Source organism: Stegostoma tigrinum, chromosome 30 (genome assembly GCF_030684315.1).
Source record: "Stegostoma tigrinum isolate sSteTig4 chromosome 30, sSteTig4.hap1, whole genome shotgun sequence".
In the NCBI taxonomy this organism is placed as follows: domain Eukaryota; kingdom Metazoa; phylum Chordata; class Chondrichthyes; order Orectolobiformes; family Stegostomatidae; genus Stegostoma; species Stegostoma tigrinum.
The window spans coordinates 2,254,704-2,398,882 of record NC_081383.1 but is presented as its reverse complement, the minus strand read 5'-3'; the positions used below and the strand labels follow the sequence as shown (position 1 = coordinate 2,398,882).

General features: G+C 44.9%; 4 protein-coding genes across 7 annotated transcripts in view; 2 read left to right on the top strand and 2 right to left on the bottom strand.

Moving 5' to 3' along the window:
• The window catches only part of LOC125465630 (uncharacterized), a 76,674-nt gene extending 36,130 nt beyond the window's left edge, over window positions 1–40,544 (top strand). Inside the window, exons 9-14 of the mRNA XM_059638423.1 lie at window positions 9,044–9,205; window positions 29,916–30,055; window positions 34,072–34,266; window positions 36,144–36,315; window positions 37,240–37,281; window positions 39,371–40,544. Of these exons, the coding sequence (XP_059494406.1) occupies window positions 9,044–9,205; window positions 29,916–30,055; window positions 34,072–34,266; window positions 36,144–36,315; window positions 37,240–37,281; window positions 39,371–39,472 (813 nt within the window). The 3' untranslated portion in view covers window positions 39,473–40,544. The remainder of the gene's footprint in view (window positions 1–9,043; window positions 9,206–29,915; window positions 30,056–34,071; window positions 34,267–36,143; window positions 36,316–37,239; window positions 37,282–39,370) is intronic.
• Window positions 40,545–41,338: 794 nt separating this feature from the next.
• tm6sf2b (transmembrane 6 superfamily member 2b) lies at window positions 41,339–60,904 on the bottom strand. Of its 2 annotated transcripts, none has more exons than XM_048559907.2 (11): window positions 60,804–60,904; window positions 60,366–60,569; window positions 57,823–57,932; window positions 56,744–56,841; window positions 55,122–55,225; window positions 54,810–54,892; window positions 54,001–54,125; window positions 53,230–53,331; window positions 48,571–48,663; window positions 47,938–48,057; window positions 41,339–46,482 (listed from the first exon to the last, which is right to left on the bottom strand). In XM_048559907.2, exons 2-11 carry the CDS (start codon window positions 60,455–60,457, stop codon window positions 46,273–46,275), a joined length of 1,137 nt encoding a protein of 378 aa, XP_048415864.1. In that variant the 5' UTR covers window positions 60,458–60,569; window positions 60,804–60,904; the 3' UTR covers window positions 41,339–46,272. The 2 variants fall into 2 exon arrangements, with proteins under 2 accessions (XP_048415864.1, XP_048415865.1); XM_048559908.2 differs by having other exon boundaries at window positions 41,340–45,738; window positions 46,242–46,482; window positions 60,366–60,885.
• Window positions 60,905–68,178: 7,274 nt separating this feature from the next.
• Window positions 68,179–95,915, bottom strand: sugp1 (SURP and G patch domain containing 1). Its single transcript, XM_048559882.2, has 14 exons — window positions 95,801–95,915; window positions 93,045–93,246; window positions 92,394–92,488; window positions 89,560–89,802; window positions 86,583–86,706; window positions 86,148–86,302; window positions 82,052–82,175; window positions 77,633–77,964; window positions 76,452–76,558; window positions 74,785–74,962; window positions 73,653–73,759; window positions 71,403–71,548; window positions 69,615–69,744; window positions 68,179–68,855 (listed from the first exon to the last, which is right to left on the bottom strand). The coding sequence occupies exons 1-14, from the start codon at window positions 95,820–95,822 to the stop codon at window positions 68,829–68,831; spliced, it is 1,992 nt and encodes a 663-aa protein (XP_048415839.1). The 5' UTR covers window positions 95,823–95,915; the 3' UTR covers window positions 68,179–68,828.
• Window positions 95,916–95,978: 63 nt separating this feature from the next.
• Window positions 95,979–133,352, top strand: LOC125465903 (SURP and G-patch domain-containing protein 2-like). 3 transcript variants are annotated; one of them, XM_048559881.2, is made up of 10 exons: window positions 95,979–96,110; window positions 106,812–108,773; window positions 109,516–109,789; window positions 119,083–119,297; window positions 121,096–121,219; window positions 122,209–122,426; window positions 123,231–123,289; window positions 126,630–126,766; window positions 127,721–127,856; window positions 131,670–133,352. In XM_048559881.2, exons 2-9 carry the CDS (start codon window positions 106,814–106,816, stop codon window positions 127,854–127,856), a joined length of 3,123 nt encoding a protein of 1,040 aa, XP_048415838.1. In that variant the 5' UTR covers window positions 95,979–96,110; window positions 106,812–106,813; the 3' UTR covers window positions 131,670–133,352. The 3 variants fall into 3 exon arrangements, with proteins under 3 accessions (XP_048415838.1, XP_048415837.1, XP_048415836.1); XM_048559880.2 differs by having other exon boundaries at window positions 96,009–96,182; XM_048559879.2 differs by lacking the exon at window positions 95,979–96,110 and having other exon boundaries at window positions 103,650–108,773.
• Window positions 133,353–144,179: the final 10,827 nt, after the last annotated feature.

The following is a 144,179-nucleotide window of genomic DNA, read 5'->3' as shown; positions in this document are numbered from 1 at the left end:
CACCAGAAACATAAATACATAGGTAATGGTTTCTCTTCATTTGCCCTATTAAATCCTTTCGTGGTCAGAAATAAAGCTGTAGTCCCTGACAATGATAAGATTGCTCTCTGCTTGGAGAGAGAGAGAGAGAAAGATGACCGGTGGTGGTTTAATCTAGAGTCAGCATACCTCAGGCAAGGGGAAATGTTGAGAAAGAGTGTCCTTCATGGTAAATGCAGCCAATGTGACAATTGAACCCACACTGTTGGTTTATTCTCCAGTGCAAACCAGGCACTGAGCTAAACAACTTCCCTGATCATAAACATCCCAATAACATCACTCTTTAACCAAGAATACCGCAATCTACACAATTAATCTTCTTAACCTAACCCTTTTAACACAGCTATCATTCTGTTCAACCTGGCCTGCACCAAGGCCATTAACTCCTTGCTGAATTGTGATATTAGATTAGATTAGATTCCCTACAGTGTGGAAACAGGCCCTTCGGCCCAACAAGTCCACACCGCCCCTTGAAGCATCCCACCCAGACCCATTCCCCTATAACCCACACACCCCTGAACCCTACGGGCAATTTAGCACGGCCGATCCACCTAGCCTGCACATCTTTGGACTGTGGGAGAAAACTAGAGCACCCGGAGGAAACCCACGCAGACACGGGGAGAATGTGCAAACTCCACACAGACAGTTAACCAAGGCTGGAATTGAATCCAGGTCCCTGGCGCTGTGAGGCTGCAGTGCTAATCGCTGAGCCACCGTGCTGGCCAAATCTGGAATTGAGTGCAGTAACCTCTCCAGATGGGGTCTGAACAAGAATCTTTACAGTAGGAATATAATCTCCTTCCCTTTGTATTCCAGACCCATTGAAATAAAGGCCCCAATTTTCTAGTCTTTTATATCTTTTTTTTACGTGTGCAATGGCTGTAATTTGTCTGATGTTAGGGAGAGAGTTTCAGAATTTTGATTCATTGACATAAAAGAACTGCAATATATTTCCAAGTCAGGACAGTGTGTGGCTTGGAGGGGACCTTGTGGGTGGTGGTTTTCCCACGTATCTGTTGCCCTTGTCTTTTGAGGTGACGGAAGTTTCAGGTTTGGAAGTTACTGTCCAAGAATTCCTGGTGAATTGCTGTTGTGCTTTTTGTAGATGGTCCACACTGCTGCCACTGTGCACTGATCATGGCTAAATGACTAAGTATGAGGTTAAAAGTAAGTTTGAGACAGAGTATTTCTCAAATGGTGAGAGATTGGAAAGTGTTGATGTCCAAAGGTGACCTTGGAGGAAGGTGTAGGTGGTCTGATCAGCAAGTTTGCAGATGACACGAAGATTGGTGGAGTAGCAGAGAGTGAAGGGGACTGTCAGAAATTACAGCAGAATATAGATAGATTGGCGAGTTGGGCAGATAAATGGCAGATAGAGTTCAATTTGGGAAAATGCGAGGTGATGCATTTTGTAAGATCTAATTCAAGGGTGAACTGTACAGTAAATGGAAAAGTCCTGGGGAAAATTGATGTACAGAGAGATTTGGGTGTTCAGGTCCATTGTTCCCTGAAGGTGGCAGCGCAAGTCAATAGGGTGGTCAAGAAGGCATATGGCATGCTTTTCTTCATCGGACGGGGTATTGAGTACAAGAGTTGGCAGGTCATGTTGCAGTTGTACAGGACTTTGGTTCGTCCACATTTAGAGTACTGTGTACAGTTCTGGTCGCCACATTATCAAAAGGATGTGGATGCTTTGGAGAGGGTGCAGAGGAGGCTCACCAGGATGTTGCCTGGTATGGAGGGTGCTAACTATGAAGAGAGGTTGAGTAGATTAGGATTATTTTCATTAGAAAGACAGAAATTGATGGGGGACCTGGCTGAGGTCAACAAAATCATGAGGGGTATAGACAGGGTGGATAGCAAGAAGCTTTTTCCCAGAGTGGGGGACTCAATTACTAGGGGTCATGAGTTCAAAGTGAGAGGAAGAAAGTTTAAGGGAGATATGCATGGAAAGTTCTTTACGCAGAGGATGGTGGGTGCCTGGAACGCGTTGCCAGCGGAGGTGGTAGAGGCAGGAATGATAGTGTCTTTTAAGATATATTTGGACAGGTACATGGACGGGCAGAGAGCAAAGGGATACAGACCCTTAGAAAATAGATGATAGGCTTAGACAGAGGGTCTCGATCGACGCAGGCTTGGAGGGCCGAAGGGCCTGTTCCTGTGCTGTAATTTCCTTTGTTCTTTGTTCTTGTTCAGAGTCACTGAAGGTTAGCATGCAATTGTGCAGCAGGTTATTCTGAAGGCAAATGGCACATTAGCCTTTATTGCAAGAGGGTTTGAGTACAGAAGTAAAGCCGTATTGTATCGATGATCTATATTCTCAGTGAGACAGCACCTGGAGTAATGTGTGTAGTTCTGGCCTCTTTGCCTAAGGAAGGGTTTACTTGTAGCAGAGAGAAAGCAGCAGAGGCTCACCTGCCTGATTCCTGGGGGAGTGGGACTGTCCAATCAGGAGAGATTGAGGAAGCTGAGCCTCAATTCTCTGGAGTTCATAAGAATGAGGGACAATCTCGTAGAAACACATTGAATTATTAAGGGGATCGACAGGGTGGGCACAGAAAGGATATGTTCTCTTCGGAGGGATTGGAATCAATGGCACACACTCAGGATGAAAGGCAAACCATTTAGAACTGAGGGCAACAGGAACTTCACCAACCAAATGGTAAATTGTAGCAACTCTTAATCATAGGGGGTGGTGGAAACTCAGTTCAAAGCAGAGATCGACAGATTTCTAGTTACTCATATCAATGGATGTAGGGACAGCACGGGAATGTGGTGTGAATGTAGATCATCAGCCATGACCCAGAATAGCAGAGCATGCTTGTGGGGCTGAATGGCCTGCACTTGCCCATGGTTCCTGAATTCGAATAACCAAAGCGGCTAGAGACATTTGAATTCAAATAACTAATACTGAATATAGAATAAAATATTGGTATATTGAGCTCTCTGGTAGTTGTAGGCAGTTCAGCACCAGCTTTTGGTGATGTGTAACAAATGCCGGCTTAACCAGGGACACCCACTTCCCAAGAACAAGTAATAACTAAAAAAGGAAGATGTGTTAAGTGACCAACAGCAAGAGGAGAGTCTTGGGGAGACTACACGAATGGAATAGCTCTCAGGGCTGGATGGGTGGTGGTAATGTCCTGATCAATGGGCCAGGAGGCCCAGGTTCAAATCCCACCTGCTCCAGAGATGTGATAACATCCCTGAACATTAATTAAAATATATACAGGCTCTAGGAAAATGTCCTCTTGATAATTCTTCTGTCAAGCCCTGGTATATGTCTGTGTGTGTGTTTGTGTGAACACACACACGTCTGTCTATCTGTGCATGCATCTAGGTATCTGTGAGTGTGTTTATCTCTAAATCAGCTGTGATTGTGCTGGAGTCACAGGCTGAGCCAAACCTGGGAGAAGTCATCTTCTAAGCATTAGCATCACCAATGCTCATGTCTGGTGGTGTTTTTGTAATCACAGAGTTAGGAGTCAGATTGAGACAAGCTTACAGGGGAGGCAATGACCTAGTGGTATTATGGCTGGACTGCTATGTTCCAGGGACCTGGGTTCCAATCCTGTCACGTCAGATGGTGGAATTAAATTCAATAATAAAAAAAATCTGGAATTAAGAGTTGAATGATGACCATGAGTCCATTGTCAATTGTCGGAAAAACCCATCTGGTTCACTAAGGTCCTTTAGGGAAGGAAACTGCCGTCTTTACCTGATCTGGCCTACATGTGACTTCAGACCCACAGCAATGGTGTTGACCCTTATCTGCCCTCTGGGCAATTAGGGATGGGCAATAAATGTTGGCCTAGCCAGAGATGCCCACATCCCATGAATGAATAAAAAAAAGATGCTACTGGTGTTCACCTGAAAAGCATTCATCGATGGAAAACAGTTGATAGAGTTTGAGAAGGAATTGATCACGCTTCACAAATCTGTTGGAATTCATTCTGCACATGAGCTCTCTGAAATGAATTCAGGCACCCAATGGAATTTACTGATTCAGATACAAAAAGGTTAATTGCGTCTGAAAGAAAGAATACCAAAAACTGCAAAAAAGGTTCAAGATCTTGCATTATTCAAAAAGAAATCAAAGGATTTGGGGATTGACTGGGAACGTGCATTTCACGTAGATCAACCATGATCACAATGAATGATGCAAAAATAATGTGTTAATGGAAAAAGAAAATATTCGAAAATATAGTCTTCGGGGGTCACCGTGCCAACCTGCTCTCTCTCAAATGGTGAACAAAAACAGAAGTCGCTGGAAAAGCTCAGCAGGTGTGGCAACATCTGTGAAGAAAAAGATTTGAGTTAACAATGCTAATTGATCATGTTTCCGGCAGTTACTGTTTCCAGTTGTGTTTCCACTTGTCGGATGGGTTCAATTTGGCAGCATCTTTCTCCCAATCAGAGAGTTACAAGTCCCGTTTGATGGATAAAAGCTTTATTAGTGGAGAATGCAGTTCATAAACTGAGCTAAAGCATTTATTCCCATGTAGATGAACACTTTTTGAAACAAAGTAGCAGGCATTTCAAAGAGGATTGTAAGGATGAAAATAGACTCTGCAATTAAATGTCTCAGTGGTAGTGCTCACTTTTTCCATCTTGGCTCTGAGTTAGAAGGTCACGAATTCTCTAGCCCCATTCCAGACAGTTGAGGCTGTCACTCCCAGTGTTATACCTTTCAATTGCTGCATTGTCTGAGGTGGCAAAGTTTGGTTGATTTTTTTTAAACCTTTCATTTAATACTCCTAAAGAGCAGGTTTTCAGGAAGGCTAACTGAATGTTGGCCCTTATTTCAAGGTGGTTGGAGTATATGAGTAGGGAAGTCTTGCTGCTACTGTAGAAGATGCTGGTGAGGCCACATCTGGAGTACTGTGGCAGCTTTGGTCCCCTCATTTAAGGACAGATATTATTTCATTGGAAGCAGTTCAGAGAAAGTTCACCGGGATGGTCCCTGGTATGGGAGGGATTGACTTATGAGCAGAGGCTAAATAGGTTGGGACTCTACTCACTGGAGTTTAGAAAAATGAAAATAAATCTCACTGAAATATTTCACATTCTTAAGGGACTTGACAAAGTAAATGCTGAGAGGATGTTTCTGCACATGGAAGAATCTGGGAGCAGAGGGCAAGGTCTGAAAATAAAGGGGCACCAACTTTACACTGAGGAAGAACATATAGAGTGTAGAACATTACAGCACAGTACAGGCCTTTCGGCCCTCGCTGTTGTGCCAACCTGTCATACCGATCTCAAGCCCATCCAGCCTACACTATTCCATGTACGTCCATATGCTTGTCCAATGACGACTTAAATGTACCTAAAGTTGGCGAATCTACTACCGTTGCAGGCAAAGCATTCCATTCCCTTACTACTCTCTGAGTAAAGAAATTACCTCTGACATCTGTCCTATATCTTTCATCCCTCAATTTAAAGCTATGTCCCCTCGTGCTCGCTGTCACCATCCCAGGAAAAAGGCTCTCCCTATCCACCCTACCTAACCCTTTGATCATTTTATATGTCTCAATTAAGTCACCTCTCAACCTTCTTCTCTCTAACGAAAACAGCCTCAAGTCCCTCAGCCTTTCCTCGTAAGAACTTCCCTCCATACCAGGCAACATCCTAGTAAATCTCCTCTGCACCCTTTCCAAAGCTTCCACATCCTTCTTATAATGCAGTGACCAGAACTGTACGCAATACTCCAAGTGCGGCCGCACCAGAGTTTTGTACAGCTGCAGCATAACCTCATGGTTCCGGAACTTGATCCCTCTATTAATAAAAGCTAAAACACTGTATGCCTTCTTAACAGCCCTGTCAACGTGGGTGGCAACTTTCCAGGATCTGTGTACATGGACACCGAGATCTCTCTGCTCATCTACACTACCAAGAATCTTACCATTAGCCCAGTACTTTGCCTTCCGGTTACTCGTACCAAAGTGTATCATCTCACACTTGTCTGCATTAAACTCCATTTGCCACCTCTCAGCCCAGCTCTACAGCTTATCTATGTCTCTCTGCAACCTACAGCATCCTTCGTCACTATCCACAACTCCACCGACCTTAGTGTCGTCTGCAAATTTACTAACCCATCCTTCTACGCCCTCATCCAGGTCATTTATAAAAATGACAAACAGCAGTGGACCCAACACCGACCCTTGCGGTACACCACTAGTAACTGGAATGAAGAGGGATTTCTTCTCTGAGGTTTGAGAGCCTTTGGAAATCCTTGCCAAAGAGATCTATGAGTACAGAGTCCTGGTGTATATTCAAGCCGGCAATGGGTGGGTGGGTGGGTGGATGGATGGATGGATGGATGGATGGATGGATGGATGGATGGATGGATGGATGGATGGATGGATGGATGGACGGATGGACGGATGGACGGACGGACGGACGGACGGACGGACGGACGGACGGACGGACGGACGGACGGACGGATGCCTGATCAGCCAGGAATCAAGAGGTAACAGAGAAAAGGCAAGAAACTGGATGTGTGGAATATCGCATCAACTATGGGGTTGAATGACCCACTCCTGTATCTATTTCTTATGGTCTTATATTGGAGATGGAGAGAAATACTGAATGGACAGTTCTTGACTCCCCCTTTCCAATTGGCTGAGGGAAGGTGGAGAATCACAAGACTAAATTGTATTATGTGACCAATGGCAGGGGCAGGGCATTTGAAGGTATGCAATCATGTGATGAACCATCCAGAAAATGAACAGCCTGAATTGGTTACCCCATGGTGGGCTAATCCACAACGAACAGTCTGTGGAAAGGTACAAAGGTATCTGTCTTCAAAGGGAATAGATGTACATGGCTTGTGGATGATCTTTGGTGTTATGTAACTGGTCAACTTTAGACAGTATCAAATCAGGGCTGACCTTTAAACTCTTAGATCCTAACTCATATTCCAGCCCAGGGAGATGACCTCTGTGCTCTCAATGGAATGGATTGTTTATGGTTATCAACTAACGAGCATTCATTGGTATGAAGAGAGTATGAGAAGAATGTGTAGATACTGGTTACTGTAATGCCCTGAGGTGATTATTGCTCATGTTATGGAGCTCTTCAAAATCTTTAAGATAACAGAGGCAGGCAGCAAAGTTCTTTTTTTTCTTAAATCAACCTATTCTGACGTATCTGTGGAGTAAGTGGGACTTGAAACTGGGCCATCATAGTAGAGATAGTGTGCCTGCACCATAATATTCTTAGAGGAGATCACTTGACATACTTTGGTTTTCAGTCCAGATAGATAAAACTTAACGTTTAAAAAATTCTTAACCATATTTTCAAATCCTGCCATGCCCATATTAGGGGGAGGTGATGGCCTAGCAGTATTATCATTGGACTGTTAATCCAGAGACCCAGATAACATTCTGAAACAATGGGTGCAAATCCCACCAGGGTGGGAATTTGGATTTAATGAATGTCCAGAATTAAGAATCTAATGATGACCATGAATCCAATGTCAATTGTTGGGGAAAAACCCATCTGGTTCACTAGTGCCCTATAGGGAAGGAAACTGCCATCCTTACCTGGTCTGGCCTACATGTGACTCCTGACCCACAGCAATGTGGTTGAATATTAACCATCCTCTGGACAATTAGGGATGGGCAATAAATGCTGCTTGGCCAGTGACACCCTCATCCTGTGAATGAATAAAAACAAAATTCCTATTTCTGTAACCTCCACCCACAGAGCCCTTTGAGGCCTGCCAACATCTTCCTCAATTTTAGTCACATTTCATGTTGGTGACTTTCCTTTGCCTCAGCTCTTTACTTTGGAATTCCATTTGTAAGCCTCTTTCTCCTCCTTAAATCCTTCCACTGTGACCATTGCAGAGTAAATTAAAACCTGTGTTCCTGTAATATTCTTCACTACACCACCAGATGTGTGCTTTTAAAGTGAAGTCACTGCTGCATTGTAGGAAACATGGCATACAATTTATACACAGCGAGTGTCAATGCTGTGACGGCCAGAAAATCTGTTTATCTGTTTGTGTGTTACATACTAATTGAGGGATAACTATTGGCCAAGATAACTTCCCTGTTCTTTGAAGCGGCACCATGAGATCTTTTTCTCCAACCAAGCAGCTCGACAACAGAGTTGTGGCTGCTCAAAGTGTTAACTCTGTTTCTGTCTCTCCACAGTTCCTGACAGATCTGCCAAGTTTCTCCAGCACTCTGTTTTTATTTCTGGTATTTGGGGGCCTTCGTTCAGCATCTCATCTGAAAAATCATTCCTGCAACTTTGCAGCAGTTCTGTGTTCAAGCCCAGGAGTGGCACTTGAATCTGGAAGTTAATAGAATCCCTACAATGTGGAAGCAGGCCATTTGGCCCATCAAGTGCACACCAATCAACGAATATCTCCTTGTCATAATTGAATTAGGAGCCCCTTGTGAGGAATCTTAGAATGCTTTGAAGGCACTATATAAATGCAGGGTATTGTTGTCTCCTATTCATTATAAGTAATGAAAAAGAATGGTGGGGAAGATCTGAGAGGCTGAGCATAGAAAACAAACAGAGGAGTGGGAAAAGATAGAAGACTGGGAAACACAGAGGTGCAGAAAGACAGACACAAAGTTGAGAGGGTGGAACACGACCGGACACAGGCACTTGAAGAGACAGAGAAACAGACAGCGGAAGAAGCAAAGATACCCAAAGATAAAGTCAGAGAAAACCAAAGGCACTGACTGAGAGGAGGATTAGCGTGAGGATGCGACAATGGCAGACCACTGCAAGCAGAACGGAGAGAGAGAGAGAGAGATGGAGACACTGAAAATTGGAGAGTTTACAGGATATAGAGAGACACTGACAGAAAGGTAGACACCGATGTAGGTGTTGGAGTGACAGAGACCCCAGTACATTTTCCATGTAAGAAATTTACATGGATATAATTAAAGGAAGTCCAAAGTAGTAGCAGTGTTGTTGTTAACCCTGCGTGTGCCGGAGCCTGTGCTAATCCGCCCCTGCTCTCTGCTTCCTGCTGATACAGGCTGTGGCGATTGTCTGCGGATTCCTGGCAGCGCTGACCTTTTGTATCATTGCTTTCTTCGCTCAAAGAGTGCGGCAGAAAATCTGGAAATACGGGAAGCCGAATATCCTGTGGGAAAAGGACTTCGCTGATGTAGAGGTGGGACCCAACGTGGAGGAATGGGTAAGTGAGCGTGTGGAGAGTTCCTGGTTCAGCCCGCGGTCACTCCAGAGTTCGTGAGTTTCAATTGACTCAGGGCAAACCCCATTTAAAAAAACACTTCACACGAGGAAAAAGACCGTTTGAACTGGGTGTGCTCTGGTCAGCTCAGTCACACCAGCACGAGGAATGAATAAATATTCAGGTTACATAACAAAACAAAGCGCTGTTTGGCTGTGGGACAAAGCAGAGTTAATGTTTTGTTCCCTTCAGAACTCAACATGCAGCCGAAACATTAACTCTGCTTTGTCTTCGCAGATGCTGCCAGACGTGCCGAGTCTTTCCAGCAATTTCTGTTTTTGTCTCACACACTGAGGGTAGTTGTTAGAGACACAGATCAGCTGGTCTGAAGGACGTGATGAATGTGGTTATTGGGAGAAAAGAGCGGAAAAGTGACGGTTTTTAAGGGGACGATCCAATATTCCACAATTGGTGAATTTCTCCAGCCCCTCTTTGATTCTAAGCAACTTGTGATTCTCACATTCTATTTTACAGTATAGATGGAGGCCTTTCGGCCCATTGTGTATGTACTGGCTCCAGAAAGAGCCCCAGCTAGTCCCATCCTCCCGCCCTATCTCGGTAACCTTTAACTTAATAAAATGTGAGGCTGGATGAACGCAGCAGGCCAAGCAGCATCTCAGGAGCACAAAAGCTGACGTTTCGGGCCTAGACCCTTCATTCATCGCTTTCCAGATCTCTTTGAAACCTCCTATAGAATCCACCTCCACCACTCTCCCAGGCAGTGCATTCCAAATCCTAACTACTCTCTGAGTGAAGAAGATTCTCCTCATCTCACTCCTGGCTTTCTTGCTGACAGTCCTGAAATTGCAATCCCAAATTACTGACTATTGCAAACAGATAATCCCTCTTTATCCTGTCAAAATTGTTCATAATTTTGAATGCCCCAGGAGAGTTTCCCCTTAATCTTCTCTGCTCCAAGGAGAATAAGTCCAAGTTTTCTAGACTTGTATCTAAAATCCTTCATGCATAGTATTCAGGTAAATGTCCTTTAAACTCTCTCCAGGGCTTTAATATCCTTCCTTAAACAAGTTGCTCAGAGCTGAACACAGTACAATGTGGTCAGACCAATGATTCATAGAGGCATCACTCTCTTGCTTTTACACTTTATACCTCTATTTATAAACCTTCTTAACTGTTTCAACTTGCCTGGCCCCCTTCAGAGAGTTATGCACCAAAACCCCGAGGCCCCTCTGCTCCTGTACTCCCCTCAAAGTTGTACCATTGAGCCAGTATTGCCTCTTCATGTTTGTTGTACCAGAATGCATTACCTCACATTTCTCTGCATTGAAATTCATCAGCCAGGTGTCTACCCATTTGACCAACTTGTCAATGTTCCTCTGAAGTCGCTAAGCATCATCCTTACAATTCACTCCCTTCTCCCTAGCTTAGTATCATTTGCAAATTTAGCGATATTTGCCCTCAACTCTATTTCCAAACATCATATAAATCAGTAAGAGCGGGATCCCAACACCAATCACAGTGAAACGCCACTTTCAACTCTCCTCCAGTGTGAAAATGCTCATCCATATCTCAAACTCCGTCTCAGAGGATGGATGGCAGAGTAGAATTCATTAGGACAGGGTGGACATGGGCTTTGGAGGGAAGGGGATTGACAAGCCAATCAGACCTTTTTAAGTCCATGCTTTCTGAAGTTTTGAGGAATTATTGCAAATATTTCTCACCATGAATCAGTTGAGACCAACTTGCCCACTAATTAGATCCCCTACACTGGATAGGAGGAGGCAAACCTCCATCTTGAACTTGAGACAAGTTCTTGAGTACTGGCCTCTCCTTCTTGGTGGACTGATCCAATACCCAGGCAGGGACTCTCATTGATTTTCATGCCTTCCTCATTTCATGACGACCCAGCAAAATTATTTCCTTGTTAGTTGAGAACGGGCAGGAAGGTGAATAAACAAGATGATAGGAGTCGCTACCTGACAGTACACACATTGGTGAATTTAAGCCATACACAAGGACATGTTATCGTTTAGATAAGGTTTTACTCACAGATTTCCATTGCCAAAATAGTTTTGCACTTTTGAAGATTAAACTGAAGGTGGCCCACCCCTGAAACTGCACCTTTGGTTATAGTGCCTTTATAAAACAATGACTCATCTGTGGTAGACTCAGTTTGCAATATTTCATTATCTGTCATTGCTAAAGTCAGAGATTATTCCACAGTCCTATAGAATAGAATAGAATCCTTACAGTGTGGAAACAGGCCCTTTGGCCCAACAAGTCCACACCAACCCTTGCAGCATCCCACCCAGACCCAGCCCCCTATAACCCACCTAAGGAACTCATCCCTGAACACTACGGGCAATTTAGTATAGTCAGTCCACCTAACCTGTGCATCTTTGATCTACTGCTGAACCCTCAGTGTTTCACCGAGATGTACCAGTGTGAGCATAGCACAGGGGTATTCAACCTGCACCACAACCCTCTGCAGCAGAGGGTTTCACAGATTTACTACTCTCTGAGAGAGGGAGTTCCTCCTCCTCTCTGTGCTTATTCTGCGACAGAGTCCTAGACTCTTCCTCCCAAGGGGAAACAACTATTCCAAGTCTACCCTGTCAAGCCCTGTAAGAACCTTCTATCTTGCAACATGTTATTCTTCTAAAGTCCAGTGAGTACAGGCCCAATCCACACAACCTCTCCTTCCATATACCCGGGATCAGCTGAGTGAATTTGTTCTGGACTGCCTCTCATGCCATCAGTGTTTTACAACAGTTTAAATCACAGAAAGGTTCAGACATTAATAAAAACAGAAAATACTGGAATTACTCAGCAGGCGAGTCAGTCTTTGGGGAGACAGAAAATGAGTTAAACTTTCAGATCAATGATGACCCTTCAGTGGAAGGATTGAGATACCAAACCACATAAATAGGCGTTAGGTCAGGTGACCAAAATCTTGGTCAAAAAGACGGGTTTTAAGGAAGAGAGGTTTTGGGTGGACAGTTTGACACCCTGCCCCTCCCTGCTGTCCATGTGTGCATATCTTCAGGAGCTAGCAGCAGGCAGGAGTCCTGGACCACAGATCAGTTGGAACAGTCATAGTTGTCTGTTAAGCCATAAAATAAAACTAAGGTCTCCCCAGTCTCTCAGAAAACACTCAGGAAGTGACACTACCACCAGGAGTAATTTCCCAAGTCTACCCCTATATTCCCCTCCCTGTGCACTGGGTACAGCCTGCAGCTGTCGGAGTTACACAGCACCTTGCAGATGGGAATATTACCCAAGAACAGTATCAGACATGAATAAGGCGCATCTTTCTTCACTCGATCCCCAAGACCACCCCCCAACCCCACCTCCACAACCAATACCAATTTCTTTCCCTTTGCTGTTTGGTGCCAGAGAGGTTGACTGAGATCTGTGTTGATGGAGCTTGTTCTTAACACCCAGCCTTATCAGTTTGTGATGGAATGCCTGATGATTGCCTCATTACAAAGCAAAATTCTCTTTGCTTTTTGATAAGTTTGGTTTCAGTTGAATTATTCATTAACTCGATTGTTCTCTGGTTTCACTCACTGGGACTGATTACATCAATGCATGCACAGTGTCGGGCATAGACACTGAGCTGAAAGGCAACTGAGCCTGTACGGTTTAACACCTGCTGTTCAAAAAGGTTCCATCCAGGCCAAATTTATCCACTTGGGAGTTGTTTTTCCTTACCGATGGTTAAGGCACAAGGACATCCACATGGTTAAATAGTAGCAGACGAATTAAATCAGGAAGTAATGCTTTTGGGGAATGTTTTGAGCCTTGAATAGGTCACGATTCTGGAAAGTGAGAAATGCTAAAGTTGAGAGAATTGTTGATTGGTCACAACAGAGGGGCCTGGTCTGTGTAACTAGCTTTCTGCCAAGATCCAGTACCACTCCCCATCCAGTCATGTTGTAAAACTCAGCAACAACTTGCTTTAATAACGCACCTGTAACTTTGTAAAATGCTCCAAAGCGCTTTACAGAATTTGACATTGACCCCCATGAGGTGACGTTAGGACAAGTAACCAACAGCTTGGTCAAAGTATAAGAGATAATGGGAACTGCAGATGCTGGAGAATCCAAGATAACAAAATGTGAAGTTGGATGAACACAGCAGGCCAAGCAGCATCTCAGGAGCACAAAAGCTGATGTTTCGGGCCTAGACCCTTCATCAGAGAGGGATGGGGTGAGGGTTCTGGAATAAATAGGGAGAGAGGGGAGGTGGACCGAAGATGGAGAGAAAAGAAGATAGGTGGAGAGGAGAGTATAGGTGGGGAGGGGATAGGTCAGTCCAGGGAAGACTGACAGGTCAAGGAGGTGGGATGAGGTTAGTAGGTAGATGGGGGTGCGGCTTGGGGTGGGAGGAAGGGATGGGTAAGAGGAAGAACAGTTTAGGGAGGCAAAGACAGGTTGGAATGGTTTAGGGATGCGGTGGGGGAAGGGGAGATTTTGAAACTGGTGAAGTCCACATTGATACCATTAGGCTGCAGGGTTCCCAGGCGGAATATGAGTTGCTGTTCCTGCAACCTTCGGGTGGCATCATTGTGGCACTGCAGGAGGCCCATGATGGACATGTCATCTAAAGAATGGGAGGGGGAGTGGAAATGGTTTGCGACTGGGAGGTGCAGTTGTTTGTTGCAAACTGAGCGGAGGTGTTCTGCAAAGCGGTCCCCAAGCCTCCGCTTGGTTTCCCCAATGTAGAGGAAGCCACACCGGGTACAGTGGATGCAGTATACCACATTGGCAGATGTGCAGGTGAACCTCTGCTTAATGTGGAATGTCATCTTGGGGCCTGGGATAGGGGTGAGGGAGGAGGTGTGGGGGCAACTGTAGCATTTCCTGCGGTTGCAGGGGAAGGTGCCGGGTGTGGTGGGGTTGGAGGGCAGTTTGGGGTGAACAAGGGAGTCACGGAGAGAGTGGTCTCTCTGGAAAGCAGACAGGGGTGGGGATGGAAAGATGTCTTGGGTGGTGGGGTCGGATTGTAGATGGCGGAAGTGTCGGAGGATGATGCATTGTATCCGGAGGTTGGTGGGGTGGTGTGTGAGAACGAGGGGGATCCTCTTTTGGCGGTTGTGGTGGGGGCGGGGTGTGAGGGATGTGTTGCGGGAAATACAAGAGACGCGGTCAAGGGCGTTCTCGATCACTGTGGGGGGAAAGTTGCGGTCCTAGAAGAACTTGGACATCTGGGATGTGCAGGAGTGGAATGTCTTGTCGTGGGAGCAGATACAGCGGAGGCGGAGGAATTGGGAATAGGGGATGGAATTTTTGCAGGAGGGTGGGTGGGAGGAGGTGTATTCTAGGTAGCTGTGGGAGTCGGTGGGCTTGAAATGGACATCAGTTACAAGCTGGAGTCCAGATAGGTGGAGATGAGTTCACCAACTCTCCGACACCACTTCCTACCGCCACCTCGATCATGACCCCACACCCGAGCACCAAACCATCATCTTCAACACCATTCATGACCTTATCACCTCAGGGCACCTCCCACCCACAGCCTCCAACCTCATTGTTCCCCAACCCCGCACGGCCCGTTTCTATCTCCTTCCCAAAATCCACAAACCTGCCTGCCCTGGTCGACCCATCGTCTCAGCCTGCTCCTGCCCCACCGACCTCATCTCCACCTATCTGGACTCCATTTTCTCCCCTTTGGTCCAGGAACTCCCTATCTATGTCCATGACACCACCCACGCCCTCCACCTCCTCCAGGACTTCCAATTCCCTGGCCCCCAACACCTCATCTTCACCATGGACGTCCAGTCCCTATACACCTGCATTCCGCATACAGATGGCCTCAAGGCCCTCCGCTTCTTCCTGTCCCGCAGGCCCGACCAGGCCCCCTCCACCAACACCACCATCCGCCTAGCCGAACTCGTCCTCACCCTCAACAACTTCTCTTTTGACTCCTCCCACTTCCGACAGACCAAGGGGGTGGCCATGGGCACCCGCATGGGCCCCAGCTATGCCTGCCTCTTTGTAGGTGACATGGAACAGTCCCTCTTCCGCACCTACACAGGCCCCAAACCCCACCTCTTTCTCCGGTACATTGATGACTGTATCGGCGCTGCCTCTTGCTCCCCAGAGGAGCTCGAACAGTTCATCCACTTCACCAACACCTTCCACCCCAACCTTCAGTTCACCTGGGCCATCTCCAGCACATCCCTCACCTTCCTGGACCTCCCAGTCTCCATCTCAGGCAACCAGCTTGTAACTGATGTCCATTTCAAGCCCACCGACTCCCACAGCTACCTAGAATACACCTCCTCCCACCCACCCTCCTGCAAAAATTCCATCCCCTATTCCCAATTCCTCCGCCTCTGCCGCATCTGCTCCCACGACAAGACATTCCACTCCCGCACATCCCAGATGTCCAAGTTCTTCTAGGACCGCAACTTTCCCCCCACAGTGATCGAGAACGCCCTTGACCGCGTCTCCTGTATTTCCCGCAACACATCCCTCACACCCCGCCCCCGCCACAACCGCCCAAAGAGGATCCCCCTTGTTCTCACACACCACCCCACCAACCTCCGGATACAACGCATCATCCTCCGACACTTCCGCCATCTACAATCCGACCCCACCACCCAAGACATTTTTCCATCCCCACCCCTGTCTGCTTTCCGGAGAGACCACTCTCTCCATGACTCCCTTGTTCGCTCCACACTGCCCTCCAACCCCACCACACCCGGCACCTTCCCCTGCAACCGCAGGAAATGCTACAGTTGCCCCCACACCTCCTCCCTCACCCCTATCCCAGGCCCCAAGATGACATTCCACATTAAGCAGAGGTTCACCTGTACATCTGCCAATGTGGTATACTGCATCCACTGTACCCGGTGTGGCTTCCTCTACATGGGGGAAACCAAGTGGAGGCTTGGGGACCGCTTTGCAGAACACCTCCGCTCAGTTTGCAACAAACAACTGCACCTCCCAGTCGCAAACCATTTCCACTCCCCCTCCCATTCTTTAGATGACATGTCCATCATGGGCCTCCTGCAGTGCCACAATGATGCCACCCGAAGGTTGCAGGAACAGCAACTCATATTCCGCCTGGGAAGCCTGCAGCCTAATGGTATCAATGTGGACTTCACCAGTTTCAAAATCTCCCCTTCTCCTACTGCATCCCTAAACCAGCCCAGTTCGTCCCCTCCCCCAACTGCACCACACAACCAGCCCAGCTCTTCCCCTCCACCCACTGCATCCCAAAACCAGTCCAACTTGTCTCTGCCTCCCTAACCTGTTCTTCCTCTCACCCATCCCTTCCTCCCACCCCAAGCCGCACCCCCATCTACCTACTAACCTCATCCCACTTCCTTGAACTGTCCGTCTTCCCTAGACTGACCTATCCCCTCCCCACCTCCACTCTCCTCTCCACCTATCTTCTTTTCTCTCCATCTTCGGTCCACCTCCCCCTCTCTCCCTATTTATTCCAGAACCCTCACCCCATCCCCCTCTCTGAAGGGTCTAGGCCCAAAACGTCAGCTTTTGTGCTCCTGAGGTGCTGCTTGGCCTGCTGTGTTCATCCAGCTTCACATTTTATTAGCTTGGTCAAAGTAGTTGGTTTTTAAGGAGTGTGGTAAACTAGGACACAGAAGTTCAGGGAGGGCAATCCAGAGCCTACAGCCCAGGCAGCTGAAGGCATGGTAGGACACAGATAGAGGTTTAGTGAGGGCAATCCAGAGCCTACAGCCCAGGCAGCTGAAGGCACGGTAGCCAATGTTGGAGAGATCAAAATCAGTTACTCAAAAATCCAGAGAAAAAGGATGGCAGGGATCTGAGTGCTGGGCAAGGGGAGGGAACAAAGAAAAATAGTGGGTAGGGCCATGGATGGATTTGAACTTCGAAAGATGACAATTGAGAAGATTTGTAGCTCAGGTTGAGGTTCTGGATGTGAGATTGCTCGCTGAGCTGGAAGGTTCGTTTTCAGACGTTTCGTCACCTTTTTTAATTTGTAAAAATATACCTTATTCATAAGATGTACAAAAAAAACACTTATACACCTACCCAGTCATGCAAGCCGCTCCGGGTTACCCAGGGGGTACGTACACCAACTCAAGGAAAAAAAGAAGAAGAAAAAGAAAGCAAAGAAAATACCCCGGCAGTCGTCTCCCCACACAGTCCCCGTTGGCCCCCTGACCAGTTGGGGAAGGCGCCAGCTGGGCCCACTTACCATGTAGGGCCCTTTTTTCTATTCTGGACGAGGGGTTTCATACGGTGGTCTTTCCCCACCGCGCCTTGGCGGCGGCTGCCCCAAGCTTTAGCGCGTCCCTCAGCACGTAGTCCTGGACCTTGGAGTGCACCAGTCTGCAACACTTGGTCGGGGTCAGTTCTTTCAGCTGGCAGACCAGCAAGTTGCGGGCAGACCAAAGAGCGTCTTTCACTGCATTGATGGTCCTCCAGGCGCAGTTGATGATGGTCTCGGTGTGCGTCCCAGGAAACGGCCTGTAGAGCACGGAGTCCTGCGTCATGGAGCTGCTTGGGACGAACCTCGACAAATACCACTGCATCCCCCTCCAGACCTCCTGCGCATAGGCACACTCCAGAAGGAGGTGATCGACAGTCTCGTCCCCCTCAGCAGCCGCCTCGAGGGCAGCGTGCAGTGGCGCAGAGATTCCGGGCATGCGTAAAGGATCTCACTGGCAGAGCCCCTCTCACCGCCAGCCAAGCAATGTCCTGTGCTTGTTTGAAAGTTCTGGCGATGAGGCATTCTGCCAAACGTCGTGGGGAACCACACGACGGGATCCACCCTCTCCTTTTCCCGAAGGGTCTCGAGGATACTACGTGCTGACCACTGCCTGACGGCCTTGTGGTCAAAGATGTTTCCTTTCAAAAATTTCTCCACGAAGGACAGGTGGTACGGAACGGCCCAACTACTCGGAGCGTTCCGCGGCAACGAGGCCAGGCCCATCCTTCGCAACACCGGGGACAGGTAGAACCTCAGTAAGTAGTGACACTTGGTGTTTGCGTACTGAGGATCTACGCACAGCTTGATGCAGCCGCACACAAAGGTAGCCGTCAGGGCGAGGGTGGCGTTCGGTACGCCCTTTCCCCCATTTTCCAGGTCTTTGTACATGGTGTCTCTGCGGACCCGGTCCATCCTCGACCCCCAAATGAAGTGGAAGATGGCCCGGGTGACCGCAGTGGCGCAGGTCCAAGGAATAGGCCAGGCCTGCGCCACATACAACAGTACCGAAAGCCCCTCGCACCTGACAACCAGGTTCTTACCCGCGATGGAGAGGGACCGGAGCGTCCACCTGCCCAGCTTCTGCTTCAGTTTGGTGATACGCTCCTCCCAAGTCTTAGTGCACGCCCCAGCTCCACCAAACCAAACACCCAGCACCTTCAGGTAGTCTGTCCTAATGGTGAAGGGGATGAAGGAGCGGTCGTCCCAGTTCCCAAAGAACATGACCTCGCTCTTACCCCTATTGACTTTGGCACCCGAGGCCAGTTCAAACTGGCCACAGATGTCCAACAGCCTACTCACCGACCAACGATCGGTGCAGAAGACGGCGACATCGTCCATGTACAGGGAGGTCTTGACCTGAAGGCCTCCGCTGCCTGGGATAGTCACACCATTCAGGCTCACGTCCTTCCTGATGGATGTGGCGAAGGGCTCCACACAGCACACGAACAAGGCAGGAGAGACCGAGCAGCCCTGCCTGACTCCAGATCTGACGGGAAAACTGTCCGATTCCACCCGTTGATCGAGACTGCGCTAACGATGTTGGTGTAGAGCAGCCAGCTCCAATTGCGGATGCCCTCCCCGAACCCCAATTTGGAGAGGACGTCCCTCGTGTAAGCATGAGACCCTGTCGAAGGCCTTCTCCTGGTCCAGGCTGATGAGGCAGGTGTCCACCCACCCATCCTGTACGTAGGCGATCGTATCCCTGATGAGTGCGAGGCTCTCAGCGATCTTCCTGCCCGGCACAGCACGGGTTTGGTCAGGGTGAATCACCGACTCCAGGACAGACCTGACCCGGTTGGCTATGACCTTGGCCAGGATTTTGTAGTCCACGTTCAATAGTGAAATGGGATGCCAATTCTTAATTTCTTCCCTCTCCCTCTTCCTCTTGTAAATGAGGGTGATGATGCCCTTCCTCATGGATTTGCACATTTCCCCTGCCCGAAGCGCACTATCGTACACCTCCAGCAGGTCCTGGCCGACCAGGTCCCACAGAGCGGAATACGGCTTGACCGGTAAGCTATCGCTCCCGGGAGTCTTATTCCTCTCCAAGGACTTGAGGGCTCTGGTCAGCTCGTCCAGGGATATCAGCCGGTCCAGCCACTCCCTCATGCCGTCATCTAAGACCTCCGTAATAGATGACAGGAATGACTCGGAGGCTGTGCTGTCCGTGGGCTTCGTGTCGTACAGTCTGGAATAGAAGGATCTGCTGATCCTCAAAATGTCGGGCCGAGACGACGTCACCGAGCCATCATCCTCCCTCAGCCAGCTAAGCACAGAGCTCTCTTTGTGCACCTTCTGAAAGAAGAAACACGAGCACATTTCGTCCTACTCCACGGAGTGGACCCTGGACCGGAAGATTATCCTGGAGGCCTCTGCGTTGAAGAGTGAGGCTTGCTGGCCCCTCACCTCGCGGAGGTCCTCCGTGACATCGACCCCCATCAACTGCAGAAGGAGCAGGTTCTGCACCCTTTTCTGGAGTCGCGACAGCTTTCCCCGCCTCTCTCTTGCCTTCTGAACACCCTTGAGGACAAAGAACCTCTTGATGTTCTCCTTCACCGTCTCCCACCAGTCGCCTGGAGACTCAAAGAGGGGTTTCACGGTTCTCCAACCGGTGTACTCCCTCTTAAGCTCCTGGACGTTCTCTGGGGTCAACAGAGTCGTGTCGAGCTTCCACGTCCCCTTGCCGGCCGGCTGGTCGTCCTGTAAATGACAGTCGGCCAGCAGGAGGCAGTGGTCAGAAGAACACCAGCTCAATGCCGGTGGACCTGACCTAGAACGCCTGTGACACAAACAGCAAGTCTATCCTTGAGCAAATAGACCCGTCTGGCCGCGACCAGGTGTATCTCCGCTGCGCTCCGTCTGCAGGGGTGCTGAAGATGTCGAGCAGCTTGGCGTCCTTCACCATGCCCATCAGGAATCTGGACATGACGTCCAGTTGACTGTCCCCACGCCAGACCTTCCATCTGCATCGATGATGCAGTTGAAGTGTCCGCCTAGGATGACCGGCCTGGACGTAGCCAGCAGGGGTGGAAGCTGCTGCAGGACGGCCAACCGCTCACTCCGTACCGCTGGGGCGTACACGTTGATCAGCCTCAGGGGAGCGTTCCTGTAGGTGACGTCAGCCACTAGGAGGCGACCCCCCCACCACCTCCCGAACTTGAGAGATGGTGAAGTTGCGCCCCCGCAGCGGAATAGCCAGGCCCAAGGAGCGACAGTCGTTACCCCCCGACCAGATCGAAGGCCCACAGGTCCAGGCACCGGACCATTTCCCGTACCTGCCGAGGTGCGGTATCCCGCACTCCTGCAGAAACAGGAGGTCCGCCTTGATGGTGGTCAGGTAGGCCAACGTGGACCCATGTCTTGCGATGGACTTGACGCTGCGCACATTAATGCTCGCAACTTGTATCCCCATTGTGGGCAGTGACCGCAGTACCCTCCCCAAGTCCAAGGTCCAGCCCCTCCATCTGTCCCTTCATGCCCATTGCCCGGGCTAACTGCTGGATGCTCTCCGGGCTCAGGAAACCATCCGTGCTGCCTTTCGGGTGGCATCCGCCCCCCCCACATCCCCCGTCGGGGGTACGGAGGCAGGAGAGTCCGGCTCTGGGTCAGGCTGGGGACGCGCTGTTTGCTCCTTCCCGCCTGGAAGTTCCGGGGGGCTCTCCAGGGGTGCTGCTTTCCTTCTCGCTTGAGATCTTTAGCTTCTGCTTTGGGCAGGCCCCCTCCGAATCTCCCTCATCAGAGAAGCTCTTATAGTCCCCCTGTAGCTGCCTCTTCCCGCCTGATGGTTGCGGTTCCTGGGCCCGTCGACACGCCTTCCTCCTTGCTTTCCGGACTGTCGTCCACTCCCCTGGGTCGCCTGTCGCCGCCTCCATTGGCTCCGGGTTGTCAGGGTGGGGGGGAGGGAGCGGAGCCTGGAGGGGCGCTTTGCTGGCCGCGGGCCCATCCTGCGGGGCTGGGCCCTCCTGCACGACCTGGCCCTCCTGCACATTAGTGGGGTCCTTGCTGGGCCCTGGTGCCTTCCTCTCCTCCGGGGGGGCTGGCCCCGCATTGCCCCTGCCGGCGACCTGGGCGTAGGTGGTCCCCCGCCGCGGGCATGCCCTATAGAGGTGGCCCGCTTCCCCGCAAAGGTTGCAGCTTTTCTCTTGTGGGCAATCCTTTGCAAGGTGTCCCTCCTCCCTGCAGTTCCTGCAGATGGTGGCTTTGCAGTCGGCCGCCACGTGACCTGACCTACCGCAGGCATGGCAGACTTTAGGTTGCCCTGCATAGGTCAGGTAGCCCTTGCTCCCGCCGATCGCAAAGCTGGACGGTGGGTGTACAATGTTCCCGTCCGCGCCCATCCTCAGCGTCACCTTGACCTGCCTCTTACTCGTCCAGATGCCAAAGGGGTCCACGATGTCAGTTAGGTCCCCTTCCACCTTCACATACCTTCCGAGGAAGGTCAGGACATCAACTGCTGGCACATGCGGGCCGTACATATGTACAGTCACCATACGGCTCCTCTGCGCTGGCATCACAAACAGTGGGACAGCGGTCAATACAGAGAGGGAGCCCTCACCTCCTTTCTCCTTGAAAACCTCCAGGAAGCGCTCGCAAAGCTTGGCACTCCGGAAGGTCACATCGTAAAAACCCCCTCCAGGGAAATCCTGCAGGCAGTAAATGTCCGCAGCAGCGAACCCACAACAGTCCAACAGGACCCTCTTCACGAAGAAGGTGCAGTCCACAGGTGCACCTTCATCCACCTTCTTTACGGAAACACGGATGGTGTTCCGGACCCCCTGACCTGGGGCACGAGCACTTGCCGCAGCCATCGTTGCAGGTTGGCTGCTCCCCTGAACCAGCGTTAGGCCGAAGCCAGCATTAAGATCCACTGGTCGCAAGGGTGCACAGCCAACCTGACGTCCTCCTTTCACCTCCAAGACAGCACTCTCGTCCTCTCGGTCCACAAGAGAGTGGGTCTTTATTTTGTTCCAGACGTAAGCTGGTTCACTGAGCTTGAAGGTTTGTTCCCAGATGTTTCGTCGCCATTCTAGGTAATATCATCAGTGAGCCTCCGATGAAGCGCTGGTGTTATGTCCCGCTTTCTATTTATCTGGTTAGGTTTCCTTGGGTTGGTGATGTCATTTCCTGCATTGGTGTTGTCATTTCCTGTTCTTTTTCTTAGGGGATGGTAGATTGGCTCCAAGCCAATGTGTTTGTTGATGGAGTTCCGGTTGGAATGCCATGCTTCTAAGAATTCTTGTGCATGTCTCTGTTTGGCTTGTCCTAGGATGGATATGTTGTCCCAATCAAAGTGGTGTCCTTCCTCATCTGTATGTAAGGATACGAATGATATTGGTGATGACGCGATGACAATTTTAAAATCAAACATTGTTAGACCGACAGCCAGTATAGGAGAAAGATGATAGGAAGAGTCACTTGATGTGAGTTGGGACGCAGACTGCAGAGTTTGGGTGGTCTGAGGGTTTAAAAAGCTGGAGAACAACAAGCTGACCAGGAGAATATTGCACTAGTGGAGTTTAATGAGTAGAAAAGCCTGGATCAACATCCTAGTGTTTACCATTGATCAATTACAGAATGGGACTTACCATGTGAATATAATGGCTACAAGAGCACATCAGAGGCTAGGAATATTGCAATGGAAGACCAGAGGAGAAGTTAGGAACAGTGAACTGCTTGTTGAAGTTTTATTATATTAAAGGTGTTGTAACTATTGTTGTAGCATCCAATGATCAATTGAGTGAGGAACCAGAAAAGAATTGGGTCATGTCCATCAGTTCCTGGGGCAGAAGAGGACAAGCAGCAGGTCTGAGAGTTTCTTGGTCCATTCAGTGCCTGAAGCTGTGAGCTCAGTGGCTCATGTTTAGATATTATATTTAAGTCTCAGTTCCTGCCCTGTTCAGTTTCTAAGGAGGACAGTCCAGTACCTTCAAGCTGATTTGGCTCCTTCAGACCTTTGCAGGCAGGGTAAAAGCTATCCTGTTAGACATTAACATGCAGTAACTGAAACTCTTTTAATATGTAAGACCATATGGCATTGGAGCCGAATTAGGCTATTTGGCCCATCCAGTCTGCTTCACCATTCAATCATAGCTGATATGTTTCTCAAACCCATTCTCTTGCTGCCCCTCAACCTTTAGTAGGAGTAAATTACTGCAGATGCTGGAATCTGTACTGAAATGAAAAATGCTGGAAATCACAGTGGATCAGGCAGCATTATCAGGAGAGAGCAAGCTAACTTTTCGAGTCTAGATGACTCTTCATCAGAGCTCTCCATATTCTTGTAAACCTCTTCTGAACCCCTTCTAAAGCCAGCACATCCTAGATACAGAGTCCACACTGGCTTATCCAGCTTCAGCAGTGCATGTCTGCTTTAGTATTCCAGCTGCCTTGAAATAAATGCTAACATTGCATTTGCCTGCCAACTGAACCTACATCTTAACCTTAAGAGAACCCTGATGTTCTGACTCCCTTTGTGCTTCAGATTTCCAAAGACTTTCCCCATTGAGAAAATAGTCTACATCCCTCTTCTTCCCAACAAAGTGCACAACCTCACACCTTCCCACATTGTATTCCATCTGCTACCTCTTTGCCCACTCTCCCAGCCTGTCCAATTCCTTCTGTAGCTTTCCATCTCCTCAATACTACCTATCCCTCCACCTAACTTTGTGTCACCTGCATAATTAGCAACAATGCCCTCCATTCTTCCATTCAAATTGTTAATGTACAACATGAATAGTTGTGGAGTTCCACAGGGGTCAGTATTGGGACCACAAGTCATCTGCTGCCATCCTGATAGAGACTCCTTTTATCCCCACCCTCTGCCTTCTGCCGGTCAGCCAATCCTCTATCAAAGTGCCCTAAACTCTGCAACTCTTCAACAATATATTCAATCCCAATTCACTGTTCTCAAATGTGTGAGTCAGCCACATTTTGTAACACATGCATTTAAGGATTCAGATGCTTAAGTTTAACATTCTGACCATGTCTCAGTGAGTAGCACTCTTGCCTCATACGGAAAGATTCTGGGATCACTTCAAAAGCCTGGGCGCAGGCTAACCCTCTCAGTATAGTACTGAGAGGGGGTGGTGCTGTGGTAGATGGTTGACTTTCAGGCTGAAATGTGAAATGAGACCTCACCACCTCGGTTTGGTGGCTGGTTGCCTTAGTTGGCTGCACGAGTGGTTTGTAAATGCAGACCAACGTCACCAAACACAGGCTCAATTCCCACACTACCTGAGGTTAGTGTGAAGGCCCCACTTGCTCAATCTCTCCTCCCCCACCACCCCCCCTTGACTCTGAGGTAATGTGACTCTTGGATTCAACTTGTCACCAATTGTTTCTCTCTGAAGGGAGTGGACTTGTGGTGATTTTACCGTTTACCTCAGTGGTTTAAACATCTCTTGGCACTATTTTGAAGAAATGCAGGGGAGCTTTCTTCTCCATCCTGCTCACGATTTATATCCTTCAACTAACATCATGAAAGCTGGATTCTCTGGTCCTTATCACATTGCTGCTTGTGGGATCTTGCTTTGTGTAAAATGGTTGTGCTACAGCAATGGGAACTGCTGATGCTGGAGAATCCGAGATAACAAAGTGTGGAGCTGGATGAACACAGCAGGCCAAGCAGCATCTCAGGAGCACAAAAGCTGACGTTTCGGGCCTAGACCTTTCATCAGAGAGGGGGACGGGGTGAGGGTTCTGGAATAAATAGGGAGAGAGGGGGAGGCGGACCGAAGATGGAGAGAAAAGATAGGTGGGGAGGTAGGGAGGGGATAGGTCAGTCCAGGTAAATTGTTTTCGTTTTGACAGCGAGTCAAAACAGAACTGGCCTTTCCTGAGATTTTAATCATTTTGGCTTCCCCATCCCATTAACCCACAGCTAGCTTCTGATCGCACCCACAATCTCCACTCAACTTCTCACCATATCAGGCACTCTGAGGACAGAAGTGGACTTAATGTTTCAGGTTATGATGACCTAATGAAAGGCCAACTCAACCTGAAATGTTAACTTAGATTCTCTCTCTACACGTTGCTTGCCCTGCTGAAATTTTCCAGCTGTTTTTGGTTACATTTTGACATCTGCAATATTTTGCATTAGTGCTTCCCATATCCCTCAACAAAAATCAACCCCCCCACCTCATATTCCCTGAGCTCACCAACTCTTCTTCAACCCATATCCCCTCCCAACTCCACATCCTCTTGCTGAGTTTTCAAGTATGTAAATTCACCACGTTCGTTGATATGAAAGGTTCTCCTTTATGCCCTTGTTGCTTGGGGTGTGAAACTGTGGCTGTGAGATTCCAACCCTTCAAAGAGTTGCCGAGCTTCAACAAAGCAGGTAATTTTCCTGGAACTGATTCAACACCCCACTGCACAGAGAGTGGCTAGAAAGATAGACAAAGTAGCATCCCAGTTCTCAGCCAGGCTCTGTCACACATGCTGCTCAAAGCAGAGTGAACTGGAATGTGTTTCTGTCATTACATTCTAGCTGAGGAATGGGACAGAGTCTGTCTCATAGGGTGGCAGTAATTCAGGAAGAACTGAGCAGCGTGAGTGTAGGTTGGAACTGAAGGGGTTAAGCAACAGCAAATTTGATGCGTGAAAGTATCCTGATTGTTGGGCACTTCTGTACAGCCTTGGAAGGCATGATGTGCAAATGAAGTACATTTTGGAGAGTAGTCATTGCTGTAGCACAAGACAACAAAGTGTGAAGCTGGATGAACACAGCAGCATCTCAGGAGCACAAAAGCTGACGTTTCAGGCCTAGACCCTTCATCAGAGAGGGGGATGGGGGGAGGGTTCTGGAATAAATAGGGAGAGAGGGGGAGGCGGATCGAAGATGGATAGAAAAGAAGATAGTTGGAGAGGAGAGTATAGGTGGGGAGGTAAGGAGGGGATGGGTCAGTCCAGGGAAGACATTTGCGATGTCAAAATGTAACCAAAAACAGCTGGAAAATTTCAGCAGGGCAAGCAACGTGTAGAGAGAGAATCTAAGTTAACATTTCAGGTTGAGTTGGCCTTTCATTAGGTCATCATAACCTGAAACATTAAGTCCACTTCTGTCCTCAGAGTGCCTGATATGGTGAGAAGTTGAGTGGAGATTGTGGGTGCGATCAGAAGCTAGCTGTGGGTTAATGGGATGGGGAAGCCAAAATGATTAAAATCTCATGAAAGGCCAGTTCTGTTTTGACTCTCTCTCAAAACGAAAACAAGCTACAGAACTCACTGAGCAACAACCATTCACAGAGCTGACCTGTGTCCCTATACCAATAAATAACACTATTATTCTAAATGTAGACTGTGCAGTTCCTGCCAGCTCTGATTTTGATTAATGTTGGGACCACACCAGGTTACATTGACTCATGTTGTATCAGTCATTGGGAGTTCATGATATAAGTTGAGGAAGGACAGGCAGATTTCTTGCCACTGATGACCCTCCAGTGACACCATTTCAACAGGTACATGACCGGACAAGTAGAATGCACTGTATGTAATCGATTGTTCAGTCTCATTCAGACTAAAGTATGGCAGTGACTGCAGGACAATGTGATGGACCAGACTTGAACTGATTGCAAGACAGTCAGAAACAGAGAGGAAGGAATATGGCTTGTTTTCAAATTCATCCATTGCCTCATCCTCCCCATCTCTATCACCTCTTCCAGTCCAGCAATGATTTGCAATTTCCCACTCTGGCCTCTTGTACAACCTCAATTCCCACTGCTGCAACATCAGTGGCTGTGCCTTCCACTGCCTGGGTCCAAAGCTGTGAAATTCCCTCTTTAAACATCTCTGCCTCTTTTCCTTAACCCTGTTTGCAAAAGATATTTCATGATCCCTTTCAGCCCTCTTAATTCCTCGTTTCAGATTGGTCCTACTTTCCTGTTATTCTTCCAAAGTTTAGTCTGTTTTCGGTCACCTAGACTTTATGTATGTTTCCTTTTTCCTCTTTGCTAGTCTCTCAATTTCACCTGTCATCTATGGTTCCCTAATCTTGCCTTTTCTATCCCTCATTCACAGGGACATGTCTGTCCTACACTCTAATCAACCTCTCTTTAAAAGCCTCCCACATATCAGATGTGGATTTGCCCTTAAACAGCTGCTCCCAATCCATATTCCCCAGCTCCTGCCAAGTTTTGCTATCATTGGCCTTTCCCTAATTTAGCACTCTTCCTTTAGGAAGACTCTTGTCTTTGTCAATGAATATTCAAAAACTTACAAAATTGTGATCACTATTCCCAAAGTAGTCTCCTACTGAAATATCAACCACCTGGTCGGGCTCATTCCCCAACACCAGGTCCAGTATGGCCCCTTTGCAAGTTGGATTATTTATATACTGCTCTAGAAAACCCTCCTGGATGCTCCTTACAAATTCTGCTCCATCTAAACCCCTAACACTAAGTGAATCCCAGTCAATGTTGGGAATATTAAAATCTCCCGTCACCACCACCCTGTTGCTCCTACACCTTTCCATTATCTGTTCACATATTTGTACCTCTATCTCACACTCGCTGTTGGGAGGCCTGTAGTACAGCCCCAACATTGTTACTGCATCCTTCCTATTTCTGCGTTCTACCCATATTGCCTCAATGCTCGAGTCCTCCTTCAGTACAGCTGTGATATCCTCTTTGACCAGTAATGCTACTCCTCCACCCCTTTTACCTCCCTCTGTATCCCGCCTGAAGCATCGATATCCTGGGACATCTAGCTGCCAATCATGCCCTTCCCTCATCCAAGTCTCAGCAATAGCAATAACTTCATACTTCCAGGTACGAAACCAAGCCCTAAGTTCACCTGCCTTACCTACGACACTTCTCACATTAAAACAAGTGCACCTCAGACCACATGTCCCTTTGCATTCATCATCTACTCTCAGCCTACTCTTCCCTTAGTCACACTGGCTTCATTATCTAGTTCCTTACAGGCTTTAGTTACTACCTCCTTACTCTCAACTAACCTCCTCATTTGGTTCCCACCCCCCTACCACATTAGTTTAAACCCGCCCCAACAGCGTTAGTAAAAACACCACCAGGACATTGGTTCCAGTCCTGCCCAGGTGTAGATCGTCCGATTTGTAATCATCCCACCTCCCCCAGAACCAGTGTTAATGTCCCAAAAGTCCGAACCCCTCCCTCCTGCTCCATTTCTCGAGCCACACATTCATCCTGGCTATTCTTTCATTTCTGCACTGACTAGCACATTGCACTGGTAGCAATTCTGAGATTACTACCTCCTGAGGTCCTACTTTTTACCTTGGCTCCTAACTCCCTAAATTTTGCTTGTAGGACCTCATCCCATTTATTACCTATATCACTGGTGCCTATATGCACCACGACAGCTGGCTGTTCACCCTCCCCCTTCAGAATGTCCTGCAGTCAATCTGAGATATCCCTGACCCGTGCACCTGGGAGGCAACATACCATTCGGGAGTCTCGTTTTCAACCACAGAACCGCCTCTCTACTCCCCTTACAATTGAATCCCCTGTGACTATAGCCCTCCCACTCTTTTTCCCGCCCTTATATATAGCAGAGTTAGCCACGGTGCCATGAACCTGGCTACTGCTGCCTTCCCCTGATGAGCCATCTCCCCCAACAGTATCCAAAACGGTATACCTGTTTTGGAGGGAGATGACCGCAGGGGACACCTGCACTGCCCGCCTGCTTTTTCTCTGCCTTTTGGTCACCCATTCCCTTTCTCCCTTAGCGATCCTAATCTGTGGTGTGACCAATTTGCTAAATGTGCGATCCACGATTTTCTCAGCCTCGCGGATGCTCCAAAGTGAGTCCATCCACAGCTCCAGAGCTGTCATGTGGTCTAACAAGAGCAGCAGCTGGACACACTTCCTGCACATGTAGGAGACAGGGACATCAGCCGCGTCCCTGAGCTCCCACATTGAGCATTCCTGAGTCTGCTGCCTGCAATTCAGACCAACATTGAGTGCAGTGCTTCATGGGTAGTATGCTGTCAGAGGTGCTAGCTTTCCAATTAAATACCAAATCAGAGCTCCGTCTGCTTGTTCCAATGTTAGTTATTAAATGATTCGGGACGGTGGTGAAAAACAGCAGCATGGAATCTAATCAATATCTAGCCTGGTCATGGTAACATTAAACACATGAACTGATCACTGATTCTGTGTAAATCCTGGGCGTGGTTTTCATTGAGAAGTGGTGAGTTACTGTATAAATACAGTGGCCTTTCAGCAGATTAAATGTTGCTGTAAAGAATTAGAGTATGTTGCAGAACAACTAGAAGCATTTCCCTCAGCCCACCCATGAATAATGCTGCTGTTCTTCACAGCCCAGTCTAAGCTTGCTGTCCCTGGCAGTCTCCGTCCATAACCAACCCGCCTATTAAACAAACCTCTTCCCCATTTCACCTTGACCAAACCTACAGCAGGCCAATTCTGAAGGGGGCCATTGTGGGGAACCAGACCAAGGTAGATGCTTTCTCCTGTCACTCACTCCTTGCATCATTCTGGTCTTTCAGGTGAAGACTGTTCCCGAAGGAGACCGTGATGAAATGGATACAGTTCAATACTTTGATAAACCAGCCAATGGCGTCGATGTATTAAACACCAATGAGTATAATTCGCAGCCAACTACATACAGTGTGGAGAATCACAATCAGTAAGTGACAGTGTGACCAAATGACACAATTGGTAATCATACATGGCAGAAAGTAGCTGTCATTCCATCCTGCCGGTGCTAGCTCTTTGCTCAAGCTGTTTGGTTAATACCACTGCAATGCATGTTCCCTGCACATGATCTCTCCTCTGGTATCTACTCAACTCCCTTTTCAAAAATATTATTAAAAATGTTTACTCCACCTTTTCAAATAGTAGCACTCACAGCATAAAGAAAGTCTCTCTCCTCCCCAGTTCTATCATTAGGTATTACAATTGAATGGTATGGATGGTGAGGGCAAGAATTTGGATAATTTGTTACAAGGATGGAATTTTAACCATTGCAGGAAGCTGGATGGGATTAGTTCTGTACCTGCTGTATTTTACTCTCCTAAAGGAACACTTTGTCCATATTTACACGATTGAGATTCCTCATGATTTTGAGCATCTCAATTAAGTTTTACTCTAATCCTCGCTGGTCTAAGAACAATCCCAGTTTCTCCAATCATTCAGTAATATTCTAAATCTCCACTACTCTCTTCCCAAAGTCTTGTGTTTTTTTGAAAACATTGAGGAACCTTGAATTGTACACACTATCGCAGCTGAAGCTGAATAGGAGGACTGGCTCAGTGGCTAGCACTGCTGTCTCGCAGTGCCGGGAACCCTGATTCAATTCCACCTTTGGGTGACTGCCTGTGTGGAGTTTGCACATTCTCCCTGTGTCTGCGTGGGCTTCCTCCCACAATCCAAAGATGTGCAGACTAGGTGGATTGGCCGTGCTAAATTGCCCATAGTGTCTGGGTGGAATACTTTGAGGGTTGGTGTGGACTTGTTGGGCCAAAAGTCCTGTTTCCACACTGTAGGGATTCTATGATCCTGCCGTGTTGCAAAGGCTTAGCACAACTTCCTGCCCTTTGTACTTCTTTTATTAAGAAACACAACCTTCTCAACCTTCCCTCCAGTTTCAGAGATTTGTTTACATACAGCCTCAAGTTCATTTTTAACTTCAAAAATATACTTTTATTCATTAACATATCTTATATAGTTTGGTTTTGTACGGTAGTGTATCAAGGAAACAAACAAGCATTGAAATTTGTGCTCAGAGATAATGGGAACTGCAGATACTGGAGAATCGAGATAACAGTGTGGAGCTGGATGAACGCAGCAGGCCCAGCAGCATCTCGGGCAGATGTTGCGTGGCCTGCTGTGTTCATCCAGCCCCATACTTTGTTATCTAGCATTGAAATTTGCTCTATCCAAACAAACTAAAGGCATCTCTTACTTGTACAATACTACATTTGCATGCATTTGAGGGTTGGGGTTGGGGGTGGCATTCTACCCACCCCCGGGTCTCTCTCTTCCTGCCACCCTGTAAAATTGCACCATTTTAGTTTGTGCTGCATCTCCCCATCCTTCCTTCCAAATTCTCTCACCACTTGTCTGTATTGAATTCCATCTGCCATGTGACTTCCATCTGACCAGCCTGCATACAGCCTCCCAAAGTCTGTTGCTATCTTCCACGTCGCTTACTGCACTTTTCCAGTTTTCTGCAACTTTGAATGCAGTCTTCTTTATCCGAGTCCATATCATAACTACACACGAACAGAGAGCTCAACACTGCCCCCTTGGGGAGACGTGGGTGATTCATCAGAACTAATTCAATGGCTTGCATCTTAAAGCCTATGAATCTGAAACACAGGACAGATGGACATGCAGATCCATGGAAATCCCAGCACACTGACCTCTGTGGGAATCACCTGGGAAGTTTGAACCTCTGGAAAATTCCCTTCCTCCCTGATACCCTCTGTAAATCTCTCTAACTTTGAGCTAGAGTTGGAAACTTTGTATAGTTCCGATACCTGGATAATTGCCCAAGGAATGTGAGACAGAGAAAAAAACCCTACTCTAACTCTTGGGATATCACATAACTGACCTTTAAAGAGGTGTTAGTGCCTTGAATGAGGCCATTTGTCCCATCTTGCCTGCACTGACTCCTTAAATGAACACCATATCTTGTGCTTTTTCCACATTGGATAATTATTTTTATTCAAATAATGTCCTTCTTGAAAGCGTCAATTGAATCTGTCTGCGCATTTCCAGGTAGTGATATTCCACATCCTAACCACTTGCTTTGTGAAAAACATCTTTCCTCTTTCCTCACTTGCTTCTTTTGCACAACAATTTAAATCTGTGCCCTCTTTCTCTTGTTCCTTTTATGAGTAAGAACAGTTTCCCCTTATCTACTCCATCCACACCTATTACACACCCTCAACATTACTCACTGACTTCCCTTTGAACTCACCGTCTATCCCCCTAATTTGACCCAACTCGCCTCCCAATACAACCCCAGTATCTTGTAGCTACACTAGTCCTATCACATAACTACCATCCCAAACCCTCCTGACTAGCCCCCAGCCTGATCTAATTACCCCACCGCCTGAACTGCTTACTTTCTCACTCAGTCACTTCACCCCACTGACACAGTCAACTGACCCTCCCTTACCCCGCTAAATAGCATTCACACTTGATATTTAAACTCCTCTTACAGTAGCTCACATTTTAAGAAAAGAGGGTAGGTCTATCTTTCCCATGAAGCTACAGTTGGGGTGCAAGTTGTCCAATGAATACCATGCTCTGTACTTTTTGAGAAGTTGGGCTGAGAAGACCTGGGAAGAAATGCAGATTGGCATTGGGGAGTGGAGTAGCAAGTCGATGATGTTTGCCACTCTGTGGGAGACCAAGACCTTTGGCATCATAATCAAGTGACATGATTACAAGTATGTTATAGACAGGAGCGATTCCAGGATAAATTTTCCCCATTGGCTTCATCTCTTGCTGACCACAACAAGGCGTGCAATGTAGGGGCAGTGTTTTAAACATGTTGAGTGTTGCAAGGCAGGCTTTTGAGCATTTTTGAACAAGAAGGAAACAAAAATTTGTGTTTGCACAACATCCTGAGATGTAACGGCAATGAAACACACACACACACACACACACACACACACACACACACGGCCTACACTTTGGTCATGAACACAAGAAGCACGTCACCTGTTTGAATCTATACCTTTCAGATACGCATGCACAGCTGGGTGGGGCTTTCTCTAAAGGCTGCTTGAATGGAAGTTGGAAGACTGTGTTTCCAAAGTCACGGCTAAATTTCTATAAATTTTCACCCCACCTACCAGCCCTCCAATTCCAAAAGGTCCGCATTCCATAAAGCTTGTATGTTGAAACTTGGGAACATGATATCTTTAGTAGATGTGATAAATACAAAAAGATTCGGGAGCTCTTGGAGACCTCTGAAGTAGTCTTACTGAGGTCTGAGTAAGCAGTCAAAATGACAATTGTAACATCTGAAAAGAATCCTTTAGTCTACGGTGCCTCTTTCTATGATACATTTAATAGAAGAGGTTGCATTTTGTTAATTTATGACTCGACTTACTAAAGATATTTACACGGGTGTGAGGGAGGAACAAAGCATTTTTGCTCAGAGATTGGTGGGAATCTGGAACTCACTGCCTGTCAGGGTGGGATAGGCAGAAACCCTGAAAATATTTCAGAATTATTTAGATGTGCATGTACAATGCCAAGGCATTCAAGGCCCTGGGCCAAGTGCTGGACAATGGATTACAACAGGATGGTGGTTGCTTTTGACTGGTGCAGAATTGATGGGTCGAAGAGCCTTTTTCTGTGCTGCAGACTTCTGTGATTCTATAAGATGTCACTATGTTTTCTCTAACTAATATTCTAGTTATGGAATGTATGACGGTATCTGATAATAACATCACCCAGAACAATAAGGACATAAGACAAATACCAATCTAACCTGTCTCCGGCAATGGGACCACACATTCAGGGCAGCAGAAGAGAAGCAAGAAGGAATCACTGTGATAAAATCTTTTCTGCAGAGTCTCGAAATGGGTATTATAGGATGGGTGCAGTTAGACAGTGTTCCCCAGCATAAAGCTTCTATTTTGAGGAGATTGGTGCCCATTCTTTGTGTGTGTTTATTGCCAGATACCTTTCCTCCTCTTACCCCTCGAGGAACTTCAACTCAACTCCGTCTGAAGATATAGTGAAGAAGCCTCCAGCTGGTCGACGGAAGAAATGGAGGAGACGTGGCAGATCAGAGATGGAGGAATCGCAATATGAGACTGATTACACAACTGGAGCAGAATCTGGTGATGACATGGATGATGAGGAATGGGACAGGTTGGTAGCACACTCCTCTAGAGCCTAGGCATTCGCTCTGCCAATTTACGTTTCATCTTGTACCCCAAAATACGGCTCTTAAACATACAGTAGGCCTTAATCTGACCCATTACACTAGTACCAGGCAATGACCATCCCCAGCAAGTGGGACTCTAACCATCCCTCTTGATGTTCAATGGTGTTACCAACACTAAATCCCCCACCATCAACAGCTTGGAATTACCATTGACCAGAATCTGAAGTGAACAAGCTATATAAATGCTGTGGCTATAAGAGCTGGTCAGAGGCTGGGAATCTTGCAATGAGTACCTCACTTCTTGGATCCCCAAAGTCATTTATGAGGCACTAGTCAGGCATTATTTGGAATACTCCTCAATTGCAGCTCCAACAAAACTTGACACCACCCAGGACAAAGCAGCTCCCTTGATTGGCACCACATCCATTGTCTTCTGCAGTAACTTACCAAGGCTCTATAGATAGCACCTTCCAAACTTGCTACCTCTACCATCTAGAAGGACAAGGGCAGCAGATACATGGATACTTTCAAGTTCCCCTCCAAACCACTCACCATCCTGACTTGGAATCATATCACTGTTCCTTCAGTATCACTGGTCAAAATCTTGGAACACCCTCCCTAAAAGCATTATGGGCCTACCTACAGCATTATGACTCCACTAGTTAAAAAAGGCAGTTCAATGTCACCTTGCCGAATGCAATTAGGGATGGGCAATAAACACTAGTCCAGCCAGTTAAGTCCACATCCCAAGAGTAAATAAAAACAAAAGAAAAACTTTTGGCTCTTGACCATGTGATATTCCTTTGCTCATTCACCACTTGGCTTGCTGAGTGAAACTCTTTCTCACTCTAACTTGAAAGGTTCGGAGTTTGAGTTCAGCTCAAGGATGAGCCACAATGAGCTGGTCCATGTGCCAGTGCTGAGGGGGTGCAGCATTGGCCAAAGTGCTGTCTAAGAAATCAAACCAAGAAATCCTTTGAACTCTTCAGTGGATATGAAAATCCCACAACCAGTATTTTGAAGGAGCATTCTTCCTGGTGACCTGGTCAATGTCTATCCCTCAATTATTGTGACTAAAACTAATGATTTCCCATTATCATGGTGGAATCTTGCGATGCATACATTTGCAGCTGCATGTCCTACACTAGAACAGAGACCATGCTTCAGAAAGTACTTTATTGCCTGTAAAACAATTTGGGGCTATCCTGAAAAGCTCAATGGGAATGTTTTATTCTTCACAAAGCACCGTACCTTATATGCAGGAGGATAACCTGTTTGTGTTTTATGTGGGATGTGGGCCTGTCTGACCAGCATTTATTGCCCATCCTTGATTGCCCAGAGGACAGTTGAGAGTTACCCATGTTGCTGTGGGTCTAGAGTCACATGTTTGGCCAGACTAGGTAAGGATGGCAGCTTTCCTTCCCTAAAGGACATTAGTAAACCAGATGGGTTTTTAATAACAATCATGACAAGTTGTCATGGTCACTATCACTGGCACTAGCTTTTCCAGCAGCTTCGTGATGGGATTGGAAACCATTTTCTCAGAACATTAACCTGGGACTCTGGATGACAAGTTTAGTGACATTACCACTACACCACCATCTCTCTTGGAGTTGCCAACCCTGGGCACATTCCTGGGAGGTGAAGATGGCTGAGCTCACTTTCACATCCCACTGTAAAGACATCAGTCCCCAGACCTCTGGAGGCTGTGTAAAGCTCTAGATAAATGCATGTTCTTTCAAGTGCTAGTCCTGTACATGTGAAAGATGGTGGATATTGTGGTGGGAGAATAAGGGGGGTGGGTGCAGTGGCAGCATCATTCTGATGGGACATGTTCCAACCCTATCTCTTCTTTTATCAGTTTGTACCCTCCCATAACCTCAGACCCCATTCGGCAGGAATACAAGAGGCAGTTCGACACTGACCATCGAGAATATAAACAGCTTTGTGCTGAAATGGACGAAATTAACAATCAGATCAATTTCCTGAGCAAGCGTTTGGATGTCGTGACTGAGGATGACCCCAGCTATGAGGTACGAACACTATCCCTCGGTGCTGTCCCTCTTCCATATCCAGAGTGAGATGAGAAGGAGCAGCAAGAACTCTGATGTTTTATTTATCAGCCGTGTATCTCTGTAATCCTGAAACAACCACTCCAATAGTGTCCTGTATTCCTTCCCTAGTGTTTCCTCCTTGTTTGGAATTTGGGTTTGGAAAAGGGATGATCTGCGGTGTTTGTTCTAAATTAGGTCACAGAGAAGTCCTCACACTCAGCACCTGGGATCAAAAAATCACAGAGGTCATGGAAGGAGGCCATTCAGCCCAATATGACTGCACTGGCCCTTCAAACAAGTACCAATACCATGCACCAATCTCCTGCCTTTCCCTCCTATCTTTGTACCTTATTTTTATCCAAATAATCATCTGACATCCTGTTGAATGTCTCTCAACTGAACCTGCCTCCAACTCATTTCCAGCCAGTGCATTCCAGACTCTAACTGCTTGCTGTGTGAAAATGTTTTGTTTTCTGATGTAAAGTTTGTTCCTTTTGCACTCACTTTCAGTCTGTGTCCTCTCATCCTTGTTCCTTTAATGAGCAGGATCTGCTTCTCCCTATTTACTCTATCCAGTCTGTTCATGATTTTGATTTCAGATCTCCGCTCAGCCTCCTTCTGTCCAAGGAGAACAGTCCCAACTTCTTCAATCTCTTCTCAGCACTGAAGTTCTTCATCCCTGGGACCATCTTTATAAATGGCCTCGGCACGCTCTCCAATTAATAGATACCAATCACCAGAAACTTCATCAGAGAATCCCTCCAGCCCCATCATCCCACAGTCACACCTGATCCCAGGCCTCTGCATCATTAATGCAACAACATATGAATTGCATTACCCACATGTAGTTTAATAACAGTCACTTTTTGGGCATATTTTAGGATTTGTTTTGCTTTGTTTCAGGGAGTTGCTGAGGAATACAACAGATTAAAGGACTACAAGAAGGTGAGTGTGATCCCATTCAAGTCAGAAAGCAGTTTGACAAGAAGGGCAGTAGTGGCTAGTGGTTTATCACTGGACTGGTCAACCAGGGGAATGGGTTTGAATGCCACCATGATGAAATTAGAGTCAACGAAGATCTGGAATAAAAAGCTAGTTTAATTGTGACCATTGTTGTAAAAGCTCACTAATATCTGCCATCCTTACCTCATCTGTTCTACGTGACTTCCGTTGATTTTTGACTGCCCTGTGAAATGGCCAATTAAGATATTCAATTCAAGGGCAATTAGGGATGGGCAATAAATGCTGGCCCAACCTAAGTGCTATATATATGATATTTTTAAAAAATTATAATTGTTGAACAAAAGTTGCTGGAAGGACCCAGCAGATCAGGCAGTATCTGTTTGGGGGGAGAAATCAAATTAAATTTTCGCAGGGATGTAACTTCATCTGAAATGAGAATGGCTTTTTGATGAAAGGTCACTGACCTGAAATATTAAGCTACATCTCACGGTGTTAGTGGGGTCTCACTGGCGGACGGAAAGCCAGCAAGGAACTGGTCTGGCCTCTTCTCAGGCGTCCCACGGAACTGGTCAATGGTGAGATCCTGGGTGGGCTGAGCACTTCCCCACCCCCCCACAAAACCAATACCCTGGGGCATCCCACAGAGACGGTGTTGACCACACCTGAAATGCACCTCATGGCGTACGAGGATTAAAGTGCACTGTGACAAATGTGAATGATGTGGGGTCAGAGCACAGGCAGAAGGGCTGTTGCCTAGCAGGCATCACACCTCCCCCCCCCCCCCCACCCACCCCCCAAGAACCCCATACCCCATACCCCTCAAGTTATACACACTCGACCTTCCCCATTTCCTAATCTGATTTTACCATTCAGTAGAACTAACAAAAATTGGAACAAGGGTTCATAGAGGGGGAGCTATCTTTGATGTCCAAGCCAATGTAACCATCCCCGAGAGTTTGGGTTCAGTGTAGAGAGACCCTTAATTTCACTCTTTTAAAAAAGAGAGGGACCTTTATCTCATCCCGTGCTATCCCCATTGTGGAAGTGTTTGAGGTTACTGGGAGCCACATATAGAACAAAATCCATTTTCCATTGCTGACATTTCTTTAATGACAGACAAGCATACACTTAGAATCTACTGTATCCACTGCTCCCGGTGTGGCATCCTCTACATCAGTGAGACCAAGCATAGACTCTGAGACCGTATTAGATTAGATTAGATTCCCTATAGTGTGGAAACAGGCCCTTTGGCCCAACAAGTCCAAACTGCCCCTTGCAGCATCCCACCCAGACCCATCCCCCATAACCCACACATCCCTGAACACTATGGGCAATTTAACATGGCCAATCCACCTAGCCGGCACATCTTTAGACTGTGGGAGGAAACCGGAGCACCCGGAGGCAACCCACACAGACACGGGAAGAATGTGAAAACTTTGTAGATCATCTGCACTCTGTACACAACAAACAACACCTACTAGTCACGAAATATTTTAACTCCCCCTCCCACTCCCTGGACAACATGTCCATCCTGGGCCTCCTCCAGTGTCACAATGACACCATCCGCGAACTGGAGGAGCAGCACCTCATATTCTGCCTCGGGACCCTACAGCCCAATGATCTCAATGTGGACTTTATCAGTTTCAAAATCTCCGCACCCCTGGCCTCATCCCATGACCAACCCTCCCTCTCATCCCCACCTCATTGATTTGACACTATCCGTCCGTCTTCTCTCCCACCTATCCACCCCACCCATCCCACTGACCAATCCCCACCACTGCCTACCTTCACTCACCCATCACCATCCCACCTCCACTCCCCAGCCCCACCCCTCCTCTCTCTATTTATTTCTCAGCTCCCTTCCCCCTCCCCCATTTCTGAAGAAGGGTCCCAAAACATCTGCTCCTCTGAGGCTGTCTGGCCTGCTGTGCTCCTCCAGCTCCAAACTGTTGACTCTGAATATTACACCTCCTGTGTTCTCATGGAATGGGAAATATTGGCTAAGAAACACAAAGCTTCACACTGTGTTTGGTTTTCACTGATATTTTGCTGTTTTCTCTGATCTTTTCAGACATCTGAGTATCAGAGTAAACGGCTACAGAGCAGGCGCTTGAAGAGGAAACTGTCACACATTAAGCGGATGGTCAATGAGTATGACCGTCAGCGAGAATAAGATTCAAAGAGGACATATCATCCCTCAGCCCCTTCTGTCTTTTCTATTTCTCCAACCTCCCCAGCCCCATCCATCACCTACAATATGAAAACTCTAAATATCCTGCACAGCTTGGTGTAAATTCCAAACACACACCAGAAACGAGGGGAAAATGGTCAGGACTGGAATGTCACCGTATTCACAGTGTGACAGAACCAACACTGCACCTGGAGCAGGGAAGGACTCCATTTCTAAATCCTGCTTCTAGACGGCTTTGTTCAGAGCCGCTGAGAATCTATAATCAATATCCAATACATGGTCAATCAAAGAAGCAACCGTTATCAAAGCTGAAAGGAAACATGAGAGGGGCCTCCTCGAACTTTAACCAGAGTGTTCAGTCCACTGGAAGAAACAGCATATGGGCCATTCATTCCTTGTCATGCAACAGGCATCAAAAGATCAAATTATGTTACATCTGTCTCCATCAGTGCAACAACCTTATGCATTTATATAGTGCCTTTTAACATAGTAAACTGCCTTAGGTGGTTTCATGATGGTGTGACTAGACCACAGAAGATTTTAAGACTGGGGAACCGAAAGCTCAGTCAAGGGAGACCTTTTAAAGGTGGAGAGAGAGAAGCAGAGATTTAAGGATAGCATTTCAGAGCTTAGTGCCTGAGCAGTGAAGGCTTGGTCACAGATGGTGAGGTGATGGGATTCAGGGATTGTCAGGGAGCCAGAATTAAAGGAGTGAGAAGCATCAGTAAAGTCAGGGAGGAATTCAGAAATTGACGAGACTTTTAAATTCAAATCATTATTGGAAAAGGGGTCAGCGAGGGTCGGGCAGCATGTGTTCTGGCTGAACAGGACATGTAAGTCAGGCTAAAGGCACAAGCTCAGGTTTATACAGTGTGCAAGATTGGAGACTGAGTGGTTAGAGGAGATTTGGAATAGTTATATCTAAAGGTAACGGGGATGGGAACGGAGATGATAGGAACTGCAGATGCTGGGAACAACTGTATCAATGGCAGATGAGCTGAGGCAGGTTGAACGTAAGTGATGGGTTGGATGCTTTGACAATGGAGGTTACTGGTGGGGGGGGGGGGGGGGGTGGGGAACGGGAGAATGTGGATGATCATTCAGATCTGGAAATTCTGACCATCCTGACCTAACCTCAGACACAGCGCAGGGAAGGGGATGGAATCACAGAAGAGGGGGCGAAGTTTATGACAGGGACCAAAAACAATGGCTTTGGTTTTCCCAATTGAATAAATGAGTGGTTTATTACCCAATGGTCATGCCAAAGAGAGTTGATACAAACTATTCAGTTCCTGTAGAAGCTGAATGCTGGCTAATTGTCACCCTAATTGTGAATCATCATGGGTTGTAGAGAGAATGCCTCCTGACCTGCACCAGAGTATCATCATTTTCCATGTTGAAAGCAGTTCCCTGAATCTTTACAATCAGAATAATTCCATTGATCTCTCTCCAGAGCTTTGCTGTACTGCCAATGTTATGGGGCAATTATTTTTAATAGTTCTTGTTGGTTCTCTAGCTATTTTTCCCCTTTTATTATTTACATTGTAATATGTAACGAATGCTAGAATTTTAGAAATAATTGTAAATTTGATTCAATAACTGAATCACATTGAGCTAGAATAAGCTCACCTTGGAGCCCAGGCAAATCAGTCTGAATGGTTGAAAAGGGCAGTTCTTAGATTGTCTTATTGGTAATAAATCCCAAATCAGAAAACTCAGATCATTTCAATGATATACATGAGAATTAATGGGAATAGAAATTTAAATGACACATATAACACAATGCGGAACTGGAGGAACACAGCAGGCCAGGCAGCATCAGAGGAGCAGGAAAATTGAAGTTTTGGATCCTGAAGGTTCTCAAGAAGGGTCCTGATCCGAAACGGCAACTTTCCTGTTCCTCTGGCGCTGCCTGGCCTGGTCTCCACACTATGTCGTCTCTAACTCCAGCATCAGCAGTCTTTACTATCTCTGAGTGAGTTTAAACTACACGTATTGCTCCTAAAGTTTCAAGATATTAGTTTGGAAAAAGTGGCTTACCTAATGATTGATGGGCACAAGTCACTCTCTATATTTAGTCTAAGTGACAGGCTCTCTGTGGGGTTTTGCATTGGGATATGTTACAGAACAAAGTGACAATACACTCCAGAACTGTGTAAAAATTTCTGTATGAACAGCAACTCTTTGTCTCTTGAACCAATCCAATTACAGAATTGTAATGAACAGCACAGTGACTGGACCAAAAAGTGTCCGATAAATTATTAAATCCATTGTCATCATCAGTTCTAAAAATGAAATAAAGGGGTGGGGAAGAAAAGGTTTTGTTTCAAAAATACTTTAATAAATTCTCCAACAATAATTAAAATCTGAAGGAATAACACTTAACACGTAAAAGCTAGATTGCTCTTTAACAATAGCACTTCCTCTGCAGCAAATGGCCTAATTTACAGATGTTAGCCCATTTTAATGATCAGTTCCAAATTTGCTGCATTGTGAATTTAATACTCAAACATTCAAAAGACATGCCCTATAATTTATTGCAATGCTTCTTTATTTGTACAGCAAGCACTCCCAATTACTGTAAAGTTATGTTTAATCCATTTCTGCTTACTATGAAATTTTTCAAGAAGTCTTTTGTATTTTTTAATGAATTGTATCATAAATATTTTAACATTAAGCTCACTCTGCAGTAGTGACTGTGTTTTATTGAGTTGGAGGGTTTGGTCAATCTTATTCATCAATCCCAGTATGTTTATAGACAGAGCCAAATCAGAGAATCATGGAATGCAAAAACACACAAGGAGATTAATTAACCCTTCAAATCTGTCATAAATCTTTGAAAAAATCTAAATTTCCCATTCCTTTCTCAAAGATCTGCAATTTTCTCCTCTGAGTGTTTATTTAATTCTCTTTGGAAAGTTATTATTGAATCTGCTTCCACCTCCCTTTCAGACAGCATATTCTGGATCCCAGCATCACACTGCAAAACAAATTCTCCATCATGTCTGGTTCTTTCACAACTTAGATTAAACCTATGATCTTTGGTCAATGACCCTATGCCAGTGAAAATTTTTTCACTATTTATTATATCAAAGCACCTCTTAATTTTAATAAATCTTCACTTCCACTAAAAAAGCACCTTAAACCTTTTGAGCTGGATGTAAAACAATCTTAGCTTCTTAACTGTCTCCGTGTAATGGGGATCTCTCACTCCAGAAACCGTTCCAGTAAATCTCCTCCATAGCCTTGCTAAGGCTTTTACGTTCCGAAAGTGTCGTGCTCAGTGTTGGATGCTATATTCCAGCTGAGACCTAACTAGTATTGTGTAAAGACTAAACTTGAAATGAGTGCACAACAATTTCTGTTTAGTACCAGGACAAACCAATGTGCCTGTGCACAGTCCTGAAAGGAGACAGAGGTCCACGTTACGTAATTCCCTAACTGTGTGGTCTGCAGGCAAATGGAAAATGTCTGGTTGTCTGCATCTGACAACTGCTCAGGGCAAGTGAATGGCATTGTGGTCAGTCCAGAGGGACGGCTGTGTGATTCTAAGGTCTAACTTATTCTGGCTAGCTAGATTTTGAATTGATGAAAGCCGACAGGTATTTTAGTACCAAATTTATTACCATGTAAAATAAAATATCACCAAAGCCCTATTCCAATGCCCAGAATGGGAGATGTCTGAATTAATACAAAACAGAACTTTTAAAAAAAACACTTTTTAATCTACACAGGAAACAAAATGTGACCCACAGAGCCAACTTAGCCATTCAATAATGGCAATATGGACAAGCAAGAGGACGGCTTTACGCTCTGCCTGTATGGGTGTGTCTGTGTGTTGGTGTGTACATGGGTGTGTGTGTGTGCATGTGTGGGTGGGTGGGTGGAAGAGGAAGGGCACAACCCGACTTGTCAGAGTGATGAATCTTTTGGGAAAATCTCCCACTTGCTCGCAGGAAGCTTCCCTTAGTAATTGCCATCTTTAATTGGGTGTATTCCTGGAGATTCCGTCATGCAACCTCTCACCTCGAACTGCTCCTCCCCACAACCTCAGCCATGAGCTGTCCAACATGTCAACCTCATGATGCCAACAGCCAATCCGAGATTGAAAAAACTCTATGACTGATGGTCAAGAATTCTCCAACTGGTTCACAAACATCTTCCTCTACAACCCCTCCCCATTGCCAAATGTTTAAAGAGAATGAAAAACATAATATTTTAATACATCTGTGATTCCACTCCTTGGATGTTGCTCACTGCAGTGTCCTTTTTAAATCTGAAGATTCCAGGGCATTCTGGAGAGTTGGTAACTGTATCCCACTGGAGTACAACTTTCACAGGTAGTGGAGAAACCAGAATTTTTCATCCAACTGTAAGTTTCAATACTGAACACCAGATGGCACTGTTCAGTGAGTTGCTGCAGGCCCTTTACTTGCCTTGTCATGGCATCCACTGTCTGAATCTCTCACATGGTTCAGATGGTTGTGATGGAGAGCTTGATGTTTCTCTTTCTTCACTGGCCCTGGTTCAGGGTCACTGAACGCACTGCAGCTACTCCACCATCTGAGCTTAGTCCCACCTGACCACAACAATAAGCTTCAAACCTTCGGATTGAACCAGGATCACGTGATCTCTATCTATAGCTGAAAACGTACAGCTGGATATTTTGGGAATATGTCCATTCCTCATCCCATTACAGCCTTAAACCAAAGAATCATTGACCAAAACAGCACAACAGAAACACAAAGACAGACTGCCTTCACTGAAACAGAACGGGGCCATTCATTCCCTTCAGCACGTTCCATCATTCAATTAGCTGTTAACTCATTTGTGTCTTCACACCTTCTATTCATCTTGGTTCCATAATGCTTAATATACCAATCCAACCAAAACCCATCAACAGGGCGGCTCAGTGGTTAGCACTGCAGCCTCACAGCGCCAGGGACCCGGGTTTCATTCCAGCCTCGGGCAACTGTCTGTGTGGAGTTTGCACATTCTCCCTGTGTCTGTATGGGTTTCCTCCGGGTGCTCCGGTTTCCTCCCACAGCCCAAAGATGTGCAGGCTAGGTGGATTCGCCATGCTAAATTGCCCGTAGTGTTCAGGGGTGAGTGGGTTATAGGGGGATGGGTCTGGGTGGGATGCTCCAAGGGGCGGTGTGGACTTGTTGGGCCGAAGGGCCTGTTTCCACACTGTAGGGAATCTAATCTAATCTAATCAGTCACTTTTGACATTTTCACATTGACTCCCACCCCTCCAGCTTTTTGGGGCTTAGCGTTCAGATTTCCACTTCCTTTCATGTGATTTGCCACGTTCTGACAACACCATCAAATACCTTCCAAGACTGATCAGAAATCTTGAGGATTTGAAGACTGTTCTCCAGAAAACCATAGCAAACAACACCTGGACAAAAATCATACAGGCACTAAAAACATTGTGCTTTTTAAAAAATGTTCTTTGAACACATTCATTCCTGAATTATAAGGGTGCTGGAGATGAGGAACAAATCTGGCCTGACTGCATGGAGGCAATTAATGGTCATGATTCCTCAAAGAATGTCTGCAGTTGGAGCTGCTAACCCAGCCCCTGAATGGCCTCACTCTAATTTCAAGGTTTGCTTCCACTGACCTCTTGGTCTGCCCCACCAATTGATTCAGGGTTCCATCTGTCAGACTATCCAGCAGTTCATTAAAATACAACTCTACCAGGAGGTCAAGCCAACAAGATGTCACAGATGTTTTACAAAAGGGTTGGGTTTGTGGTTGGTTTTCAGATATAATAGAATTTGTGTGAAATTCAACTTTGGAGTACAATGGCATACTGAAGAAGGGGAAAATGATTGCGCACACATATGAAACAGAATAGACAATTAGGTGCAGTGCATAAAGAAATCAAACGAAAGATTATCAGGGAACGTAGAGATGAAGTTGAAATCTGATCAACCATGATCTTATTGAATGACAGAGCAGGCTCAAAGGGCCGATTTATCTGGTTAGGTTTCCTTGGGTTAGTGATGTCATTTCCTGCGTTGGTGATGTCATTTCCTGTTCTTTTTCTCAGGGGGATGGTAGATTGGCTCCAAATCAATGTGTTCAAATAGAAAGCGGGACATAACACCAGCGCTTCATCGGAGGCTCACTGATGATGTTACCTAGAATGGTGACGAAATGTCTGAAAATGAACCTTCCAGCTCAGCGAGCAAACTCACATCCAGAACCTCAACCTGAGCTACAAATCTTCTCAAAATTTCCTGTTTGTGTATAAACAAAAGTACATGCAATTATGTAGCACCTTGCATAACAGCAAAATGTTATCAAAGAATTTCGTTTTTGATGCATAATCATTGTCATAAAGTAGGAAATGCACCAGCCAATTTATACACAGCACAACCCCACAAAGAACAGTGTGATCACAACCAAAGAACCTGTTTTAGTGATGTCAATTGAGGGGTAAATATTGGTTAGGACATGAGGGATAACTTCCTCGCCCTTTGTCAAAACGGTAATCATGAAGTACTTTTCTTTCCACTTGAGAGGGCAGAAAGGGCCTTGGCTGAACAACTCATCCAAAAGACTGCAGCTCCAACAGTGCACCCACTCCCTCTGCACAGCACAGGATGATCTGCCTCCATTATGTGCAGTGGAGGTTTAGCCCATAACATTCTGGTTCAGAGCTGTGAATGCTATTCACCAGGCTGTGGTTGACACCTCATTTCACATCACTTTAAAAGGACCAACAATTACAGTTCACCACCTCTCCATGTGTTCCACTCGGCCTGTATCCTTTAGTTGATTTTCTTCTCCAGTTCGTTCTTATTTCTGGGCACTCCCCTCAGGAAGAAGCTTGGGCATGTGATACAGCGAAATGCCAAGAGCTCAGCACCAACAGCAAACAGGATGTTGGTGTACAGGAAGGACGAAACGACATTCTGGGGAACACGGTAGGTAAAGGAAGTACGCGGATGTAAAGAAGCGCCAATGTGAGAAAACTGAGCCTGGAGGTGATGGAAGGAAAGAATGGAAAACACGTTAAAATATGTACAAATTGAGGCTCTTCCTCAGTCCTATAGAACCACAAGCTGCCTTTCTACTGTGGCTTCAACTTAGTTAAAATGTTCCAAAGCACTTGTGTAGGAGGCGAACTAATAAAGATGGATATTGAGCCCCATCAGAAGACAGGAAGTTAGTTAACCTAGAGCTTACTCCAGAAGGTGGGGTTTGGGCATTGGAGGTAAAGGAGGGTGAGAGATAGAGAGGGTTACAGAGGATCCAGGCAGCAGAACCCACATCCACCAATGGCAAGGCAAATTAAAATCAGGGGTTCACAAGAGTTCAAAATTAGAAGAGTACAGAAACGTCAGAAACTGTAACACTGGAGGAGGTAACAGAGATAGGGAGGGGGTGTAGGAAGCTGGAGGAGGTAACATAGATAGGGAGGGGGCGTAGGAGGCTGGAGGAGGTAACAGAGATAGGGAGGGGGTGTAGGAGGCTGGAGGAGGTAACAGAGATAGGGAGGGGGTGTAGGAGGCTGGAGGAGGTAATAGAGATAGGGAGGGGGTATAGGAGGCTGGAGGAGGTAACAGAGATAGGGAGGGGGTGTAGGGTCTGGACCAGATTACAGAGAGAGGGAGGAGGTGTAGGGTGCCGGAGAACACAGAGATAGGGAGAGTACAGAGATAGGGAGGGGGTTTAAGGCCTGAAGGTGGTAATAGAGAATAGGATAGAGAGAGAAGGTGTAGGGTGCTGGAGATCACAGAGGTAGGGAGGAGGTGTAGGAGGGTACAGACATAGGGAGGGGATTTAGGGCCCAAAGGTGGTTACAGAGTAGGGAGGAGTGTAGGTGCTGGAGGAGGTGACAGAAAAAGAAAGCGCATGTAGGGGTGGTGGATTTTGCCACATTAAGGAGGAGCCATGCTATGGAAGGATGAGGAAAAGGGATGAGAATTTTAGAATTGAGGCATTTCCAGGCCAGGGGCCAGTGCCAACGAGCTAGCAGAAGGTCCGAGGTGCTAGGAGAGTGTGATTGTGAAAGTTTGGATTTGTCTCCGGCAGAGGTTCAGAAGTCAAGTTTCTGTTGGTTGCAAGAAGAGAGGCTGGGCAGAAATAGGTGAGTTTGGGAATAACAAATGGATGTAGGTGGGCAATTTCTAAAGGAAGAACAAGCTGATCTTGATTCTAGATTGGAAGCTCCACTCAGAGACAACAGGAAGCCCAAAGATCTGCTTCAGCCACTTATATGAAAAACCCATTTGCTCTATTTTCATTGGCATGTCTTCAAAATAAATAAATGACTCTCACTTTCTAATTTTAATCCTTGATTTTATCAGTCTGGGCCTAGGTTTTTCCTTCTGTTGGTTCTTCCCTAATCAGCCAGAACCTGGCCCAGGACTTCATCCCCTTCTGAAGCTTCACAATAGCACTGACTTAGAGACACAGTCCCCATGACTTACTTGGGCAAGGGCGCCTGCAAACACCATGGTCAGATCAGGCATCCATTCACAGCCGGGTTGAAACAGGCCGTAAAGCGCCAGGCCAAAGAACGGCAGAAGGTAGAACATGTTGACTAACATCTGAAAGAGAGCAGACAACTTCAACCCTTAATTTTAAACATCTCCCAGCAGACACACACACACACACACACACATCCTGCAACCTTGAACCTACTGAAGGTATGAACAATGAAGGTGTCAGCAAGGGTGTGAATGCGAAAGGGAGTGAGAGAAAATGAGAGAGAGTGTTTTTGAGTTTGAGTGTGTGTGCTGGTCAGTATAAGTGTGAATGAGAGAGATTGAGAGTGTGTGAGAGAGGGCTATAGTGTGAATGTGTGTGTGTATTTGTGTGCACATGTGTGTGAGGATATGACGTTTGTGCATCTATGGGTGTGTATTGAGTGTGTGATTGTGTGTGCAGGTGTGTGCAAGTGACATATGTGAGTATGCAAATGTGTGTGTCAGTGCATGTGTGAGAGTGTGCAAGTGCTTTTGTTAGTGTACAGGTGTGTGTGTAATTGTATAAGACTCACCCGATTAGAGACTACCCACCCATCCCATATTCATTCCGCCCTGCAACAGCCAGCCACTTACCTGGATCTTGGGATACATCACTGGGTCCAGCAGGTAGGGCTCCTGATCATATGCATACGTCACACAGGTATCAAAGCGACACTCGAGGGCGATCTAAATCAGACAATTACAGATCACAGCCAAGACCCGACTACACTAAACATACTCACATGGGGGGGTAACTTTAATTTATCCGTGGGACAGATTTTTCATTCTGCCCAATATTGCTCTCTGCTGCTTGCAATGGAATGCAAAATCAGATGGGACATAACACCAGTATTACTCGAATCTGTCAGTTTCCCATGATCAATTATGATTAAAACAGCTTCTGCAATCTGTTAGGAAAAGGGGTGAACTGACTAATATGTGATAATGTGATGAAAGCACTTGGTTTATATACAGAGATAGCAGGAACTGCAAGGTGTAGAGCTGGATGAACACAGCAGGCCAAGCAGCATCAGAAGAGCAGGGAAGCTGAGATTATATACATATCACTTTTATTTGGAGTTTGGATATTAAACTAGTGGCAAATGGATTTTTTTTTTGTGAAGGTGCTTGGTAGTTAACTAGGTCGATCTTTGGACAACTATAAATTTTAGCTAGTATGTGTCAAACAGCAGATGACATTCGGCTTCCTGGGGCACTAATGGGCATTTGTTTATATCGTGAGGTTTCACAACAGAAGACAGAAAACAATTGAAACCAATTAGCTTGCTGTTGGGTCTAGAATAATTAAGGATTGGTTTCAGAAAACCGAGAGAAGGAAAAGCGTTTGATCAGTTGGAAGGACATCTGATTGTAATCAGATAGAAGAATAATTCTCCAAGAAAAAGGAATTTATTTGGAGCAGTTGAGGCCAGAAAACGTAGACCCAGAAGTAGACCATTCAGCCCATTGAGCTCCATCATTCAATGAGATTGTGGCTGATCTGATAACCCCAATCTCTACTTTCCTGCTTTTTCCCCATAACCCTTGATTCCCTTCACTGATTAAAAATCTGTCGATCTCAGCCTTGAATATACTTAATGGCCAGTCTCAACAGCCCTCTGCAGTAAAGAATTCCACAGGTTCATTACCCTCAGAGAAGAAATACATCATCATTAAATGGGCAATCCCTTACTCTGAGATTACGCATTCTGGTCCTATAGCCTCCCCTAAGGGGAAAACAAACTACCCTGAGAAGTCCCCTAGAATCCTGTATGTTCCAATAAGGTCACCACTCAATCTTCTAAACTCCAATGAGTGCAAGCCCATCCAACTCACTCTCTCCTCCTAAGGTAATCCCTTCATTCCTGGGATCAACCAAGTCAGCCTTCCCTGCATTGACGCAAGTGCCAATATATCTTTCCTTAAATAGGGAGACCAAAACTGTTCACAGTATTCCATATGTATTCTAACTAATGCCTTGTATTTTTAGCAAAATCTCTTTACTTTTATACTGCATTCCTTTTGAAATAAAGGTCAACATTCCCTTTGCTTTCTCTATTACCACTGAACTTGGACACTGGATTTTTGTGATTCATGCACAATGACTCCCAGATCCCTCTGCGCTGCAGGTTTCTAGCAATAAGTGACCCTGGTGTAAGGAACTCAGTTGTGTGAGTGAAAGAACAGGCTTCACAGCTCATAGGACGGAAAATGAGGTCAAGCTTACAGATTGGGCAGAGAGGGACATTTCTGTTTTTGTTTGAGAAATTAATTGCAAAGCGATGGTGTCGAAGAGTAAATAGGATTTTGTTTTGCTGTGTGTTTGAAATCTTTTAAACTGTGTTACGTGTAAATCATTCAATTTATTTTTTTTCTATCTTTTGTATAATAAAGTTCTGTTTTATTGTGAAAACCAGATTGCAGCATTGTGTGCATTCCACTCCTGCACATCCCAGATGTCCAAGTTCTTCAAGGACCGCAACTTTCCCCCCACAGTGGTCAAGAACGCCATTGACCGTGTCTCCCGCATTTCCCGCAACACATCCCTCACACCCCGCCCCCACCACCACCGCCCAAAGAGGATCCCCCTCGTTCTCACACACCACCCAACCAACCTCCGGATACAACGCATCATCCTCCGACACTTCCACCATCTACAATCCGACCCCACCACCCAAGACATTTTTCCATCCCCACCCTTGTCTGCTTTCCGGAGAGACCACTCTCTCCGTGACTCCCTTGTTCACTCCACACTGCCCTCCAACCCCACCACACCCGGCACCTTCCCCTGCAACCGCAGGAAATGCTACATTTGCCCCCACACCTCCTCCCTCACCCCTATCCCAGGCCCCAAGATGACTTTCCATATTAGGCAGAGGTTCACCTGCACATCTACCAATGTGGTATACTGCATCCATTGTACGCGGTGTGGCTTCCTCTACATTGGGGAAACCAAGCGGAGGCTTGGGAACCACTTTGCAAAACACCTCCGCTCGGTTCGCAATAAACAACTGCACCTCCCAGTCGCAAACCATTTCCACTCCCCCTCCCATTCTTTAGATGACATGTCCATCATGGGCCTCCTGCAGTGCCACAATGATGCCACCCGAAGGTTGCAGGAACAGCAACTCATATTCCGCTTGGGAACCCTGCAGCCCAATGGTATCAATGTGGACTTCACCAGCTTCAAAATCTCCCCTTCCCCCACCGCATCCCAAAACCAGCCCAGTTCGTCCCCTCCCCCCACTGCACCACACAACCAGCCCAGCTCTTCCCCTCCACTCACTGCATCCCAAAACCAGTCCAACCTGTCTCTGCCTCCCTAACCTGTTCTTCCTCTCACCCATCCCTTCCTCCCACCCCAAGCCACACCTCCATCTCCTACCTACTAACCTCATCTCACCTCCTTGGCCTGTCCGTCTTCCCTGGACTGACCTATCCCCTCCCCACCTCCCCACCTATACTCTCCTCTCCACCTATCTTCTTTTCTCTCCATCTTCGGTCCGCCTCCCCCTCTCTCCCTATTTATTCCAGAACCCTCACCCCATCCCCCTCTCTGATGAAGGGTCTAGACCCGAAACATCAGCTTTTGTGCTCCTGAGATGCTGCTGGGCCTGCTGTGTTCATCCAGCCTCACATTTTATTATCTTGCAGCAATGTGTGTTTGCATTTTGGCAAAAGACCACTGCATCAAATTAGCCATCTAGCCAGATTTCATTCAGGAATCTGATCAGTCCAGTAGCAATATCAGCTGGGATCAGAATAATCAACAGGTTAAGAATTTTAGGATATGCATGAGTGATCCTTCCTTAGAATTACTTTTAACTACCCTCCGAAATAACCCACATGGTTCAAGCGGGAATGAGAGATGAACAACAGATGCTTGCTTTGCTAGTGATGCCCACATCCCATGTAAGATAGATTTTTAAAGATTAACTGAACCACCCCACACCCTCACACCACACCTAGCACCACCCAATCCTGCTCCAAGATCCCAATCTATCCCTTCCTTGCTGAGTAATTTGCTTGAGTAATTTTAAACATGTAAGCCTGGAAAGTGAGAACACAGTGTGGATTTGGAGGAATACAGCAGGTCAGGAAGCATCAGAGGAGCAGGAAAGTTGACGTTTTGGGTCAGGACCCTTCTTCAGAAATAGGGGACGGGGAGGGGAGCTGGGAAATAGAGAGAGGAGGAGTGAGACTGGGGAAGGTAGGTGGGATGGTGATAGGTGCATGCAGACAGGGAGCGGGGGCCATTGGTCAGTGAGATGGGAGGGGCAGTTTGGTGGGAAAGAAGATGGACAGGTTGTGTCAGATCAATGAGGCGTAGATGAGAGGGAGGATTGGTCTTGGAGGTGAGGCTGGGGTGGGGAGATTTTGAAACTGATAAAATCCACATTTCGGCCATTGGGGCTGCCATCTTCTCTCCCACCTATCCACCCCTCCCACTTCACTGATCTATCCCCAACACTCCCTACTTGCACTCACCTATCACCATCCTACCTACCTTTCACAGCCCCATTGCCCTTCTCTATTTATTTCCTAGTTCTCTTGCCCCTCCCCAGTTCTGAAGAAGGGTCCAGACCCAAAATATCAACTTTCCTGCTCCTCTGATGCTGCCTGGCCTGCTGTGTCATCCAGCTTCACCTGTGTTATCTCAGACTCCAACAACGGCAGTTCTTTCTATCTATGGTCTAGAAGGTGAAACTGAACCTCTGACAGTGCGGCGCTCCCTCAGTAGCGACCCTTTGACAGTGCGGCACTCCCTCAGCACTGACCCTCCGACAGTGCGGGACTCCCTCAGCACTGGCCCTCCGACAGTGCGGCACTCCCTCAGCGCTGACCCTCCGACAGTGCGGCGCTCCCTCAGCGCTGACCCTCCGACAGTGCGGCGCTCCCTCAGCGCTGACCCTCCGACAGCGCGGCACTCCCTCGGCACTGACCCTCCGACAGTGCAGCGCTCCGTCAGCACTGATCTGGATTCATAAATTTACAAATTATTCTGTAGAAACCTGAATGGGACTCAGACCCACCATCCTCTGAGTGGATGTGGGAGCAAGAATTGGCCAAATGAAAAGCTGGATGTGTTCACTGCTTTTGACGAACACTTCCTGAGAAACTGGAATGGTTAGATAGCTGTGCGAGAGATTGCAATGATAACAAGAAGATGAGCTGGGAAGGGATGAATTAAACAGCATCCATTCAGCCAGCCAAACATGCCTGCTGCCTGAGCTTTCAATGGCCAATACTTACAAAGCCCCGGAAGAGTGTGTAAGCAGCTGCAAACAGCAGATATATCACAAAGCAAACATCCAGGGGCCTCCGATACAGCCATTTCCTCTGCTCTGTGGCAACCTGTGCGAAAAACAAAGTCAGAGTCAGAAAGAATCAGCCAGTTCAGATTAAAAACTGATCATTTGTATCAGACCACGACTAAACAGAAAACTTGCTCATTTAATGAATGGTCAAAAAGGAATGAATTGACAACTAATTAATAATTAAACTATAATTCAGGGAAATTATAATAAGCTATAAATACCCATTAATGGGTTATCATTAGGGATTTTCAATATATTATAATTTTGATCGTGCAGAATAAAGCTTCCTCTACACTGTTTCCATCGGTCATTGAGTCATAGAGTTGTACAGCATGGAAGCACAATCACTTCTGAGACAAGTACAGCATTGGGATAGATACAGAGTAAGCTCTCCCCACTCTTCTAAGCAAGATGTAAAGCTTCCTCTACGCTGTCCCCATCAAACACGCCCAGGACAGGGACAGCATGGGGTCAGATACAGAGTTAGGTGTTATTAGCTGTCATGGAAATGAGCACTAAGGTATCAGAGATAATGGGAACTGCAGATGCTGGAGAATCCAAGGCAACAAAGTGTGAGGCTGGATGAACACAGCAGGCCCAGCAGCATCTCAGGAGCACAAAAGCTGACATTTCGGGGCTAGACCCTTCATCAGAAAACTTCATCAGAGCACTAAGGTATCTCCAGGTTATTACATGTGCTCCTTACCTGATCTGCTGTCACCTTTGGTAATGCTCTGGGAATCGCATATATTTTCTTCCCAGCCCAAATTGGGATCAATACATACGGAATATTCAGCAGGAATGCAGGACGGATTTCAGTTCCATATTTACCTTCATGAATTGAGACAAAAATTATCAGTTGAGATATAAGAAAACACTGAACCTTTCACACATGTTCCTTTTATTAATCATTGCCTAATGTTTTATTGATGAAATATCATGCAACAAGATGTTAAGTGGAGATTTCCACTATTTTCATCTATTTTGTGAACGAAACACCCAACAAAGGGACAGCATGGGGTTAGATACAGTGTAAAACTCTCTCTACACTGTCCCCATCAAATACTCCTAGGACAGGTACAGCACGAGGTTAGGTACAGAGTAAAGCACCCTCTATACTGTCGTCCCCATCCAGCACTCCTAGGACTGGGACAATGCAGGGTTAGATACAGAGTAAAGCTCCATATCCCTTGTTTCAGTGAGTAGTCTCGGGTAAGAATATGCCTTCCCAAGCTGAAGGTTATCATATGTCTCAACATTTTTTCTTTTCTTTAAGAATATCCTAAAACTGACTAAGTTTTCTTGATCGGCTGTAATATATTCCTACGTGGCTCTGCGTCAAGCCTTGCTCCATGGTGTGCTCCTCTATAAGGCATCTGGTGGCATTGTATTTTGTTCAGGACATTACATGTATGCAAAATGTCATTATGATTGCTCCATTATCTCATGTCAGCATTGTCTTCCTCCAGTGGAGCAGTTTGTTGGGAACAACCTCAGGCAGGTTCAGTTACTCACCTATGACAGTTCCAACTAGAAGGGTCACAAGACTCATGAGAATGGAACCCACCCAGTAGAGGCCAACAGTGCGGTAACTCCAGCTGTAGGAAGATCGCAAGCTTCAGTGATTGTGTGTGATATATATCCTCAATACTTCAGTTTCAATACAAGCCTAATTCAATCCGTTTAGCTTGGGCAATCCCCTCAGGAGTCTGAGCCACCCCCTCTCCAAGGTCAGTACCGCCCTCTAGAGGTGTGGCACCCACAATCGAATGAATATAAGTGCCTCATGCGTCATCAGTCGATGTGATCTGCTGCTTGATGCCTTACCTCAGTGAGATCGCTGTTATCATCATCAAGTAGAGGGCGTAATGGACTGTCCCATCCCAGTAACAAATCAGTATTCCATAGGCACTGCGAAGATATGGCTCCCCCTGTCAAAGGATCAGAGCATCAGTTCAGCCATCAGCCCCGGTCCATCGCCCGCCATTACTCTGAGGACAACTGCACTGTCACATCTTTAAAAATGTTTTCATGGGATGTGGACAGTGTTGCCAAGGCCAGCATGTGTTGCCCATCTCTAATTGCCCCTTGGCTTGCTCAGCCATTTCAGAGGGTAGTCAAGACTCAACCATTGCTGTTGACCTGGAGTTACATACAGGCCAGACCTGTTAAGGATGGCAGATCTCCTTCCCTAGAGGACATTGATAAACCAGTCGGGTTTATACACAAAAGATGATGGCTTAACTGTCACCATCACTGAGGTTAAATTTCAATTCTGGATTTTTGCAAGTTTTTTTATTAACTGCATTAAACGCAATCAGGTGCCATGTTTGGATTGAACATCAGAGAATCAGCCTGAATCTCCAGTGAAATTACCACTACACAACCAGCACCTCTAGTGGCACAAACTTACAATGTTCAACAAACCTGATGAAACAGCAAAATACAGGAGAACATATTCTCAACATTGGGTCATGGGGATAGCCACTTGGCAAACACACAGTTCAACTGGCACAGTAACAGAGAATCAGATACCTCACCTCAGTCTACACTGAGTTGCTAACAGGAAATGAGGACTCAGCTTTCTTGGATTTGGGACGGGGAGGTCAGCCAAATTTCATATTCCCTGTCACTAGTCAGTAACCTTTCCCAGCTCTGCACAGTCAAACGGTCAGTTGTCCCCTCTCACCCTTCCCCAATGTCTCACCACGAACAGTGTTAGGGAAACCTTCTCACGGCAGCAGGCTGCAGTCCCCAGGGATGGCTACACAGGGCTGTGGGGAGCTGCAATCAGCTACATCAAGGGCAGTAAAAAAGGAAATTGTTTTTCTCTGCCTTTCAAAGCCATGGGATATCTCAAGTGTTTTACAGCTTTTTTTGAATTGTAGATGGTATCACAAGGGACCAGTCATCTCAGTTGGATAGATAATCAGCACCTGGTTTGGAATAACTGCTGGTTTGTTTCCCATTCTGATATACAGGACATGCCCCTCACCCTGCTCCTGATAATGGAAGGATCCAGCAAACACCATTGGCAAAAACTGCCAAAAAGACAGCTCAGTGTGTTCTACAGATAATAGGCAAGGGTGCTGCCTTCAAGCAGAGCATATAGTCAATGTCATTATGACATGGCAAGAGGTCATTCAGCCTGACAAAACCACTGTTGTGATGTAAGAAAAACAGCGGCCAATTTGCGAACAGCAAGGTTCTACAATCAGTAATGAGAAAATGTTCAGTTTTAATTATGCTGTTAGAGGGGCGAATGTTGGCCCAGAATTCCCAAACTCTGGATTATAGTTTCAAATCTCAGGAGGATAGAGAGGTCCATATTGTGCAAGGGATTCATGGGAGATTGATGAAACTACCAGAGAAATGGACGGATCTCAGCTGCTGAGCGCGAAAACAGAGAGCACTTCTTCCCACCATCAACAGTAGCATTTTGAACCTACTTCTTTCAAGTAGAATCCCATGAAGCCTTTGATGTAGCCATCCTGTTCCAGGGAGATAATTAAATCGATGACACTTGTAAAGGAGAACACAGTAAAAGCTGCAAGAATAGATAAGAGGTTAGTAAATACTCCCTGATACCTCATTCCCTACGACCATAAGGAATAGGAACAGGAGTAGGCCATTCAGCCCCAAAAGCCTGCTCTGCCATTCAATATGATCATGGCTGATCTGACATTCCTCACACCCCCTTTCCTGCCCTTTCCCCATAATCCTTGACTTCCGACTGATCAAGAATCTATCTATCTCAGCCCTAAATATACACAAGGACTCTACCCCCACAGCTCTCTGTGATAAGGAGTTCCAAAGGTTCACAGTCTTCCGAAAGGAGAAATTCCTCCTCATCTTAGTCTTAAATTGTTGCCCCTTTATTCTAAGACTCTGCCCTCTTGTCCTAGACTGCCCAATGAGGGGAAACATCCTCTCAGCGATTATCCTGTCAAGCCCCTTAAGAATTTTCTATGTTTCAATGGGATCACCTCTCATTCTTCTAAGCTCCCGTGAGTAGAGTCCCAACCTGTTAAACCTTTGCTCATAACAAGATTCCTCCATACTGGGGATCATCCTAGTAAGCTTCTCTGGACGGCCCCATCATGGTCCTCTGTGTCATATCACTGTCGCTTCGGTCTGCTTCTCTCTCATGCCACTCTTATTAAACCAGCCCTTCCTGACAACGTTCCTCTCCTGTACCACCTCCCCCTTCCCCCAACATCAACATGAAGTCAATGGCCATGGAACGATGGCACCATTACACTCAATAATCCCTACAGCTGTTACTCACTGGGAGTAATACATCTCCTTAACAGTGGTTACTTAGTTTTCACTTGTTCAGCAACCCCAGTTTGAATCCCCAGCTTTCATTGTTTATAGCATCTCTCTGGTTCAAGTTAGAATCAAGCAATTGTCCCAGATTTGATGTTGCAGCTCGTGATGTCCACTCAGAAACCAGAATGACAAATTCCAAAGCCCCATGAAGCTCAGCACTCTTCAAGGCAATTGAATCAACTGCCCTATCGCTTACCATAGAACAGGGGGTCTCTGGGGGGTCTTCCAATGATGAGCAGGAACAACACCAATACCAACAACAAGCCAAGGAGGACTCCAACACCAGCATAAAACACCACCATGGAGCTGTGGAAGAAACAGGGAGCAAGGAATTAGTCATAGGAGCTCCTGTGAAGGGAGCAATCATTATTGGGGAAAAACTGGACCAACTGACCATTATTTTGATGAAAATCATGAATGGGTTTGATTGGACAGTGTATAGAAAAGAAGTTTTCATTTGTGGGCAAAATCAGAGCTAGAGACCATGAAGACAACCAACAACAAATCCAATTGGGAATTCAGGAGGGACTTCTTTAAACTGAGAGTGGGGAGAATTTGGAACACGTTCCCACAGGAAGTGGGCAAGGGAAATGATAGTAAAGTTTGAGCTGGATGAACACAGCAGGCCAAGCAACATCTTAGGAGCACAAAAGCTGATGTTTTGGGCCAAGACCCTTCATCAGAGATCTATTTAAGAGGAAGTGGGATCAATACATGAGGGAGAGAGGAATAGACAGAGGTGATGAGCGGAGGAAGGATGGAAGGAGGCTCATGTGGAGCAGAAACACCAGCATGGAGTTGGGCCAAATGCCTGTTTGTGTAAATGATTAACAACATGATCCAAATGAGAGTAGCAGTGAGCAAAAAAACACAAGATAACCAGAACCCCAGATAACTAAAACTCATCAACCTCGATTCATATTTTCACTTTGAACTGAGACTCCCGATTACAACCAAAACGTCATTTATTTTTCTAAATTAGCTTCAGACTGAGGCCAGTGCCAGTCTCACTCCAGACTGCGGTTAATTCACAGGCAGTATAATAAAGAGAAGCTCCAACTCTGAGCTCAAGGTTTAAAGTCAAGTCTGACCTCAGAGTGCAAGGGTCGAGGGACACAATACAGAACCTGCTGATAAATGGGACTGACTGGAAAATGGGCAGCCCATGTCTAAATGCTCACACATCTTAAAGAAGTTACCTACCATGTTATCACACTATTACCCTCTCTGCTTTCCAATTAACAAGATAGGTTTTCAAACAACATTTGAAAAGCATTTTATGTGAGCGTTGCATCTCTGAAATCTGTTACATTCACCACTGATATCAAACACTGAGCCCACTATCTACTTACATCAGCTCATTGGGACACGCAGTCATCCGTCTCAGCTTGGAGCAAAGTGGCTTTTACACTATCACCTTCCTTTATTTTCTAACACCCCCCCTAGCGGGCTGGGGCACAGGGTCCTCCATGATTTTCCTGAAGGGGCTGACTCTCACTGGGGTACAGGGACCCACTCCATTTCCTGAAGAGGCTGACCCTCACTGGGGTATGGGGTCTCCCTCTCATTCCTAAAGGAGCTTACCCTCACTGGGGTGCAGACCCCCTCACTTTCCTGAAGGAGCTGACCCTCACTGGGGTGCAGACCGCCCCCTTTCCTGAAGGTGCTGACCCTCACTGGGGTAGGGGGTCCCCCTCCCTTTCCTGAAGGTATTGACCCTCACAGGGGTACGGGGTCCCCCTCCCATTCCTGAATGTGCTGACGCTCACTGGGGTACAGGGTCCCCCTCCCGTTCCTGAAGGGGCTGACCCTCACTGGGGTGCAGACCCCCCTTTCCTGAAGGTGCTGACCCTCACTGGGGTACGGGGTCCCCCTCCCGTTCCTGAAGGTGCTGACCCTCACTGGGGTACGGGGTCCCCCTCCCTTTCCTGAAGGTGCTGACCCTCACTGGGGTGCAGACCCCGCCTTTCCTGAAGGTGCTGACCCTCACAGGGGTACGGGGTCCCCCTCCCTTTCCTGAAGGTATTGACCCTCACTGGGGTGCAGACCCCACCTTTCCTGAAGGTGCTGACCCTCACTGGGGTACAGGTCCCCCTCCCTTTCCTGAAGGTAATGACCCTCACAGCGGTACGGGGTCCCCCTCCCTTTCCTGAAGGTATTGACCCTCACTGGGGTGCAGAGCCCGCCTTTCCTGAAGGTGCTGACCCTCACTGGGGTACAGGGTCCCCGTCCCGTTCCTGAAGGTGTTGACCCTCACTAGGGTACGGGGTCCCCCTCCCGTTCCTGAAGGTGTTGACCCTCACTAGGGTACGGGGTCCCCCTCCCTTTCCTGAAGGTATTGACCCTCACTGGGGTACGGGGTCCCCGTCCCTTTCCTGAAGGTATTGACCCACACAGGGGTACGGGGTCCCCCTCCCTTTCCTGAAGGTGCTGACCCTCACTGGGGTACGGGGTCCCCCTCCCGTTCCTGAAGGTGTTGACCCTCACTAGGGTACGGGGTCCCCCTCCCTTTCCTGAAGGTGCTGACCCTCACTGGGGTACGGGGTCCCCCTCCCTTTCCTGAAGGTGCTGACCCTCACTAGGGTGCAGACCCCCCTCCCGTTCCTGAAGGAGCTGACCCTCTCTGGGGTGCAGACCCAACCGCACCCCCCCCCCCCACCCGCCGTGGAGAATGATCCACTTTCTTGCTCCAGAGGGATGCAGATTGGGAGCTGCCCGAAACGCTGTGATCTATCTCACCTTGCCATGGCGGGGACACTGTTGAGCAGGTAGGAGACCGGGATGGCGGAGAGGGATAGCAGGAACGCTGCGGCCCCGGCTGCAACTCGCATCCTGACGGCTCTACTCCCGGCACTGGAACTCCGGCCCGGGCCCGCTGTATCTGTGCTGGTAGTTAGAGAAACACTCCAAAAAAGACAAGGCAAAGGTCACGGATCATTCACACTGACAAAGAGAGAGAGAGAGACACTGGGAGATCGGCTCACAGCAACCCGGAACAACACAACAGGAGGAACACCCACTCCCAGGGAACGCAGCACCCATCGAAATGCAGCACCAAACCACGCACCCACTTCCAGAGAACACAGCACCAAATCCCAAACCCACTACCAGAGAACACAGCACCCACCCCCACATCCATCGGGAACACAGTACCCAAAGGTTTTACAAAATACAAACTTCTCAGGAACATATTGTGCATCAGGGCACAACTCAGTGTCAATGGGCTTGTACCATGGAAGAGGGGCTAAAGCTACAGACTCCCTCTGGCAGAGTACTAGCTTTACACATTTGGGGGAGTGAACAAATTTATATGGGAATGAGAGTTGTAAAAAGGATGCAGAGACATTAGGAGATTCACAGAACCTGTACGAGTAGGAAAGAATACAGCAGATGGAATATCGTGTGGATAAGTGCGAGGTTACTTTGATAAGCAGAACAGCCATGTAGAACATTGATTAAATGGTGAGGGATTAGAAAGTGTTGATATCCAAAGGGATATTACTGGAAACTAATATCTAAGTGCAGGGAACAAATGGAAAGGCAAATGGTATGTTGGCCTTTAGCAGAAGGATTTGAGTATAATGGGAAACCAGTAGAAGTGGTATATTTGGATTTCCAGAAGATATTTGACAAGGTGCCACACAAAAGGCTGCTGCATAAGACAAAGAGATAACAAGATGCAGAGCTGGAGGAACACGGCAGGTCAAGCAGCATCAGAGGAGCAAGAAAGCTGACATTTCAGGTCTGGACCCTTCTTCAGAAATGGGGGAGGAGAACGGATTCTGAAATAAAGAGAGGGGGAGGCAATGATGGAAGGTGGATAGATTACCAGAGGGTTGCAGTGGGAGAGAGATCCACTGAGGTCTTTCCAGAGGAAGGAGGGTAACTTCTACAAGGTAGATATCCGTAGAAGGCATCCTTACCTTGTAGAAGTTACCCTCCTTTCTCCAGAAAGACCCCAGTGGACCTCTCTCCCACTGCAACCCTCTGGTAATCTATCCACCTTCCATCATCGCCTCCCCCTCTCTCTATTTATTTCAGAATCCCCTTCCCCTCCCCCATTTCTGAAGAAGGGTCCAGACATGAAACATCAGCCTTCTTGCTCCTCTGATGTTGCTTGACCTGCTGTGTTCCTCCAGCTCCAACACCTTGTTATCTCAGATTCTCCAGTATCGGCAGTTCCTACTATCTCTCAGCATAAGATAAAGGTGCATGGTGTTGCAAGTAATGTATTAGCATGGATAGAAGATTGGTTAACTAACAGAAAGCAAACAGTGGGAATAGATTGTATCAGAGATAATGGGAACTGCAGATGCTGGAGAATCCAAGATAATAAAGTATGAAGCTGGATGAACACAGCAGGCCAAGCAGCGTCTGGGAATAGATGGTTGTTTTTCTGGTTGGAGATCACTAGCTAGTGATCAGTGTTGTGACCACAATTGTTTACAATTTACATGGATGATTTGAAGTTGGGGACCAAGTGTAGTGTCAAACTTCGCAAATGACACTAAGATGAGTGGTACAGCAAAGTCTGCAGAGTCTATAGATAGGTTAAGTGAGTGGGTAAGGGTCTGGCAGATGGATTATAATGTTGGTAAATGTGAGGTCAGCCATTTTGGTAGGAATAGCAGCAAATTAACGATTATTTAAATGGTGAAAAATTGCAGCAGGGACCTCGGTGTCCTTATGCACGAATCACAAATAGCTGGTTTTGCTCAGTGCAGCAGGCCATTAAGAAGGCAAATGGAATTTTGTCCTTCATTGCTAGAGGAATGGCGTTTAAAAACAGGGAGGACATGCTGCAGCTGTACAAGGTGCTGATACATCCTTTCTCAAGTAAGGTACGTTGAGGTGGCACGGTAGCTCAGTGGTTAGCACTGCGGCCTCACAGCACCAGGGACCCAGGTTCGATTCCAGCCTCGGGCAACTGTCTGTGTGGAGTTTACACATTCTCCCCATGTCTGCGTGGGTTTCCTCCGGGTGCTCCGGTTTCCTCCCACAGTCCAAAGATGTGCAGGCTAGGTGGATTGGCCATGCTAAATTGCCCGTAGGGTTCAGGGGTGTGGATAATAGGGGGATGGGTCTGGGTGGGATGCTCCAAGGGGCGGTGTGGACTTGTTGGGCCAAAGGGCCTGTTTCCACACTTTAGGGAATCTAATCTAATCTAATCTACTAGGGGGGGCTGAAGAGGATCATTGGATTGATTTGGTGTTGAGAGTGTTAGCTTATGAGGAGAGACTGAGTAGACTGGGATAAACTCTTTGTAATTTAGATGAGGGGGTATCATATAAGAACAAATAAAATTATGAAGGCAACAGATTAGAAGCAGGGAGGCATTTCCATTGGTGAGTGAAACTAGAATTGGGGAACATTGTCTCAAAATAAAGGGAAGCAGATTTAGGCATGAGTTGAGGAGGAACTGCTTCTCCCAAAGGGTTGTGAATCTGTGGAATTCCCTTCCCAGTGAAGCAGTTGAAGCTATCTTGTGGAAATGTTTTTGAGGCAAAGATAGATTTTTGAACAGTATATGAATTAATGGTTATGGTGAGCAAATGGGTAAGTGAAGCTGAGTCCATGAAAGTGATTGGTCATGATCTTACTGAATGGTGGAGCAGGCACAAGGGACCAGATGCATTATTCCTGCTCCTACTTTTTATCTGCAGGAGTAAAGTCTTTCTGCTTCTAGTGCATAAAACTTCGGTCAGTGTGTGTAGTATTGGGCCCTTACCCAGAGAAGGATATACTTGCTATAAGAGGGAGTGCAGTGGTGAATCAGCAGACTAATTCCTGGGATGACAGGTCCATCCAACAAAGAGAAATCAAAGGGTCTGTGTTCTATACAGTTTAGAAGAATGAGATGATTGCATTGAAAACTATAACATTCTTAAAAGGTGAAACAGTATTGATGCAGAAAGGGCTGGAACGAAGAGGCATAATTTCAGAACAGACAGGCATTTAGGATGGAGGTGAGAAGAAATCCCTTCACCCAGAGGGTGGTGGATGTTAAAAAATTCTGTACCCCAGTGGGTTTTGGAGGCTGAGTCAGAGTATGTTCAACACAGATCAATCAATTCCTGGATCATAATACTGTCAAGAAATATGTGAAGAGAGCAGTAAAATAGCAAAGATAGATATCAATTTAGAATGGCAAAGCAGGTTTGAGGGGTTGAATGGCCTCGTCCTACTCCTATGTTTTCCTCTCCCTAAAAACTAGGTCAAAGATTTCTACCATTCTAACCTAGTCTAGTTGTTGATCTCACACATGCGTCTCCCGTATTTCCCGCAACACATCCCTCACACCCCGCCCCTGCCACAACCGCCCAAAGAGGATCCCCCTTGTTCTCACACACCACCCCACCAACCTCCGGATACAACGCATCATCCTCCGACACTTCCGCCATCTACAATCCGACCCCACCACCCAAGACATTTTTCCATCCCCACCCTTGTCTGCTTTCCAGAGAGACCACTCTCTCCGTGACTCCCTTGTTCGCTCCACACTGCCCTCCAACCCCACCACACCCGGCACCTTCCCCTGCAACCGCAGGACGTGCTACACTAGCCCCCACACCTCCTCCCTCACCCCTATCCCAGGCGTCAAGATGACATTCCACATTAAGCAGAGGTTCACCTGCACATCTGCCAATGTGGTATACTGCATCCACTGTACCCGGTGTGGCTTCCTCTACATTGGGGAAACCAAGCGGAGGCTTGGGGACCGCTTTGCAGAACACCTCCGCTCGGTTCGCAATAAACAACTGCACCTTCCAGTCGCGAACCATTTCAACTCCCCCTCCCATTCTTTAGATGACATGTCCATCATGGGCCTCCTGGAGTGCCACAATGACGCCACCCGAAGGTTGCAGGAACAGCAACTCATATTCCGCTTGGGAACGCTGCAGCCCAATGGTATCAATGTGGACTTCACCAGCTTCAAAATCTCCCGTTCCCCCACCGCATCCCAAAACCGGCCCAGCTTGTCTCTGCCTCCCTAACCCATCCTCTCACCCATCCCTTCCTCCCACCCCAAGCCGCACCTCCATTTAGTACCTACTAACCTCTTCCCACCTCCTTGACCTGTCCGTCTTCCCTGGACTGACCTATCCCCTCCCTACCTCCCCACCTATACTCTCCTCTCCACCTATCTTCTTTTCTCTCCATCTTTGGTCCACCTCCCCCTCTCTCCCTATTTATTCCAGAACCCTCTCCCCATCCCACTCTCTGATGAAGGGTCTAGGCCCGAAACGTCAGCTTTTGTGCTCCTGAGATGCTGCTGGGCCTGCTGTGTTCATCAGCCTCACATTTTATTATCTCTGACTTTTGTCCATCTGCCCAAATATCTGCCTACATGGCTCAAAGTCAAATTTGCTACCACACCTGCGCATTTGACTTGTGATAATTTACTACATTAGAGATATCATACACACACAAAGAAATTGCCATTACAGAGCCAGGAGACAGTTAAGATTCTTGCTCCAGCTCATTTTCCAGTGAACCTGCATGGACTTTGCGGAAATGTTTTTTCCACCGAAGGGTTGTGTACCTTTGGAGATTCCTACACTAAAGCCTTGTAGATGGTGGGGAGGCTTTGAGGAGCCAGGAGGTGAGTTACTCGCCACAGTATTCCCAGGTTCTGGCCTGCTTTTGTAGCCACCGTGTTAATATGGTGAGTCCATTTGAGTTTCTGGTCAATGGTAACCCCCAGGATGTTGATAGTGGGGGATTCAGTGATAGTAACACCATTGAATGCAAAGCGATGATGTCTCTTACTTGTGATGGTCATAGCCTGGCATTTGTGTGGTGCGAATGTTATTTGCCACTTGTCAGCCAAAGCCTGGATATCGTCGAGATATTGTTCCACTCAAACATGGACTGCTTCAGTATCTGAAGAGTTGCAAATGGTGCTGACATTGTGCAATCATCGACAAACATCGACTCTTCTGATGCCATGATGGAGGGAAGGTTGTTGTTGAAGCAGCTGAAGACACTACCCTGAGGAACTCCTTCAGAGTTGTCCTGGAGCTGAGATGATTGACCTCCAACAACCACAACCATCTTCCTACGTGTCAGGTATGACTCTAACCACTGGATCATTCTCCCCTGATACTCATAGATGCTAGTTTTGCTAGGACTCCTTGATGCCACACCCAGTCAAATATCAGCGTGATGTCAAGGCTGTCACTCTTACCTCACCTCTGGAATTGAACTCTTTTGTCCATGTTTGAACCAATGCTGCAAATGGGGTCGGGAGCTGAGTGGCCCTGGCACAACCCAAACTGGGCGTCACTGAGCAGGCTGTTGCTGAGCAGGTGCTGCTTGATAGCACTGTTACTGACACCTTCCATCACGTTACTGATGATCGAGAGTAGACTGATGGGACAGTAACTGGCCAGGTTGGATTTGTCCTGCTCTTTATGTACTGGACATACTTGGGCAATTTTCCACATTTTCGGGTAGATACCGGTGTTGTAACTATACTAGAACAGCTTGGCTAGGGGAGCGGCAAGTTCGGGAGCACAAGTCTTCAGTACTATTGCCAGAATGTTGTCAGGGACTGTAGCCTTTGCAGTATCCAGTATCTCCAACCGTTTCTTGATATCACATGGAGTGAATCGAACTGGCTGAAAACTGCTATCTGTAATGCTGGGGATCACTGGAGGAGGCCAAGATGGATCATCCATTTGGCACTTCTGGCTGAAGATTGCTGCAAATATTTCAGCCTTATCTTTTGCACTGATGTGCTGGACTCTTCCATAGTTAAGGATGGAGATATTTGTGGAGTCTCCTCCTCCAGTGAATTGTTTAATTGCCCACCACCATTCATGACTGGATGTAGCAGGATTGCAGAGCTTAGATTTGATCCCTTGGTTGTGGCATCAGTCAGCTGTATCATTTGCTGCTTGCGCTGTTTGTTGGTTTCACGAGGTTTACACCTCATCGTCAGGTATGCATGGCGCTGCTCCTGATATGCCTTCCTGAATTCTCCAATTAACCAGGATTGACCCCCTGGATTGATGGTAATGGTTGATTGGGGAACAGGCCAGGCCATGAGGTTACAGATTGTGCTGGAGTACAATTCTGCTGCTGTTGATCGCCCACAGCACCTCACGGACGCCCAGTTTTGAGTTCCTAGCTATGCGCAAAATCTGTCCCATTTAGCATGATGAAGGTTATTCTCAATATGAAGACATGACTTCTCTCCAGATGGAGTGTGCGATGGTCACTCTTACCGATAATGTCATGGACAGATGCACCTGCCGCTGGCAGATTTTGTAAGGATGAAGTCAAGTATATTTTTCTCTCTTGAATTTTCCCTCACCACCTCCTGTAGACCCAATCTAACAACTATGCCCTCTCAGACCCAACCAACTTGTACTGCTCCCAAGTCACTCTTGATGGTGGATGTTGAAATCCCCCATCCAGTGTACATTTTGTGCCATTGCCACCCCACCCCCGTGCTTCCTCCAAGGAGGAATACCGATTCATCATCGTACCTCACAGATAATGTCCCAGACACCACCAGGTGGACAGTATGTGGTAATCAGCAGGAGTTTCCTTGCCCATACTTAACCTGGTAGCCATGAGACTTCGTGGGGTCCAAATTCAATGTTGAGGAGTCCCAGAGCAATGCATTCCTGACTGTATACCACTGTGCCACCCCCCTCTGCTGGGTCTGTTGTGCCGTTGAGAGAGGACATATCCAGAATGGTGATGGTGGTGTCTGGTACATTATCTGTGAGGTACGATTCAGGGAGCGTGACTATATTAGGCTGTAATTAAGTGGTCTGTGAGACACTCTCTCAATTTTGGCACCAGCCCCAGATGTTGGTAAGGAGAGTTGGCAGGGCTGTTTCTGCTGTTGTGTTTTCCAGTACCTAGGTCAATGCCAGGCGAGCCATCCATTTCATTTCTAGGAGACTTTGTAGTGATTGGTACAATTGAATGGCTTGCTGGCCCTTTTCAGAGGCAATTGAGAGTCATTGGTGTGGGTCTGGAGTCACATGTAGGCCAGGCAGGTGAGGATGGCAGATTTCCTTCCCCGAATGTCATTAGCGAACTGGGTGGGTTTTTCTGACAATCAACAATGATTTAATGGTGATCAGTAGATTCTTAATTCTAGACTTTTTTTATTGAATTCAAATTCTACCATCTGCCATGGCAGGATTCGAACTAGAGTCCCTAGAACGTTAGCAATAATACCATTAGGCCATCGCCTACCCCAGAAGCCCAAGGTCAGCCACAATTTGTGTTGAATGACAGATGGGCTGAACGGTATACTCATGCTGCAATACTGCATGTTTTATTTGTCTCAGCTCTGCTGCCACACTTGGTCTGATAATTTGCAAATATTTTAATGTCTGTAGGAGTAACTAGCTACTGAGCCATACATGCAATTAAATGGTCAATTCTTCTGCATTGCTCTACTGCTCTCACAGAAATGAGCTAACCCAACATGGTCCAAGAATTCAATGTGGGACTTGTTCACATGTAAGACTTAGTTACATCACATCCATGAGAGAAAATGTTTTAAAAAAGCAGGACTCCCGTTTAGAATGATAAAATTTATTCCAGCACAAACATGCAGCAGTTCTATATTTTGCAAGAAAATGCTTGCCAGACCTTCTAGAGAGTAAAAAGTTACTGAGCAACTATCAGAGATGTCCAAAATGGTTGAGATTTCTCCTGCTGCATGTTGAAGACTCAGTAATACTTCCTCAGGTTTCTCTTGGTGTTTAAAGCATCCATATGGATAAGGAAACAATTCTTCCCTCATCCACAGGAGCATAGTGAGATGCACTGCAGTCTTCTTTTGCACCTGAATCTCCACAGGCAGGATATATGTAAGCGATGGTTCGACTGTCCTCACCAATGATCCTGAACACCCCATTGTTATCAACTTTACGGCTTACAGGGTGATTCATATAATTGCCATTGTGTTGAGACCTGAAGAAGCTTTTCTCTTTCTTTTCCTGTAAGAGGAGGAAAAGGGCTGCTTTGAATATGGAAAGGAAACTGGGAGGAATGTGGCCCAACAGTGGTTCAGAAGATTTCAACACCATTTTTAAGAGAAATCCAACTCTTGAGTTCATCTCTTGCAAGCATGGTCATCTGAACACTGTGCCATTGAAGAACCAAACTAAACATCACAGCAAAGAACTGAACTGGAAACCCTCCTTGTGGCTGCATGTGGAAATGCAGGAGTCAGTAATAAGGCCTCCTTGGGTTGTTCTGAAACAAGAAATACATGTTACTTCATAAAGAAATATCTGACGGCACAGGAGTAAATGGCACAGAAAAACCTAGCCGATACATCAGGACACACTGCAGATCACACCCACTCACCTCAGCCTTTTTCACAATAACACACCACCCACAGAGTTGTACAGCCGCCAAGATAAAGCAGAAGTTTAAAATGGTGAAAACCCCAGGGATAACAAGGGAAAAGAAGAACTCCGGAAAAAGCTCAATAATCAGTGTTGATGGGAAAGTCACGCCCAGACAAATGCAGGCCAATTGTCAAACAGACCCAATAACCATCCCAACAATCACCCATGCACAATGGTGAAAGTCAGAATGTGAGGTTCACTGCTTCAATTCACAACAATGCCTTCTGTGGTTTTCCCAAAGGTATAGACAATAGCAGCAAGACAGCAGGGACTCCATTTCCTGGGCAGAATAATACAGCATAAGGCAGCATTTTGTCCCACTGTTCAATCCAGTTAGTAACACAGTAATAATAGGACATTTGGCCTTAAGCCTGTACTATTATTCAATCAGGCCATTCAGTCCCTCAGATGTGTTCCATTAACCAACAGATACAGTATATTTTATTCACAAATTTAAATTCCAAAATACAGAGATCAATGTCTTAATGCAGAAGTAGTTCTCAGATGATCTAAATAAATTCCATAGAATAGAAACACACACCAAGAGTGGCTCAAGGCTTTTGTCCTTTCTCCACCCTGTCTGCATCTCGTGATCACCTACCAGTGGGTTGGGTCTGAATCTATAGGCCAGCATCATCCGCTTACGGAATGCCTCATACTCGTCATCATCCTTATTGAGCTCTGCAGGCCGATCAATACCAAACCCAGCTCCATCGACTGCCGTGGTGCCTCTGTATGGGCAAAAGGTGAGGGGCATAAGTCATGTAAAGAGACTACAGGAGCTGCGGTTCATCTTCTTAGAAAAGAGACAGTTAAAGAAAGATTTAGTACCAAAATTACGAGGGAGTTTAAACAGATAAACTCAAGAGAGATAGTTTCCAGTGGCAGGAATGTCAGTAACCAGAGGGGACAAATTTAAGATGATTGTAACAGAATCTGAGGAAGGAGGGAAATGTTTGTTTTTATTTTTAAATACACAAGTCATTCACGTCTGGAATTAGTTTGCAATTCAAAAAGAACGGGAACGTGGAAGTTTGGCAAACATGGGTGTCCCTGGCTGATCCATTCCTACAAGGATGGACCTTGGCTGTGGGATGAGAATTGAGCTCGGGCAATAATCTGCTGCAGCGTGATTTTCCACTCCAGTCTGGTGCCCATCACATCACTGCCACTAGCTGCAGAAGGTTTGATTTGGAAAATTAAAATGAGAATGGGGATTAAAATGACCATTACACTGGGTACAGATATCTGAGCAGTGACATCAGGCTAGCTCTCTCCCGTAACATACTCTCACCCCAATTAAAAACATGACAAAGCCTAACTGTAGGGCAAACTACTAAAACCTGCACTTAACCAAGTTAACGTCTCAAAGAAAAAGGGATAATCAACAAAAATAATCTTAAAACCAAACCTACAAGTCAAAGTGAAATTTAAAAAAGATAGGGAAATCCAAACAGAAATTCACTGTGGTTCTGTCACATGTGAAAACATTCAATCAACCTTTAAATTCCACAACTGGGATTTTCCATCCAGTGCAAAAATGGCAATCTGTGGTACTGGTGAAGACAATTCCCACACATTTAGCAGTTATCGGAGCATTAACTAACCTTCAAAACCTGCAGTGGTGGAATCAAACTTTCTGTTCCAACACATGCTGGATCTGTAGCTTTAGGGACTCTTTAAGTGTTGAATAAAACTAAGACATTAGCTTCCCTGACTCTTCATCTCAAGCTACCCCTCAAATGTGGGGTTGAGAATCACCACTAACAGCTACACAAATCGTGAAGGCCAGGTTGATGAGTAGGTAAGTGACTTCTTCTTATTCACTTGTGGGACATGGGCATCACTGTCTGGCCAGCATTTATTGCCCATCCCTAGTTGCCCTTGACACCTTGGTGGTAAGCTGCCTTTCTGAACTTCTGCAGTCTCATGTTGCAGGTTGACCCACATTGCTATTAGGGAGGGAACAAATCATTTTTTTTACCAACTCCCATTATTGAGGAGCTTTGTGTTGGCATTTTAGGCATGCAAAGTTGGAAAAGGAGAATTGGAGATTGTTTGAAACGAGGGACATCACAGTCAGTTGATCCTTACCATCCAAATGGAAATGCACCAAGATTGTAGGCTAGATACACCCCAGCAGCTGGGGAACCAGAAACCCAGTAAAAATCAGTCTTTTTGCACAAAGGAGTGGGAGGGATGAAACATCTACCCACATTCTTCTCCTTCAAAAAAAATTTACTTCAGTGGCACTTTTGAAGTACAAAGATGATGAGGAATGCTCTTCACAGAATGGGTGCAGGCTTCTTAAAGTTCTCTGCCTTTTCTCCAGTTTAGGCAAAAGTATGTGGATTTATTTCATATACCAAGCCTTGGTCTATTTCTGTACCTGGGAACAGGAGCTTTGATGCCTTGACCCTCTGAGCCGAGTCCTTCACCTTCTTTCCAGCCCATTTTCATTAGCATCTGGTAACCAATGTTCTCTACTGTAATTTTGAAATCCTTGTAATCAGAGTAATCAGGCTCTCTTCCTTCCTGTAAGAGAGAGTTGAGAGTGCGAAAACATTCAGACACGGTACTGATGAGCATAGAAGTATGCATGTATTTATATATATTTCATCCTGGTGCTACATGACTCTCATCCGTTGCTGGTTCAGCAACCCAACACTTTTAAAATTTATTTTCCTAAGTTTTCAAAACTCCCCATCCGCTCACTGTCACTATAATCTACTCCAGCCCTCTCCAAGATCTCAGCGCTGTCAGTCCTAGGCCAGTGCAATGATTTGCATCAGTCCATAATTCTCTGCAATGTATGAGGTTGTTGACTTGCTTGCCGAGCTGGCTTGTTCTCATTTCAGATGTTTCGTCACCATGCTAGGTGACATCATCGGTGCTGTCTCCTTGAAGCGATGTTATCTACCCCACTTGGAATTTATACTGTCTGGTCCATTATGACAAGTAGTGTCAATCCTGGTTTTGACCTGTATGGGTTTGTCTTTGGGGTCCAATTCTATATGTTTGTTGATGCATTGTGGGTGGAGAACCATGCCTCCCAGGAATTCCCGTGTGTCTAGGGCTACTACGGTTTCCTTGTCCCAGTTAAACTGATGGCCTTCATCATCTGAACATCAACTAGCAGCAAAACATGACAAACTCTCCTTAATACTAGTACACTCAGACAATGAAGGCCGAAAGACCTTTTTCTATAATGTAGACCTCTGATTCTATGCACAGCTTGGAGGAAACAATAATTGGCAGTGGATCTTTAGAAATCAGCCTTGGAGCACTGGAATTCCCTCCATAAATCTCTCCATTACTCACTCTCTCTCCTCTTCCTAAGTTTTTTTAAAAAACACCAAAATCTTTGACCAAGCTTTTTACTCAATTGTCCTGATTACATCTGTCGGTGACTCAGTGTTGGATGTTGTTTGATGACATTCCCATGAAACACTTTGGGATGTTTCCACCATCTTAAAAAGGAAATACAGAAATGTAAATAGCTGTTGTTTTAAACTTTATTATGGATCATAAAATGGTGGTACTTCACATGGAACACCATAGATGCAAAATCTGTGACTTTCTGACATGCACTGGCTACCGTTGAGGTACTACTGGTGGTGCAGGACCTCATAAAGCCTATTTTTACAATTACTTACTTGGGTCCAATCCTACGGACACACTCTGAGATAGAAGCCTGGGTCCTTAATTAGGGATAGCTTGGGTGAACTAAGGTGAGCCATAGTCATTTAGTCATACAGCATGGAAACAGACCCTGTGGCCTAACTAGTCCACCCTGACCATGTTCCCAAACTAAACTAGTCTTACCTGTCTGCAGCTTGCCCACGTCCCTACAAACCTTTCTTTCTCATATACTTACCCTAATATCTTTTAAACGTTGTAATTGTGCCTGCATCCACCACTTTCCCTGGCAGCTCATTTCAGATACAAATCACTGTAATAAAATGGCCCTTCATCCATTTTTAAACCTTTTCCTCTCAATGCCCCAACCTAGGGAAAAGACCCATGCTATTCACCTTATCTACATCCCTCGTGATCTTACAGACCTCAATCTCCTGTGAAAAAAGTGCCAGCCTATCCAGCCTACTTATAATTCAAACCCTCCACTCCCAGTAACATCGTGGAATTGGAAAAATTGCAAGCAACGGACCCTGTCTTGTTTACTGAGTGCAGCATTAAATGAGCTGGCAAGTCTCTGTCCAAATATAGTGGATTACAAACTGACAGCATACTCCAATTCCTAATCTGCGTTGTAGAGGAAGCTTAACTCTTCATCTAAATCCATGCTACTCCTGTCCTGGCAGCTTTCCATCCAGTTTAGAAGTGCAGAGAGAGCTTTACTCTGTATCTAACCCTGCACTGTACCTGCCTTAGCAGTGATTGATATGGGCAGTGTAAAGGAGATCTCACTCTCCATCTAACCCCATGCTCTACCTGCCCTGGGAGTGTTTCATAAGGACAGTGTCAAGGGACCTTTACTTTCAGTGAAAAGAGTAGAGGAGAGTTTTACTCTGTATCTAACCCTATGTTGTACCTGCCCTGACAAACATACAAAAGAGTTACGCAAAGTAGCAACAGCCACATTACACTCTTTGTAGTAATTCTGGATAAGTTAACTTACCTTCAGAGCTTTGAATGTCTCCATGAATTTGTCCAGTTCATCAGGGGGTAGAAAATCTCCAATGAAATGTTTACCGCGACCCATCTCAGTCAATTGTTCTGCCCATTCTATTAAAGATCATCAGAAATTGTAATAGAATACAAGAAAGAACTGTGTGAGTATATTATTAGTGGTGCGCGCTTCCTAGTATCAGGGACATGACTTTAGAAGTGGGAATTGTCCTCTTGGCCCCTTAAGCATGTTCTAACTTTTAGTACAATTAAATGTGATCTTCTCCCTCAATGTCCACCTTCCTGTGTTGTCCCTCTACTCTTCAATAACATCCAAAAATCCATCAATCCCTGGATTGAATGTACTCAACAATAGAGTTCACAGCTTGCTGGAATACTGAATTTTGAAGATTAGCAGAGTTGTTAGGAGGCCAATTGGCCCAATATATCAGCACTATATCTCTGATCATTTTAACTTAGCGCCAATCTGAAGAAGTCATGTTAAAACTTTAACTCTTTTTGTCTTCACCGATGCTGTCAGACCCACTGAGTTTCTTCAGTATTTTCCGAATTTATGCCAATCTCCTGCCTTTTCCCTGTAACTTTGCACATGGTATCTTTTAAATCAGCCAATGCCCTCTTGAATGCCTGAACTGAAATTGTCTCCGTCACACTTCCAAGCAGTATATCGTCACATAGCTTTCAGCAAAAATGTTCACATTTTAATTCTAAATGGTCAACCCCATTCTGATTCAGTGACCTCTAAATTTGTCAACTGGGGAAACAGTCAGCGTTGACCTGGTCAACTCCTTAAGATATGCCACAGAACATGACCAGGGGTTCTAAAACGAGGAGGCATTTAGCCCCATTTCAGTTTTTAACCATTTTCCTCAGTGTAGTACTATCAAGGTCCTGAAGGTGCACTGATGACCTCAGGATGTCCCTGTGCACTGCAAGCCAATAAAACCCATTTGAGGGTTTCAGGTAAGCACAGACCACCAGAAGACGTTAAGGACATCTTGACATCACCCACAGTAGATGCCAGCTTGCTTATTAATCATTTACAAGCTCCTTAAACTAGATCTACACCACATTCCCCTGACACTGTTGACCTCTGCAGAATGCTGCCACCCCACATTTACCTCTAGTCTTCTCCATCTCCATATGTCGCAGACGATGTTCCCATGTACCAGCATCACCGTCAATCTCTTCATCACTGTCATATTCATGCCTGTGATCCTGAATGGCTTTCTCCCACATCATCTGCATCTCCTGCATGGCTTGCTTGTGCTTCATGATCATGTCATACATTTGCTGCATCTGCAAACAAGCCAGAGCTTACCTCAGATATTCTGCCAAATACCTCCAGAGTATTTCATCTCCTCACACCTTTCTTAGAATCCCACCTCCTCCTTCACCTTCCCATCTCACCTCTGGGAAGTTTCAACTCCGTCTTGCATTCTATAATGCATACAACGCTTTACACTGCCTTTTGATTGCTCTAAAACAATACTATTACTACCCCCTCACACTCACATATTGCAAAGCCTAATCTACACAAGCACACCCTGTCCAATCAGCCTTTAATGGTAATGTCTTTCTCTATAATGCTGCCTAGTTCTTCTCAGTTAATGACCCTATACAGCTGCGTCTTGCACTGTAAAACAACCCTTCCCAATTCCTCTTCCACGCTCTCTCAACTCCACAGGACAGTCTCCCTATTCTGTTGATATTGCTGTACACTCCCGCAGTGGCCCTCTAAGTGATTGTCCATTTTTCCCTTTTTTCTTTCATGATTACTGGTGCGGCCAGTATTTGTTGCCTATCCCTTAAATGGAGTGCCTTGCTAGGCCACTTCAAAGGGCAGACTGGAGTCAATCACATTGATGTGAATCAAGAGTGAAGACCAGGCTGGGTAAGAACATCAGATCTTCTCCAGAGGTCATCAGTTTGGATTTTCCAGAAATCAACAATTGTTGTGATGTCACTGTTACAGAGATTGGTTTTATATTCCAAAATCAACCAGTGAATTTAAATTCCACCAGATACTATGGTGTGTTTTGACCCCACATGTCAAACCATTAATCTGGGCCTCTGGATTACTATCCTAATATTACTACACCACCACCATATTCCCTACTCCTTTACAAAGCTTGATTCTCCTCCCGTCGTATGGTTCAGTGTTGAATTGACCCCCATCTTTGCTGCTCCTAAATCTCACAGCATCAGCTGCTGTTTTCTCTCTCCCAACAAATTATCACTCACCAATAGCTGCATACCTTTGTTAACACTTTCTCGCACTAAGCTCACTGGCCTAAGAATGCTCCCTCTCTCTCTGGATCTCTAAGTATTGTAAGTCACAGTCCCTATTGAAGTTATTTTTCTAATCTTACATTAAATCAGCAGCTTCACAATGGTAATTAGGGGATGGATAATAAAATACTTGCATTGCCAGTGATACATTTAATGACTAAACTTTCAAAAAGCTTTACTTTTCAACCAGTTTGAGAAGTTACTGTGAAAAGGGTGCATTTGGAAGAGCAGAATAATCTTTAGTTCTTCAAAGCACCAATAAAGTAGTGAGCTTAGTGCAAAAGTCAGTGTTCGAGTGTATGAGATTAATCAAAGGTGACTGCCTTTAGCTGGCAATGCTGCAGGTCAGAAGTAAAGCAGGACACAGCATTAAATGCCTAGAAACAGGCCGCCTCCAACCACTGCTGCTGCAGAAATGGTGGTGTCCTTCATCACTGCAGGGCTGCACTCCCCTTGGTCACACCCTGCCATTAAAGGTTGTCTTATTGGGATTTACCTCCTGCTGTTCCTTTAACTGTTTCTTCTGTGCATCACTGAGTTCGTTGACTCCCACCAATCCGACCGGCTTACCTTTCTGATAGCCAAGACCCTTCAAATCCTGAGCTGCAATCACACACACATACACACAAGAGACATTACTTTCGCAAGAGTTAACAGGGTAGCATTTACAATAAGGCCCCAGGAACCCATTTGTCCATTGGCTCCATTCACAAAGCACATAGCCCACATTGCAATTTCCCATCACTGTCCACTCCCTCTGTACAGAAACAGGGGGAATGTTCAGGAGCAGAGTAATCCCAGCTTCCATACAGTAAGTGAAATGGTTACATAATCATACAGTACAGATGGAGGCCATCAGCTCCTTGCGCCAGAGATTAGTCCCATTCTTCCTGCTCTTTGCTCACAATCCTGCAAACTTTTCCTCTTCACTTATTTACAGTTTGCTCATGTCTTTGGTCTCAATACCTTGCTGTGTGGGAGGGGAAATCATCAGTCCGGGAACGCTCTCACTGAGTGGGGCATCACTGCAGCAGGTCCATCCCCCAGATCAGCTCACTGAGTCGAAGTATTGCAAACTTTGAGCCCTGCTTCGAGCCATGATCTCTGATACAAATGTTAGTGACAGTCCATCAATTTAACCACACATCATGTGAGATATGGCTTGAATACAGAGTGCAAGAAAATGTACTTGCTACAAACCAATTTGGACTGGGTAGTGGGGGCTTCAGGCAACAGAGACACCCACTCAGGCTTCAAGAAGCCTAGAGTCAAAAAGGATGAGGTCCCTATAATCCAATGTGCAAAGCCAGCGATCAGCAACGAAGGCCATGTTCCTTTGTAGCTCAGCTGAACATAAAACGGACAGGAATTGTATCCTTGCTACAACAGCTGAAACACCACAACCAGTGATAAGAAACTTTTACATGAAATAAAAATCATTTAGCGCAACAAGCCTAATCCTTTCCTGACAATCTCAAATGCTCAGTCTCCCATAGCCCTCAAATATCTAACTTCTCCTTCTTAAAAACTCACTCCCTTTCCCCATGTACACATTTATACTGTCCATCCTCCTCGGCAACTTACCCTACCACTCCAGGTTGCACCTCCCTCCTGTGCTTATCCACAACATCCTATGCCACACGCCCCATAAGACATTACCTCATTTCCAAAACTTACTTGTTAAGCCGGGCACTTGCATTGAAAAAGCCAGTTCAGGAGGAGGAAGATCAATTTTATCGTCTTCTGGGCCCCAACGGCTCTTCTTTTTCTTTTTAAGTGAGGACGAGGAAGAGGAAGGGGAAGGCGGAGGTGCGGGCACAGGTGTAGGTTCCTGGGGAGAGTCACTAGAAACAGGCTCAGGAGAGCTCTTCCGTTTCTGTGGAGTGGATGAGGACATCGCCATTAAGCTGGCTTGGACGGCCTTCTGCGCGATGGTCTTCACTTTACAGAAAACTTCAACTGTGTCCCTGTAGTATCGATATGCATCGCTATTTTGATCATAGAGAAACCTACAGAGATGAAAAGGACTGTTCAATACTTCTGTGTTAGAGAACTGCATACTTAGATTCACAGTGTTTAACATTACAGAGGAATAAGATAGGTCAGTCCATTATGCAATTGCCTAATCTCAGAAAGAACCATCACTTAGTGCATATCATCCTTTCATATATTTACTGATGCCTGTTCCTGTGGTAAATACCATTATGGATTCTGCTTCCAATCCTGCTGATAGTAGGGCTACATATCCCAGGAATCCTCTACAGAAAAAAAAACTTCTCCTGAAGTCCCTGCTATTCTTGGTATTAACCACATTCGCAATGATTTTCTGAATCACTGGTCGGCAGCTTAATCAACACCAGTAATTTTGACTACTTCCATCAAGCCTGCACGCCTTGTCTGAAGTCCTGTCTATCATAATTAAACACCTCCCACATGCCGGGCACCCAGTTAAGATCCTTTGCCTCCTCACCCCATCATTTATAAAGCGAGATTTCCAAGCTGGTCATTAGAAACCTTCATTGTTACAGCGCCTTTAATCTAGGACAAACTTTTCTCCAAGCTATTACTGAAAGCTTCTGTTACCTGTTCATAAGAACCTCAGCACTAGGAACAAGAGTAAACAATTCAGCTCCTTGAGCCTGCTCCACCAAATAATACAATCGTGGCTGACCTCATCTCAGCCTAAACTCCACTTTCCTGCCCTCTCTCCATAATTCTTTAACCTATTACTGATTAAACATTCTCATCAAGTTTATTCAAATATCCCATCACTCTCTGCACTTTGAGGTAGTGAATTCCGTCTGTGTTTTAAAGCTGCCACCCCTTATCACAAAATTATGACTCTCATTTTAGTTTGCTCCACAAGGGGGAAACTACTTTGTCAATTTCCTATAGCATCTTATATTCTTTCAATTAAATCTCGTCTCATTCTCCTACACGCTAGTGAGTATAGGCATAAACTGCTAATTCTCTCTTCACATGGTAAACCTTTAATCTCTAGACTGAATCTTCTCATTTTTCTGCCCATTGCAATTACATCCCTCATTTGGTCTAACCGTATCACTACTCCAGATGTGGTCTCAACAATGTCTTGTACAATTGCAACATCACTTCATTACTTTTAGGCTCCATTCCTTTCGCAATAAATACCAAAATTCTACTGGCCTTCTTGTTACCTGCTGCAGCTGCAAACTAACTTTCTGTGATACATGTATGAAGACACCCAGATCACTCTGCACCAAAGCATTTTGAAGTTTCCTTCTATTTAGATAATAAGTTGCAGCTTCATATCAAGGACGTCAAACTCAGCAGCCCACTGCCCTCCAGTAGCATCTCCACCCTCCTGCAAGCATCCAACTCCACACCAGTTTAGTTTAAGCATCAGAGGTTGGATCTTAAGGCGTCTACGGGTTGGACAGCCTGCAACTGTGGGGTTACAGTCTCAGAATAAGGGATGATAATGGAGGTGCCAGTGTTGGACTGGGGTGGACAAACTCAGAAGTCACACTAAACCAGGTTATGGTCCAACAGGTTTATTTGAAATCACTCAAGCATTTAGAGCGCAGCCCCTTCATCAGGTGCACTGAGAAAGCAGACCACACAGACCCAAAGTTTATAGGCAGAGAGATCAAAAGATCATACAGTTGGTGTGAGTGGAGTGTCAGATGATAAGCCCCTGCAGGTGACCAAGAGTGTTAGACAGTGAGCAAAGTGTCAACAGCTCTATAACCAGCGAAGGATGACCTATAATCCGGTTGTGAGGCACAGAGATAATTATAAAATATTAAAAATAAGGTGGTGCTGGAGACAAACTAAATGACTGAAATTGCATGCCAAATTCAAAACTGTACAAACTAATTAAGGTAGAGAGAGATCACAGCAATTTATCAAGTGTCGTACAGACCAGCCACAGGGACCAGATTTGCACCCCAATAAGCAAACAGTTTCATACACAAATTTGAACAAAACCTCTTTGCTGTGCAGGATCTCCAATCAACACAATACACTAGATACAGTCACGATATTTTCTTCCTTTGGCAAGGAATCACTGAAACAACTTCATACTGATATCAACAAGTTTTACCCCACCATCAGACTTAACACGGACCACTCTTTAGAACCAGTCTCATTCTTGGACGCACGCATCTCCATTAAGGACGGACACCTCAGTACCTCATTCTACTGCAAGTCCACAGATATCCTCACGATGCTGCACTTCTCCAGCTTCCACCCTAAACATATTAAAACCACCATTCCCCAACGACAAACCTTGAGCATACACAGGAGGAGGAACACGACGGACACCTGAAGGTTTTGAAGGACACCTTCATAAGAACGGGATATGATGCTCTACTCATCAATCACCAGTTTCGACGTGCCAGAGCACAAACCACAACGACCTCCTCAGAAGACGGACACGAGATACAACCGATAGAGTACCCCAAAACGGAGAAACTACACAATGTTCTTTGCAGCCTTCAACATGTCATCGATGGTGATGAGCATCTCACCAAGATCTTCCCTGATGACTCCACTTCCTGCCTTCAAACAACTGCCAAACTTTAAACAGGCTATTATTCATAGCAAACTACCCAGCCTTTAGAACAATATCGGCCACAACACCACACAACCCAGTCATGGCAAGCTCTGTAAGACATGTCAGAGATCATAAACATGGATACCACTATTACAGATGGAAACACCACCCACCACGTACAGGGCAGATACTCATGTGACTCGGCCAATGTTGTCTCTCTCTCACTGCAGGCAAGAATGCCCGAGGCATGGTATATTGGAGAAACCATGCAGACGTTTCTACAATGGATGAATGGACACAGCACGACAATCACCAGATAAGAATGCTCGCTCTCAGTCGGGGAAGACTTTAGTGGTCAAGGGCATTCAGCCTTCTATCTTCGGGTAAATGTCCTCCAAGACAGACTACAACATACACAACAATGCACAATCGCTGAGCGGAGACTTATAGCCAAGTTCTGTACCCACGAAGACAGCCTCAACCGTGATCTTGGATTCATGTCTCGCTACAGGTGACCCCCACCACACTATTCTGTATCTGTAAATTCTTCCCTACTGTCCTATTTTGACAGTATTACCTTGATAAATTGTTATGATCTCTCTACCTTAATTAGTTTGTACAGTTTTTAAATTTGGCACGAAATTCTAATCATTTAGTTTGTCTCCAGCACACCTTATTTTTAATATTTTGTAAATATCTCTCTGCCTCACTTAATCGGATTATAGGTCATCCCTTTGCTAGCGATTAAACTGTTGACACTTTTACTTACCGTCTAACACTCTTGGTCATCTGCAGAGACTTATCATCTGACAATCCAGTCACACTAGTTGTATGATCATAGAATCCTGACAGTGTGGAAACAGGCCCTTCGGCCCAACAAGTCCACAGTGACCCTCAGAGCATCCCATCCAAATCCATCCCTCGCAAATCACTTAATCTACACATCCCTGTACACTACGGGCAATTTAGCATGGCCAATCCACCTAGCCTGCACATCTTTGGACTGAGGGGGGAAACCGGAGCACCCGGTTGCACCTGACAAAAAGGGGCAGCACTCTGAAAGCCTGTGACTTCAAATAAACCTGTTGGACTGTAACCTTATGTTATGTGACTTCTGACTTTGTTAGAATAAGGGTTCAGTCATTTAGGACCAAGAGGAGAAAACAACATTTTCTCCACTCAGCAGGTTGTGCAACTTCGAAATTCGCTACAGAGAAGGTGCTTTGTCATGGATTACAATCAGGACTGAGACTGATAAAGTTTGGGAAGTAAGAGAATTGACGGATATGGGGTTAGGGTAAGAAAGTGGAAGCAAGAGGTTAGATCAGCCAAGATGTCCCATGGTGAAGCAAGTTGTGATAGGGATGTCAGATTATTTATACCAGCCCTTATTCTTTAAGTATTTTATTGCAATGGTGACTAGCCTTTAGAAATATTCATTATTATGAAATTTTTTGGATAACCAAAGGCACGAGAACTATGATACAAATACAAGCTTTCTTTTTCTTTCAAAATAGCCACGAGTCATGAACCAGGCAGCATGATAAAACAATGCTCACCAGAAGGCCGGATTGTCTCGATTGTCCTGGATGGCCATCTCTTCCACATCTGGACCCCCGTCAGCCACAAACTTTGCCAGCTTCTCAATCACACTCCGAACCTCTGGGTCGTCTGGGGGTGAAACTTTAAGCAGGCTATCAGTACTTGAGTTCAACTCACACACCCAACAGTCAACAGCCAATCAAGGTCTACAAGTTAGGATAGGTAAGAGTAGGATACAGGGAAAGCATTGTTAAATCACACTCAAGTAGTTAAATGGAGACAGTGTCCCACACAACTGCATCTAGCTCTCAAACTAGAGTTTTAACTGGTCGTAGGACTGATCCCTTTGTAAACAGTTTACTTCATTGAGGGCACTATTTATGACATTTCCTCTCCTCCAATAGAATAGTGGTGATTGGCAACAGTCAGTAATAAATCCAATAGACATTCAGAAATCTCTTTGCCCAGTGAGGGGAATTTGCTACCACAAGGAATGGATGATGCAAGCATTCAAAAGTGAAGGCCACGGGGGAGAAAAGACTAGGATATGCTGACAAGGTGAGATGAAGAGTAAAGGCGGGAGTCAGGTGAAGAGCATAAACATGGTCATAGACTTTTGGGCTGATTGGCATGCTTTGCTTCTTAAATTTGATTAACAGAAGAAAATAACAAAAATGAGAACAGTGAGAAGAACTCAGAACCTCATCCCATTGATGGACCTGTCTTGTGTCCCTTTCAATCATCACCCATGACCCCATTACTAATTCAGAACAGTGCGTTATTGCCAGTGTCACATCTTCAAACTACATTAGCCTGTATCCAAATGTTATTAAGTGATCTTACAGACCATTTGACCCCTTGTGTCAGTATCAGCTCTCCAAATAAGCATCTCACTTAGTGCCATTCTCCATGTAATCCTGCATTTTAATCCTTTTCAAATAACCATTTAATTTCTTTTGGAAGTGTCAGCTGAACTTACTCTAGCACACTCAAGATAGTGCTTTCCAGATCATAAACATTTAGTACATTAAAAGTTTTTCCTCACATAATTTTTGCTTCTTATACTAATTAATTTAAACGTGTATCCTGTTCTTGATCTTTTCACAATTGATGACACTTTCTCACTTAATCTGAATAAACCTCTCATGATTTTGAATAAGTCAATCAGATCTTCTCCCCTCCTGCCCTTCTCCAAGGCAAACAGGCCCAATTTCTCCAATTTAGCTTCATGACTGAAATTTTTCAATCCTGGAACTAATCTGCACTTTCTCCAATCTGACTGGAAAACTTTTGTTCAAGTTGCAGTTACTTAATCAGGCCACAATAAAGAACAACTGGTTTTTCCGCTTTTGTGGAAATACTTGTGGTTTCTTTATTTAGATGGTTGAACACATTTTCTAATCAAGGTCTTCAAAACAATACAGGCATTGGTCGCAATAGATGCAGATAAACTATTTCCTCTGATAGGGAATCTAGAAAATTGGATCATAATCTCTGAAAATTAGGCTTTTCCATTTCTGTTTAAAGTGGGGTTTCTCTAACAGTATCTTGGTACTAACAGACTAGGACCTTCAATAAAAACCTTCAGAAAGATAGAACAGAATCTTTTATGGTGATAGGAGGAGTTTAAAAAAGCACTGGAGATCTTTGCCTTTAGAAATAGATGCGTGGAAAATTGATGGGCCAAATAGCATCCTCTATAATTCTACAGAACACAAAAACAAGGAAGTTATTTTAATTATTTTATAACAGGTTATGCCTCAATTAAGAATACTGTATGCAACCCTGGCCACCACACCAGATGATCATAGTCAAAGCTTTGGAGAGGATGCGGATGAATTTTGGTAGAACATGGAGGATGGACTGTATTTGAGTGGAGGAGCTGGGTTGCTCTCCAGAGGGTGGCGGGGGAGAATTATTAGATGTTTTCAAAATGGTGAGAGGTTTTGAAAGAACATAGAACATAGAACAATACAGCGCAGAACAGGCCCTTCGGCCCTCGATGTTACGCCGACCTGTGAACTAGTCTAAGCCCCTCCCCCTACACTATCCCATCATTATCCATATGCTTATCCAAGGACTTTGTCACTAATGTGGCTGAGTTCACTACATTGTCCGGCAGGGCGTTCCATGCCCTTACCACTCTCTGAGTAAAGAACCTGCCTCTGACATCTGTCTTAAATCTATCACCCCTCAATTTGTAGCTATGCCCCCTCGTACAAGCTGACATCATCATCCTCGGAAAAAGACTCTCACTGTCCACCCTATCTATTCCTCTGATCATCTTGTATGTCTCTATTAAATCCACTCTTAGCCTCCTTCTCTCCAATGAGAACAGACCCAAATCCCTCAGCCTTTTCTTCATAGGGCCTGCGCTCCAGACCAGGCAACATCCTGGTAAATCTCCTCTGCTTCCACATCCTTCCTGTAATGGGGCAACCAGAACTGCACACAATATTCCAAACGAGGCCGCACTAGCATTTTGTACAGTTGCAGTTTGACATCATGGCTGCGGAACTAAATCCCTCTACCAATAAAACCTAACACACCATAAGCCTTCTTAACAGCACTATCAACCTGGGTGGCAACTTTCAGGGATCTATGTACATGGACACCAAGATCCCTCTGCACATCCACACTACCAAGAATCTTTCCATTGACCCGATATTCTGCCTTCCTATTATTCCTCCCAAAGTGAATCACCTCACATTTATCCGTATTAAACTCCATTTGCCACCTTTCGGCCCAATTCTGCAGTTTATCCAAGTCTCCCTGCAACCTGCAACATTCTTGCACACTGTCCACCACTCCACCAACTTTAGTGTCAACTGGAATCTTACTAACCCATCCACCTATGCCTGCGTCCAAGTCATTTAAAAAAATGACAAACAGCAGCGTTCCCAAAACAGATCCTTGAGGCACACACTAGTGACCTGACTCCAGGCTGAATATTTTCCATCAACCACCACTCGTTGCCTTCTTACAGAAAACCAGTTTCTAATCCAAACTGCTAAATTTCCCTCAAACCCATGCCTCTGTATTTTCTCCAATAGCCTACCATGTGGAACCTTATCAAAGGCTTTACTGAAGTCCACGTACACCATGTCAACTGGCGTTCCCTCATCCACATGCTTGGTCACCTTCTCAAAAAAACTCAATGAGGTTTGTGAGACACGACCTGCCCTTGACGAATCCATGCTGACTATCTCTGAAATCTTCAATGTCAGTAGCCCAAGAACATATATTTAAGATAACTGGCGGGACAACCAGGGTCAACAAGAGGAACCGTTTTCCAGGAAATGCAGTGAGTTATGATCTGGAATGCACTGCCCGAAAGGTTACTAGAAATAGATTCAACAAGACTTGCACTGTATAGGTTTAGAGGGCTACAGAAAAAGTAGCAGAGAAAGTGGGATTAATTGGACACCCCTTTTAAAGAGTTGACAGAGACATGATTGGCCAAATAATCCTCCTGCATAATTCAATGCTCTGACACAGATTAAAGGCAAGAGGATGCATTGATCTGTTTTTTCCTGCACAGTTTACACTATCTTAGGTAGGAAGTTAGTTTAACCATTAAATTGATCAAAATAATAAATTTCAATTCATTGCCCATTTAAAGAGACACAGTGCATGTGTGAGAGCCTGAGAGAGAAGGTACAAGTGGCCAGGCAGGCAGCGAGGGAGGCACTATACTTCTTCATAGATCAATAACATTGTAACTGTGAAATAAAACAGGAATCTATCATTCTGAAATCAAATAGCCAATATCTGTCTGTAGGACTGGACAGATATAGGATATGCAGAGTTTCCCCTTACATTGCCACTAGGGATTCAGTCTCAGAAAATACATGTCGGTCAGCAGCGTACTGCACTGTCTCACAGCTCAGACTCTGTGGATTTTTTTTTGCCAAAGCTTTCTCATTAAGATGAAGAATTACTAAATGCTTTGGCCAGATTTCAATCCATGATCAAGAAATACACAGTCAATAATAAAACCCACTTGGAATGCTGAGTGTTGGCATCCACCCCACCATTTGAACCGTGTGCAATCTTGAAGCAGCATGTGAGAGTTAAATCTTAAAGACAGGCTGTCCCCATCCAATCCCCTACCTTTTGGCACTGACGAAGGGGTGATTGTGGTTGTGGTGGTGGAGGTCGCTACAGGTGCTCTGGGCACTGACAGTCCAGACTGCTTCTCTCGTTTGATTTCAGCCACCTTTTTCTTGTAATAAAGAAATGCTCGGCTGTTGCGATCGTACAAAAACCTACAAAAAGTACAGAAAATAATTCTCAGCCCCTTTCACCCGGTTAACAAGCTGTTTCAATCCCTGGGTATTGTATGGAAGCTAGGTTCCTTTGGAATGTTATCAATCCAGACTCACATCGTACCACAGCCATCAAATCAAATAAATTTGACCTGGTTTACATTTCCCAACCATATCTGTAACCACAGGCACCAGCATGTAGATGTAAATACTAACAATGACGTAGATGCCAGATGAATGATGTTAGCTCAAAAAAGAACATGAGATAGACAATACTCACGAGAAGGCAGGGTTATCCCTGTTGTTCTGAATGGCAAGCTTTTCAACCTCATGTCCCCCGTCCGCCACGTATTTTGCCAACTTCTCGGCGACACTTCGGACTTCGGGCTCCTCTGGGGGTGAAACTTTAAGCAGGCTATCAGTACTTGTGTTCAACTCACACACCCAATAGTCAACAGCCAAACAAGGTCTACTAACATAATTGGAGGAAGAGCAGGATACAGGGAAAGGATGGGTTAAATGAGGGACAAAGGCAATATTGAGAACATTTACGATGTAAAGCATTCCATGCAAACATTAGGCTTTATCAGTGAAAGAAGAATTCAAATTATTTTCTCCTCCATCCTTCCCATTTCACAGCAAAGGAATGCTCCGCCAATGACAGTGTGATCTGATAAAAATCAACGCCCCCTTTGGATTTTAGATATAGGCAGCTGACAGGTTTTGGAAGTGAACTGCAGGTTATGTGGTTCACAAACCTTAAAGAGGTTAGTGGGTGGAGGTGTTAGAAATAACCTTAGAAGAACTTCAACAAGAGAAAGAACTCATAGGAACATAGGATTTAGGACAGCTGTAGACCATTTAGACCTTTCAGCCTGCTCTCCCATTTGATAAGATCATGGCTGGTCTAGTTGCGGTTTCAGCTCCACTGTCCAGTTTGGTCCCCATAAATACAGACTCCCCGATTATGGAATGGATACAGGCTAACATATTCAACCTTCCTTCACAAACGAAGTTCTTCATCCCAAAAATGCTGCAGTCTCCTCTGTCAGTCATTAACCGTGACCAATATTAGGAAGAATGCACTTGGTTGTGATGGCTCTCATGTCCTGATACCCTACTGATACTCACTGGCCAGTACATACATGTGACATGACCGATGAACCAGAGAGCGTCTGCAGGACTGAATCCACAGCAAAAGTCTAGGGTAAGGACTGTGGAGCCAAAACAAACACTTCAGGTGTCATGCCTTGAATTTCTCCTGTTCTTGCCACCTGTCATTGGCACGTTGGAAGAATTAACAGGTCAATGCTGAACCTGTTTCGTCATGTTATAAACATATGCTCCCTGGCCATGGAGTTCTGAAGTCAGCACATCTGGGCCAGAGGCAGGGGCGTTACCCAATACGCCATAAGAACCACCCCTCCATCACCAGAAACCATCTGTCCTACATGGGGGCAGCAGTTCCCTTGGCAACGTTCCACTGGCAATGCGCTTCCTCAACTGGACAGTGATCAGGGCAGTCAACCCAAAATAATTCTGCCTTGGATTTCCATTGCTGCACGACTCTGATGAACATTTCCTAATACACTTTTGGCATTACACACACATAGCACCATTCACAACTTCAAGATTATCCCAAGCCATTTCCAGCTAACTGAAGAATTCTGAAGTGTGGTTACTGCTGTAATCTAGAAACAAGGCAGCTGTTTGGGACAAAGCAAGCTCCTATGGTCAGCAATATGATAATGAGATCATCTGCTTCAAAAGAAGTTGATTGAGATAAAAGTTTCAAGACAGTATCGAGAACTGATCCACACTTCTTTGCACAGTTAAACTTTAATCTGTAGGAATGATTCTTAGAATTCGGACCAGGGAATACATTTCACATGGAGGGGAGGAGTTTTTTCTCCCTGTATCAGTGGGTTGTATCGTAGATCATTGAATACATTGAAGGCAGTAGGAGATCAACTCCCTTGTCAGTCAAGATCCAAGATTATCGGTTTAGGACGGTTAGGATTGAGGTCTCAATCAGGTTAGCTGTGATGTTACTAAATGGCAGAGGATGTTGGGAGGCTGATTGGCCTACTAATGTTCCTAATTTGTACGAGAATATTAATCCTTTCATTTTGAACCAGTGGAAAATTAGCTTTTTAAAATGTTCATTCACAGATTGTGTACATCACTGCATTGGCCAGCATTTATTGCCCAGACGGGAGTGATGAATCAAACATATTGTTGTGGATCTGGAGTCAGATAATAGGTCATGGTAAGGTGGCAGTTTCCTTCCCCAAAGGACATTAGTGAACCAGATTTTTTTTTCTGACAATCAAAAATGCTTTTTGTTCCTTATTCATTATAATGGCTACAGGACGCTCATCTCTCCTTATTTATCTTGGCTTTAGCTATTTACCAGCTCTGAGCAGAAGATTGTGTGGGTCCCAGGTAAGTGAATCAAACTCAATCACTATGAAGTATTCAGTGTTGTACTGTGGGCCGTACTACTATTAGGTGTGCTGTTTTCTTGGTCAATACGTCTAAATGAACCTATATCTACTTCTGCTATCGCAAAAGATCTGGAGATGAAAAGAGAAGCTTCCCTAATGTCCTGGCCATTATTTATCACTCAACTGACACCCAAAGACAGATGATCTGGTTATCACATATCAATTTGAGAGAGCTCGCTGTGCACACATTATCTGCCACATTTCCTTCATTACAGTAATGACTATCCATTCCATTCCTTTATATGTACCAATTTCATTCACTCAAGAAATCCTGACTAATTTTCCACAGCAAATGGTGCCAATGACTAGGCAGCAATGACATAATCACTAACTTATTCCAAAGAAGAGTCTGCTCTTCTATCGCAATTCCCCCCACTTCAGGATTTTCTTAGGCTACTATGGAATGGTATTTTGAAACTCTCCCACTGCTTTTCCCAACTGACTGTTATTCCGTCAGTTAAATATTGCAGAAATGCAGTTAGTAATCTGGATAACACAGCATCCAATTTGTACGACAGGGTACTAGAGCAGAAAAACGTGAGCCATGGAAAAGGAGAGCGTACATCCATCAGACAGGATTCTGACTGACTCTTTCTGATTTAATGCAGAGAGCACTGAAGAATTGAATTGAGGGCAATTTACCACCTTCAGGTAAAATGGGACTAAACAAATGCCCCACCGACAAACTTCTCACCACAGCAACTGTTAAACATGTAGATTCAACATCAAAGATTAAGCAACGCAAGTTACCTTTCACTTCAGCCCACTGCTCGAGGTCCTCATCCTCCTCCTCTTCATCATCTGGCGATTGGAAGACACTGGGGCGGGCTGCGATTGGTGTCTGTTTGGCGTGGGTGTAGTTCTTCATCTGATTTAACGTGTTTCCCAAAGACGCTACTCCTAGACCGGGTCGCTTCCCAATCAGAATCTGCCTCTTCTGTACCTGGGTCCCTGAGGGGCTGATGGAGTTACTGCTGTTGCTTGTTGGTGTCCCTTCAGGGGGTGAAGAAAATTAAAGATCAGTGGGTTGAACATGGCTGTCAAAGACAAACAAAAGTCAATAGCACGTATCACGAAGTTACACTAAAGTCCCACTCAACACACACAACTCACCTCAACCCCTCTGTTCAAGTTGTATGGTAGAGTTATTAATTGTTCTGAACGGCATGACATGATATTACTACAACTCATATCCTTCACTGATCTTCTACAGTTTTTGACTGGCACTAGGAGTGAAGAGTGAGTGCAGTCATCAAACAAATCTGTTAGCGGGGTGGACATATGATACCCAAAGGAAGGAAGTATGTTTGAGAGAAACAGTGAAACAAAGCTTCTGTTTTGCAATTTTCAACTGAGTCTCAGCTGCCTGGCTTTTATTTTGGAGGAGTGTGCACGGAAGAGACTGAGAGTGAATTCCGGCTTTTTGTTACATTTTTGTGAAAAGGTCTTCCTGACATTACCCCTGCACATCCTGCCTCAAACTTGAAGTTTGGCACCCACTATTCTGGACTCCCTGCCATCAGAGGAATAGTTTCTCTCTCACTCACTGAGCCATTGCTGTCACCATAATCATCTCAATTAATCATCCCCTTGATCCTGAATACTCAAGGGGATACTAGGTTTTGGGCATAACAGCATAATCATAAGATGACAACATATTATAGACAAATTCCATTGTAATTGGAGGCAGAGGAATTACTTGAATACAAACTAAAGGACTCTGACACATCAATGGGCTGAACGTTTCCTATTCTGTTATATCCTGGTTTTCTGGTCATCTCATCTGAAGTCACTGAATCATGGGGAGCATTTTTAAAATATCAGCTGCTCTCCATGGCATTTTGGGATTGTCGAATGAAGACAGACTGAGAACACTAGACCTGTATTTCTACAGTTTCAAGAAGTGAGACTAAATAACAATAAACTTACAAATTCTATAGGGTGACGTAGACACAACCTCAAAAAAAAAGGGATAGGCTATTTATGACCGAGACGGTGAAGAATTTTCTCAGTGATAAATCATTGCATTTTTCTACCCTAAAGGACTACGAAAGCACAATCGTTGGCCACATTCAATTCTAGAGCCAAATAACATCAAGGATATGGGGATTGGGTGGGATTGATGATCAGGCATCATTTAAATAAATGTTGGGATATGCACAATGGGCTGAAAGGCCTACTCCTGCTTTTACGTTTTCAATAAACAATAGGTGTAGAAGTAGACCATTCATTACGATCATGGCTGATCATCCACAATCAGTATCCTGTTCCTGCCTTATCCCCATAACCCTTGATTCCACTATCTGTAAAAGCTCTATCCATCTCTTTCTTGAAAGTATCCAGAGACTTGGCCTCCACTGCTTTCTGGGGCAGAGCATTCCATATATCCACCACTGTCTGGGTGAAGACGTTTTTCCTCAACTCTGCTCTAAATGGCCTACCCCTTATTTTTAAACTGTGTCCTCTGGTTCTGGACTCACCCATCAGTGGAAACATGCTTGCTGCCTCCAGAGTGTCCAATCCCTGAATAATCTTTTACGTCTCAATCAGATCCCCTCTCATCCTTCTAAACTCAAGTGTATACAAGCCCAGTCGCTCCAATCTTTCAACATGTGATAGTCCCTCCATTCCGGGAATTAACATCATGAACCTACGCTGCGCTCCCTCAATAGCAAGAATGTCTTTCCTCAAATTTGGAGACCAAAACTGCACACAATACTCCAGGTGCGGTCTCACCAGGGCCCTGTACAGCTGCAGAAGGACGTCTTTGCTCCTGTACTCAATTCCTCTTGTTATGAAGGCCAGCATGCCATTAGCTTTCTTCACTACCTGCTGTACCTGCATGCTTGCTTTCATTGACTGATGTACAAGAACACCTAGATCTCATTGTACTTCCCCTTTATCTAACTTGACTCCATTGAGATAGTAATCTGCCTTCCTGTTCTTGCCACCAAAGTGGATAACCTCACATTTATCCACATTAAACGGCATCTGCCATGCATCCGTCTACTCACCTAGCCTGTCCAAGTCACCCTGTATTCTCATAACATCCTCCTCACATTTCACACTGCCACCCAGCTTTGTGTCATTGGCAAATTTATTAATATTACTTTTAATGCCTTCATCTACATCATTAATGTTTATTGTAAACAGCTGCAGTCCTAGCACCAAACCTTGCAGTACCCCACTGGTCACTGCCTGCCATTCCGAAAGGGACCCGTTTATCACTACTCTTTGCTTCCTGTTAGCCAGCCAATTTTCAATCCAAGCCAGTATTTTGCCCCCAATACCATGTGCCCTAATTTTGCTCACTAATCTCCTATGTGGGTCTTTATCAAAGGCTTTCTGAAAGTCAAAGTGAACATGTAATAGCGTGAGCCTAAGTCAGCATTTGGAAAATGGATCAAGAAGGAAACCAGCGAAGGTCAAATATGCACATATATGTAGCAATCAGGAGCAGGCAGCATATCAGACCACAACCTAGGGCAGTGAGGCAAAGTGGAGTATTCGAACTGTTGGACTTTTGGAGGTCTGCTATGTAAATCATCTACAAGTAAGCCTGACAAGATCTGCATTCTCCTTACCTGTACTTGCCTTCTCCTTCTGCATCTTGAGGAACTGCTGCAGGAAGCTCCCATCATTGGCAAACTTGTTGGATGTATTCTTTTGGTCATCATCTCTGTAGAATAATTAGAATGATGGTGAATTCCAGCAAAATTTAGACCCAGCCACAATATTACCTCTGAATTCAAAGTCAACTTAACCTAGCAGAAAATTAATGGGAATTATGCCCATATGGGAGTAATATTAGCGTATCAAGGCTTATGTTGCATGTTAAATATAGGCCTTGGGTTCAAGCTGAATCCAGTCAATGAGTTGAAAGTGCTATCTTAGGGTACATCAAGGATCTTTTGCGAAATTAGTTTGGTCAGCCATGCTTGGTTTTTGTTGGAAATAGGAGAACAGTAACAAATGAAGACATTCAACATCTATTCAGCATTCAGATGGCCCCATACTGTACCTGTCCTGGGCATGTTTGAGGAAGACAATGTAGAGAGAGCTTTACAACGTATCTAACCCAATGCTATACACTATGTGATCATCAATTGATGCAAATATTAGGAAATCTAACAAGAAACGTGTTAATCCACAGTACTATTCTCCCTCACCATAATAAACTGACTAAAAGTGAAGCACTGGTTACACATCAATAAAGAGCAATAATCACCACATACTCAGCAGCATTCACTTGCAGCTTTGTGAAACTGTCCTTTTTAGCCTTTGCCATTTTGGCTTCAATTTCTTTTTTCTTCTGCGCTATCAGCTCTTCTTGTTTCATTAGATTCACATACAATTTATTGGGTCTGTTAGAAGAGCCTAGGCGCTCAAGACTGAAGGATCGCTCACTGCTGGACTTGGTGGCACCACCAGCCTTACCTACAAGAAAGAATTAAAAGATACAGTGTCAGTCAAGGAAACATCAGTATGAAGGGAAATGCAAAGCTTATCTTCAAGTATCTTTCCAAAAACACAAAATGTGCACTGAAATAACTGGACACACCTGTACCCTAAGTTGAAAGGACCATTGAAACTTTCCAAATACACAGAGGATCGTTCCCTATTATTCAAATCCCCAATGAATACAAATATATTAGTTTCTACTCCTAGGATTATCCCTTCATCCCAGGAATCCATCTTATTAACTTTCAGTGCTTCACCCTCCGTGGCAAGTCCAATGACTACATACACTCAGTTGGGTGCATATAAAACTGAGACCAAGGTGGTTTTGGGGCAATAGAGGAATCATGGGGTTTTGGGATAGGGTTGATGTAGAAAACAATTACTGAATGGCAGAGTTGGGTCAATGGGCTATGCAACTACTTCTGCTCCTATTTTTATCACCCAAACTGTTAATGCTATTTTAAGCAACATTCAAGGTCGCTGATTTGAAACATAAAAACATCCAAGAAATCTGGGACCATAAGGGAGAGGGGTGGGATCGATCATACGTTGATGCAGAGGGAATTTGCTTGGAAATAAAGTACTACTCACCAGTGGAGTAAATGGTGTTTATTCAATTTGGGAGGAGGCAGGTGGGTCAGCTTTGGATAGGTATGTGGTTTGGCTGAGGCGAGAATCAAATGAGATGGATAGAGCAAAGTTCATCAGTTTCTCACTGAAGAATGTGGATTCAGCACGCAACATAATGAACAGTTTTGCAATACAGACTGAATATTGGAACATGTTACTAGAACAATGAGACATCACAGTCCACCAGTACACTCCTACAGATACAACAATGTACTCTGTTAAAGGATAGGATGGTGACGGCGAGCACGAGGGGGCATAGCTTTAAATTGAGGGGTGAAAGATATAGGACAGATGTCAGAGGTAGTTACTTTACTCAGAGCGTAGTAAGGGAATGGAACACTTTGCCTGCAACGGTAGTAGATTCGCCAACTTTAGGTACATTTAAGTCGTCATTGGATAAGCATATGGACGTACATGGAATAGTGTAGGTTAGATGGGCTTGAGATCGGTATGACAGGTCGGCACAACATAGAGGGCCGAAGGGCCTGTACTGTGCTGTAATGTTCTATGTTCTGTGTTCTATGACACCTGCAGTCAACTTTTTACTGGTTTCTGAGAGTTACAAAAAAGTGACTTATACTCTTATGGATAATTACAAAACTATATAGGCATTATCTGGTAAGGCTTGAGGCTCCAGAACCGTCCAGATTAATGATATCCCTCTTCCACGTGGTCACAATTCAGAAAATACCCTTACCTTTGCCACTACATTAATAAACACCAGAATAAAATTAAGAAGAGCTGAAGCTACTTAACTGACTAGCCTGCAATTGTGAAAAACAAAGACAGGCCACTGATATTTCAAGCATGTAACTCTTCAATAGAACATTACATCAATAGAATCATTGTATCATTCTGTGCTGCAGCAAATACCACATCAGCAGCATTCATAACCCTGGGTAACATGTAAACAATAACAGAAGTATTCCAAAAATTCATAACATGTGCACAGCTGATATCCAAATCTGTAAATAACAGGATGTGGAAATTGATAAATTTTAAAAGTACCTTAGACAGCCCAGACCATGGCTGCATTTGGAGATACAAAAGCAAAGTGTTTGCCAGTCAAAATTGATTCTTTTTTAAGATTAAATAAACTGACAACTCCTAAAGCTTGAGCAAATTACAGCACAATGGCTCAGTGGTTAGCATGACTGACTCTCAGCACCAGGGATGTGGGTTCAATTCCAGCCTCAGGTGACTGTACGGAGTTTGCACATTCTCCCTGTGCCTCCACAGGTTTCCTCCCACAGTCCAAAGATGTGCAGATTACGTGGATTGGCCGTGCTAAATTGTGCATAGTGTGCCAGGATGTATAGGTTAGTTGGATTAGTCGTGGGAAATGCAGGGTTAAAGGGATAAGGTAGGTGGGTGAGTTTGGGTGTGTGATGCTCCTCAGGGAGTTGGTGTGGACTTGCTGGACCGAATGGCCTGTCACACTGGAAGGACTCGATAAGAAAAATTATAAGTGAAAAATCAGATGCCTCAAGAATTTTTTTTGGTTAACAAATGATAGCTTAACAACTCAAACAAGGAATAAGAGCCTCCGCCGGTGCTGCCACCACCACCATCAGACTGTAGTCTCCCATCAGCAACATGGCACATAGTAAAAACAGGGATTAATAAAAACTGAAGACTGTAAGTGGCAAGACGACATTCAGTCCGAGAAAACTTGAAAATACTCCCCCATAACGGCGGGCAATCTAAATTCCCAGCTCCGTGGGTGGAGTAGTACCCACCATCAACACAAAAATACGAGCTTTCTCCTTTGTTTATGCTTGATCCTGGAACAGAGAGCGATTTTGCTCCTTTGAGAGCATTTCCCTTAATTGTGAATCCCATCATCTCTGGTGGGGCAGTATTAATACCATCCCCCATCCCTCAATACCCTAAAACCTACCTGCATCTCCCTCCATCGCCATGGCTTCAATTCCTAATGCCGTCACTTCCGGATATGCGTCATAGCCGTCATATACGACAGGAAACTGTTCCTCGACGCGCGGAGACCTCTGGGGGTTGTAGTTTAACGTTCCGTTGGCCTCAATGGCAGGCGCCGATGAAAAACTACAAACCTGTTTTTTTAGGCCCGAAAGTACCAGAAACGCATTGATCGTTCCACAGTGCCGCAAACATCCGCACTGGGACGTGGAATGTTGTGTTGTTTTCAACTGAATGAAGCGTTTGAAGGAATGCTTTGGTTTTTGAAAGAGGTACGCAAGATGCTTCCGGTGGGGGGAAGGGAAGTGACGCGCCGGCAGCAATGGAGGAGAGGTTTTGTCCAGGTTTGTGGGGTTCAGGCGGGGAGAGGGAGTGGAGTTGGGGGAGGATGCGGATCGACCTGGGATCACACCCTGGGCCTGGGGACATGGCCAGAGTCTGAAAAACTGAAACCCCGCTCTCACAGGCGTTCAGAATGTAGTGGGTTCGGTGGCCTGGGCCTGTATGCGGTAACCAGGGGCAACCGTGCCTGGTGTGGCTGGGGGTAGAGACTTGGCTTGATCCTCACCTCGGAGGCGGGGGTATTCGAGAGTGGGGCTGGTAAACAAAACCCCTGTTTTGGGGGAAGGGGAGCGGAGATTTGATAACATTCCCGCCCGTCATTCCGGGAATGGTTGCTGACTCTGTTCGAATGCATTCCTGGAGATTTCACGACACGAAGACCCAGTCTCTGGCAGACTTACACTGAAACATAGAAACTAGGAGCAGGAGGAGGCCATTTGGCTCATCGAGCCCACTCCAACATCCACTATGATCATGGCTGATCTACTTCATCAGCGCCATACTCCCGCGCTCTCCCCATTATCCCTTGATCGTCTTTTCTGTCCAGAACTCTTTCTGTCTTCAGTATATGAAGCATCTTCGCTTTCATAGCTTTACCTGGTCGAGTTCCACATAAATGAACAAATTTCTTCTCATTTCAATTCTAAATGGCCTACACTTTCTCTTTGGACTGTTCTAGAGCTTCCCCCATCACGCCCCCAGCATTGATTCCTGTCGTGGCCACTGCCTTCAACTCCAACAAAAACCCGTTTATTCCTACTCCATTTACTGTGTGTTAAACAATTCTTATCCATGCCAATCTCCTGTGCTTTAAATTTGCACACTACCCTCATGTCACATTTTCACAAAAGCTTTTTGAAAATCCAAATGCAGCACCTCCATTAGTTTTCCCTCTTCTGTTCAACTGGTTATATTGTCAAACAACTTGTTTTGTCAAACATGATTTCCCTTTCAGAAATCTGTTCAGACTTTGTCTAATCCTGTTGATATTTTCTACGTGCCCTATAACTGCATCCTTAATAATAGGCACCAGTGTTTTAATTGTTACTGATGTCAGGCTAACTGGTCTGTAAATTCTTGTTTTCTCCCTCCCACCTTTCTTTGAATGCACTGTTACATTTGCCATAATCTAATCTGCCAGGACTGTTCCGAAATCTACATGGTCAGAAGATGACGACCAACATGTTAACCACTTCCATGTCTGCCACCTTTAGTACCATGGCATGTAAATGATCAGGTCCAGTATTTTTATCCAGTCTTGCTCAGTTTTCCTCATTTCCCATATTCTTGTAACTAAAATAAAAGTTCAAGGAATATAATCATAAATGTCAATATTTTTAATCCCTTGTGATGTTTGACCTGGGTTGCTTGCAACAGTCTCTTAGAATTTAAGTTTATATTTCTAGAGACTCCAGGCTAATTCTGGAGTGCTGTCACCAATACTGTCTCCCCTGCCTGGAGTAATTGGGATGAAAAGGCCCTGCATGAGGAGACGGCTTACAACTCCCCATCAGGGTAGCAAGATACTGTTTTGCCAACAAGCCTGATGCTCTGTGCATTCAGCCCGAAAGGCACCAAAGCCCTTTATGGAGAGGGCATTGATACTCCCACTTGGAGTAACAAGGGCTAACTGGCCTTGCATGGGAAAAGGGGGAAGGATCTGAAATCCCGTTACTCGATCAACCTTTTCAAAATAGCCATGTTCTGACATTTAAGGATATCCTAACTCTTAAATAGATTAAGAAATCACCCCAAATGGTGGAGATCTAAAACCCAAATTCAAAAAACTCTAGGATCACAAAACTATCAGCATTTCATTGATTAATGTTTCAGCTGTGGCGTGCTCTCACATTTTTTTTATTTCAAGCTGACAATTCTGTAGCACACGCAGAAAATGTTCTGTCACTGCTTCTTGGTAAAGTACTTTGTGCATTTGTATGCAGGAAATGCTGTTTTTTCTGTTCAAGTTTGAGCCTCTCTGTGGCTCTGTTTAAAAACTGTCTTACCCTGATACAGTCTTCTTCATTTATGTCTATAAGCAGTAGGATTGAGTTATATTACATGTATAAAATCTCTGTAATGTCAACTGCATCATCTCCATTGTCGTGAAATATTTCTTCTGTTAAAATGGTTTCTGTCATGTTCATATCTATTGCTGGTAATAATACCTAGTCCCATATAGCTGTGCCTCAAATTGGTAAACCATATTCCTGACAGATTTATTTCTTTTTGGAGCCATTGTATAACATGGGTTACTTGTTTTAATCTGTTCGAATTTCAATCCCTGCCTAGTGATCAACTTCAAAGCACAAATCTGGGGTGTGTGGAAATTTCACATGTTTAAGTGTACTGTATGAATTGTAAGCCTTTGAAATGCTGATAGAGATGGCAGACTGTAGGTATTGCCAATACTGTTGATCTATTCTTCACCTCTGTGCTTATATAATTATACGTTACTTTTCTAAGCACAAAACAAGATCAGGATGATAGAATAAATAGCTATGTTGATGAATATCTTCTACAGTTCAAATAGACATTACAATTAGCATTACAATTAGGCTGACGTACATTCACTACCACAGGGAGCAGCTGAACAGATAATATTGCATTTTAGGGGACTGGGTAAACACACAGAGGGGAAAAAAGAATAGAAGGAGTTGGTGAATAGGGTGAGGGAAGGCTGGTGTGGAGCTTAAAGTGACGTGAATCAGAGGCTGAATTATTTGTTTCTGTGTTGTACTGGTTATGTAATTGTACATTTAAAAAAAACTGTCACTAAACAAGCAGTTGACCTAATTTATTACATGGAATGTCCTGCTGGATCAGTTACCCAGGCTGGATTCATCAGGTTGTAAATGGTACCCATCACAGCATAGGAAATGATCGTGTGTACTTTTAATTAATGTTAATTAAAAATGGAAACTTGTAATTATACATATATCACATTTTTATTAGATTTAGGAATGGAATTTCTACAATTAGTGTTTTGATCTCAACAAATAGGAACAGGAGTAGGCCAGTCAGCCCCTTGAGCCTGTTGTAACATTCAGTGAGACCATGGCTGGTCTGTGGCCATCGGTCCAGTGAAATACATCCGAAGCCAGTGGGTGTTTTCATGGTAGTGGATGTAGTAATGTGGGATATATTGGGACCTTTTTGTTTGTTTGTTGGGTTTAACTGCATTCAGATATTAATGACCCAAATCTCAGATTATTGAAATTATTGATGTCTATCGGAGCCGGAATGGGCTACAAATCATGGCTGATTTACAGAAGTGCTATTTTCCAGCTCTATCCCTATAGTCCTTAATATTTTTTAAAATGTTGAAATCTGTCCATCTCTATCTTGAATATACTAAATGATCCAGTCTCCACAGCTTTCTGGGATAGAAATTCCAATGATGCACTATCCACCAAGTGACGTGCGCCAAGTTCCTCCCTATCTAGGTCCTAATTAGCTTTCCTCCTCTATTGTCTTTTTGCCCTAATTCTATACTCTAACCAGCCTGCCAGCCCTCCTGAAAAACACCCTTTCAGCATAAACCCCCTTCATGCACTGTAAGAGTTTTGTATGCATCAATTAGGTTGCCTTTCATTCTGTGAAACTCTGGAGAATACATACCCAGTATCCTCAATCCCTACTCATACATAAGGCAGCAGTCCCAGAAATCAGTCAGATGAATCTGCATTGCACTACCTCTGTTGTAAGTATATCCTTGCTTAGATAAGGAAACTAAAACTGCACTTGATACTCCAAAGTCAGTATCATCAAGGCTTTACAGAATTCAGCAAGACTCCTGCACTGAAATCCTTTTGTAATAAAGACAAATATATTATTTGCCTTCCTAAATGCTTACTGCATCTGTAGTCCACCAAGGTGGCTTTGGATTTTTCCCAATTTCTCACCATAGAATCTGTTTGGGTGGAACTAAGAAATTAAAAGGGGCAGGAAACATTGGAGGGTGTTATTTAAAAGCGTGTGTAAGAATAGTAATACAGTAACCATTTGGGATTTCGGTGTACATTTAAACTAGTTGAACCTAATTTATATTAATATTGTGGAGGAAGAATTCTTGAAATGTATGAGATGATGGTCTGGAGCAGGACATTGATGAACCAACTGAACTGTTTTAAATCTAGCGTTACACAATGAGAAAAAGTGCTCATTAATACTTTCATAGTAAAGGTGCCTTTAAGAAAAGATTGATTATAATATATAATTTTGCATTAAAGTTGGAAATGAATATTTCTATCAGAAACTAGGGTCTTCAATCTAAAGGAAGCTACAAACATGGGTAAATTGGCTATAGAGAATTGGGAAACTGAGTTAAAATGTATGCAGTAGATAGGCAATGGCTAAAATTTAAAATAAAACCAGTGCACAGTTTACAAGAAAAATATATCCCTTTCATTGCGTAAAATCCAGCAAGGAAAGAGTTCCAACTGTGGCGAACAAAGTAAATCATAGATTGGAGCAGATCAAAAGCAAGGCATATAAAGGCGCTAAATTAAATAGTAAGCCTGGGACCTGGGAGGATTTTAGAATTGTGCAAAAGGAAGACCGAGGAAAATATTTCTGATAGGGAAAAATAAAATGAGTGTACAATAGTGAGAAACATAAAAATAGACCGTGAAACCTTCTATTGGTACATTAAAAGAAAAAGATTAGCAAAACCAATTGTGGATCAGTTACAAGTGGAGTCCATATAATTCATGATAATAAAATGTGAGGCTGGATGAACACAGCAGGCCAAGCAGCATCTCAGGAGCACAAAAGCTGACGTTTCGGGCCTAGACCCTTCATCAGATCAATGGATGGGGAATAAGTAAAGTGGCAGAGAAACTAAGAACTATTTTGATTTGGAATGGTTTCCATAGACTAAGATGTGGCAAATGTAACCCTACTGTTTAAGAAAGGAGAGAGGGAAGGAAATACAGACCTATAAACTAACATCAGATCCTATGATAAGTGATTTCTAATCAATTCCCAACGTATGCTGACTCTTGCTATTTCCTAGATGCACCCAGACACTTCAATTCTTTCTATCTTATCATCCTTTATGTCCAATGAACTAGTCTCATCCTTTACTTTCAGCTCTACCCATCTCCTTTTTGTTTTTTCCTATCCTTCCTAAATGTCAAATGCCCTTGAACTTTCAATTCCTAGCCTTGGTCACCATATCTTGTTCATATGCTCCGTGCATTCAGATAGAATGCCTTTAATTTGTATTTTGTTTCCTTCTCCCGTTTTACATTGAGAGGAAGAAGTGATTGTTTTGGGACAAAGCTCCTTAATTCGGCAAACGTTAAGAGATTTATTGGAGATGTTTAAAGTCATAAATGGTTTAGTAGAGGAAGATGAGGAGAGGCTTCCAGTGGCTGAAGGGTTGGTAACTGAAGGCTATAGATTTTAAGGTGATTTGCAAAGAAAAAGTTAGGTTATGAAGCAGAGATAATGGGAACTGCACGTGCTGGAGAATCTGAGGTAACAAAGTGTGGAGCCGGATGAACACAGCAGGCCAAGCAGCATCTCAGGAGCACAAAAGCTGACGTTTCGAGCCTAGACGCTTCATCAGAAAAGGGGGATGGGGAGAGGATTCTGAAATAAATAGGGAGAGAGGGGGAGGCGGACCAAAGACGGATACAGGAGAAGATAAGTGGAGAGAGTATAGGTAGGGAGGGGATATGTCAGTCCGGGGAGGGTGGACAGGTCAAGGGGGCAGGATGAGATTAGTAGATAGGAAATGGAGGTGCAGCTTGAGGTGAGAGGAGGGGGTAGGTGAGGGGAAGAACAGGTTATGGAGGCAGGGACGAGCTGGGTTGGTTTTGGGATGCAGTGGGGGGAGGGGAGATTTTGAAGCTGGTGAAATCCACATTGATACCATTGGGCTGCAGGGTTCCCAAGCGGAATATGAGTTGCTGTTCCTGCAACGCACGGGTGGCATCACTGTGGCACTGCAGAAGGCCCATGATGGACATGTCGTCCAAGGAATGGGAGGGGAGTTAAAATGGTTCGCAACTGGGAGGTGCAGTTGTTTATTGCGAACAGAGCGTAGGTGTTCTGCAAAGCAATCCCCAAGCCTCCACTTGGTTTCCCCAATATAGAGGAAGCCACAGCAGATGCAATATACCACATTGGCAGATGTGCAGGTGAATATCTGCTTGATGTGGAAAGTCATCTTGGGGCCTAGGATGAGGGTGAGGGAGGAGGTGTGGGGGCAAGTCTAGCACTTCCTGCAGTTGCAGGGGTAAGTGCAGGGTGTGGTTGTGTTGGAGGGGAGTATGGAGCGCCTCCTCCCACCCACCTTCCTGCGAAAATTCCATCCCCTATTCCCAATTCCTTCGACTCTGCCATATCTGCTCCCAGGTTGAGGCATTCCACTCCCATACATCCCAGATGTCCTCGTTCTTCAAGGACCGCAACCCCCCCGCTTCCGCCGCGGTGGTCGAGAACACCCTCGAACGTGTCTCCCACATTTCCTGCAACTCATCCCTCACACCCAACTCCTGCAATAACCGCTAAAAGACAATCCCCCTAGTCCTCACATACCACCCCACCAACCTCCAGATATAATGCATCATCCTCCGACACTTCTGCCATCTACAATCCGACCCCACTACCCAAGACATTTTTCTATCCCCACCCTTGTCTGTCTTCCAGAGAAGCCACTCTCTCTGCGACTCCCTTGTCCGCTCCACACTCCCCTCCAACCCCACCACACCCAGCACTTTCCCCTGCAACCGCAGGAAGTGCTGCACTTGCCCCCACACCACCTCCTTCACCCCCATCCCAGGCCCCAAGATGACTTTCTACATCAAGCAGATGTTCACCTGCACATCCACCAATGTGGACTCCTGCATTCGCTGTACCCGCTGTGGCTTCCTCTACATTGGGGAAACCAAGCGGAGGCTTGGGGACCGCTTTGCAGAACACCTACACTCGGTTCACAACAAACAACTGCACCTCCCAGTCGCGAACCATTTTAACACCCCCTCCCATTCGTTGGACGACATGTCCATCCTGGGCCTCCTGCAGTGCCATAATGATGCCACCCGTACGTTGCAGGAACAGCAACTCATATTCCGCTTGGGAACCCTGCAGCCCAATGGTGTCAATGTGGATTTCACCAGCTTCAAAATCTCCCCTCCCCCCACTGCTTACCAAAACCAGCCCAGCTCGTCCCCGCCTCCCTAAACTGTTCTTCCCCTCACCTATCCCCTCCTCCCACCTCAAGCCGCACCTCCATTTCCTACCTACCAACCCCATCCCGCCCCCTTGACCTGACTGTCCTCCCTGGACTGACATATCCCCTCCCTACCTCCGTGACTATACTCTCCTCTCCATCTATCTTCTTCTGTATCCGTCTTCGGTCCGCCTCTCCCTCTCTCCCTATTTATTTCAGAATCCTCTCCCCATCCCCCTTTTCTGACGAAGGGTCTAGGCCCGAAACGTCAGCTTTTGTGCTCCTAAGATGCTGCTTGGCCTGCTGTGTTCACCAGCTCCACACTTTGTTATCTTAGGTTATGAAGCAAATCTTTTTTTACAGACCGAGTGGTTAGGATTTGATTACTTTTTGAAGGAGCCAACAGACAGTTGATCAGCTGAATGGCCTCCTGTGTTGAACTATTCTACAATTTAGTGCTGACCACTACCTGCTGTTCCTAATCACTAAAAGAAATGGACCAAATAATTTTAATGTGATTACAAGGGGAAAGTGTGAAGTTTTGTGTCTCGAATACTGTTCTTCCTTCCTTCTCCCATTCCCAGTTTAAGAATACCTCAGGCTGTTTAAATTGTCTCCAGTAGAGTTTATTCTTACTAAATCTTGAGTAGAAATGTGACAATAGTATTTTCTAGAAAGCAAAAAACAAATACTCACTACTGCCTGCATTTTCTGGTACACCAATTCACCACAGAACCTGACTAACTGCTCTTTGACTTTATCAGGTGAGTTGATATAAAGTGGGACAGTGAGGGGTAGAGGGGGCAACCTCACTGGCTCTTTGCTTGGCATCAAGATATCAAACCCAAAATTGGGATATCCTGTTCTGACGCCCTCAACAAGGGCTTTTGGGTGGAGTGATGTCAGAATGGCGCCTGCTGTCAATGATCTACAAAGAACTGAGATACCCCCACACTTGAGGTGACCTTGATGCTTTTGAATATTTTAAATTCGGAAAACTTGCTTTACATTTTCAGTCCTGATCCTGGTAATATGCCTTTCACCTTGAACGGTTTCACTCAAAGCACTCTCCTTTTCAGCTCAGGAAGTGGGCCTGTAGAGGTTTCATTTGATTTTTATTCCACAGGAATTTTGTTCCCTTCTGGATTCTGTTTCTTATTTCCAGACACCATTACTGATGCAGCAGGCAGAGTGGCTTTTGGACAGTTATCTCTGCATAATAGTGCTCTTTCCTTCATGCCATGTAATGGTAAAGGAGCCTGACCTCTTCCTAACATGCAATGTCATACTGTTACTGCTGAACAAAGTTAATTAGTACTTCCTAAACTTGAAGTTGTTTTTCCTTTCTGATTCAAATGGATGGCAGTTAAGAATTACATTTAATGTAGATAATTCATTCTTCCTTTCTTCTTAAGTATCTCTCCTTTCCTCAAATGGTCATAGCTTATCCTTTGGACTCCAGGTATAAATCCTTTGAATGATCTTTCCTTTTTTGTAATTCATTCATGACTGGGGGTATCGCTGGCTAGGCCAGTTTTAATGCCCGTTCCTTTTCTCCTGGAGAGATGGTGGTGAGCTGCTACCTTGAACTGCAGAAGGATGGAAGAGAAAGATGGAATTTGACCCAGTGATAGTGAAGGAAACAAATCTAGTTCCAAGTCAGAATATAGTTGGGCTTGGAGGGAAGCTTGCAGATGGTGGTGTTTCATTGTATCTGTTGCCGTCCAGGTGGTGGTGGTGGTGTTGTTGAAGGCTGTTCCCTTGTTATTTTCCTGCTTTTATTCCAGGCACTTTGCTTCAGGCCTCTGCTTTCTTTCACAGGGAGGCTGAAATTAGCTGTTCTCATTCTGGATCGTCCAGTTTTCCATATCTAGGAAGGCTGTACAGCTGTTGGACCAAAAGACTGGGAGCTTCCAAGTTAGTAATATCGTGTGAAGCTAGTGGGATTGCTAGGGCTGACCCCGGAAATATTTCAAACCAAGGAACATTCTATAATTGTGAGACTAGTACTTGAGAATGCACACAACAGGGGATGCAAACACAATATTGATAGAAGCCTTTGTGTCGATAACCTCTTGATAATAGAATGTCAAGGAGATCATGATTGCCGGTGTGTGTGTTGTTGATGCTGTACACAAGTTGAGTGCCACATTTATCCACGTTGCAATGACAACTTATTTAGAACTACTTAATTGACTGCATAGCTTTTTGGGGCATTCTGATGTCATGAAAGGAGCATTGAAATTATTAGATAATGTGTACAAAACACGACTCATCTTTCCTGGTCATCTCTGAGCAGGAGAAATTCACTTCTCCACAAATCCTCACTGAACGTTCTCCCTGCACACCACCAGTATAATTTTTTGAAGGACTACTTTGACTGCAGAACTATGTTATCAACACAAATTGACCAGCATTAATTTGTGATTTTTAAATGACAGAAGATTAGATGTAGGTTTTTGTCTTGGTACCAACCTGAATGTGTTGCTGAAGTGATGAAAAGCATTAAAGAAATGCATTTTTTTTTCTTATTTGGTGCCACGCACACAGGATATTTGCTCCTGAACTTTTATGTTTTGAGCTACCCTGCAAGTTTTTTAATACTCGCATGTCATGCTTGAAAGCATTATCTGACTTTTCTTAAGGAGTCGGCAGAGACTCCAAGAAGACTGAAGATATCATTGGGGACGACAAGTTTTGGAGTATCTCACAAGATCACTTATCATTCAGCAGCTCTTGTCCGTGAGTTGACCTGCAAGAACTGGTTTTGATGGCAGCTGTTTAGTCAGCTACACATTCAGCTTTTAACCAAAGGATAAACTAAGCCACGTCAGTGTGTTGGAGATGCCGCCACATGAACTTGCACCCCACTTTTGAGCCTACACAGTATTGCCTTTTGTGAGTCACAAAAGAGGGAATAATTAGTTTTGGAATTTGCAATGCTGAATTCAGTGCTGGGTGAATGGATTGCAAATAGCCAGGGTATCTTGGCTATTGTGATCCAGAATACCTTTGTGTAAAATTGGCCTTTTCCAAGCTGTTACCCTCAGCTCAAGCAAACAGGTTCGTGTCAGGGCATTTCATACCTCCATTCACCATACACCCTCAAGCCCAATGAACAAAAGATTTGAGAGTCTCTCATTGTTTAGTATCTTGAGAAGGACATGCATATCCTCGTTGAAAGGACAAATAGTTCCTGTTTTCTCACTTGCATTTCTTGGATTATGTCGGATTTCCCAAAAGCAGTTAGTCAGGTGCATTTTGTGGTTAAAAACCCATCATGACTTTCTGATCTTTGTGGCGTTATCAGCATGCCCAAGTGATCTCTAATACATTAGCTTTTACATGCAATATAGATTTCAACTATTTATAAAACATTGTTTCAATTTTAATAAAAGAAGAGCTAAACACTTTTTTTCTTCCTTTCTTCCCTTCTCTACCATTGAAGAAATGCTCAACTATGCACCCAGGCGATATCCCAGAGAATCTTATGAAGAAAGTACACAATACGATGGCCTTCCCTATGGTGACTATGAATCTCCATCTCATAGATCGGAGAGATGGAGGAATATGCCCAGTCAGGCAGAAATGCCTTCTGAAGACCGTAGAAGATATTATGATGATGCTTCCTATTCGGCTTCAGCAAGAGAGAATTACTTGGATCACCATGAGAGAGACGACCGCCATTCACAGTATAACAATTTAAGGGGCCCTGTTGAACCCAGTGGGGATCCAGGGCTGTTTGGAAGATCAGTAAATTCCAATGATAGTCCTACCATGAGAGGATCTGGAATGTACAGAAGATCAATGAGCCCTGTTGAGCCTAGAGATCGGTCAGGCTCATACAGAAGACAGACAAGCCCAAATAATTGGCAGTCTCAAAGTTCAGTTAATGACTCAAGAGATTACCAATTCTACAGGCGATCCCAAAGTCCCAGTAGTAGAGATGGTCTAAGTTTATACAATAGATCCCAAAACCCTGTTGATACGACGGGACATGCAGAAGCACACAGGAGATCCTGGAGCCCTAGTAATGAGACCAGGGATCAAGGATCAGACCCTAGATCTAGAAGTCCTGTTAAGGCACCAGATGCAGAGTTATACAAGTTATTAAGTAATGTTATTGATAATGCTCGGCGTATGGCAGCTAGTAAGAATGATCCCTCACATACATCCTGGAGAGACCCATCCAGGGATTGCCCTCAAATGGATTCTTCTATTTATCAGTCCACCACGTCCACAGATGGGTTCCATGCAGCTGAGGATTACAACCCTCGCTTGAACCAACGGAGTTCTGTTCGTAAAAACATAGAAACCTCCAGAAGAGGTCCTCCTTATCCTAAAGTGCCTCCTAAAAATGCAAAAGGACCTTTGCTTAAGCGTCCAAAGGTTCAAGGGCGACATGGCCTTCTGGGGAGGGCTCCGGGCCTTCTGGGGAGAGCCCCAGGCCTTCTTGGTACAGCTCCTGGCCTTCTGGGGGCTGCTCCTGGCCTTCTAGGAGCTGCTCCTGGCCTTCTAGGGACAGCTCCTGGCCTCCTAGGAACAGCCCCTGGTCTTCTAGGGACAGCCCCAGCTGGTTTAGTGGGGTCTTCTGTGTCCAGCATGCCAGTGAACACCTACGAAAATGTTTCCTCGGACTCTTCCGTTCATTTGTATTCATTGGGGAATATGTCCGCTCTAGGTAGTCAAATGGAACTGGGACAGCAAATCATAAAATGGGCTGGTTTTCACAGTGTTGCTGTTGACCATTCCACAAAAAAGAAGTTTGATCCCAATACAGACACCTATTCTAAAGTAGCAACAGCTTTCCAGTGCTTACTGGCAAAGCAACATCATGATATCTGTGATTCAACATTAGTTACACATTTAGGCCTCACATACCCTGTGATCGATAACTCTTTTGTATCTCTGTTGATAAGGAAGAATGTCATTACAAGTAGGTTAGAGTTGGATGATATTGTGCATCAAGAAGAATCTATTTTGCAGGAGATACAGAGCAAGCTGTTGGAATGCATAGGCCCGCTTCTTGTAGTAAGCAGTAACCATGAGCAGAGCTCTAAGTCGCAAAGTTCACAGGCCCCTAATGAAATTGTGAGTGAGCTAGAGCATGCAGTCACAGCTTGCCGCCAATCAATGGTATTCATTGGGCAAATCTTTGCTTTTGTCAGCGAGGAAAGAAGGAAAAATCTGTTGCGCAAGACTGGGCTGATCTCAGTGGCTCCGAAGTATGATTATTTTGTGAACCTGGAAAGCAATCAGCTGTTTGGGAACAAATATATAAATGAGCTGAAGAACCGAGTGGAGCAAATCTACCTCCCTCCATTACATAGCCAGGTTTCTTGTTCCAGTAAGTTTGTGTCAAAAGTGGATGAACAATCAAAGAAAGATGCAGCAATCAAGCCTTCAAAAAGTAAGTACTCCAATTCATCTCTAACAGTTTGTAATATTTTACAATAGGTACACAACTTGAATTAAATTTGACAATACAGTATTATGTTCGTTCATTCATTCACATGTGATCTGCCCAAAGAAAGGTCCTTATATCATTGTCTGCTGATCCTGATCCACTTTCTTGGCAGTTTTTGTCAGTGGCTATTTATCACTGCTTTCCCCTGCCAAGGGCAGCATTAGGAAGCTGATCGCAGATTATCTCAGCCAAAGTAGGAACTGAACCCCATGCTGTTGGAACTACATGCAAACCACTTGGGCAACTGGCCCTCACAATATTATTGTAGCTCATGTTAAAAGTCAATATTTTTAATGTGCCAAAATTAGAAGATTATAAATTATTTTATTGAAGTGGCATTGATCAGACAAGGCACTGGAACCATGGATGTCAATGAATTGAGGTTTCATTCTTTCTATGCCCAGTTGTTGGCCTGGCAGGTACCTAGTGTCTCTGTCAGTTGGCTATGTGGTCACTCTTTCAGTAAGTGCCAGAGAGTGCATCTTGCACTTGTTGCCTTTGTGACAAGGCTGAATAACTGAGAAGTGAAATTGATATTTCAATTTAGCTGCAATCACAAGAAAAGCTGGAATGTTTGTCTTCCAGTTTCTGCTCTCCTGTTTATACTGTTTTGAGATTCCAGTGTGGCCTCAGGTTAGCTCACCTCCTTCTGCAGAGATGGTTTGAACTGTTGTGTTTTTTTAAGCTTCATCTTTGGCAGATGCCAAAGCCAGCAAGCAGCCAGAAGCGGATTCTTCGGCACCAGATAACAGCAGTGGACAGAAGATTGCACCAACTGATGACAGTGACCAGAGCATGACAGAGAAAGATGTCCCCTCAACAGCTGGTGAGAGTGTCCACCCTCCCGAAGACTTGCAGGTCAAGACCATTATTGATAAACTGGCGATGTTTGTAGCAGAGAAGGGTGAAGCAGCAGAGAAAGCAGTCATCCAGCACAAGAAAGAGGACTTCAAATATGGGTAAGGACAACTACAGAACATAAGGCAAAAGCAAAATACCACAATGTTAGAAATCTGAAATAAAAACAAAACATGTTGGAAATACTCAGTAGGTGAGGCAGCATCTGTGGAGAGTAAAACAAATTTAACTGATATGGATTTGCCTCCAACAGGATATATTTTCCTAATGTGGCAGTGCCCGTATTATTCCTCATAACATAAGGAACTGTGTGTGCATAACATGGTGTCGAAGGATCCAAGAGACATTTATTACAGCTCACGCGTATACGTAGATGTTATGTTCACAGCCACATCAGTGTCCAGGTTAACATTAACCTACTAAACTACAACTGACGAGCACACTTCTAGAAGCATGCCATACTTCAGGGAATTTGAAATAAGATGCTGTGAGAGACTGTTAAACCCTTACGTCATATGCTGTGATATATTGATAATACAATGAGAATGTCTCATAAATGTATTCTCACAGTGAAACATAATACAACATCCCTCTTTTTCCAAAGATTAAGGAATTATCTTAAACAGATATATGTGACACACATGGATATTTGTTGTCAATTCAGTAATAATACAAACGCATAAAATAAAGTTTATCAGACTAGCATTTCAAAATTTATTGTACTGTTTTGGAGGTTTTACTCCACCCTCTGATCTGATGATTGTTTACCAGACTGGAGAGGTATTATGGGATGTTTTCTATTGTAGTGGTTCAATGTCATGGTTGTCTTGCTGCTGGTTGCTGTCACTCAATACCATTGTTGGAGTTTTCTTTCTCGCTGTCTTTGTGCATGAATAGTGTATCATTCATTTGTCTCGATAGGCTTTATTCCTTTGCAATATAGCAACATGATAAGTAACAACTTTATATGATCTTGGCTGATTGCACATTTTGGAAACATTTGCTAGTACCAGATATTTGTCTTTCGAACGTGCGTTGTGCTCGGAGGACCATTGTGTTAGTTCTCTACCTACTTACTCACCATATATCTCATTCATTCTCCTCTGTCTTTGAAGAAGAATGTATATTGGAATAGTAAGACAATTGGTTGCAATAAGATTGTGTACACTTGCCTCCCGAGCACAAGTTGTGCTGTGTTGGTAACCCCTTCAGCATTGATATTGCCCAAAAATGCCACAATGTAATGCAAAAATGTTGTATTGTTCCCCTAACACTTTCATGGCCATATATTTGGTGTATGTATTGTACGTTCTGCTAAACCAGTTGAGCATGCACAGTGAGGTGATGATGGGATACGGGTTACTCTCATCATTTATACAGTTTGCCAATTTACTGTACAAAAAAAGAAGTTGCTGGAAATGCTCAGCAGATCTGGCAGCATCTGTGAAGAAAAATCACTGGACCCGAAATGTTAACTCTGACTTTTCTTCACAGATGCTGCCAGACATGCTGAGCTTTTCCAGCAGCTTCTGCTTTTGTTCCTGATTTACAGCATCCACAGTTGGCTTTATTTGCCAATGTACTACGGTCAGTTGTTCAAAATTATTTACTCCAGGACACCAAGTAAAATGGAAATAACTTGCACTATGTCGACGATGCTCAGGGGTGTCACATTGCTAAGTCATTGAAGTTTGAGAAACTTGGGGAAGTAGTGGATCACAAGGTTATAATCTTCCCTGTGCAGTGAAAATAGTTCTGTTACTACTTTCATCCAACGACTGCATGGAACGTTGAATAGATGTAGTAGCTTTGTCTAGTGCTGGCATTGGTAAATTTTCATGCTTCACATGCATCCACAAGTCACCGAATATCCTGTTTCATTCCTGACCAGTACATAGATTCATGTGCCAACTGTCTTGAGTACAACGCCCATGTGTCCCCAGTGTAACATGGACATGGTACCTTGGCATAGTGCTTTTGGTATTAGGACTTGTTTGTCCTTGAAAATAACTTGCCATGATATACCAAGTTTATGTCTGTTTAGCAAAAATGAACCGATCTTTTCAACTACTTCTTTAATACTGTCAAGTTACTCTGTATAATAGTCTTTTGCTTCTCTTGTAGTTTCTTATGTTCAGCAGTCGCCAACTGCTGACACTGACTCTGGCCTTTCGGAAAAATAACTCTTGAGAATATCTCCAACTTCATAGTCTAGAGCATCAACATGTAGATCAAAAGGAATATCTTGGTTTCTGTGTATGTTGGGTAATCTGTCTTGGTGTGTTAGATGTAATCCGCTTGGTCCCTCTCTTTAAAACCAGATGCTGCATCTTGATAATTAAAACCTGTAGATGTGGTGGTGCACTCGTTAGCAGTTTGCAGCCGATTCTGGTTGCTTATAATCTGTTTTAATGATGAATTTCTTGCCGAATAAGTATATGTGAAATCTTTACAATGCCAAATACTAGACCTAATGTCTCATGCTCTGTATTGGAATAGTTGGCCCTGTGCAGATGACAAGGTTTACAAAGTAAATAAAAGCTTTCTCATTCTACAGAAACATGCACCTCGGCTTTTTTGTAATGCGTCCACTTCAAGAATTGTGTCTTTCTTGGAGTTGTCGTATTGCAGTAGGCAAGATTTTGCTGAGACAATCAAGGGTGTATAGGTGTTTTTCTTGTCACATGTAGGGGAAGTCTCTCAGCAGAGATGTCTGTTCGACAAGTTGAGAGGACATTTAAAAATCCAAGGAAACATTGCAAATCTTTTTATCCTGTGGGGTCAGCCTTTCTCAATCTAACCTGGATCAAGATGGATCCATGGGTGGGAGTAAATGGACCTGAAAATCTAATCTGACTGATGATGGTGCTTTTAAGTGCCAGGTATGTCATTACATTTTCTTTAGTGGGTGAAAGTTCTGGTTGTGCAATGCCTTTTCTTTGCTATCATGACCATGATATCAACAGCTACACAGAGACAACCAGGTACATTTTCAGTAATAAAGTGTGAAGCTGGATGAACACAGCAGGCCAAGCAGCATCTCAGGAGCACAAAAGCTGACGTTTTGGGCCTAGACCCTTCATCAGAGAGTTAAAAAAAAGGTCTAGGCCCGAAACGTCAGCTTTTGTGCTCTTGAGATGCTGCTTGGCCTGCTGTGTTCATCCAGCTTCACACTTTTTATTATCTTGGATTCTCCAGCATCTGCAGTTCCCATTATCACTGATATATTTTCAGTAATTCTAAGCCAGTGCTGTTGGAATATGTCTGAACAAACCTAGAGTCCAGTCAACCATTGAAGACCGGACTGTCCAAATGGTGTCCTAAATGTTGTGAGCTCTTTGGATTCTTCTGCTAATTGGCATTAAAGTGTGGAGGCAAAAAATTCCTGCTGCAGTTACGTGCCGTTGTCTGCCTCATCTGGAAGAAGGACATCATCCTGGGAGACCTCTGAGATGCCACAATCATGAGCATTTTCAAAAAAGGGAAAAAGTCCGACTGTAGTATCTAAAGGGAATCTCCCTACTGTTGGCCATTGGAAAAGTCATTACCAAGGTCCTCCTCAATCATCTCCTCCCAGTGGCTGAGGATGTCCTCCTGGAATCACACTGTGCCTTCCGATCGTGGAGGACCGCAATGGACATGATTTTGACTACACAACAGCTGCAGGAGAAATACAGAGAAAAGAACCTATCTCTGTACATAGACTTCTTCAGCCTTACAGACGCCTTTTGACAGTGTCAACCAGGAAGCATTATGGAGTGTCCTTCTCCACTTTGGCTGCACCATGAAGTTTATCACTATTCTTCGCTTGCTCCACACCAATGTGGAAGTCATGGTAGTGACAAAAAGCTCCACTGCCGACCCATTCCCTGCACGCACAGATGTCAAACAGGGATTTGTCATTGCCCCAACACTATTCTCAGTCTACCTCATTGCAGTGCTTCACCCCATTGCCGATGAGCTCCCTGCTACAGTGGAGCTAACGTACAAAACCAGATGGAAATTATTCAACCTCTGCTACCTTCAAGCCAAAACTAAAGTCACCCCAACTAGTGTCATCAAGCTGCAGTATGCAGATCTGACACCAAGATCTTGGTATACAGCGCTGTGGTAGTTCCTGCTCTTCTATATGGCTGTGAGATATGGACTGTCTACAGCTGACACCTGAAGGCGCCAGAGCAGTATCGCCAATGCTATCTGTATAAGATCCTGCGAATCAGCGGGAAAGATAACCGCACCAACACCAGCATCCTTGATTAGGAAACATCCCCAACATCAAGGCACTGACCACTCTTGATCAGCTACAGTGGGCTGGGCAAGCTATCTGCATCTCCAACATGAGACTCCCCAAGCGCGTGCTGTACTCCCAGCCCTGAAATGGCAGGTGAGCCCCAGGAGGACGGAGGAAGCGTTTCAGGAGTACCCTCAAGGCCTCGCTGATAAAGTGTGGCATTCCCACAGACACCAGCGAAACACTGGCCTAAGGTAGAGTAGCAGCATCGAGAAGGTGTTGAGACCCTCGAGACTTACCATCCGGAAAAAGCGGAAGCCAGACAAAAACAGCATAAGGAGCATGCTGCCCCACCCACCCCTTCCCACGACCACCTTCTGCCCCAGGTGTGGCCGAGTCAGCAGTTGTCGCACTCAACGGTACAACCAACTATGGACTCCCGCTGAGAGCGAAGAGAGTCATCCTCATCTCTGAGGGACCGCCAATGATAATGATACTAAACGGACAGACCAATATCCATGCTTCAATCTTGTTTTGAAAAGAATCTTGGACAAGCAAATGATTAAGATTGGAAGTAGGCCGTTTGGCCCCTTGGCCTTGTTCCAACATTTTGAATCATAAACTTCCTGGGAAGCATTGATGGCAAGACAGTACACACTGACAAGGGGTCAGTCTTGGATCGCTAATCTAAGCACTTTGAAACACTCTTCAGTGCAAAAATCACAGTGTATAATATTGTCAACAACCACATCTGTTTAAAAAAAAAAGACTGGATGAAATCCCATTTCTAGACGATATTGTGACCACCGTCCTCTAGGTGAACAACAACAAAACCCCTGGAGTTCTACCTGAAACCTTGAAGCATGCTGACCCTCCCCTGTATACCAAGTTACATGAGTTTACCTTGCCTTTTGGGAATCGGGCAGTATCCCACAGGATTTTTGTGATGTCATTATCATCATTTTGTACAAAGACGTATGATAAAATTCAGATTGCCTCAAATACTGTTGGATCATCCTCCTTTCTACAGCTGGGAACATCTGATATCTAAACAGGCTTGTGGCTACTATTGTAGAAGAGATTCTTCCAGAGAGCCAGTGCATTTTCAAAACAAACAGAAGCATCACATATATGGTACTTTTATTCCGATAAAAACAAGGGCAAGTGTCATGAGCAAAGCAAAAGCTGTACATCACAATCATAGATCTCACCATGGCATTTGACACTGCTCAGAAATGGACTTTGGAAAACCATTGCTAAACTTGATGCCCTCCTAAGTGCCCGGCTATGGTGGAGCAGCTTCAGAAAAATCAGTGTGGACAAGTTAAATATGACAGCAACCTATTGAATCTCTTCAGCATCTCCAATGGTGTGACACAGGGATATATGCTGACGTGATCTCATTTTCCACTTTCTTCAGCGTGGTGCAGCAACCAGCAATGGAAGAACTTTAAGAGAAAGTTTATGTACACTTCCAAACTGGCAAAGATCTGTCAGTCTCTGGTGTCTTAAGACTGTGAAAAAGACATAGGAAATTCTCATTTGTGAGCTTCCTTCTACCAATGACAGCCCTCCCCTTGTCTACTGTCAATTTGACCTGCAACACATAGCGCCATGATTTTCCAAAGCAACACAATTCTATGAACTAAAATTCAGTTTTAAGAAAACACAAGTCTTACATCAGTCTACGGCCCAAAAAAATACACACTACCAAACATTGACACCAAGGGAACCAAGACAAATGCTGTCAAGTAATTTATATATTTGGCGATCACCATCATGTATGATGTCACCCTAAATAAAGAAAGTCGATGGTACGATTTCAAATCACACACAACTTTTAGTCAACTCCAAAAGCAAGTGTGGAGCAACTAGCATCGGAGCACTGACCTAGTCCTCTTCACGGTTCTGCATGGCACCGAGTCGTGGCTTCTGTACCACTATTGTAAAGACTTTCTTGAGTGATTCCATCAGGGCTGCCTCTGCAGCGTCCTCAAGATTCACTGGCAAGGCTACATTAAACATTGAAGTTCTGGAATCAGCTAACATCACCAGCATTGAGACCATTATTTGGAAAATTAATTGTGTTGGGAAGGTCACATTGCCTGGACCCTGGTAAACAGGGACTCCAGGAAAGTATTTCCCTGTCTGTGTGGCACATCACCTATTGCCAGTGGGAAGTATAGGTCATGGATGGCAATCCCTGGAGATACTACATAAGGAGTGCAAAAGGAGACCATTGAGACGAAGCAAAGAGCCAGCATAATAGTGAACAAGAGGAGAAGGATAGATCTAACGGTCTCCAGTAGCTACTAAATCTTAAGAATGAGAGGAGACTTTATTGAAGCATGTAAGATTCTTCTGCAGCTTGACAAATTAGGTGTAGAAAGGTTGTTTCCTTTTATAGGAGAGCCTAGAATCAGAAAGCATAATTATGGAAATTGGGCTTGTCCATTTGAGACCAAGATGAAAAGGAATTTCTTCTTTGACAGTGGTGAATCTGTGGAGTTCCTTACCATGGAGAGTTATCAAGGCTGGGTCACTAATTGTATTCAAGACTGAAATATATTTTTAATCAGTAGGGAGTCAAGAGTTATAAGGAAAGAGCAGGAAAGATTAATTGAGGATTATCAGATCAGCCATGATCTCGTTGAAAGACAGAGCAGACTGGATGGACTGAATAGCCTACTCTGCTCTTATAGTCTTATGGTTCATTTGTACCCACTGTGGGACAATTTGCCTGACTAACAACCAGCAGGCATGCACCTAATGAGTACGACCTTCCTAAGATCTTCAATCACATGGAAATGCAGAGTAAATTCAGTGGTAGTGTCACTAGATGCCCGGTCCATAAGTAAGTATTTGCCTTCCAAATCCTCTCTGGAGGCATTTGCTTTTTTTTTACAAAATAAAGTGCAGCGCAATTTTTGTTCTTTTTTACTGGTTTTACTCCTCCTTCCTTTTGTTTTTCTATTTTACGCTTCTGTTTACTTTCTATTTTTCTAAAATTTGCTCCTTCACTGGCCTTGGTCTCTTTAAAAACCACACGCTTGTGGTTTTAAAACTATAAGCACTTATAATTTTAGGTTCCGCTTCTAAATTGAGATATATTGGAGAGATTATGCCAAGTGGGCGTTTTTTTTTTAATTTTTGCACTGATTTAATTGTTTGAAATGTTTGAATTAACTGAAACAACAGGCAAATCTCCTTAGTGTAGGAAAGTTTTTTTTGTAGTATTTTCAAGTGGTATTTCTTGTAGGAGAGCTATACTGTCAGGATCATTCAGATGCTATGTTTTTAAAATCAGAACTGCCTGTTCTTGATTTTATTTTTAGGAGAGAGAAAGCTCATTAATAAAAGCCTGTAGCACTTGATATTGATTGTATTGGTAACTTCAGCCTTTTAAGTTTTAAGGAAAAGGACTGTTGGAAAGTTTTTGCATCCTGAATGAACTCAGATTTCTTTCAAAACAAATTTGCTCTTTTTTCCAACTGATCAATGCCATATTGACAGATCTGCACAATTATCTGTCATCTCAGAAGCTGATGCAGCTATTAGTCTGATTTCTGTGATGTTTGGAGTTGTTGCCCAGTTGGTTTTCAGTCATTTTCCAAATATTTGCACTGTTGCTAACTGTGATTAGGGTTTTCCTCAAGCAGAGCCTCTTTACCTGATAGAAACATAGAAGATAGGAGCAAGTGTAGGCCATTTGGCCCGTTGAGCCTCATTCACCATTCAACTGATCATGAATGATCACCCAACTCAATATTCTCTTCCCACTTTCTCCCTATACCCTTCAAACCCTTTAATCCTAAAAACTATATCTAAGTCCTTCTGAAAAAACATTCAACGTTTTGGCCTCAACCAGTTTCTATGGCAGAGAATTCCACGGACTTACGACTGTCTGGATGAAGAAACTCCTCCTCATCTCAATCCTAAATACTATGATCTATGGTTCTGGACTCCCTGGTCATTGGAAACATTCTTCCTGTGATTACCTTGTCAAGTCCTTTTAGAATTTTATCAATTTATGATGCAGCAAAGCTTATGTAATTCCTTGTAACATAAGGAAATGGATGTAGAGTTTGATAAATCCAACAGATGTTCAACTCACCTCATTAATATATACAAATGTTACATTTACAGGCACACCAGTATCTGGGCTAACAGTAAACTATCAGATTACAGCTGAGGACCACAGTTCTAGTAGCATGTCATGCTTCAAATGATCCCATAAGATACAAGATATAGCAGTAGAATTGAGCCATCTGGCCCATCAAGCCTGCTTCAATGTGCTCCCAAGTAAGATGGGACCTGAAATTTTTATGTCCTTTGGTCATATGCTCTGACCCAGTGATAATATGATGTGCATGTTTCCTACATGCCTCTGACATGTGACTGTGAGTCATTTCACAATATTAATGTTTCTGGTTAAGACCCTTCTGAGAATCATTCTACTGTTCTGATGATGGATCAAAGACATGAAACCTCAACTGTTTTTCTCTATACTGGTGTTGCTTCACCTGCTGTGTATTTCTAAAGTTCCAATTTTGATTAGAGATCATAAAAAGCAGCAAGAATAAACCCTTTTAATCTGTTTCTGCCATTCAGTAAGATAATAGCTGAAGATTGACTTTGACTGTGCGTATATTGAGTCCCTTGGTACTCGACGATCTATTGATCTTAATCTTGAATGTACAGCACCCAACTAAGCATCCATAGTCATCTTGACTAGAGAATTCAATGATTTAAAACTCTCTGAGACAAGAGAGTCTCACATCTGGAAAGTGTAACTTTATCCACACCATTTTGTTTTCTTTTTCCATGGAATGTGACCACTTCTGGTAAAGCCAGCATTTGTTGCTCATGTCTTTGCCTTTGAACCATGCAGCTTGCTTGGCTATTTCAAAAGGTAGTTAAGAGTCAGCCTTATTATTGGGATTTTGCAGTTGCATGTAGGTCAGATTAAAAGGTCAGGACGAAAAGCTTCCCTTCCTGAAGGAATTCTTAAATGGCATTAATGATCATTTAAGGCACCATTATTAAGACTAGTTTTCAATTCCAATTTGATCATTGAAGTTAAGCCTGGCCCAGAGAAAAATGGGAAATGTAGAAAAGGGAGCTTTATTTACTAACATTTCTTTTAAAATGTCTATTTTAAAGATTTCTGCTTGACCCAAAAAGCGACGAGTACAAATATTACAAGCAGAAAGTGGCACAGTTCTCTAAAGAAAACACCTGTCAGTCAGGCGTACCTGCTGCTGTCGAGAACAAAGGGTCAGAATGCAACACATCCACGGACAACACATCCAGTGGTCTCCAAGTAGAGTTCCTGATGGAGGTTGAAAGCTCAGCAACTTGTTCAACTGCAGAAGAAGGTATGGATGACGTAACTATTGTAAAGTTAAGGCTAATCTGATTGTAAAGAAAAACAAGATTTGCATTTATTTAATGCCTTTCAGAACATCCCAGAACACTTTGTAGCCAATGAAGTACTTTGGGAGTGCCGTCACTGTTCTAATGTGGGAAACACAGCAACAATTTGTTCACAGTAAACTCCCACAGACAACAATGTGATAATCACCAGATAATTTTTGTTTTTAGTAGTCTTGATTGAAGAGTGAATATCAGCTAAAACAGCGTAGGCACATCCTGCTCTTCAAAATAGCACTGTGGGATCTTTGAAACAGCCTTGGTCTAATGTATTATCTCCCCCAGTACTGATGAAAGGTGTAAACATCGACTTTCCTGTTCCTCTAATGCTGCCTGACCTGCTGTGTTCCTCCAGCTCCACATTGTATTGACTGCTCTAAAGTGTCAGCCTAGGAGTTTATGCTCAAGTCTCTGGAGGGAAACTCAAATCCACAACCTTCTGAATTAGGCAAGAGTAATAACCAGTGAGCCACAACCAGCACAAAGCTATGTTATAGTACAGTTGATTTATCTAATTTGGTGGCAGCTATTGATGAAGGATCCTACTGAAGGGTCTTTGGATGCATAAGTTACATGAAAACTGTTATATAGTACCAGTTATTTTGACCTTATAGTGTTTGTCTATTCAGAGAATTTTAAATTAATTTAAAATATCACTGGTCTATTACACTAGATCTGACCTACATCTTGGGTCATTTAGTCACTTACGTAAACATGATTAAAGTGCCTGTGCATACTAATTAATCCATTTAATCAGCTGATTGCATGTCTAGCACAAACAACTAGTTCTGTAATGGAGAACATCTGGACTATACATCATTCTTATTTAAGGTTTCTAGAGAAGCAAATTACTGACCGGTGCTGAATTGAAACTTGACTCATTATTCAGATTACAAAGTAGAGAAGTTTTACTGATCTGAGGAGAAAGAGCTCATGAAAGAAAACTGAAGTTCTTAAATAGAAATAAATAATTCTGTTTTTATATGACAATGTAGTCAACAATTATATGTTGACGTAATGCAGAATTCTGTGTACTGCCACATAAAAGGAATGAGAGAACGGTCAGTTTACAAGGGCTATTTGTATTTGTAATTGTCTTAAGATATTGAGCTCTGAATTGTAACACCTTTTGGGTCCATCAGCTTCAACAGCAAGGTGACATTGATTTTGCAAATAATGTCTGCAAAGCAGTGCTATTTTTGCTGTCGGCTTAAAAACATCTTTAATGTCCATGTTTAAATAACATATTGTTTTTAGAAGTAAGTTATAAATCAGAACTCAGTCGTCCAATGTTATCCTGAAGAACTCGAGAATGTAAGATTTTCCTTTTCCACCTTGTCTACCTTTTATATAGGTCTCTCTCATCCTGAAGTTTGTTCCTCGAAAAGCAGACCACCCCCATGGCCTTGCCATGTTGCTAGTCTTCAAGTGTGTGCCTTAACACAGTGAATGCCAGCAGGGTTCTAAATGGAGCAGAATTTTACAACTAAGACTTTCTACCTTTGACAACATGCACAACTTGTATTAGGATTCCATTACCGCATTTGCATTTCTTATTCAGCTAATGGCTCATCTATACCTTTTAGAGTCAGTTAGCCCTCCTTGTTACGTGTGTGTGGTGTAAGGGGCTCCGTGATCAATTAGTTGAAGAAGTGTAGTTAAAAAGAAAATCAAGAGCAAGTGACTTCGGTGCTCCTGCTGAGTGATTTCTGCTTTCTGAAACTAAACTTGCTTTCTTTGTAGGTGATTCTCTCAGTGACACCAAGACAAAAACCACTGCGGAAAAATTGGCCAAGTTTGTGGCTGAGTGTGGTCCAGACCTGGAAGAGATTGCCATTGAAAACAACCGGGATAATCCAACTTTTTGGTAAGAGTACAGGGACGGACTGTTTGCTGGCATATAGGAGACACGAGAGTGTATGACAGGGTTCATCCCTAGCAACAGTGAGGTGAGGGAGGGGTGTTGTAACCTTAAACTGACCAACCCAAGAGTTGGATGGGCAGTGAGGGACAGTATAACTTCAGTGCTGTTAAAATCTAGCAAATGGAACATTGGGCCAATTAGTTCAGCACAGCTGGTTTGCATGTTGTGTTTATCTAGAATTCCTTGAATCTTTTTGGAATATGCTGAAGTTATGAAGAATGTTTTCTAATTGCTAGCGTTTTTAGACCAGAGTGAATGCTTTTAGTACAACTTCTCAGAATGCTTTACAAGAAGCAACTCTGTTTAAAAATACATTTTAAAAGAACATGCACTTAAAATCTCAGGATGTGCCAAAGCGATTTATAGTCAACAAAATATTTTTGGAAGTATAATCACTGTTGTACTGTAGGAAGTGAAGCAGCCACTAATGACACAGCAAGATCCAATATCAAGGTAGTAAGTGACCAAATAATCTGGTTTTGAGCAGTTGCTTGACAGAATGCTGCTCTGTTGTAGATGCCATCTTCAAATGAAACATTTAACCAGGGTCCCGTGTGTCCTTGTGGAAATGGCCAACTCTTAGAAGAAGAGCATGGTGAATATAATGGGCCAATATTTACCCCCTTGGTCAATATACAAAAATAGAATTATCTGGTAATTAGCACATTGCTATTCTTACAATGTACAAAATGTCTGTTGAATTAATTATATTCCAACAGGTAAAGTACAACACTTCAAGGTTAATTTATAGCCTATAAAGAACTTTAGGATATTCTGAGGTTGAAATAGACATGATAAATTGCTCTCCTCCAACAATGGACATGAGAGTACATGATGTCTGCAGCTTTTCACCATCCTCTTGCTCAGAACGGACATGCTGATTTTTGTTTTTGGCAGGCGAGATTATCTAAGTGGTTCTTGTGTGACTGCAGGTTTCTCTATGATGAGAATAGTTCTTACTACAAATACTATAAGGAGAAGGTGAAGGAATACAGCGGGATGATTGAGAAATCTGATACTTCCATGGATCCTGCACCGGAGGCAGCATCTTCAGGGCGTTCAGTTCTTCCGAGAAAACGGAAAGGCCTGACTTTGAAAGTGGGCATGCTTCCTCCCAAAAAATTCCGCCCAAAGGCTGCAACATCACCAGGTACACAGTGACAAAGTGGAGCCAAACCGTTTACATTTTACAAAGTATAGATCATAGAGTCATAGATCAGATGCAGTAGTTACCAAATTGGGGAGGTGATAGCCTAGTGGTAATACCGCAAGACTATTAATCCAGAGACCCAGGTAATGTTTTGGGGATTTGGGTTCGAATCTCACCATGGTGGATGGAACTTAGAAGAGTGAGAGGCAAGCTTATTGAACTTTTAAACTACTCTGGGGGCTTTGCCAGGTAGAAGCTGTGAGATTCTTTCTCCTGAATGGAGAGCTTAGGACCAGAGGGCATTATCTCAGATGAAGGATTTCTTCAGCACGGAAGGCAGTCAGGGTTGGGTTGTTATGTATATTCAAGGCTGAGACAGACAGATTTTTAATCAGCAAGGGAATTAAGCGTTGTGGGGAAAAAGGCAGGAAACTGGAGTTGACGATGATCAGATCAGCCATGATTTCATTGAATGGCAGATCACACACAATGGGCTACAATGGGGTACTTTAGCACTGACATCTTTCTGGTCTCAATGTGGCATCTGTACGAAAAATAGATCTGAATATCCTTCTAATAGGAGCTGTCTGAAAAAGTTAACCCTTTTGAAGCAAGCTTAAATTTAAAAAGCTCTTTAATTTTAAATAACTACTGTCTAAAGCCACAGTGGAAAAGTTATACAAAAGACGAAATAGTAATCTAGAAAGCTGACTTGTCATTTCAGCTGTGAGACTGTCATTCTCCTTTCATTTGTTGCTAAAGTAACAAACAGAAATCACTAATAAATTTGTGCTGTCATTTCAGTCCGAGAGTTAAAAAGAATTGGTTATGACAAACCAACGTACAAACCGAAGAAAAAGACGGTAAGATTGCAAACCAACAGGTATGACCCCACACAGGCCCATTTCTGTTGCCGTTTATCAATTCTAATGTCATGTTCCCAAACAAATATCCATCCTGGGCTTTATCTTAAGGCATCAATTCATTTATTAATTGTTTTATCCGTGCTAGCTGGATGTTCAAGTGCTTACTGCTCAAATGCAGGAAAATAGTTGAAAAGAAAATTACACAATTTCTCCCAAACTCCTGCAACTGTCAGATGTGAATTGGTGGGCAGCATTCTCTTGCCTCTCCATGCCATGGTTTCCAGCCTCATTCTAGAGATTTGAGCCCCATAATTCAGGTAGGCACTTGCAGAGCTGCTTTCTGTTGGGTGAGATATTACATTGAGGCTTCATAATTCCTCAGGTGCAAGCAAAAACATTATTTCTACAGAAAAATAGGAAAGTTCTCCGCAGTGTTCAGAAACGTATCAGTTTATACAGTCATGCAATACAAAAACAAACCCTTCAGTCCAACCAGTCCGTGCCATAATCTGAAACTAAGCTAGTTCCACCTGCCTGCACTTGGCCCATATCTCCAAATATTTCCTATTCATGTACTTATCCAAACGCCTTTTAAATGTTGTAACATTACCTGCATCCGCCACTTCCTCTGAAAGTTCATTCCACACACTAACAACGCTCTGTGTTAAAATAATTGCCCCTCATGTCTTTCTCCTCTCGCCTGAAAAATATATCCCGTAGTCTTTAAATCCCCCACCCTAGGGGAAAAAAAAGCACCTGCCTTTCACCTTATCTATACCCCTCATTATTTTATAAACCTCTATAAGTCACCTCTCAACCTCCTGCACTCCCATGAAAAAAGTCCCAGCCTATCCAGCCTCTCCTTACAACTCAAGCCCTCCATTTCTGGCAATATCCTCGTAAATCTCTTCTGAAATTTTACCAGCTTAGTAATATCCTTTCTATAAATGGGTGACTAGAACGGAACACCCTGTTCCAGAAGAGGCATCGCCAATGTCCTGTACAACCTCAACACAATGTCCCAATTCCTATACTTTAAAGGCCTGAGCAATGAAGGCAAACGTGCTAAATGCCTTCTTAACCACTGTATCCATACGTGATGCAAACTTCAAAGAATTATGTACCTCAACCCCTAGGTGTCTCTGTTCTACAACACTACCTAAGGCCTGACTGTTAATTGTGTAAGTCCTGCTCTTGCTTGTTTCACCAAAATGCAATACCTCGCAGTTATCCAAATTAAACTCCATCCGCCACTCCTCAGCCCATTGACCCAATTGTTCAAGATCTCTTTGTTATCTTAGATATCCTTCTTCACCGTCCACTATACCACCCATTTTGGTATCAACTGCAAACTTACTAACCATGTCTTCTATATTGTCATTTAAATCATTCATATAAATGACAAACAAAAGTATACCCCACACTAATTCCTGTGGAACACCGCTCCTCACAAGCCTCCAGTCTGAAAAACAACCCTCCACCATCACACTCTCTCCTGCTGTTAAGCCAATTTTGTATCCATTTGGCAAGCTCACTGTGACTCACATGATCTAACATTACTAAGTAGTCTAGCAGGGAGGTAATGGCCTGGTGGTATTATTGCTAGACAAACAATCAGAGACCCAGGTGATGTTCTGGGGACCTGGGTTTGAATTCTGCCACGGCAGATAAAAATGTGCAATTAAGAATCTAATGATGACTGTGAAACCGTTGCCAATTGTCCAAAAAACCCATCTGGCTCACTTTAGGGAAGGAAACTGCCCTCTAGACAGTTAGGAATGGGCAATAAATGCTGGCCTAGCCAGGGATACCCACATCCTGTGAATGAACTTTAAAAAATGCGGAACCTTGTCAAACCTTTTACTAACCAAGTAAAACAGTGTCTACTACTCTGCCCTCATCAATCTTCTTCGCTACTTCCTCTAAAATACCCAATTAAACTCAGAATCACCTTGGTTTTTTGTTGATCTGATCACTAATTGTGGGATCTCACCTTTGAGTTAGGGATTATGTGTTCCAATCTTCCTCCGGAGATTAGAGCCCAGAATCAAAATTGACATTTCCAGTGCTTACACATGCAGGGTGTATCTACAGTCTACCAAAACAAAGTTGCTGGAAAAACTCAGCAGGTCTGGCAGCATCTGTGGAGGAGAAAACAGATTTAACGTTTCGGGTCTGGTGATCCTTCCTCAGAACTGATGGTGGCTGGGAAACCGTCAGTTTTTATGCAGAAAAATAGGGAGATGAGTGGGATAGGGAGTAAATGATAGGATAGAGCCCAAAGAGGGAGAAAGACAGTTGGATAGACAAAGGAGTTGCTAACGATCAGGCTGGAAGGGTGAATAGTTGTTAATGGGGAATGTTAGTGACTAACAACAGGGAGTGTGTAGTGGTAGGCTATGTAGTAACAAGGCCTGGTGTGTGGGGTGGGGGAATTTAGGCCCTAAAATTATTGAACTTAATATTGAGTCCGGAGGGCTGTAGGGTCCCCAAGCGGAAAATGAGGTGTTGTTCCTCCAGCTTGCGCTGGGCTTCACAGGAACACTGTAGCAAACCGGAGACAGAGATATTGGCCAGGCAGCAGGGTGGTGCATTGAAATGGCAGGCAACAGGTAGTTCAGTGATAATGGGAACTGCAGATGCTGGAGAATTCCAAGATAATAAAATGTGAAGCTGGATGAACACAGCAGGCCAAGCAGCATCTCAGGAGCACAAAAGCTGACATTTCGGGCCTAGACCCTTCATCAGAGGTAGTTCAGGGTCTTTTTTGCCAGCAGAATGTAGATGTTCTGCGAAGTGGTCGCCAAGTCTATGCTTCATTTCCCCAATGTAGAGGAGACCACGTCGTGAGCAGCGAATGTATCTACAGTCTGCTGGCCAATATCTATTCATTAACCAAATCAACTCTCAGTGAACATTCCAACAGAGTCACCAAATGTTAGTCAGAGGAAGGTAGATTATCTGATTTCCAGCCAGGCGTGGAAATAGAACATAGAACAATACAGCGCAGAACAGGCCCTTCGGCCCTCGATTTGCGCCAACCTATGAACTAATCTAAGCCCCTCCCCCTACACTATCCCATCATTATCCATATGCTTATCCAATGACTGTTTAAATGCCCCTAATGTGGCTGAGTTAACTAAGCAGAGAGAACTTGACCACCTATACAAAGATCAGCAAATTCAGCAAGTCTAGAGGACAAACTAGAAATCTTCTGTCTGCACTGGATGGTTTCTTTACCCGCACCAGTCTTTGAAGGTTGATGACACTGGCTCAAATTGATTAATTGTTGAGGATACAAAAGGATTATTCTCAGAAAATGCATTTTCTTTTTCAGAAAAGTGAGGATCTAAATTACACTAAAAATAAGCTGGCAGTGGACAACGTTGGGTACAAGATGCTGCAGAGGATGGGCTGGAAGGATGGTGAGGGACTGGGCTCAGAAAAGCAGGGAATCCGAGACCCAGTCAACAGGTATGAAACAGGAAAGAGGGGCATTGGGCTGGATTTGATATTGCTGCTCACATTCGCAAAACACCTAGCATGCAGATTTGTCATTGTGCTAAATTAAAAATGCAAATGCCGCTCTTATTCTTGAAGTCAGGGTATTTTTCCCGTATTCAATGAAGTGAGAAATTTAGTATTGTTCACTTCAGTGATGCATGACAGTAGGAAGACCACATACACTGGAGCAATTTGCGCCATATAACACGTGTTACTATACTAGTGGTTACAGGTCTGCTGTATAACGCTAGAGTACAGTACTGGTAGGGACAGGTCTGTCACTGTATGACACTGGGGTACAGTACTGGTGGGGACAGGTCTGTCACTGTATAACACTGGGGTACAGTACTGTTTGGGACGGGTCTGTCACTGTATAACACTGGGGTACAATACTGGTGAAGACAGGTCTGTTACTGTATAACACTGGGGTACAGTACTGGTGGGGACAGGTCTGTCGCTGTATAACACTGGGGTACAGTACTGGTGGGGACAGGTCTGTTACTCTATGACACGGGTACAGTACTGGGGGGGGGGGGGGGACAGGTCTGTTACTGTATAACACTGGGGTACAGTACTGGTGGGGGCAGATCTGCTCCTATAGCACTAGGGTACAATATTGGTGGATGCAGATCTGCCTCCTGAGGTGGTAGTGATGGAAGCACCTTCAAGGTACTTATGAGAGAGTCAGAGATAACACACTGTGTAGCTGGAGGAACGCAGCAGGCCAGGCAGCATCAGAGGAACAGGAAAGCTGACGTTTCGGGTTGGGACCCTGCTTGCAAAAGGGATCAATATTGCCATGCACAGCCTTAACCTGTTTTGGTTCCAGCATCTTGGTTACACTTGATCATGCATTGGCATCGATGTGTTAAGTAAACTCTCTCATACTGCAAACTTGACAAAGTTATCCTCTTTTCTCCATAGAGGTGTGACATCGACAGACAGGTCTGGGCTAGGAGTCGGCGTCACTGCAGAAAAGGACGAGGTGGATAATGAGTTTGCTATTTTCCGTAAACGGATGATGGTGGCATTCAGATCCAAGCTGCTGTCTAAATCCTAGGTAAGCATGTCATTGAACTGCAAAGCTGATCTGCTATAATCTGTTTAGAAGCTGGAAAACCATCAAGCATTGTTAGTCAGGTGCTGAGAAGTTAAGGATGACTTGTACTTGTAAAGCTTATCAGAGATCTCGGGGAAAGTCCCAAAATGCTTCACATGCACTCATCAGATTTATAGCACAGAACCATTAGGGAAGATGGTGGTATCTTGGTAATATTCTGGGGCTGAAATTTGAATTCAATAAAAGTTGGAATTAGAAGCTAGTCAAATGATGGAGAGCATGAGCATTCTTCAGTGTTGTAAAATCCTTTGGGTTCACTAATGGCCTTCTGGGAAGGAGATCTTGGGGATAATGGGAACTGCGGATGCTGGAGAATCCAAGATAATAAAATGTGAGGCTGGATGAACACAGCAGGCCAAGCAGCATCTCAGGAGCACAATAGCTGACGTTTCGGGCCTAGACCCTTCATCAGAGAAGGGTGAGGGTTCTGGAATAAATAGGGAGAGAGGGGGAGGCGGACCAAAAGATGGAGAGAAAAGAAGATAGGTGGAGAGAGTATAGGTGGGGAGGTAGGGAGGGGATAGGTCAGTCCAGGGAAGACGGACAGGTCAAGGAGGTGGGATGAGGTTAGTAGGTAGGAGATGGAGGTGCGGCTTGGGGTGGGAGGAAGGGATGGGTGAGAGGAAGAACAGGTTAGGGAGGCAGAGACAGGTTGGACTGGTTTTGGGATGCAGTGGGTGGAGGTGAAGAGCTGGGCTGGTTGTGTGGTGCAGTGGGGGGAGGGGACGTACTGGGCTGGTTTAGGGATGCAGTTGGGGAAGGGGAGATTTTGAAACTGGTGGAGTCCATCCACGTTGATACCATTAGGCTGCAGGGTTCCCAGGCGGAATATGAGTTGCTGTTCCTGCAACCTTTGGGTGGCATCATTGTGGCACTGCAGGAGGCCCATGATGGACATGTCATCTAAAGAATGGGAGGGGGAGTGGAAATGGTTTGCGATTGGGAGGTGCAGTTGTTTGTTGCGAACTGAGCGGAGGTGTTCTGCAAAGCGGTCCCCAAGCCTCCGCTTGGTTTCCCCAATGTAGAGGAAGCCACACCGGGTACAATGGATGCAGTATACCACATTGGCAGATGTGCAGTTGACCCTCTGCTTAATGTGGAATGTCATCTTGGGGCCTGGGATAGGGGTGAGGGAGGAGGTGTGGGGACAAGTGTAGCATTTCCTGCGGTTGCAGGGGAAGGTGCCGGGTGTGGTGGGGTTGGAGGGCAGTGTGGAGCGAACAAGGGAGTCACGGAGAGAGTGGTCTCACCCTTGTCTGCTTTCCGGAGAGACCACTCTCTCCGTGACTCCCTTGTTCGCTCTCTGATGAAGGGCCTAGGCCCGAAATGTCAGCTTTTGTGCTCCTGAGATGCTGCTTGCCCTGCTCTGTTCATCCAGCCTCACATTTTATTATCTGGGAAGGAGATCTTGCCTGGTCTGGCTTGCATGCACCTCCAGACCCAGAACAATGTGGTTGACTTTTAACTTGCCTCTGAAATGACTTCACAAGCCAAATAGTTCAACAGAGACTAAGGATTGGTCAGCCTTACCAGCAACACCAACATCCCATACAAGAATTACAAAAAATATTCAGCATAATTGATCCATGGCAATGACCCACACAAGTCACCTTCCACTGTTTTATATCTAGCCCTGTCTGTTATCGTTAAATACAGTTTGTAGGAATGCCTAAGACCTAACAGAATGAGTGAACAGGTGTGAATATATTAATTGAGTTAATTGGATTTGAATTGGTTGTATAAATATAGGGAGTTAGTAATCAATGTGGTGAGAGTTTTATGGAGGGTGACGAATGGAAATAAATCTCCTACAAATGTACGGACTTGAATTCTGTTTAAATACAACTATATTATGGAGTATGATGCAACAGCATAATCTATTAAAATGTCTCTGTCCCATGTTTATTCACCTTCCCCTTAAATTAATTTCCTTTACTGTTAACTGACAGTAGTGAGATCCACATTCTGACATTTTTGGGTAAAGTTTCTTTTGAATTTACTGTTAGATTGATTAGAAGCCATGTCATATTGACTGTATTAATGGTGGAGTGAAGACACCAGCTGGATATAATATCTGTTCCATGGACTGAGGATGGTGCAAACCAAAACAGGGTTTCCATTCCTGACCACTGTCCAACAATTCGCTGTATAAAAGTCTATTTATGTGTAAATATCCGGTGAAGACCATTTGAGCTTGGCTGTGGTGGCCTCTTTGTTTGTGTAATCTGCAAACAAGCTGAGTGAGACACCAGGGACAGTTGACTCCTGATAGACAGACCTGTAACCCAGTGAGAGTCAGTACCTTCAGGAGTGGAAGGGGACCCTGTATTCCTGTGAAAGTCAGCTCCTTCTAGAGAGGAGGTAAAGGATAACATATTTTCTATAGAAAATTTGCTCAGTGAAACTCTGATGTGATGCCTTAATAGTTGAAGACCCACTACCACATTGTGTGGTTGATGAGTGGCCACAGGGGGCAAAATACTGGGAAAGCAAGTTTGTATCTGAGCTTAAAGGTCAGATATCACTAGACACCAGGTTACAGTCCAACAGGTTTATTTGAAGACAAGCTTTCAGAGTCTTACTCCTCCTTCAGGTGTTAGTGAGAGAGGTAGTATCAGACACACAACTTACAAGTCAAAGATCCAAGAGCCACAACACTGATGAGGATATACTAAACAAACCCAAGATGGTGTTAAGTCGTTAATCAGTTAGAAGGTTTTAATTAATTAATACGTACGTGTAAATCCCTGTCTCATACACTGTCTCTGAAGCACACATGCACACTCTCTCTCTTGCTCTCTCTCTCTCTCACATACATGCACACACGCGCGCACACACACACACACACACACACACACACACACACACACTTTGTCTCTGCACACACATAAACACACACACTCTCACACTCTGCACATACACACACTGCCTCTCTCAGGCACACGCACACACTCTCCCGCGCGCGCACACATGCGCGCACTCTCGCTGTCTCTCACTCTCACTCTCTCTCACACACACACTCACGTGAATCTGTGGGGTGAATTTGTATTTACAGATACATTCTGTTTTGCTCAAAAAGCACACAATTTGTAGACAGTCAATGTGGCATTTTTTAATTTCTTACTTTAGAAATATAACTGTCTGACTCCAAACCAAAACACAAACAAATTCCAAACAAGTCCTCACACCTAATGTGCATTGTCTGACCTAAAATGTCACCTCCTCTTTACGCTGATAAAACCTTTAGTTCTCTCAAGACAGTGACGTCAAAGGAATTCAGGGATTTACATATACATATTATTCAATTAAAACCTTGTAACTGGTTAAACATTTAACAACATCTCAGGTTTGTTTAGTCCATCCTCATCAGTGGTGTAACCCGTTGATGTTTTACTTATAAATTCTGTGTCTGATACCACCTCACTAACACCTGAGGAATGAGTGAAGCTGAGAAAGCTTGTGTTCTGAGGAAGTGTCACCGGACCTGAAATGTTAACTCTGTTTACTCCTTCACAGGTGCTGCCAGACCTGCTGAGCTTTTCCAGCAACTTTGTTTTTGTTCTTTTGTATTACAACCTGGTACCATGTGATTTCTGACCTGGTCCACCCCAGGCCAACACTGGCATCTCCACATCATATCTGAGCTTCAGTGAGAGCCAGCCTCATCAGGAGGGGAGGAAAACAAACTGAGGCGGTCAGAAGTGTGGATTTGATGAATTGCAGGAAAATAATGCCATCTGATTGATCTTTCAGGTTAATCTTGGGTGCATGATGCTGGGAGTTGCTGAAAGTGGAGGATGGTCTTCATGGCACAAACAGAGAGGATTTGAGGCCATAAGAAGTGAAGTGACCTGAAAATGCAGAATATTTAAAATGGAAGCTATCCAGAGGAGGAATGAATGATGGAGCACATTATACCTAGTAACCTAGTAACTTGCTATACTTGGTAACTTACTGTACATGGTAACCTGACCACACATAACAACAAAATCCAGACCTGTGATTGGATAATTTAGAATATTCAATCATTTAGCTGGAACCAAATGTTTGTGTATTTGGTTGGCCAACCCAGGTGTATACATTTGATCCTTTTCATGTCAGAGGATGAACAGTTATAGGAAATCAGTAATGCACTTGTTTAATTTTCATCTTTTTTTACAATGTGTCTTAACGTATTCTCCATTTTAGGTGTCATTATTTTCTATAGCAATTTGATTAGCCTTTCCCCAGTGCTTGCTTTATCTTTCTCTCTCTCTCTCTTTCTCTTTCTGTCTCTCATGTTCTCTGTCTCTCTCTCTCTGTCTTGCTTTCTGTCCCTCATGTCCTCTCTTTCTCTTTCTCTATCTCGCTCGCTCTCTCTCACCCTCTCTCCCTCTCTCCCTACCATGAATGTTGCTTTCGCACACCCCGGTATTAGGTAAGTATCTGTCATAGTTGCCTCTTCAGTGATTTGCGAGTGGAACATTGGTGTCTGCCCAAACCACAATCCTGCAGACTGCAAACAGAAACTCTCCTTATAATGTGACATTTCATAAAATACAACCAGCCATAACCAAACTCAGTATTCATCTCGGGACAGTCTGCATTTTTATTTGTTCCTGGGGAAAGTTTCACACCATCACAGGCAGAAAAATATATAATGGAGCACGAGGGGAGAAAATTGTTCATTTGTTCCAACAGCTGAAAGAGGCTGTGTTGAATGAGAATTTTGAGAAGAGATGATTGAGTGTTGGTATTGACATTGCTGGGTAAGATTTGTAGGGAAACCATTAACACATTTATAGAGTTAACATTTCCAGCATTGCCATACGTTGCAGTCTTGCCCTTCACAACGCCAACAATTCCACAAGATTCTGCTGACCTTCAAATTGCACTGGCCCTATTACTGTAATGTGTGCCCTGATCGAATTGGGCAATGGTACAGGCATGCAAGGATAATCCTACAGAGGATGCACAGTTGGAGTAAGGAGGGATTCTCATTTAACCAGCTGTATGGCCTTGGTAAGGTGTATGTGGGTGAGATGACAGCACTAGACTGAAAATGCATCGAGCGCCTGGTAGGGAGACACACAGCCCTGATAAAGACGTTTTATAGAGCTGCAAATTGTAAAGAGTATTGTAGCAAAAGTGCTTGTTCAAATTCCTGTGTTTCTGTGCTGTTCTCTTGACTTAGCTGTCGTGTTTGTCGTGTTATTTAAATCGGTAGTCAAACATTGTGAGATTTTGCTGAATTATTTCGTGTTGCTTCAGTTAACTCAGTCACTATGCTTGCTTTGGTGGCATCATTTACTGCTGAGTTAACCTACTCCGCACAGCTGTACTGAAGGTGCCACCAGAGTGTTGTCAACGTTTGGGTAGTGAAAGAGTTAAAGAGAGTGACCATTTCTTACAGATGCAACTTTATAATCTGGATATAGTAAAAAAAAATAAAGCAAGTGTGCTGAAAATCTGTCTTGCTCTCACTGTGATAATTGCATGCCCTTCCAGTAGTTTTACTGCCATTATTTGCACAAGATCATACACATACATATAGTACCTGCATACAAATATATCATTCCTAAAGCAGGGAGATCAGCTGTCTGGGTGTTATGTAGGTATAGAATTTTGATTGGGACAACACATCCATCCTAGGACGAGCCAAACAGAGACACGCATGAGAATTCCTAGAAGCAAGGCATTCCAACCGGAACTCCATCAACAAACACATTGATTTGGAGCCAATCTACCATCCTCTGAGAAAAAGAACAGGAAATGACATCAACACAGGAAATGACATCACCAACCCAAGGAACACTAAACACATAAATAGAAAGCGGGACATAACACCAGCGCTTCATCGGAGGCTCACTCATGATGTTACCTAGAATGGTGACGAAAGGTCTGAAAACTAACCTTCCAGCTCAGCAAGCAAACTTACATCCACAGTGAATGTATTCCTGCCACAACCCTCGGGAGAAAGAGTGCTTCAAAGAGCCAAATCCTTGTACAACGTTAAGGTGCTAATGTGAAACAGAGTGATCAAACTGTGGGTTATAACCCTGTTTCACATTTGTTTGCTGTCAATCTCAGGCTACAATGGCAGATGTGGAGTAGAGACTAGCGGGTCACCCTGCAACCACCTCCAAGGCTCTGTGCATGTTATGTGCGCCTGATTTTCCTCATTTGTTTTCCTGTTTATTGGGAATTGATTGAGGGGAAATAAGATCATTAGACATAGGAGCAGAGGTAGTCCATTTATCCCACTAAGTTAGCTCTGCCATTCATTGAGACTGTGTTTGACACAATAATCCTCAACTCCAACTTCAACAGATTTGTAACAACAGTAACCACCCTTGCCCTACACACACCCCCCCATCGCAATTTTCAGTTGTCAAACGGACATGACATTCGGGAAGCATTGGATTAAAGCCTGGGAGATCCACATGCAACCCCCATCCCCACGCCCAACTAAACCCAACCCAAGTGCTTGTGGGAGTCTGTTCTTGCAGCAAGATGTACCTTCGGAATAGGACAAGAGAATTTGGTTTTCAGCCCTGGGTTTCACTGGAATTGATTACATTTCTCTTATTGAGCTTTTCCACAATATGACTCCTGAATTTGAAATATAAAAGTTTAGCAAAAAATGATAATTTTACGAGTTGTAGTTAAGATTTCAGATGCAGTGCTGATTATGAATTGGGTTCAGCTCAAATGATGAAAGTATGGAATTTGAGAGATAATGGGAACTGCAGATGCTGGAGAATCCAAGATAATAAAATGTGAGGCTGGATGAACACAGCAGGCCCAGCAGCATCTCAGGAGCACAAAAGCTGACGTTTCGGGCCTAGACCCTTCATCAGAGAGGGGGATGGGGGGAGGGAACTGGAATAAATAGGGAGAGAGGGGGAGGCGGACCGAAGATGGAGAGTAAAGAAGATAGGTGGAGAGGAGAGTATAGGTGGGGAGGTAGGGAGGGGATAGGTCAGTCCAGGGAAGACGGACAGGTCAAGGAGGTGGGATGAGGTTAGTAGGTAGATGGGGGTGCGGCTTGGGGTGGGAGCAAGGGATGGGTGAGAGGAAGAACAGGTTAGGGAGGCAGAGACAGGTTGGACTGGTTTTGAGATGCAGTGGGTGGAGGGGAAGAGCTGGGCTGGTTGTGTGGTGCAGTGGGGGAAGGGGACGAACTGGGCTGGTTTAGGGATGCAGTGGGGGAAGGGGAGTTTTTGAAACTGGTGAAGTCAACATTGATACCATTAGGCTGCAGGGTTCCCAGGCGGAATATGAGTTGCTGTTCATGCAACCTTCGGGTGGCATCATTGTGGCACTGCAGGAGGCCCATGATGGACATGTCATCTAAAGAATGGGAGGGGGAGTGGAAATGGTTTGCGACTGGGAGGTGCAGTTGTTTGTTGCGAACTGAGCGGAGGTGTTCTGCAAAGCGGTCCCCAAGCCTCCGCTTGGTTTCCCCAATGTAGAGGAAGCCACACCGGGTACAGTGGATGCAGTATATCACATTGGCAGATGTGCAGGTGAACCTCTGCTTGATGTGGAATGTCATCTTGGGGCCTGGGATAGGGGTGAGGGAGGAGGTGTGGGGGCAAGTGAAGCATTTCCTGCGGTTGCAGGGGAAGGTGCCGGGTGTGGTGGGGTTGGAGGGCAGTGTGGAGCGAACAAGGGAGTCACGGAGAGAGTGGTCTCTCCGGAAAGCAGACAGGGGTGGGGATGGAAAAATGTCTTGGGTGGTGGGGTCGGATTGTAGATGGCACAAGTGTCGGAGGATGATGCGTTGTATCCGGAGGTTAGTGGGGTGGTGTGTGAGAACGAGGGGGATCCTCTTTTGGCGGTTGTGGCGGGGGCGGGGTGTGAGGGATGTGTTGTGGGAAATACGGGAGACGCGGTCAAGGACGTTCTCAATCACTGTGGGGGGAAAGTTGCGGTCCTTGAAGAACTTGGACATCTGGGATGTGCGGGAGTGGAATGTCTTATCGTGGGAGCAGATGCGGCGGAGGCGGAGGAATTGGGAATAGGGGATGGAATTTTTGCAGGAGGGTGGGTGGGAGGAGGTGTATTCTAGGTAGCTGTGGGAGTCGGTGGGCTTGAAATGGACATCAGTTACAAGCTGGTTACCTGAGATGGAGACTGAGAGATCCAGGAAGGTGAGGGATGTGCTGGAGATGGCCCAGGTGAACTGAACACAAGTCCTCCTCCTGGACACCACCCCCAGGGCCTCCTACCCTCCCTCGACCTCTTCATCTCCAACTGCCGTCGAGACATTAACCGCCTCAACCTCTCCACCCCTCTCACCCACTCCAACCTCTCCCCTGCAGAACGGGCAGCCCTCCGCTCCCACCCCAACCTCACCATCAAACCCGCAGACAAGGGTGGCGCAGTGGTAGTATGGCGCACTGACCTCTACATCGCCGAGGCCAGACGCCAACTCTCCGACACCACCTCCTACCGCCCCCTCGATCATGACCCCACACCCGAGCACCAAACCATCATCTCCAACACCATTCACGACCTCATCACCTCAGGGGACCTCCCACCCACAGCCTCCAACCTCATTGTTCCCCAATCCCGCACGGCCCGTTTCTATCTCCTTCCCAAAATCCACAAACCTGCCTGCCCTGGTCGACCCATCGTCTCACCCTGCTCCTGCCCCACCGATCTCATCTCCACCTATCTGGACTCCATTTTCTCCCCTTTGGTCCAGGAACTCCCTACCTACGTCCGTGACACCACACACGCCCTCCACCTCTTCCAGGACTTCCAATTCCCTGGCACCCAACACCTCAGCTTCACCATGGACGTCCAGTCCCTGTACACCTGCATTCCGCATGGAGATGGCCTCAAGGCCCTCCGCTTCTTCCTGTCCCGCAGGCCCGACCAGGCCCCCTCCACTGACACCCTCATCCGCCTAGCCGAACTCGTCCTCACCCTCAACAACTTCTCTTTTGACTCCACCCACCTCCTACAGACTAAGGAGGTGGCCATGGGCACCCGCATGGGCCCCAGCTATGCCTGCCTCTTTGTAGGTGACGTGGAACAGTCCCTCTTCCGCACCTACACAGGCCCCAAACCCCACCTCTTCCTCCGGTACATTGATGACTGTATCGGCGCCGCCTCTTGCTCCCCAGAGGAGCTCGAACAGTTCATCCACTTCACCAACACCTTCCACCCCAACCTTCAGTTCACCTGGGCCATCTCCAGCACATCCCTCACCTTCCTGGACCTCTCGGTCTCCATCTCAGGCAACCAGCTTGTAACTGATGTCCATTTCAAGCCCACCAACTCCCACAGCTACCTAGAATACACCTCCTCCCACCCACCCTCCTGCAAAAATTCCATCCCCTATTCCCAATTCCTCCGCCTCCGCCGCATCTGCTCCCACGATAAGACATTCCACTCCCGCACATCCCAGATGTCCAAGTTCTTCAAGGACCGCAACCTTCCCCCCACAGTGATCGAGAACACCCTTGACCGCGTCTCCCGTATTTTCTGCAACACATCCCTCACACCCCGCCCCCGCTACAACCGCCCAAAGAGGATCCCCCTCGTTCTCACACACCACCCTACTAACCTCCGGATACAATGCATCATCCTCCGACACTTGCGCCATCTACAATCCGACCCCAGCACCCAAGACATTTTTCCATCCCCACCCCTGTCTGCTTTCCGGAGAGACCACTCTCTCCGTGACTCCCTTGTTCGCTCCACACTGCGCTCCAACCCCACCGCACCCGGCACCTTCCCCTGCAACCGCAGGAAATGCTACACCTGCCCCCACACCTCCTCCCTCACCCCTATCCCAGGCCCCAAGATGACATTCCACATCAAGCAGAGGTTCACCTGCATATCTGCCAATGTGGTATACTGCATCCACTGTACCCGGTGTGGCTTCCTCTACATTGTGGAAACCAAGCGGAGGCTTGGGGACCGCTTTGCAGAACACCTCCGCTCAGTTCGCAACAAACAACTGCACCTCCCAGTCGCAAACCATTTCCACTCCCCCTCCCATTCTTTAGATGACATGTCCATCATGGGCCTCCTGCAGTGCCACAATGATGCCACCCGAAGGTTGCAGGAACAGCAACTCATATTCCGCCTGGGAACCCTGCATCCTCCTGGTATCAATGTGGACTTCACCAGTTTCAAAATCTCCCCGTCCCCCACCGCATCCCTAAACCAGCTCAGTTCGTCCCCTCCCCCCACTGCACCACACAACCAGCCCAGCTCTTCCCGTCCACCCACTGCATCCCAAAACCAGTCCAACCTGTCTCTGCCTCCCTAACCTGTTCTTCCTCTCACCCATCCCTTCTCCCACCCCACGCTACACCTCCATCTCCTATCTGCTAACCTCATCCCACCTCCTTGACCTGTCCGTCTTCCCTGGACTGACCTATCCCCTCCCTACCTCCCCACCTATACTCTCCTCTCCACCTATCTTCTTTTCTCTCCATCTTCGGTCCGCCTCCCCCCCTCTCCCTATTTATCCCAGAACCCTCACCCCATCCCCCTCTCTGATGAAGGGTCTAGGCCCGAAACGTCAGCTTTTGTGCTCCTGAGATGCTGCTTGGCCTGCTGTGTTCATCCAGCCTCACATTTTATTATCAACGTATGGAATGTGTTTAGTTAGAGTATACACCACTTGAATAAGTGAATTAGCATAGGCCATTCAGCCCCTTGACTTTGCTCCACCATTCAGTAGGATCAGGGCCGATCCAATTGCACTTTCCTGCTTATCTCTAATTACTTGTGACTCCCTAGTGAGTTCAGACTCTGTCTAGCTCAGTCTTAAAAAATAGTCAATGATCCAGTGCCCACTGATGTGTTATAAAGCAGAGGTTTACCCACTTCTGAGAACTAAAACCAAAATACCCAAAGAGGAGCATATAATCTGTTAAAAAGGAGGGTGAAAGTGGTGTCACATGCTTCTCAGCAACTTCTAGTGGGTTAGTAAAACAAATCCCTGACATTCACTTTACAAATCAACAAGTAACAGCTTATTTATCTAACTCTCACAGTGAACAAACCAACTAAATTATTAACAAACTGAATAAACCCCTTCTAAGTACTAACTATTCCCAAATAAAACAAGATTCTAAAGGTATGCTATAAGTAGATACAATAAATACAAGTCCACATATTTTAAAAAAATTACAGCCAGATTACATGTCTTCCGCAATGCTCAGTGCCTTCTCTGTCGAATGCTCTGTAAGGAATATTACCAAGTTGTGCCATAGGCTCCTTCAATTTAGATGGTGCTTTCTAAAACAGTGAGAGCCAGATTCTCTTTTGTGAGCTGAGAGCTGTTAACTCCCCTGATTCTTCCAACTGCCCTCTCCTTTTATACCCTTGATGACATATCAGTTTCTTACACTAGGATTGGTCTTATCTTGTCAAAACCATCAGATTTAAATTTAATTGGTTTTTGGTCTCTAGGTGCCTGATTCAAATTAATTGTCTAAATTCAATATTTGTTGTCTTGACAACAAAACTGCCACTTGGCCTGCTACTGTACAACCTTCTGAGACAAATTTTTCTATCCAGGTTCTCCCTGTGCACCTGCAAACGCACAAACTGTTGCCCACAGACATCCTTTTTGAATCTCCAAACACAGAAGAAACAGTCTTTTCAAGGAACTGCTTTCACCCCTAGCATTTTACAAACACCAAAACTTTACAAATACCAAATTCTAATTTCCTGCCTCCCAGTCCACAAATACTCCACCCAACTTCACAACAGATGCCTGGGGGAGAGAATTCCACAAACTGTCAACCCTCTGTAGAAAAAAGCCTCCTCATTTCCATCTTAAATGAATGAATCTTTTAAATAGTGCCTCTCAGTAATCAAAAGCTTAGAAAAAGAGGTATGTGTCAAGGAGCAAGGGGGAGGAAGGTGGAGAGATTTTGGGGAGACAATTCCAGCAAGTAGGGTCCCAGACAGGTGATGGCATAGTCACTTTAGAAGGATGAGAGGGGATCTGATTGAGACGTATAAGATTATTAAGGGATTGGACACTCTGGAGGCAGGAAGCATGTTTCCGCTGATGGGTGAGTCCAGAACCAGAGGACACAGTTTAAAAATAAGGGATAAGCCATTTAGAACAGAGTTGAGGAAAAACTTCTTCACCCAGAGAGTGGTGGATATATGGAATGCTCTGCCCCAGAAAGCAGTGGAGGCCAAGTCTCTGGATACTTTCAAGAAAGAGATAGATAGAACTCTTACAGATAGTGGAATCAAAGGTTATGGGGATAAGGCAGGAACAGGATACTGATTGTGGATGATCAGCCATGATCATAATGAATGGTGGTGCTGGTTTGAAAGGCCGAATGGCCTACTCCAGCACCTATTGTCTATTGTCACTGATGATAGATTAAAACGGGGATGCTCAAGAGACGAGAAAGAGAGTAGAACAGAGATCATGGTTTGATGGGGAAGTGGGTTTTACGGCTGGGGGTGATTAAAGAGATAGGAAGGCTGAAGGCCAAGAGGGATTTGGGGTTCAGCAGTAAAGAAGATGACAAAATGGTACAAGTTGGGCTGCAGACTGGAGAGTTTTGACCTGAAGCTGCAGGAGGGGAAGCTGAGGTGTATTGTAGATCAAGTTGCTGTTCCATTTATGTTTTAACTGTTTCCAAGATACCTATAACTCGTTTCAGAACAAGTAAATTAATTAATTCCTACATCCAGACTGTGTTTATCTCTGGTTACTGAAAAATCATTGGATGAACTGCCCTGTAACTGCAATATTGCTGGACGCCAGAGAGTGGTGCTGTTGTATAATAGATTAAAAACCAAAGAACTGTGAATACTGTAAATTAGAAAAAAAACAAAAGTTGCTGGAAAAGTTCAGCAGGTCTGACAGCACCTGTGAAGAGAAAATCAGAGTTAACATTTCGGGTCTGGTGAGCCTTCACAGATGCTGCCAGACCTGCGGAGTTTTTCCAGCAACTTCTGTTTTTGTTCCAGTTGTATGAGACACTGGCCTGCCAAATAAATGTAGAGATACCAAGGTGTGGAGCTGGACGAACACAGCGGGCCAGGCAGCATTAGAGGAGCAGGAAAGCTGATGTTTCGGGTCTGGACCCTTCTTCAGAAATAAATAACCAAATAAACATCTACCAAATAAATGTATCAGAGATAATGGGAACTGCAGATGCTGGAGAATCCAAGATAACAAAGTGTGAGGCTGGATGAACACAGCAGGCCAAGCAGCATCTTAGGAGCACAAAAGCTGACGTTTCAGGCCTAGACCCTTCATTCGGGTCTAGGCCCGAAACGTCAGCTTTTGTGCTCCTGAGATGCTGCTTGGCCTGCTGTGTTCATCCAGCCTCACATTTTATTATACCAAATAAATGTCTTGCCTTTCACAGTCTCAGCCCAAATCAACAAGTTACACTTAGCATTAATAAAACAAGATTAGAAACAAACCTTCATAAGGAAATATTTGGGCAAGCGACCAAAAGCTTGGTACGAAAGGGAGGAACCTCTTAAAGGAGGAGAGAGAGAGAAAGGGTTTGGAGCAGGGATCCTGAAGTTTCGGGATCCAGTATGGCCACCAATGGTGGAACAGTTAAACTTTGTTGTTCAAGAAACCAGAATTAGATGAGTGTAGAGATCATGGAGGGTTGTGGTTCTGGAAGATAGAGAGATAGCAAGGAGTAAAGACATAGAGACATTTGATAAGAAGGATGAGAGATTTAAAATAAAGAGATTGCTTAACCAGTCATACTTGGTCTGAGCTGGGATACAGACAGCAGAGTTTTGAAATGACCTCAGGTTTATGGAGTCTGGTCACGACTGAGTTGGAATGGTGAAGTCTAGAGGTAACAAAGGCCTGGATGAGGGCTTCAGCAGTAGATGAGCTGAGACAGACAAGGTTTTGGAGGTGTTTTGGGTGGGTCTTGGTGATGGTGGGGATCAATAGTTAGAAGTCATTTCAGGACCAAGTACTGCCAAAGTTGTGAACAGGGAGACAGTGTCAGGGTCAGGGAATGAAGGCATTGGTGTGGGGACAGAGTTTCTGGTGGACACAGATCACAATGATTTCAGCCTTCCTAATTTTTACTCAGAGGAATTTTCTACCTTTCCAGTACTGGAGATCACACAGCTCACTACCATCAATCAAGAACATTTCATAGAGAAATCACTGTTGAAATGGAGCAGCCTTTCTGCACACAGAAGATTCCAGGGGCAGGACTGTGATAATGAAAAGGCAATCAGTATTTTCTAGTAATGTTTGTGGAGCGAGAAATATTGCAGAGGAGCTCCCTTCTGCGTATCACCCCCACTGACAGTTGGATCACTTACATCTTCCTGAGAGGACGAAACTTCACACCACAATTTATCATCCTGCCCAAAAGGCAGGTCATGCGACAGTGCAGCTCTCCTTCAGGAATATCATTGCAGCAGGTCACACAGATCACACATGATCGAGAGTCTTTGAGGGGCATGAGTTCATAGTAAGAGCTGAGCCATAGTTTGATCCTCGGGGGTGTTGAGGATTATATTTTATGCTTGTGGATCCAGGTACATTAACACTGGTCATATAGAGTCACACATCAGTTGCAAGACACCAGGAGACCATTAAACCCTAGAAGCTGTGTTACCTCAGCCAGCCCTACCTCGTCTGCCTTTTCCCTGTAGCCTTACACGTGTTTCTGTTCCTTTTGCTCTCTGGTTTAGGCTCTTTGTGATCAGAGATACCTCGTTCAAGTCTTTTCTGAACCTCTTTGTCAGGAGCACCCCAGACTCTCCAATCGAACCAAGTAACTGAAATGTTTTATCATAGGAACCATTCTCGGAAATCTTTCCTGCACCCAGAACTGGCCACAGTGTTGCTACAGAAGGCGAAGCAGCAGTTTATAGAGATTCATCATAATTTCTTTGATTTTTCAGTTTATGTCACTATTTTAAAAGACCAGGATTCCTTTTGAAATATTAACAAGTTTGTCAACCAGATCTGTCAACTTCAACAATTTATAAACACATAGCTTCAGGTCCCTCTGCTTCTGCCTACCGCCAGAAATCACATCACATTTTCTGCATGGAACCTTATTATGCTTATTTTACAATTAACAGTTACAAGTGCAGCATCTTTACAAAGACTGAGTTTGAAACCCAAACAATGGTAAGTTTACAGATTTCATTGGCAGTAACACAACGTGCTTTAGTGCCACCTTAGTCAGTGAATGGCGATGCAGGCTGGCTCCTCTCTTGCTACTTTCTGGCACCTACAGCTGGAAAGGGGCCGTGGGGGACAATAGCTCCATGAGATCTCTTCTGAGGCTCTCTGGGTACAACCGGAGCTGGTACGAGGCTCCTCATGGCCCTCATCCTTGCTTATACCTTACAGCTTTAATAACAGTGTTTCATTTTTCCGATTAGAGGAGACGCCAGGGGCATTGGCGCAGGGAAAGCAGTCAATCCTCCACCAAGTACAAAACCTGCATTCGCCCGGAAAATGGGAGCAGTACCATTCGATATCTGTTGATGGCGCTGCTGCCTACTAGATGCTGCAATACACTGATTCGCCAGGAGGTGGCGATGCAGTAACAACAATGGTAAATGCTCAGTGGCACGATCTGAAGTAGGCGGTTGATATTTTAGCCACATTGAGGGGGCAGTCAGCATTTTGCACAGTAATACCCTACGATTAAGCTTCTCTGGCCTAGGGGGTCTTAATAAAATTTCTTAATACTCGTTATAACCTTTGCTTTTTTCCTGCAGATTTTACAGAGCCCTGGAGGTTTATAGCATGGACACAGGCCCTTCGGCCCAATTGGTCCACGCCACCCAGTTTTCACAATTAATCTAGTTCTATTTGACTGTGTTTGGCCCACATCCCTCCATAAATATCCCGTCCATTTACCTGTCCAAATGTTGCTTAACTCACCTCCCTCACTCTGCTGACAGCCTGTTCCAGACACTCATCTGCCTCTATGTAAAACAAATTGTCTTTCCGGGCCCTTTTTGTACCTCCATGCTCATTCTCAAACCTATGGCCTCTGGTTTTAGACTTCCCTACAATGGAGAAAAGCTGTTGCCTATCTACCTAATCTTCGCCTCTCCTGATTTTATGAATCTCTATAAGCCTCCTATGCTCCAGGGAGAAAAGTCCCAGCCTATCCAACCTATCCTCATAACTCAAACCTTCCAATCCAGGCGGCATCCCAGTAAGTCATTCCTGTGCTCTTTCTCGCTTAAAGGCAGCCTTTCCATAGTAAGCAACCAGAACTGCATGCAGTCATCCAAATGTGGCCTTTGCAACATCTTATACAG

Excerpts from the sequence above, each read along its gene's own strand:
- tm6sf2b (XM_048559907.2), bottom strand. The coding sequence starts at position 60,457 with ATGCGAGTTGCAGCCGGGGCCGCAGCGTTCCTGCTATCCCTCTCCGCC. Across the intron at positions 54,126-54,809 it reads TCTAGTTGGAACTGTCATAG|GTAAATATGGAACTGAAATC; the intron begins GTGAGTAACTGA and ends CAATTCATGAAG. Across the intron at positions 48,664-53,229 it reads ACACACTCTTCCGGGGCTTT|ATCGCCCTCGAGTGTCGCTT; the intron begins GTAAGTATTGGC and ends TGTCTGATTTAG.
- LOC125465903 (XM_048559879.2), top strand. The coding sequence starts at position 106,709 with ATGCAATATAGATTTCAACTATTTATAAAACATTGTTTCAATTTTAAT. Across the intron at positions 109,790-119,082 it reads AAAGAGGACTTCAAATATGG|ATTTCTGCTTGACCCAAAAA; the intron begins GTAAGGACAACT and ends TCTATTTTAAAG. Across the intron at positions 122,427-123,230 it reads AAAGGCTGCAACATCACCAG|TCCGAGAGTTAAAAAGAATT; the intron begins GTACACAGTGAC and ends CTGTCATTTCAG.
- sugp1 (XM_048559882.2), bottom strand. The coding sequence starts at position 95,822 with ATGGCGATGGAGGGAGATGCAG. Across the intron at positions 89,803-92,393 it reads GAAGGAGAAGGCAAGTACAG|GGACACCAACAAGCAACAGC; the intron begins GTAAGGAGAATG and ends CACCCCCTGAAG. Across the intron at positions 73,760-74,784 it reads GGAGATGGAGAAGACTAGAG|AATGGGCAGAACAATTGACT; the intron begins GTAAATGTGGGG and ends GATCTTTAATAG.